Here is a 144179-nt window from a genome sequence, read left to right as displayed (position 1 = left end):
CTTCCAGGAGCTGCAGATTCCCGTTCTGGCCTGGAGTCAGGACAGTGTTGCATGTGCTGAATACCTGTTAAAGGGATCCTTCCTGGCTTCCAAGCATGGCATCACTCTCCTCGTGAGGAAAGCAATACCACTGTAACAACCGGTTCCCTGGGGTGTTACTACTCCATATCAGCATGGGTTCATGAGGAATCACTCCTGTCAAACCAATCTAATCAGTTTTTATGACGAGGTAAGCTATAGACTGGACCAAGGTGAGTCATTGGACATGTTATATCATGATGTTTCCAAAAGGTTTGATACCATGCCACACAAGAGGTTGGTACACAAAATTAGAATGCTGGGTCTGGGGGAAAATGTGTGTAAATGGGTAAGTAAGTGGCATAGTGATAAAAAGCAGAGGGTGGTTATAAATGGTATATTCTCTGGGTCGCTGTGACCAGTGGGGTACCACAGGGTTCGGTGTTGGGACCTATTCTCTTCAACATATTAATTAACGATCTGGTGGAAGGTTTACACAGTAAAATATCAATATTTGCAGATGATACAAAACTATGTAAAGCAGTCAATACAAGAGAAGATAGTATCCTGCTACAGATGGATCTGGATAAGTTGGAAACTTGGGCTGAAAGGTGGCAGATGCGGTTTAACAATGATAAATGTAAGGTTATACACATGGGAAGAAGAAATCAATATCACCATTACACACTGAAAGGGAAACCACTGTGTAAACCTGACAGGGAGAAGGACTTGGGGATCCTAGTTAATGATAAACTTACCTGGAGCAGCCAGTGCCAAGCAGCAGCTGCAAGGCAAACAGGATCATGGGGTGCATTAAAAGAGGTCTGGATACACATGATGAGAACATTATACTGCCTCTGTACAAATCCCTGGTTAGACCGCACATGGAATACTGTGTACAGTTTTGGGCATCGGTGCTCAGGAAGGATATAATGGTACTAGAGCGAGTACAAAGTAGGGCAACAAAATTAATAAAGGGGATGGGGGAACTACAATACCCTGAGAGATTAGCAAAGTTAGGATTATTTAGTCTAGAAAAAAGTTGACTGATGGGCGATCTAATAACCATGTATAAGTATATAAGGGGACAATACAAATATCTCTCCGAGGATCTGTTTATACCAAGGAATGTGATGGTCAAAAGGGGGCATTCTCTGAGACTGTGGTGGTGTTGGCGAACTCAGTTGAGGGGTTCAAGAAAGGCCTGGATGTCTTCCTGCAGCGTAACAATATTGTATCTTACAGTTATTAGGTTCTTTAGAAGAATGTAGATCTGGAATATCGGCTGAACTGGATGAACAAATGTCTTTTTTTGGCCTTGCTAATTATGTTACTATGTTACTATGAGCAGGGCGACGGCAAAGTCTCTTATACATCTCTTATACACCCGATGCCGTTGTGCGGCCAGCCAATCACTGCAATACCACAACCAAGATGGCTGCGGCATTACAGTGCATGGCAGACAATCCCTGCATGTTGATTGGCTCTCTAAAAAGCACCAAAAATGCAGGGCGGGGGACCCGTGCTCCCTCCAAATAATCCCGGAAATACTTGGTGCTCGCTCATCACTACACACAAGTAATAATTCTCTGAGTACAGATAATGTAGTAGGAGATGATGACTGCAGTGCCATGTAATGCCACAGATACAGTAATAACAATAATGAATACGGATAAAGTGCTAAAAGTCACCTGATGTTCTATGTAACGCCACAAATGACACATTGATAGCTGTGTGTACAGGTAAAGTAGTAACTTTTACCCGCAGTCCCATGTAACACCACAGATGACACAGTAATAACTGTGTGTACAGGTAATGTAGCAGATTTTTTCCTGCAGTCCTATGTAACACTCCAGTTGGCACAATAATAGCTGGGAGTACAGGTAAAGTATTCGATTTTAACTACAGACCTATGTGACACTAACACTACAACCATGCGGTAACCATATAATGGCAGGCGGCCGGCAGATAAATCCATTGACTCACAGGTGATATTCTCTCTGATTGTAACAGTTCACTATCCCCTCTTTCTTCTCCATTCTGCCCAGACCATCTTGTAGACTTCTTCCATCCATGACTGATCTATACAGAATGGAATACACAGACATCTTTGGCTTATCACTTCTCCAGCACACTTTTCACGTTTTCCCCACTTCTCTCCAAACTACATAGTGCTATACCCATCTACAGTTCACCAGGCAGTAATAATGTGCAACTATGTATTACACAATAATAGTACATTCCATTGAAGCCCCCATATTAACAATGCCCCGCAACAGTGGACCTTTAATGTCTTCACATGGTGATCATGTCCCCTCAGTACTTCCCCTAATGGTGAGAAGAGCTTTATTATTTGAAGAGATCCTGTCACCTACCCTTACATGTTTGCTTTAGTGAATACTTGTACTCTCCAATGGATTACAATTCTGGGTAACCTTTCCCTGCAATTCTGCATTTTGCTGTTCTTCTGCTATTCCTCCTAGAAATTCATACAAAGTACACGATAATAGAGAAAAGAACTACACAACTGCTTCATGCCAAACATTCAAGAGAATGGCCATCCGTACAATGCATCTAGTTAGGCGAGGTCCTCCAGAGAAGGGGACACCATGATTTATGTCGGCATTGTGCTATGGTGTACTATGTGCAAAGTTTTAACACTCATACTTAGATTTATGTTGCAAAAAAATCTGGTGCAGAAATCTATCCCTTAGATCCGCATCCATATATACAACCACATTCAGATGTTTGGCTGAACAACATTCTGCAGCACAGCGTGAACATAACATTGTAGTTTTAAAGCTTTGTGCCTTCCTGTTGGATTGGCTTTTTGGCCACTAGATGTCTCTAACTTACCATAAATATTTTCATGACGGGAACGTTGTATTCTAAAGGAGAGAGCACAAATCCTGTTTTTATATTTGTAAATCTCTATTTAATAAAGGGGATATCCACAATAAATCATTCTCTGACATTTCAGGGGCTGAGATTGTTAAGGTCCATAGCCTCAGACCCTCAGACTTGAGAAAAAAGTGAGAAAAAAGTAAAATAAAATATGTAAAAAAAATCTAAAAAACACAAAAAAGGTGATAAAATAAAGATTATTAAAAAAAAATACACATTTTGTATCACCACGTCCAGAATGATCCAATTTATACAACTGGAATGTTATTTATTCCACACGGTAAACACTGTAAAAAAAAAATAAAAAAAACATGTCAAAAATGTCGCTTTTTCATCACACTGACACAAAAAGTTGAATAAAAAGAGATTAAAAAGTCATGTAAATAAAATGTGGTTTTTGTTTTCCATAGGTTAACAATGTACTGTACACCGCATGGAAAACTGCTGCGGATCCGCAGCAAAAACCGCAACGTGTGCACATAGCCTTAAAAAGCGATAAAAAAAACTTTGTGTTCCAAAATCCAGTAGTGATCTCCAGTGAATCAAGTGAGAGCACCCCAATATATTTTTTTACTGCACTGGTTCATCGTGAGCACTTTTTATATGTTTATGTAATATATTTGGTTAATTGGTTCTTAAAGCTTTTATCCCTCATAACATTAAAAGTTAAGTTTTATGGTTCCTATGCTATTAACCACTGATCCTAGGGAAAGGTCCAGAGTGACCATCAAAATCCAACCAAAAAAATCTCCAATTTGTCACAAAAAAGTAAGCCGTCATACAGCTCTGCTCAACAAAAAGTAAAAAAGTTACAGCTCTCTGAATATGGCGATGAAAAAACAATTTTTTTTAAAGCATTTTTACTGTGTGATTATAGCAAAACTTAAAAAATAATAAATAAATCTGGTATTGCTGTAATTGCACCTACCTGAAGAATAAATCCGACTTATCACTTATATCACATACAAATAAAAACTATTGTTTTACTGCTGTCTATTTGTTCATTCTCCCTACCAAACATTGGAAAAAGGCTCAGGTCACATTTATCTTGTGCTTGCCGCTGAGGACTTAAGTCAGGGATATTCCGTGCAAATCCTAAAAAACTAGATTGAGATGACCCCCCCCCCCCCGATGGCACCACTCACCACTCACCACTCAATGATGAGGTAGATGGAGTCCCTTTGGACTCTGTTTGGTCTCGTCCCTGTTCCGGCGGTGTCCCATCATTTAAGGCGTCTTTCTAGCACATAAATATGGACGATAAGAATACCATCGGAACAGACGCCAACTGGACTCCAAAGTGTCTCCATCTGCCTCATTAGTGTGAGTAGTTCTGTCAGAGGTTTTGTCTGAGTCACATTTTTGTGGGATTTGTATGGAAATGCTGATGTAAATGCTCAGCCTAGAACACAGGAATGTGATACCAGCCCTACAATGAAAACGAACAAAAAATGTTATGTACCCCAAAATATTACCAATAAATATCCTAACTTATCCTGCACAAAACCAGCCCCCGCTCAGGTCCGTCATCTGTCACTGGAAATATAGCAGTTCCCACGTAAATGGTAGAACAAAGTCTCTGGAAAAGTGACATTGCTCCCACCCCTCAAATAAAATCCATTCAAATCTCTCAAAAATCCAAATGCCCCCCTACTTCTGAGCTCCACAATGTGCCTAAAACCGCAGCAAGCGGCCGCAGGTTTAGGCAGTATTGTAGTGGGGAGAGCACAATGTATGGGGGCGCTACAATATATGGGGGTACAACATGGTGTATGTTACAAAATAGTCACTGCAGGTGTAGACAAATTCATTGAGAGGTGCAATTTGTACAATGGGGTCACTTTTTGGGGTTTTCTGTTGTTCTGTCACCTTAGAGGCTCCACAAGTGTCGCCAGAAAATTATTCTACCAAAATCTTTCCTCCAAAAGCCAAATAGCGTTCCTTCCTTCTCAGCCCTAACATGTGGCCAAACAGTAGTATCTGATGACATATAGGGCATCACCGTGTTCGGAAGAAATTGTACAGTAAATTATGGGGTTCAATTTCACCCATTAACCCTTGTGTAACTGATAAATTTGCAGAAAATTAAAAAAATAGATTTTACCACTAAAATGTTATATTTCTTGGTCCCACCGTTATAACATTCTGTGAGGTACCTGTGGGTTCAAAATACTCACTACACTCCACATGTAACCTTAAGTAGTATAGTTTCCAATATAGGGTCACCTGTGGGGTTCTCTGCTGATCTGGCACCTTAGGGGCTCGGTTAATGGCGCCCACAATCTATTTAAACGGAGTCTGCAGTACATGCTAAAAGCCAAGTAGTGCTCCTTTAAATTTGATCCCTGCCATGTGCACAAACAGTAGTGTACAACATATCGAATATTGCCTTTTCGGTAAAAATTGCATAGCAAAATACGAAGTCCATTTTCTCCTATTAACTGTCAAGGAAATTATAAATTTGGTGCTAAATCAGTATTTTAGTGGAAAAAATGTATTTTTTTGTTTTTACATCTAAATATCATAAAGTTTTGTGAATCACCTGTAGGTTAAAAAGGCTCAGTACACCAATAGCTGAATACTTTGAGTGGTCTATTTTCCAAAAGGGAGTCATTTGTGTGGGGAAGGGGGTTCTGCTGTTTTTGCATGTCAGGGGCTTTGCAAATGCGACATGGTATTCACAATCTATTCCAGACAAATGTACACTCAATCAACCCAATCTACCCAAAGAGCAGTTTTTGACAAAATATGCATATCATCGCATTCAGGAGAAATTCCGTATCAGATTATGGAGTCCTCTTTCTCCTATTATCCATTGTGAAAATTACAAATTTGGAGATAAAACAACATTTCAGCAGACAAAAAAAACATAATTTTTGTTTTCACATCCAAAAGTTTTGTTTTCACATTTAAAAAAAATTCTGTGAAGCACCTATGGGTTCAACAAGCTGTCATGCTTGTGGATCGTGGACCCACTGCGCTACGGACCAGGAAGAGCATAAATGAAAACCTGAGTTTTCACTAGAGCCCTTGATGGTGGGGGTAGGATGCTAGGTGTTACCCCAGATCAGATCCCGGTACCGTGGCAGCTGACCCCAATGTTCAGGACAGCAGTAACGGACTAGGAGTCCAAGGCAGGACTGGATACAGATGATACTGATGTAGATGTTCAGGTACGACCAGAACAGATTGAGGTTCAGGTACCGTCAGAGCGGTTTTGGGTCCATATACCATAGCAGCAGTTTTAGGTTCAGGAACTGCCTGTTGTGAATTCCGTTCTCGGGCTCCCTCCTGTGGTCATGAGTAGTGTTGAGCGATACCGTCCGATACTTGAAAGTATCGGTATCGGAAAGTATCGGCCGATACCGGCAAAGTATCAGATCTAATCCGATACCGATACCCGATACCAATACAAGTCAATGGGACTCATGTATCAGACGGTATTCCTGATGGTTCCCAGGGTCTGAAGGAGAGGAAACTCTCCTTCAGGCCCTGGGAACCATATTAATGTGTAAAAGAAAGAATTAAAATAAAAAATATTGCTATACTCACCTCTCCGACGCAGCCTGCACCTTACCGAGGGAACCGGCAGCGTTGTTTGCTTAAAATTCGCGCTTTAACTTCCTTACGTGAAGTCCCGGCTTGTGATTGGTCGCGTCGCCGCCCATGTGGCCGCGACGCGACCAATCACAGCAAGCCGTGACGTAATTTCAGGTTCTTCAGGATTTTAAAATTACGTTCCGGCGTTGTGATTGGTCGCGTCGCGGTCACATGGGCGACGCGACCAATCACAAGCCGTGACGTCACGGGAGGCAGGAGACGCGCGCATTTTAAAATGCGCGCGTCTCCTGCCTCCCGTGACGTCACGGCTTGTGATTGGTCGCGTCGCCCATGTGACCGCGACGCGACCAATCACAACGCCAGAACATAATTTTAAAATCCTGAAGGACCTGAAATTACGTCACGGCTTGCTGTGATTGGTCGCGTCGCGGCCACATGGGCGGCGCGCGACCAATCACAAGCCGGGACTTCACGTAAGGAAGTTAAAGCGCGAATTTTAAGCAAACAACGCTGCCGGTTCCCTCGGTAAGGTGCAGGCTGCGTCGGAGAGGTGAGTATAGCTATATTTTTTATTTTAATTCTTTCTTTTACACATTAATGTTGTTTTGATACCGATACCCGATACCACAAAAGTATCGTATCTCGGTATCGGAATTCCGATACCCGCAAGTATCGGCCGATACCCGATACTTGCGGTATCGGAATGCTCAACACTAGTCATGAGTGGTACTGTGTGAGTTTGTTCTTGGGCTCCCTCTGGTGGCCTTTAGCAATATGGCTGGTGTTGGCTGGGCTCAGCTGTTTCATCTCCTGCTAGGCTGGGCCTATTTAACTCACCTGGACCTTTACTTGTGGCCTGCTGTTGGTGTGTTCAGTCCTGATCCTGTGCTCTCCTGAATATTCCTTGTGACCAGTCTCCTGCTATGAGAAGCTAAGTTTGCTTGTTCAGTTTCTCATTATTTCCTTGAAAACGTTTCTCATTATATTATGAGTTCAGCCCAGCTTGCTTTTATGTGATTTTTTTGCTTGCTGGTTAGTTCTGGGGTGCAGAGTGCGCCCCTCACATCGTGAGTCGGTTCTTGTATTCTCTGCGTGGTTTACTTTTGATAGCTTTTGTACTGACCGCACAGACACCTATCTATTATCTGCCTATCTAGTATTAGCGGGCCTCATTTGCTAAACCTGTTTCATCTCTACGTTTGTGTTTTCCCCTTAACTCACCGTTATTATTTGTGGGGGGCTATCTAAAACTTTGGGGATATTTCTCTGAGGCAAGTGAGGTCTTTGCTTTCTCTCTAGGGGTAGTCAGTTTCTCAGGCTGTGACGAGGTGTCTAGGTTTTCAGGTAACGCTCCACAGCTGCCTTTAGTGTGTTTGGATAGGATCAGGATTGCGGTCAGTATAGCTTCCACATCCCCAGAACTTGTCCTATATATTCAGGGTATATGTGTCAGGTCAGTTTGAGATCCTACCACCAGGATCATAACACTGCCAGAGCGAATACAGGTTCAGGTACCATCAGAGCGGTTTAAGATTCGGGTACCGGCAGTGATTTCGGGATCAGGTACTGCCGAAGCAGTTTCGGGTTCAGGTACCTCCTGAGTAGTTTCAGCTTCAGGTACTGCCAAAGCTGTTTCAGGATTGTCTCAGACAAGATGGATACTGGAAAACAGAATCTGTACTGTTACAGTTTTAAGTGGACTCGTATAGGGACCTGATAACAAGCTAGCAGCTTGCAGACTGACTAACTACAATTGCTGCTCAGGCATCTCCCAACAGGTGGAGGTGTCTTAAGTATTAAGTGCCTCAAAGCTATTAGGAGTGTGCATGCTGTTTCTTTAAGAGAAAGTAAGCAGGCACATGCATGCCCTAAGCAATCTGCCAGGGAACCTGCGTGGCAAGTGCAGACCCTGGCACACAGAAGGCAAAGCAGGAAACTCAGCAAGGCAGCCTGGGTGGTGAGAAAGTTGGCATTTCTGCCGGGTGGGAGGAGCAGAGGCATGCAGGGATGCTGGTGTTACACAAGCCCAACACACAGATGAATTTCTTGATAGGTGTAGCTTCCAAAATGATGTTACTTGTCGTTTTTGGTGTGCTCTGCAAATTGACATGGTATCTGCAAACTATTCCAGCCAAATTTACATTCCAAATACCAAATTTTGCTTCTTCACTTCTGAGCCCTGCCGTGTGTCCAAACCAAACTTTTTTGACTACATGCGGAGTATCACTGCATTCAGAAGAAAGTGGGAAAGTGGTAACAAACTGTGGGATCCAATTTTTCATGTTACCTCTTGCAACAGTGAAACATTTGGGGCTCATGCAACATTTTGTGAAAAAATTAACATTTTCAATGTGATGATGACCTAATGTTTTCAAATTCTGTGTAATATCTGTGATGTCAAAATGCTCACTATGCCTGTGGATAAAATACTTGCGGGGTGTAATTTCCAAGATCATGTCACGTTGGGGGTTTCTGCTGTTTAAGTACTTTAGGGGCCCTACAAATGTGACATGGTACCCGCGATCTTATTCAGCCAATATTATGTTCCAAAATTCAAATTGTGCTACTTCCCTTTACAAGCCCTGCCATTTGTCCAAATAGAGATTTATGACCACATTTCATGTATCAGCGCTCTCAGAAGAAACTGTGTGAGGCCCCCTTCACACATCTATTTTTCATGTCCGTGTCAGTCTGTTTTTTAAGGACTGCAAATACGGACACATGCACACCAATTTTATTCAATGGTGGTGCACACACATCAGGTTTTTCACATGGACCGTGCGTCTGTGTTAAAAACCCACAGACATGTCCGTTTTTTATTAGCAGCATGGGCCGCAAAACGTCCTGCACACTTACACACTGATGACACACAGATGACTTCTGTGTGTCATCAGTATAATGGAGCGCCCCCAGACGCAGGGCCGCAGGGTACTCGGTACCGGGCCTCTCTGTCTCAGTTCTGGGGTTGTCACGGTGGCTAGACCCGGTCCGTGACCCTGCTAAGGGGCGTCAAATGAAAGATGTGATGGTGATGCGTGGTGCAAGTCGCGATGAATAACGAGGACACAGGGTTGCAGTCTCTTTACCTCTTTACTGAAGGCTTCGGGATCCGCAATCCAGAGCACTGCTAACAGGGCTGGCTGAGACCGGCCGGTCCGAAGGCACATCCAGAGTTTCCTTTGCAGGTGGAAATCAGTGCCTACCTTCTAGCGCCTGTGTGTTGTAGTACCTCTCTGCTGAGCACCACGGGATAGTCCTCACAACTGTTGTGTCTGTTTCAGATGTTCTTCTCTCACAACTCGTTTCTGTTCTGATGTTCTTTCTCCGTCCCCCAGATGATATGGATAGGATGCACCCGTATGACGGGTAGGCCTGGAGTTCTTCCGGGACCCTAGCGTCGCCCCCTCCCACAATTGCCCCATATGTCTGCTTAGGTGATTTAAGTGAGACAGCCAACCTAAAATTAACTGTCCTGCCGCTGTTTGAAGTAATGCTTGGAGCCTAATACTTCCTCGGCGTTCCGGCCACCGGCTACGCGCCTCAGTAGGATGTTGCCTCGATCTTACGGCACGACTCCTACTGGCTTTATCTCCTTTTTGCTGCGATCTCGTTTCTCACTTCTCCACAATAAACTTCTCTTCGTTTCCTTTCTTAGGATGCCACCGCAACGGGTGCAGGCGCGGCTCCGTAACGTTCTGTTCTGTTCGCTAGGCCACTGTCAGGATCCCACCCCTGACAGAGACCCCCCTGAATCTTCCCCTGCAACACCCTCTGCCACAGGATGTTGCCTGGATCCAACCCAGTCAGCTTCTGACTAACTTCCTATCCAGCCCCCAGTTTTACCAGATTGTGAGGAGTGGCCTAATACATAGAACCCTTTGCTCCCCCTGGTGGCCAGAGTGTGAAATGTAGTGTGTGACTGTGATACCTGGTCAGGTGAACTCCTTAAGTGCCATCAGACGTACCATCACTCCCCTTAGTGGCGGAGCGTCAGTACTGTAGTGACCAGGACTCTGGGGTGCTGCAATAACACTTACCGGACACTTACTGGCAACTGGGAAAAACGGTACAGTTTGTGCTGTTCCCAGGTACCAGATGATGACGAAAGCTCTGATCATTGCCACCTGGTCTCCCTGAGCTCATCACGATCATGCGACAATGATGGGAGTACACGCTGTGTACATCATTTGTAATATTAAGAATTACATTTTAAAAATTAGCATGGGCTCCCACATAATTTTGACAACCAGCAGAGAGAAAGCGTACTGCTGGGGGCTAATGTTACTAATCTGAGAAAGGAGGCATTATCCCAAAAGGTTCGCAAGCTATTAATAACAACTCATAGCTGCTTCCTTAACCTTTGATGGTTAGTCTACGGGGGCCCTAGAAAAAAATGATGTAGGGTTCCCCTATAAATTCTAAACAGACAGCTGTGGGCTGATAGTAATAGCCAGGGAAGGAGCCAAGGATATTGGCCCCCTCACAGACTACCAACATCAGTCAGTCAGCAGCCACCCCAGAAATGGCACATCCAAAAGATGCGCCAAATCTGGCACAGCCTTACTCTTCCCACTTACTCTGGTGTGGTGGCAAGTGGGGTAATAGGGTTGTGGTTAATGTTAGCTTTGTATTGTCAGCTGATATCAAGCCCAACTGTTAGAAATGGAGAGGAATCTATAAGGCACCATTACTAACCCCATAGTCATATTGCAAAAAAGACACAGCAAGAATAAAGTCCTTTAATTGAAAGAAAGGCAGAGTCTCCTTTATTTGAAATAAACAGCTCCTACCCTATTTTACCTTTTTATCAGCGTAAAGTTAAAAATAATAAAGACAGCATACGTGACTGACTTCATGCAGCCAGTTTCTGACACATACTTCCTGTGGTGGATTGGGCAGTGTAATGGGCTGGATGGTGGACCCACTGTGCCGGGGCCCACGGAGAGCCTGGAGGGGCATATCAGGGAGCCTCACCCAATCCAACTATGATACACAGCAGCTTATGACACCATGATCCAAGGAGGGATTAAGGAGATGGACCAGATGCTACACTAGAACTGACCTTGGGTAGATGGCAGCTGACCCCCTACAGATAGGTAGCTGGACAGACACTGGCACCAACATAGATGGGTAAGACAGACTTAGGTGTATTTGCTCTTCTCCTTAGCCTACTTAGGCTTGAAGGGGTTACATGGAATACGTATACACCTTCAGATGTGGTCATCTGAACCTGACTTAGATTCATACTGACAGGGTTTTTTTGTCTGTTGTTATCCCCATGGTGTAACTTGCAGTGGTCTCTGTCCTATGTACGTGAACTCTATGTGCACCTTGTCTATTTATGTTGATGTATTTTTGTGTATTGCATATTTATAATAAAATTACTATTTTTTAGCTAATTATGCCTTTGGGTTATTATCTACTCCAGGTTCTCTGTAGGATATATATAGGTAGCTGGGACGGCCCAAAGGAGGATACAGTAGATGCAGGCAGGCACTGCATGAGCACAGGAACCACAGATGCAGATAAAACCAGCTGATGTACAGATGTGCACTGGCAGGTGTGGCAGGACCAGCTTATGTACAGATGAACACTGGCTGGTGTGGCTGGATCGGCTGATGTACAGATGAGCACTGGCAGGTGCAGGCTGGACCACCTGAAGTAGAGATGAGCACTGGCAGGTGCAGGTTGGGCCAGCTGACAGACAGGTAGGCTGTCATGGCTGATAGATAATAAGGCAAACTCGGCTGATAGATAGGCAGTCAGGCATGGCTGACAGACAGGCAGGCGGGCACGGCTGATAGACAGGCAGGGGAACACGGCTGATAGACAGACAGGTGGACACAGCTGAAAGGCAGGCAGGCACTGCTGATAGACAGGCAAGCGAGCACGGCTGATAGACAGGCTGGCGGGCACCACTGAGAAACAGGCAGACACAGCTGATAGACAGGTAGGTATACAGGAATACGAGCACTGGGACCTGAGAACAAACAAGAGTGTTTAGGAACAAACTTACAATGCTGCACAAGCACCTCTCTTCAGGTGGAGGTGCCTTAAATAATGAGTGTCTCCCAGCAATTGGCTGAGAACACTTTAGGACATCGTGCACTGTCCCTTTAAGAGGACGGGACAGCGCACGCCCTAAGCCAGAGGTGTAAAACTGCATTCCTCGAGGGCCGCCAACAGGTCAAGTTTTCAGGATTTCCTTAGCATTCCACAAGGTGCTGGAATCATTCTGTGCAGGTGATTAAATTATCACCTGTGCAATACAAGGAAATCCTGAAAACATGACCTGTTGGCGGCCCTCGAGGAATGCAGTTTGACACCTCTGCCCTAAGCACAGTGCCCAGGGATCTGCATGCAATGTGCACACCCTGTGAATCAGCAGCCAAGTCAGGAAGTGAGGGACAGGGGCAGCTGCTGTGAGTAAGTCAGCGTCTCTCCCGGGAAAGAGGGGCATCAGGTAGAGATGCCAGCACTACAGGCAGCATGTATTAGCAGTCAGGTTCACTTTAATCTTCCCAACAATTTGTGCCACCTTGATGAATTCGGTGCATATTCTGACTGATTATGCAAATTGCCTCTTCTGAGAAAAAGAGGACTTAACTCTATAGCGCCACCTGTTGGAAGTAGCGATCCTACAAGTCACAATCAACCCTCTAACGAGTCGTGCAAAATGACTTAGGATAAAAGCCAAATCAGTATCTCAATGCGAATTTGTCAAAGCGTTCCAGAGTTATTACCACATAAAGTGACATTGGTTAGATTTTTAAAATTTGGCTCTGTGCACATATTGTTAATGTTAAAAAAGCGATAGTGTGACAACACAGTATTTAATCTTAATTAACCAGATGTCTATTTTCAGCAAGCCAGGAGGAATAGACTGTTATCTATATGTTGACTTTTGAATTTATGTGTTTCTTTCTGGTTGGTCAAGAAAACACAGACTTTTGTTCGTATAAATCTGTAATATTGACTTGTAAGTTTACACTTGATGTAAAATGTTGTGCTGTTATACTGGATAACTAGAGACTCAGGATAATTGAACAATGATGTTTGCTGATAAATTGATTACACATTATTATCCAGGCCAGCTAGCCTGTTGACTTGCAAAACAGAGGAGTAAAAACTATCCAAATAGATTAAATAATTAACCAATCCAAGTTGATCTTGACACCATTCTTCCCTTTTACCTCTGGATGCTGGCTTGAAGGACACTTGTTAACTATAAAAATATATGTAAAGTATATGCGCCTTTGTAAGAGATACCTCCATATACAGATATACATCCAGACATCCAAAGAACCTGAGACTCTTTACAGGAAAGCAGCCTAAGGCATCATGGCTCCATCATTAGTGACACAGATTTGTCATTCTACAGGATACCAGCTTAGGGGACCACAGCTCCGGCTAAAAGAATACAGATATGTTCCATTGACCATCGCTGAACCATGGACACATTTGGGGTAGTCAGGATTTGGACCCATTGGACACTTGTGCCCCAGGGATACATTTATGAAAGCCAGGAATGGGATCCACCGGTCACCTGGCTCCATGGAGATGTTCGGAGAAGCCAGGTTGTGACCCTCCGGGCAAATGGCCTTGTACCTTAATGGACTGTCATCTTCCTAAGCTTGTCATTGCCTCCTCTCTGTGTGCATGCAACAGAGGGGTCGTCAGACCTGGAAGCTCTGAAGTAACAGCTGCACTTATCCTAGCGAGACAGTGGAAGGGTGAGACGGTAATTTGCACCATCTTGGATATTTTGCTGGGAATATTCTACATGCTATGGTTTGTTGGTGGTTCAATAAATTATTTCCACACTGTTTTACTTTCACCTTGAGTTTTCTGAGTAGTGTTCTGCCCATGGGAAAAGAGAGCGGGAATTCAGCGGTATGTGCCCTGGTCCATGCGGTTTCAGCTAGCAGACCAGGGCACTTGCTGACCCCCCGTGTCTCCACAGATATTAAATCAGTCTCCTTTTATTTTGTGCATTTTAGATTTTAACCCCTTTCTGATGTTGCTTGTAACAATACGCCACGTCGGAATCCATCCCTTTAATGTGGGCTCCGGTGCTGAGCCCACATCTTTACAGGTGCATGTCAGCTTTTTAGAAAAGCTGACATATGCCTCAAACACCTGTAGCTGTTAACCTGTAAAATGCTGCTGTCAATCTCTGATAGCGGCATTTAACTCATGCTTTCCGGAAGCGCGCCAGAAATCCAGTCCATAAGGGACCCTGTCACCGATGGGTTGGCATGACAACCTGAGGTCTCCAGCAGACCTCTATGGTTGTCATAGCCGGATTGGCGCTCATAGCAAGTGAGCATTTCTGCTACACGCAGACAATCTAATTATCTCCTGTGTAGACAACTGCAGCTTCTAGTCTCTGATGGAAACTATTGAAGAATGCAAAAAGTAAAAAAAAAAAGATTTTATAAATATTACAAAAATAACAAAATGTAAAAGTTCAAATCACCCCCCTTTCACCCCATCCAAAATAAAACAATAAAAAAATCAAACATACACATACTTTGTATCCCCGTGTTCAGAATCGCCCAATTTATCAATATAAAAAATAATTAACCCAAAAGGTAATTGACGTAACTAGAAAATAATAAAAAATGCCAGAATTACGTTTTTTTGGTCGCCGCTACATTGCAATAAAATGCAATAACGGGCGATCTAAAGATCGTATCCACACAAAAATAATACCAATAAAAACGTCAGCTAGGCACGAAAAAAATAAGCCTTCACCTAGCCCCAAATTCCAAAAAATGAAGACGCTACAGGTCTGAGAAAATGGCGCCCTTTTTTATGGATTTTTTTCACCACTTAAATAAAAAAGAACCTAGACATGTTTGGTGTCTATCAACTCGTAATGACATGGAGAATCATAATAGAAAGTCAGTATCAGCATTTAGTGAACATGTTAAAAAACAAACAAAGAACAACTGTGGAATTCCCCTTTTTTTGCAATTTCACTGCACTTGCAATTTTTTTCCCATTTTCCAGTACACAGCATGTTAAAACCAATGGTGTTGTTCAAAAGTACAGCTTGTCCCACAACAAACAAGCCCTCAAATGACCATTTTGACAGAAAAATAAAAAAGCTATGGCTCTGGAAAGAAGGGGAGCAAAAAACCAAAACTTCAAAAATGAAAATACCTTTGGTCGTTAAGGGGTTGATGGAGATTCTGAATTAGCATCTGGCCACAAATTTTTGGAAAAAGCAAAAATGTAAAAAAATATTAAAACAATAAAATATTAAAAATGTGGCATTTTTCTTAACACAAAACAAACAAACTGTGTGAAACTAACTTAATGATATTTTAGCCCTTTCGTATATAATATAATGCTTCTAGAAAAAATTGTAAACTGTAATGGTAATAATAGCACTGAAATTGGATCTAAAAAAACATGCAGCAAGCAATTAGATTGGATATGACCCTTTTAACACCTTTTTTTTTACTGACAAAAAGGAAATGTGAAATGGATGGAAGCAGTTACCACAGTTGCTGGTAGAACAAAAAAAGATTTTAATGAAAGAATTTATTTGGAAAACTATGTCTAAAATTGTTTGAGGTAGAACCAGCAAGTGGGTACAAAATGCAGTTTTACTCCATGAATAAATGGCAAGCTGTATTTAAAAATGGGTCATAAGAGGCGTTTGCTTGGGTAGAGTGGATGTGTGGAAGTAAAATGTAGCTGTATGAATATTACAATGAGGTCAAAATGAGCACAAAGGCTTTAAAATTAGTATTTGAAGAAAACAACTTTTCCATTTGCAACCCCCTGTGATCCTACATGACTTCAATTGATATAATCATGAAGTGTTCATTTTTTCTGATCCTATGAAAAAAATCTAATACTGAAGTTAAAATAAGTTTATATAAAACAACATAATATACTATATGCAGTAATAAATTATGTATTCTTTAAATAATAGATATAGTATATGAATCGAGTTGTGCTCAAAAGTTTATATACCCCAACAGAATTTTTGCTTTTTGGGCTTTTTTTTCAGAGAATATGAATGATAACACCAAACCTTTTTCTCCACTCATGGTTAGTAGTTGGGTGAAGCAATGTATTGTCAAACTATTGTGTTTTCTTTTTTTAAATCGTAATGAGAACCCAAAACGTCCAAATGACCATGATCAAAAGTTTACATACCTCATTTCTTAGTGCCGTGTATTGCCCCCTCTAACATCAATGACAGCTTGAAGTCTTTTGAGGTAGTTGTGAATGAGGTTCTCTATTTTCTCAGATGGTAAAGCTGCCCACTCTTCTTGGCAAAAAGCCTCCAGTTCCTGTAATTTCCTGGGTTGTCTAGCATGAACTGCATGCTTGAGATCTCTGCAGAGTGGCTCAATGATATTGAGGTCAGGAGACTGAGATGGCCACTCCAGAACCTTCACTTTGTTCTGCTCTAGCCAGTGACAGGTCGACTTGGCCTTGTCTTTTGGATCGTTATCATGTGGGCACATCCAAGTACGTCCCATGCGCAGCTTCCGGGATGATGAGTGCAAATTTGCCTCCAGTATTTGCTGATAACGTGCTGTATTGATCTTTCCTTCAACTTTGACCAAGTTTCCTGTGCCTTTGTAGCTCACACATCCCCAAAACATCAGCGATCCACCTCCATGCTTTACAGTAGGAATGGTGTTCCTTTCATCATAGGCCTTGTTGACCTCTCTCCAAATATAACGTTTATTGTTGTAGCCAAAAAGTTCATTTTTTGTCTCATCACTCCAAATTACCTTGTTCCAGAAGTTTTGAGGCTTGTCTGTATGCTGTTTTGCGTATTATAGGTGAGATACTTTGTGGCATTTGTGCAGTAATGGCATTCTTCTGGCTACTCGACCATGCAGCCCATTTTTCTTCAAGCGCGTCCTTATTGTGCATCTTGAAACAGCCACACTGCTAGTTTTCAGAGCGTCCTGTATTTCAGCTCATGTTATTTGTGGGTTTTTCTTTGCATCCCCAACAATTTTCCTGGGAGTTATGGACAACATTTTTGTTGGTCTACCTGACCATGGTTTTGTTTTTACAGAGCCCCTGATTTTTCATTTGTTAATCACAGTTTGAACGCTGCTGACTGGCATTATAAAATCCTTGGATATCTTTTTGTATTCCTTTCCTGTTTTATACAGTTAAACTACCTTTTCCCAGAGATCCGTTGACAATTCTTTTGCTTTCCCCATAACTCACAATCCAGAAAAGTCAGTGGCTGGATGAAAGATGCAAGAGTCTGTCTGGATCCCAGAAACTCACTCAGCTTTTATGCACACTCACTGATTACAAGCACACAGGTCACAGGTGAGGATGTTACCTTTAGTAGTCATTCAAACCCATTTGTGTCAACTTCTGTTAATATTTTAAGGCCAAAATCACCAGGGTATGTAAACTTTTGATCAGTGTCATGTGGATGTTTTGTGTTGTCATTATGATTTGAAAAGAGAAAACACAGTAGTTTGACTATAAATGGTTCACCCAACCACTAACCATGAGTGAAGAAAAAGTTTTTGTGTTATCATTCATATTCTCTGAAAAAAGGCCAAGAAAGCAAACATTCTGCCTGGGTATGTAAACTTTTGAACACAACTGTATATGATAATAATGTCCCCTTTTTTGGGGGGGCGAGTATGGTCACAATAATTCTACTTGGGCCCCATGCACAAGGCCACATTTTAGATCTGTGTCTTATGAGTTTACAATACTGAATCTACAGCATACTACGAGAAGATAACGTACATGTGTGTGCCTCATTTTTAGTTGGCAGCACACAGGTGTTTCTGTTTTACTTATTCCAAATGAAAATGTCATAAATAAGTAAAATTCTGGATTTAATGGAATAATATTTGGAATTGAGGGCCCTCAGTGGTTGATACCTTTTAATGGCTAACTGGAAAGATAGTAACAAATTGAAATCGAGACTATTATTCTATCTACTGGCTAACACGGTACAAAGATATATATCTTTCCTATATGCAAAAGATTTGTGTACTGTTCACCAAGGAACATGTACTTCAGAAAAAGTTAGACCAATACCAGGGGCACACATAGAAACCATAGGGCCCCATAGCAAAAGTCCTAATTGGGCCCCCCCTTCCTTCTCGGTGGAGTAGGTGGGGTCACGGCAAATAGGAAGAGTCACAGAATGGCATATATTGGGGTACATACAGAGTAATTTTGCTCCTACTGAAGCCCCTTACTGTTCTCTCCCACAACAATATCCCTTTTATGGCCCCACAGAGTATAATGCCTCCAAAAATGCATCTAACACATTGTGTGACACCCCCAAGTGCAGTGAATTCCCTAATACACACACAGTATGACCTCAGTGTTCCCAGAACAGTAGGCGGTCAGCACAGTAAATACGTCCACACAATATGAGACCCCAATATCCTTTGCACTTTATAATGGCCCCACCAGTACAATTCCCCCACACACAGTATGAACGCTCCCACAATGGTCCCTACCACAGAGTATGATGACACCCTATAAATACTGTCTGAAAAAAGAAAAGGAAAATAATACTTGCCTATATGTGACGCCCCAGGGTCCTGGTCATCACTGTGACATTGCTTTCCTCAAGGGGAGAGTGATGTTACGTGTTATGGATCCCAATGGCTAGGGGATCGCACTGGACAAGCAAAAAATAACTCAAATAACGGACGAGCTCTAGGGTGATGAAACCTGGGCTGACCGCTGCCCTACTCCTGACAAACACAACTAGAAATAGCCAGGGAGCGTGCCTACGTTGATTCTAGACGCCTCGCGCCAGCCTAAGAGCTAACTAGCACTGCAGAGAAAATAAAGACCTAACTTGCCTCCAGAGAAATAAACCCCAAAGGTATAGTTGCCCCCCACATGTATTGACGGTGAAAATGAGAGGAAGGCACGCACATAGATATGAAAATAGAGTTAGCAAAACGAGGCCCGCTATAACTAGAAAGCAGAAGGATACAAAAGGGGTCTGAGCGGTCAGCAAAAAACCCTAATCAAAAACCATCCTGAGATTACAAGCACCCATGTGCCAACTCATGGCACATGGGGAGCACCTCAGCCCACTAGAGCTTCCAACTAGCATAGAGTAATATTTAGCAAGCTGGACAAAAAACAAAACAACTGAAAAGCATAACTTAGCTTATCCTGAGAGATCTGGAAGCAGGTAGTCAGAACCAAACTGAGCACATCTGAATACATTGATAGCCGGCAAGGGAATGACAGGAAAGCCAGGTTAAATAGGAAACACCCAGCCTCAGATGGACAGGTGGAAACCAGAGACCGCAACCCACCAAAGTCACCCAGTACCAGTTGTAACCACCAGAGGGAGCCCAAAAACAGAATCCACAACAGTTACGCTTGGAAGCGATGAATGATATCTGTTATGATCCTTAGTGGCTGAGGATCACGAATAGACCAGCAAGTGAATAAACTAAGGACAAGCTCTAGGGAGATGGTAACTGGACTGATCGCAAATCTGAACCTATCCAAAACAACTAGAGGTAGCCGGTGAACGTGCCTAAAAAATTTCCTAGACGTCTCGAGCCAGCCTGAGGAACTAGCTACCCCTAAAGAGAAAGAAAGACCTCGCTTGCCTCCAGAGAAATAATCCCCAAAGATATAGAAGCCCCCAACAAATATTAACGGTGAAGTAAGAAGAAGGCACATACGTAGGGATGAAATCAGATTCAGCAAAAGAGGCCCACTAGTACTAGAAAGCAGAAAATAGAGCAGGGGTCTATGCGATCAATAAAAAACCCTTACAAAATATCCATCCTGAGATTTCAAGAACCCACGCACCAACTAATGGTGTGTGGGGAGAAACTCAGTCCACTAGAGCATCCAGCAAGCGAGGGAATCACATTTTAGCAAGCTGGACAAGAAAACATGATAAACACTGCTGATCAAAAAATGAGCAAACAAAACTTAACTTGTCCTGGATGGACTGGGAGCAAGGTAGTCAGAAGGAATCTGAGTAGCACTGATTACATCGACAGCAGGCAACAAGTGGAAGAAAAACAGAGCTATATAGGAACCTCCCAGAGGATAACGAACCAGCTGATAGCCAGAGACCAGCAGGAAAACCAACAAAGCCACCAGGGGGAGCCCAAAGCAGAAGTCACACCATACCACCAGTGACCACAAGAGGGAGCCCGAAAACAGAGTTCACAACAGATATCTCTTTATCAGGTAATCACAATGCACACAACATGTTCACACTCCAGACCATAAGGGGGAGTCCACACCTTGTTTATGGATGGCTTCCCTATATAAATTCTGATTTGGAGGGAAAATGGAGAGAAAGTTGAGAGTCAGAGGAGAGTGCAGACCGACAGAGAGTGTCAGAAGGTCTGAAGGGGCTCTGTAGTTTGAAGTACTACAACCCCTGGAGAAAGAGACATACAGAAGGAAAGTACATCGTTCAGTGAGCATGCAGGAGAGTGAAGCACAGGAGTGATATCAGGGGAGGACAGCTGCGAATGAACTATCTCCCTCTGAAGTGCAGATCACCGGTAGCAGGAACACCGAGGTTGTAAGGGACTCTAAGACTTACAGCAGAGACCGGCAGGACAGCTCAACTGCAAGTTACCTGTCTGCCCTAATGCCCAGCAGGCACAGTGACACCTAGAGCCCGGGTCATGATACAGACCCTATAAAAAGGCCCGAGTCACCTGTCATATGGGTTTGTGTCCTATCCTACATGGGGGACAGAGAAGAACTGTGAGGACCTTATCAGAAGCCATAGGCAGTAAGGGACTACAACACCACCTTGCTAGAGGAAGGCTTTCATCTCCACCTGGTAAAGGGGAACTCTAGATTCTCTTCCAAGCCGGCCAGATTCTACCTATCCTGTGATCTGGTACCCTGGACTGTGGCTGCCTGAAGTCTTCAGTAAACCAGGTAAAGAGACTGCAAACCTGTGTCCTCATTCTTTACTGCACCATTCACCATCTTCCATCTACACACCGGGAGCCCTGGGGATATATCTCACCTGTGGGAAGTTATACCATCTAGCTGCCATAACATCACCCCAGAGGACCCCTTAAAGCAGCGTCGGTCCCCACTGACCGAATACCACAGGTGGCATCACGAACATAAACTTTATTCAATTTCCCTTTTACATGGGAGCCCAGGGCGACGGACCGGGTCGTAACCGTGACATCCCCCTGTGAACACTGGACCTGGCACCGGGTACCTCACAGCCCTGGCAGGCGACTCATATACATGTCCTCTCTTGCGCTGCTCTGCTTTGTGCAGCATGTGGTCTGAGGCTGTGCTGCAACAAGAGACTCAGACGGACCAACTGAATGATGGAGAATGTTTATGACAGCTCCCTGTTCCTCCATTGTATTCATTGTTGGACTGGAGTACATAGGTGATATTGATTTTTAAGGCCCACATTAACCACACATGATAACAATGCTCTGGAAGTGGAACGCAAAGTACTCATCGCTTCAAGCTTCCATTTCTGATCATACAGATCATTTCAGGGCAGGAAATAAAAGTGGCATTTGCAACTGAGCTCCTTCTATGGTGGGTAGCTATAGATACATTTTACATATGGAGCTTCTCCTGATGCCCTATACTGATCATACAGTTCAGTGCCAGGTAGAAGAGAATTGTGCAAATATGAATCAAGGGAAAGTACTCTAAGTTCTATCAGGCAAAATTGTTCCTGAGCTCTGTCCAACCATTAAGGAAATTAACAAGGGTTTTTGGCAATGCTGGGTACCCCGGATCAGGAATTATAAGCCCAAGACTTTTAAACAATATTTTTTGATTTTTATAAAAATTTTGTCTTATAGCCCTAAAAGAATATAGAAAATACCGTACCTTAATGGGGTTGTGCAAAATAATGTGAATGATGCACACAGGCATCGCTGTAGCTCTAGCTCCAGTGCCATGCCCCCGATGCCTTCATTTACATGTGCTGCAGATGGAACAAACTGGATACTCTATATGTGATTTTTTATAACTGTGACATCATTAATGCTGGCGCAGACCACAGATCAATCTGCGCTGCATCTAGGAAGGTGAAAGCAAGTGAGTATGATTTATTTTGTTATTTGTAGAAAATCTAGCACGCATTAGAACCTTTTGCCCAGTCAATCTCTTTAACCCCTTAACAGCGCGCCATTTTCCGTTTTCGTGTTTTCATTTTTCGCTCTCCTTCTTCCCAGAACCATAACTTTTTTATGTTTTTTGGTCAAAATGACCATGTGAGGGCTTTTTTTTTGCAGGACGAGTTGCACTTTTGAATGACACCATTGGTTTTCACATATCATGTACTGGAAAACAGGAACAAATCCAAGTGCTGTGAAATTGCAAAAAAAAGTGCAATTCTACAATTTTTTTTTATTTACCATGTTCACTATATGTTAAAACTGACCTGGCAGTATGAGTCTCCAGGTCAGTATGATTACGCAGATACCAAACATGTATAGCTTTTTTTTTATTAAGTGGTAGAAAAAAATCGGAAATTTGTATGAAAATTTCTATTTTGCTTGTGATGCCATTTTCCAAGACCCCTAAAGTATTCATTTTTCTTCATATGTGGCTGGGTCATGGCTTATTTTTTCCATCCTAAGCTGTTGTTTTTATTGATACCATTTTTGGGTAGATCCAATTTGATCACCTCTTATTGCATTTTATTGCAATATGTGGCCACCAAAAATTCATAATTCTGCCGTTTTTAATTTTTTTTTCATTACTCTGTTGACGATTCAGATTGTTATTTTATATTCTGACAGATTGAACATTTTTGAAACCAGCGATACTAGATATGTTTTTTTTATTTGTTTTATTTTCAATAGGGTAAATGGGAGAGGATTTGAACTTGCGTTGCTTTTATTGTTTTTATATTTTTAAAAACTCTTTCTTCCCCACTTTTTACCATTTTTATAGTCCCCTTGTGCTATGTATAGCAAAAATCACAATCTCCTATGAATGCCAGCCATGGGCTAGCTTTCATAGCAGGATGGTAATGACAGGCATAGGGGTCTTCAGCAGACCCCCGGCTGTCATGACACCCCATCAGCGCGTTATGGGCACACCGATGGGAGCATGGAATGACATGCTCCCTGCTGCACTTGTTAAGTCTCACTATCAGAGATTAACAGCGGAATTAAACAGGTTAACACCAGCGGCTGTTGAAGGCACATGACGGCTGATTAAATCAGCTGTCATTGTGCGTAAAAGATGCAGGCTCAGCGTGTGAGCCCGCATCAAAGGCAGGGACGCTACATATGACATAAAAATATATTATATGTCATGAAGGGGTTAAAAGGAACCTGACAGCCAGGGGTGTAACTACAACAGGTGCAGCGGTTGCAATCGCACCCGGGCCCTGGACCCTAGGGGGCCCTAAAAGTCCCTTTGGCCTATAGAAAAAGACTATTGCTATTATAGATTTTAAATATTTGGGGGCCCTGTTGGAGCTTTCGCATCGGGGCCCATGAGTTTCAAGCTACGTCACTGCTGACAGCTAATAACCATCATCCACAGGATCACTTTTAATGTATTTATTTAACTATATGTTCTTATGTGGCACATCAGTCCCACCACACAAAATCTTTCTCAAATTTGTAAGAGCTGAAATGCCACATATAGCCATATGTGAAAACATGGATGTATGAAATACATGTGCATGACAAACACATATATACGTATCTCACATATTAATAACATCATTATGGCTTCCTATGGACAAGCTTAGACATCATAACTAATTTTAGGCTTTCCTTGGAAACATATGGAATGGTGAAGCTTGAGTTTGCCAACAGCATTTATTCTCCTTATACCATATCCAAATCTCCAGTGTTTTTACAAACAAAATGTCCTCTGCCATCCAGATATTCACAACATGTCTGCCCCTTCCATTGTGCAGTAGATGAGTAAGCTTAAAGAGATTGTCCACTACTTTAACATTGTTGGCCTATTTTTAGCTTGGGTCATCAATGTCTAATTGGTAGAGTTGAGGCACCTGGCACTCCCTTTGATGACCGAAACTGCTCAGTTATGGAGCTGATAGCCTGGCAAATGTATAATACTGAGGGCGCCAAATCTTGTGTGCTTTAATTAGGGTGCCTACCTCGGCGGTCAGGTAGGGCATTTCTTAGGGAAAGTATCCAGTCCTCCTTTGCCCTGTATCCTGACCTTCTCAGTCCTGTAGTTTGCCTAGTATAATAGTGGATAACCTAATTCACTCAGGTCAACATTATTTATATATTTCAGGAACTAGTGAGATATTAGGTTTGAATTGTGATAAATAAAAGATGTCTTTTATTGGGAGGAACTTTTTGTATAGTTATATTTCAGTTGAGGAGCTGACCAGCACAGTTTGTGGCTGTATAATGGCCATTGCTGCGTACTGCACATCCGCCCCCTATTCAAATCAATAGAGAGTGGATGTGCAGTACATGGCAGCTAACACTATTCCATTGATGGAGCTGTGCAGCCCCGTAACCGAGTAGTTCTGGCCACCGTCGACACAGGAACAGCTGATATACAGGCAGGTACTGGCAGTTGCAGGCAGGTACGGCAAGCAAGGCTGGTATACAGGAGAGCACTGGCAAGTGCAGGTACAGCTGGTATACATGTGGACCCTGGCAGGTGCAGGCAGGTACGCCTCGTATACAGGCATGTACATCAGGTGCTGGCAAGTACAGCTGGTATGCAGGCAGGTGCTGAAAGATAAACTAGAACAGGGGACCTGAGAACTAGTAAGCATGCAAACAAGCAGAGTATACACATTGAATCAACAGTACCAAGTTAAGATGCCGCGCTGGAGTGGGAGTAGAGAGAATGTAACTGTGAAGTGAGTGAAACCCAAGTCATCTACCTCACAGATTCATAGCTGGTGTATCCACCGAGTTGGAAAGTTGGCTACTGTAGTTATGCCGTCCGTGCAACTATAAAGAAAGCAGCGTTTGCCGTGCACAAATCAAAGGGAGCGTCCTCCCGTGGTGAAAAAAATCCCCTGCATGCTTGCAGCTGGTTGTGACGGAAGGCAGCCTCTGGCGATGGCGCCGCCGTGCAGTCGCATAGCGAGTGGGGGGGCGTGGCTATACGGTGATGTCACCTGTCCGTGAGACGGACACTAGCAGGGGCCGAGATGGACACTAGCAGGGGCCAATCCCGACGCGTTTCGAGGGAACCGCCCCTCTTTCTCAAGGTATGGCTCCCCTGCTGATACTGTGTGTTATATAGCTGCGTTGCCTGATGCCGTGCACAGCATGAACCGGCCCTCCCAGCTGGGAACATCTACATTGTTGTAAAACAAGAACCTGCCCGCTTGTATACAACGTATGTTGCCTTCAAAGGATAACTGAGACTTTGTGCTCATAATAATGATAATGCCCCCAGTAATGCTAATCTTCCACACAGATACTACCACTTTATTACCAACATATGACCTAATGTACCCAAAACCTTTTCTAGTTAAAACTTCAAACTTTTAATTATAAGCCTTTAAAAAACATTTAATACTGTGCACGGCATCAGGCAACGTGGCTATATAACACACAGTATCAGCAGTGATACAGGAAAGATATATATCTTGGTACCGTGTTAGCCAGTAGATAGAAAAATGTTTAGAATTGAGAGTCCTCAGTGGTTGATACCTTTTAATGGCTAACTGAAAAGATGGTAACAAATTGCAAGCTTTCGAGACTACTCTGGTCTCTTCATCAGGCATAGACTAATACAAATTCTGATTAAAAGGTATCAACCACTGAGGACTCTCAATTCTAAACATTTTTACAGTATCAGCAGGAGAGCCATACCTTGAGAAACGCGTCGGGATTGGCCCCTGCTAGTGTCCTTCTCACGGACAGCTGATGTCACCGTATAGCCATGCCCCCCCACTCGCTACGCGACGGCACGCCATCGCCCGAGACTGCCTGCCATCACAACCAGCTGCAAGCGTGCAGGGGATTTTTTCACCACGGGAGCACGCTCCCTTTTATTTGTGCACGGTAAACGCCGCTTTCTTTGTAGTTGCACGGACGACACAACTACAGTAGCCAACTTTCCAACTCGGTGGATACACCAGCTATGAATCTGTGAGGTAGATGACTTGGGTTTCACTCACTTCACAGTTACATTCTCTCTACTCCCACTCCAGCATGGCGTCTTAACTTGGTACTGTTGATTCATTATTGTCTGGCAGGGGTGTGCACACAACCTGCCCAGGTGCCTGCAGCTTATTATAGGATTATAGCCTAGCGCCAGTGTGTTTTCTGTATTGTAGAGTATACATGTTGCTCAGGCATTGGCTGGGGACAGTTTAGGACTGTGCACTGTCCCTTTAAAAAGGAGGGAGAGCACGCTTCCTCAGCACAGTGCCAAGGGTTCTGCGAGCCATGCACAGATGACAAACAGCAGCAGGAGGAGAAAATGCAGGACGGGGCTGCGGCAGTGAGTGAGTCGCCGTTCCTGCTTTGAGATGAGGAAGCATGCAGGGCTGTTGGCGCTACAATACCCCCTCTTTACTCCCCCTCTTTTACAAGCCCACTAGAAATCTCTCCAGGAGGAGAAAGGCATGGATGTTCTTCCTGGGCTCCCATGACCTCTTCTCATGACCAAACCCTGCCAATACACAAGAAAAAAGTTTCTTCCCCTTAACCTTTTTGTGGCCAGAATATTCTCTACCTCAAAAACATCTTCAGAGCTGGCTGGAGCAGAAGTGGTACCTTGGTCCTTGAAGAAGGGACTGAAGATGACAGGCTTAAGGTTGGACATGAAATGAATTGGGTATCTGCAAACATACTGTGAGTTTAAGCTCGTGAGCTATGGCATTAATCTGTTTGAGAATCTCGAATGGACTGATGAAACGAGAACCCAATTTATACGAGGATAACTGAAATGTACATACTTAGAAGAAAGCCGAACTTTATCCACAGGACAAAACAGAGACGGGTCTAGAGGTTTCTTGTGCCCTTGTCTCTTCATCTGTTCAGAAGATTTCATTAATGTGATCTTGGTGTCCTCCCTCCCTTGATGAGAGCTTCAGCGGGGCAATGTCGGTGGTAGTAGTAACTGTATATTGGGGTGTTGACCGTAAACAACAAAAAAGAGATTTAGCTGAGGATTCACTTACATGGTTGTTACATGAAAATTTGGCCCAAGGTAGGAGTTTGACCCAAACACTGTGATGGCATTGACAAAGTGCCACAGGAAGTTGGTCAGGATCTGGTTGACCCACTTTACCTGGCCATGGGATTGTGGATTGTAGGCAGAAGAGACGTCCAAGGTATCGCAGTAGTTTTCAGGTAGCCCTCCAGAAGCTAGAAGTAAACTGAATGCCTCTATCTGAGCCTATATGAAGAGGCAACTCATGGAGGCGGAAAACATGTTGGACGAATTTCTTGGCAAGTACAGGAGCAGACGAGAGACTGGACAGGAGAGAAAAATTGGCCATCTTAGAGAAGTCAAAAAAGAAGAGAAGCCAGCACTGCTGAAGGTCAAAACGCAATATCTAAAGTGCACATGCACATAATAAATTCTGACTGTATTTCAAATATGAGATATTTAGCAAATAATTGATCAATTCTTTGAGCTACCCCGCCACTTCACGGCAATCTCATAATGGGGCAGTCCTAACTCTACGTTTTTTATTTACATTGTGCCATTACGGCCTCCTAAATGTATAGAGAGTGAGAAAAAAAAAAAAGGACAGACCACATTACATAACATTACATGACAAACTGTACCTGGAGCATTGACAGAATCACTCCCTTAGTGCCAGGAAGGCAAGCGCGGATAGAGGCAGATCAGGTCCTGTGCGGACATATCAGATCAGATTGGTATGTGGCTGACCACCACTGTTGCCGCGCACGCTGGGTCATATGCGCCATTCTGTCTGGGTTCACTATGATTGATAGGCTGCTGTGCACACACACACAGCAGCCCTGCCCTGCCTCAGGCTCTAGTTAATTAGGCAGCTGTGCCTCAGCCAGTTTCATCCTTTAACTTTGGTGTTGGTTTGGCAGTGTGGAGGCCAGATCTGATATGTCCACACAGGACCTGATCGGCCTCTATCCGCGCTCGCCTTCCTGGCACTAAGGGAGTGATTCTGTCAATGCTCCAGGTACAGTTTGTCATGTAATGTTATGTAATGTGGTCTGTCTGTCTTTTTTTTTTTTTTTCTCACTCTCTATACATTTAGGAGGCCGTAATGGCACAATGTAAATAAAAAACGTAGAGTTAGGACTGCCCCATTATGAGATTGCCGTGAAGTGGCGGGGTAGCTCAAAGAATTGATCAATTATTTGCTAAATATCTCATATTTGAAATACAGTCAGAATTTATTATGTGCATGTGCACTTTAGATATTGCGTTTTGACCTTCAGCAGTGCTGGCTTCTCTTCTTTTTTTGCATCTTAGAGAAGTCATCCACAAGTACCCAGATCATACTGGCTGATACTGGAAGACAGTAATGATATCCATCGAGATGTGAGTGCAGCGCCCCAGAGTCCTGGTCGTTGCAGTAATGTCATTCTTCCACCAGGGGGAGTGATATTACGTCTGAGGGCAATAAAGGAGATCTTATGTCCAGGTATCACAATCCACACAACACACTTCACACTCCAGGCCGCCAGGGGGAGCTACGCTTCTACCTATTAGGGCACTCCTCACAGTTGGGTAAAACTGGTGGTTTGGATAGGAAGTTAGACAGAGTCAGAAGTCAGCAGCAGAGAGAAGCTGGCTGGAGTGAGCTCCAGTCAGATCCAGACTGCGGTCTGAGGAAGACGAGGGTCCACAGAGCTGCGCCTGCCCCACGTGCGGCACCATCCTAAGAAAGAGATATAGAAGAGACGTGTATTGCAGTGAGTGAGAAACGAAGGCATAGCAACAAGTGGATACCAGAGAGGAGGATGGCCGAGAGAAGCTGCATCCTTCTGGTGTGCGATCCGGTAGCCGGGATACTGAGGGAGTAAGTGCTTCAGAGACTGGCAGGGCAGGTGATTCCAAGTTGCCTGTCTGCCCTTGTATACCCAGGAGGCACGGTGACACTGCTCACAGGCCGGGGCGTGCTAGAGTCCCTAACCAAAGTCTCAAGTCACCAGCCATACGGGTTTGTTCTATCCGACCACGGGGAACAGAGAGAGAGAGATAACATCAGTGAGGACCTTACTAGCTAATGCACTAAAGACCTACTGTATAGTGGTGCATAGGAAGGCTATTGAATTCCAACCTGGACAAGGGGACACTGGAATTGCCTTCAGACCGACCGGACTCTGCCTGCCCTGTCATCTGGCGCTCCGGGCTGAGGATACCATCTGAAGTCTTCAGTAAACAAGGTAAAAGACTGCAAACCCGTCTCCTCGTTCTTTACTGCACCTTTCCCATATATAAACTCTTTTACTGGACACCCCTGAGGGCCACGGACCGGGTCAGCCACCGTGACATCCCCCAAACCAAAGGACCCGGTGCCGAGTACCCCATTGCCCTACTCTGGGGGTGATTCATCTTGGCGTCACAAACAGGATCTACTTAAGCCTGCAAAGCAGGTCATGTGCGCCTAAAAGGACTGTGAGACTGTTGTTGCTATTTGCTGCCAAAATCCGCCATTGCCGTGCCATGTGGTGCGTGAGGGGAGGAGCCATACCTTCATGGGTGGAGCCGGATGAAAAGAGTACGAAGCAGGAAGGCGGGTGCCGTACTGCTGCCTGGAAAGCCGGAAGTGAAGAAGTCGTGCAGCAGAGCCGCAAGAAAAGACGCTGCAAAGTGCCGATTCCTGAGAGGGGCCCCGACTTCTACCAGGTGAGTCGAGGGGAGGAAAGGCCATATCCAGCCCGGGAGGGGAAGTAGCGGTGGGCGCAGCCACAGACCTAGAAGCGCCCACAGGCCTAGCGATACCCTGAGACCCCACGATAGGCACAGCCGCAGGCCTTGTACCGCCGCTGGGTCCCGCAGAGCTCATCGCTTCCGTCAGCCAGCCGGTCACCGCCGCGACTACTGCGGCCATCATGCCTTTCCCCACGCCGTACGTACCCGGAGCAGCCTGGCTCCCACGATACTCTGGAGAATCGCATACGTTAACTGACTTTAAAGAGAGAATTTGCAGCCTGCTTGAGTTTAATCCCCTGACAGAGCCTCAGAAGGTTCATTTGATAACAGGCCAACTGTTTGGAGTGGCTCTGAGAGAGGTAAAGTCCTTGCCAGCTGCGGATAAAGGGACTGCGCAGCAGGTCTTTGCAAAGCTTAAAACCACTTTTGACACCCGCACCCCTACAGAAATCAAATTGAAGTTTTATGGGTGCAAACAGAGAGCGCAGGATAGCCTACGGGACTATGCCCTTAATCTCCAGGAGGCACTGCAGGCAATCAAGCAGGTTGATCCTAATGGCATGCAGGATGAAGATAAGCTCTTAAAAGAGCGGTTCATTGAGGGACTCCTGTGCAATAACCAAAGGGCTCAACTGCACCTCCTGGCCATGCAGAGTCCCGATCTGGCCTTTGCACAATTTAAAGACAAGGCCATCCAGGTGCTACAGGAGCGACAGCTCAGCCGTGCAGTACCCCCTAGATGTCAAGCCCTCACGTACCACCAGGAGGTGGCGCCAGATCCCCAAGTTTCTGCTGAAGCCGATGCTCAGGTCCTGGAAGATGATTCCCCAGCAGGATTACGCCTCCAGCTGCAGGAGCTGACCAAGAAAGTGGCTGCATTAGCTCGGACCATGCAGTCCCTACAGGAGACCCCTTAGGGAGAAGATCCAGCTGGCTTCCGGACCGGAGGATGTTCTCTGGCGATGACAGAAGCGGATCCCGCCGACCAGATGAAGAGACGACTGTCGCTACCATCAGGACGGACGACTCATTTGCCACCGCTGCAATAAAGCAGGCCACATTGCAAGGGACTGTCATTTAAACAAGCAACCCCTGGGGCAGAGGGCCAACCCCCAGGAGTAGTACGTCCAGGCCCGCAGAACTGGAGAGCCAAATACGTTGGAGGATGACCTGTTCTCCCCATTGTGATCGACGATATCCCCATGAACGCTTTGTTGGACACTGGTTCTCAGGTGACAACTATGCCTTACATTCTTTATAAGCGTTATTGGGCTGATTCTGACATTACCTGTGGCCCTGATGATGATTTCACCACAGTAGCCAGTAACGGCCAGCCATTGCCACAAGTGGGGTACAAAGAGGTCACCATTAAAGTGGGAAGGGTAGAGTTACAGTCCCAAGGGATTGTGATTGTTGATATTGATCGCCGTGAATGTAACTCTATGATGACCATTGGCACTAATGTTATTGAAAATTGTCTGTCCGAGGTTATTGTCTTGTTACGGCAGGTGGCAGAAACAGCTGGTTACAGTGAACAACGTGCCCTGCAGAAAGAAATCAGAGCTCTGATTCAGAGACAGCAGGTAGAACTGACTGGTGGAGACATTGGCCGTGTCACAGTGAGTGATTCAATCCCCATTGCAATACCCCCCAGGAGTGAAATGTTAATATGCTGTCAGGCAGCAATAGGCCTCAAAGGTAAAGATTACCAAGCCCTGGTAGAACCTGTGTATTCAGATAGTAGGCCCACCCTCCTGACAGCCAGAGGGGTGGTTGAAGTCCGCAAGGGGAGGGTGCCAGTACGTGTCCTTAACTGTGGAGAGGAAAAGGTCCACCTAACGAGATATGCCACACTTGCCAAACTGTTTACTGTTGATAATAATGCAATACAGACAACAGAACCTTTGGTCCCGTCCAATCAGGCAGAGGACAATGGCTCTGCAGGACAAATGGAGGACTGGTGTCAGAAATTGCACGTGGGCACCGACTCTACCCCATCACACCAAAAACAAGGGGCTTACAGGGTAGTCCGTGAGTATGAGTGGGTATTTAGCAAGCACCCCTTAAATTTTGGGCAGGTAAAAGGGATTCAACATCATATCCCCATGGGAAGTCATCCGCCCATCAAAGAAAGATACCGTCCTGTACCTCCAGCTCATTATCAGTGTGCCAAGGACATGTTACGAGAAATGAAGGAGGCTGGGGTAGTAAGAGACAGTTTTAGCCCCTGGGCAGCCCCATTAGTCCTCGTCAAGAAGAAGGATGGCACAATGGGAATGTGTGTTGATTATGGGCAGATAAACCGCATTACACACAAAGATGCATACCCACTGCCCAGAATAGAAGAGTCATTAGCTGCTTTGAAATCTGCTAACTACTTCTCTACCTTAGACCTCACCAGTGGGTACTGGCAGGTTCCCGTAGTGGAGGAGGACAAGGAAAAGACGGCCTTTACCACACCGATGGGTCTCTGTGAGTTTAACTACATGCCGTTCGGACTGTGCAACGCCCCAGGAATGTTTCAGAGGATGATGGAGTGCTGTCTTGGACAAAAGAATTTCAAAACCGTCCTGCTGTACTTGGACGATGTCATCGTCTTCTCCAAAACCTATGAGGACCACCTGAAGCAGCTGGCAGAGGTTTTCGAAGCTCTATCCAACTTTGGCCTAAAGGTAAAACCGTCCAAATGTCATCTATTAAAGCCCAAAGTGCAGTACCTGGGCCATGTGGTGAGTGCCGAAGGAGTGGCCCCAGACCCTGACAAGGTCACTGTGATCAGAGACTGGCTGAAGCCCAGCAACCTCCATGAAGTCCGGCAGTTCCTTGGGTTGGTAGGCTACTACAGAAGATTCATCAAGGACTTCACCAAGAAAGCCGCACCGCTACGACCTGTTAGTGGGCCAATCCAAGAAGATCAAGGGTAAGAAGACCTCATTCGACTGGGACGACGGATTGGAGAGGTCCTTCACTTGTTTGAAGTTGGCTCTGATGGGAGACGAGGAACTGGCCTACCCTGAATATGACCAACCATTTGTGCTGTACACAGATGCCAGCAACGTGGGACTGGGAGCCGTGTTGTCCCAGGTCCAGAAAGGCAAAGAAAGGGTCATCGCCTATGCCAGCAGGAAACTGCGTCCCACCGAGAGATACCCCGAAAATTACAGTTCCTTTAAGCTGGAGTTCCTCGCCATCATCTGGGCCATAACAGAAAGATTCAAGCACTACCTGGCTTCAGCAAGATTCACCATTTTCACAGACAACAATCCTTTGACGCACTTGGACACAGCAAAACTTGGTGCCTTAGAGCAACGGTGGAAGGCCAGGTTGTCCAATTATGATTTCACCATCAAATACCGTGCAGGGCACAAGAATGCAAATGCCGATACCTTGTCCCGAATGCCCAACTTGCCAGAGATAGGAGAAGAATCAGAGACACTCGAAGAGATAGAGTTACAAGCTTTCCATCACCCCAAGGCGGATCAGTATTCCCATCATGTGAGGGACAGGCGCAAGGACAAGCAGGATGCCACGCCGAATCTCCTGCCCCACCATGGATGGACAGAAACCCAGGACAGTGACCCCAGGGTCCGTCTGGTGAAAGAGCTACTGACACAAGTCGACTCAAGCCCTGGCCCAGATGCTCCACCAGAGACCCGACAGCTGTGGAAGGAGAAAAGTAAATTATTTATCTACGATGGTAAGCTGTGCCAGAGAAACATCGACCCACGCACCCATGAGTTAGTCTGGCAGATAGTGGTCCCAAGACAAGATGAGCCAATGATTCTGGAAGCGTACCACGATGGAGCAGGACACTTCGGAGGGAAGAAGTTAGAGATCCTACTTCGGGGGAGATTCTACTGGATTGGTATAAGGAAAAACATCAAGAAGTGGTGCCATGAGTGTGGTCCATGTAGCCTTGCGCAGAACAGACCGTGACAGCCAAAGGGCTCCCCTACAGCCCATCATCACCAAACGGCCGCTTGAACTGGTCGCGCTAGATCATGTGAAGCTAACACCAAGCCGGTCAGGCAATGTCTACGCTCTAACCATCGTGGACCACTACTCCAGATTTCTGGTATTTGTGCCTGTCAAAGATCTGACAGCAAGGACAGCAGCCAAAGTCTTCCAGCAGTACTTCTGTAGACCACACAGGTACCCAGAGAAGGTACTGACTGATCAAGGACCAGCCTTTGAAGCGGAAGTGTTCCAGGAATTCTGCAATTTATACGGGTGTAAAAAGATCAGAACGACACCGTATCACCCACAAACCAACGGGATGTGCGAAAAGATGAACCAAGTGGTGATTGACTTACTGAAAACTTTGCCATTGGAAGAAAGAAACTTATGGCCAGCAAAGTGGCCCGACTTGGTAGACATGTACAACCACATTCCAGTGAATTGCACCAACTGTACACCAGCATACCTGATGAGAGGAAGATCCAGTAAGTTACCTGTTGATCTAGACATGGGAGTCCTAACCCCAGAAGATACCTCACCAGATACAGATTGGGATACAGAAAGACAGCAAAAGTATCGCAAAGTACAGGAATGCGTGGAAAGAAGTCTAGCCCAATCCAGACAAAAACAAGAAAGTGTCATGTCGGGCGCTATTCACACTAGGGCGTCCGACAGACAGCGGTAATTCCACATTCGTCCACTATACACTCACTGGCGTCGGCTAGACTTTATCCAGGTTGTCCGGGGTTAATCTAGCTGGTAATCGGGTTGGAGGCTGGGTCACGCCCATGGCCTTTAAATAGTCATTCTGGACTTTGGGCATCACCGATTATAGCTTGTGTCTTGTGCCTGGTGATCTCGGTCTGGAGTGGTGGTCTAGGAGAAGAAATATCGTATCTGGTGGTGTATTATCCTTTGTCATATTTCTCCTTCCTATATTTGTATTTGTTTTGCCCTGTGCACATTATAGTGTTTTCCTGTGTGTCTGCGGCGTGGTGCGTTTTTAGTTTTCCCTGTCTGTGCTTTCTGTAGGGGTTGGTGTGTGATCTTATCACTGGGTGGCGGGTGGAGGTTTCAGCATAGAACTGAAACAGGAGTCAGGGTCAGGCCTGGTGGCCCAGACAAGCACACCATCAGTGTAAATTCTGGGAGAGGGACAGACAGGGTTTTCCCTAGTCTGAGGGGCCCGGGTAATCAGCTGTAGTCTACCCAGTACCCCCGTGACAAAAAGGAACTACAACCAGCATGCTCCTGCAATTCCCTTGTCACCAGGTGAACAAGTACTCAAACAGAAAAGGAGACTACACAAACTTGACGACCAATGAGAAGCAGAACCATATACCATCCTGCCATCCAACTTTGACAATACGAAAGTCTGTCTCATCAGCAAAGATGGAGGAGAAACTTCGACAGCAATATCTAGAGACCACCTCAAAATATGCCCTGATAAGTTGAGAGATAGAGAGACAGATCCAGGAACATCTCCACCCATGGAAAAGGAGAAGATGATACACACTGTTCTTGGAGATTTTCCCCAGTCTTGGACTCAAATAAATCAGGCCATCGTGGTACCTGTTTTGATGTTTTGTCAGCCGAAAACGCCGGAACCAAATGCCATGCCAGACCATCTTGAGCCAAAAGAGATCTTGCACCAACAGATTCAAACAGCAGATGTGACCCCAGCCGTTACTCAACAACAGCAGACTCCAACAGAGGATGCCATGCCAACAGTTGAATCGGCAAGTCCACCCTCTGCTATCGGTGAATCTGCCATGCCTACAGTTAGTAGAAGCAGTCCTGAGAGCTCCAGCATAGCAGTGCTACCTAGACTCACTAGAAGTGTAGCCAAAAGACAGTGCACTACACCAGCGATAGCAAGCACAGCAGACCCTGTTAGGTCACTAGCAACCCCTGTACTGCGGAGGTCTACACGTAGCACCAAGAATCAAACCCCAATTTGCTACAAAACTTGGAAATATTAATGGTTGCTGCTGTTTGTTTGAAAATGTCTGTATATATATATCTTTGTTACCGGTTTAAAATGGACAGTGAATTACTCAAAAACTTTCATTATACTTTTAAAAGGTATCCCTTTGTCTATCCGGGATCCTTGCTGTTCCAAGTTTGCACTCACTGAACTGGGAGTCATGAACTGTGCATGACCAAGACTTTTGCAACGTTCAAGTGTTCTCACCTCCCATAAAGGGAAGCACAGTTATATTAATTTGTCTTATAGCATTTCAAAATTTTACATGTCTTTTGCTAATGTATTGTTTTCTTTTCCCAGTCCGGGAGTACTGGATTTAACGGGGTGGAAGGAGTGCAGCGCCTCAGAGTCCTGGTCGTTGCTGTAATGTCATTCTTCCACCAGGGGGAGTGATATTACGTCTGAGGGCAATAAAGGAGATCTTCTGTCCAGGTATCACAATCCACACAACACACTTCACACTCCAGGCTGCCAGGGGGAGCTACCCTTCTATCTATTAGGGCACTCCTCACAGTTGGGTAAAACTGGTGGTTTGGATAGGAAGTTAGACAGAGTCAGAAGTCAGCAGCAGAGAGAAGCTGGCTGGAGTGAGCTCCAGTCAGATCCAGACTGCAGTCTGAGGAGGACGATGGTCCACGGAGCTGTGCCTGCCCCACGTGTGGCACCACGTGCGACTGACCCTAGAATCCCTTAAACGTCCCCATTGTAGGGACGTTTAAGGGATCCTAGGGTCAGTCGACGCTGAGTGGGGGCACCTACCCCTTCAAATTAGGGTGCCTACCCCCACTACCTGATAGTATTTTTCCTATAGGGACGCTTTAGGACTTTTTTAGGGTTCCTGTATTTAGGGAATTCAAGGGATTTTTTGAGGGTAAGTCGACGCTGAGTGGGGGCGCCTACCGCAGTAAATTAGGGTGTCAACCCCCACTGCTAGGTAGGGCGAAGTGCAGCGACTCCCTAGGACCTAACAGGTACATAACTTGTTGTTTTTTATCATTTATTGTTTATGGAAAGAGACCTTTTAAACTGTTTTCTATTAAAAGCTATATTTTAGGGATCCTTGTTTTTTCTAGGTTTTGTAGTATGTTCTAGGATTCTATTTAATATTTTTGTTTTTGTGTTTTGTTCCATGACAGACCTTCCCTGAAGGCGGCTACCAGTACTTCATTATTCCAGAAAAACTCTGAGGATAAGGTACAAAACCAAACAACATACTGGCCCACAGTGAGATCTTGTTGGCACAATCTGAGGAGGATGGATGCTGCAGAGGAAACATGATCTGACACATTAAAAACTTTATGGAAGGTTTCTAGGAAACTCTGGAGGTTGGAGACCAGAGAATCTCCTCTATCCCATAGGATTGAGCCACGCCAGGGCTTCACCAGTAAGATGAAACATCATGAAAGCCACTTTGGCCTTTTCAGAAAATAATATTTTGTGCCAAGAGCTCAAAGTGCAATGAGCATTGATTGATGAATTCTCGGCAGAGTGTTGGATCACCATCATAACATGGTGTAGCCAACAAACGGGGGGCCGGAACCAGGAACATAGTTTATAGTTTTTAGATTCACGGCTTAGGTCACCGTAGCTTGAGCAGGGATGGAAGCGGCCATAGTTGTCAGGACATCAAGGCAGGTGGTCACAGTACATAGCTAGGATATGATTTTTTCCAGCTGGTTTCTCTGGCAAGAGACCTCCTGTTAAAAGTCAGAGACTGGAGAGGTTGCAGATACATGGCCGGCCTTAGCAAACTGTAATGGGAATAGTAGTGGAAACACCATGCCATGGTTCGAGGAGAGCCTCGAGGGGCATAACTAGGTATATATCTGACTTTTTGCTAGAGCCTCTGCCGGTGGAGTTAGACTTGGCTCCAGATGGACGTCAGATGCTACAACAGGACAGCCCTCAGACGCACTGCAGCTAACACCCAAGGGGCAGGAAGCTGGAACAGCCTAGAAGGGAAAGTTCAGCCAGTACAGGCAGGTACGGCAGGAGCAGCTGGTATACAGGCAGGAGCTGTCGGGTGCAGGCAGATAGGCAAGCATGATTGGTATACAGGTGAGCACTGGCAGGTGCAGGCAGGTAAGACTGGTATACAGGTGGCACTGGAAGGTGCAGGCAGGTATGGCTGGTATATAGGCAGGCACTGGCAGGTGCAGGCAGGTATGGCTGGTATATAGGCGGGCACTGACAGGTGCAGGCAGGTGCGACTGGTATACAGGTGGGCACTGGCAAGTGCAGGCAGGTACGGCAAGCATGACTGGTATAGAGGCAGGCACAGGAGACGCAATCAGGTACGGCAAGTATGACTGTTACACAGACAGACACAGGCAGGTACTGGAAGATAAAAAAGAACAGGGAACCTGAGAACTAGCAAGTATGCAAATAAGCAGAATATACACAGTGCTCAGGCACATCCAATGAGGTAGAGGTGCCTTACATAACAAATGTCATGTCATACATTGGCTGTGGACACTTTAAGACAGTACACACTGCCCCTTTAAGAAGTAGCACAGTGCTTGAGGATCTGCGAGACGTGCACAGACCCTAAGCAACAGTAGGAAGAAGTGCGGGATGGAGATTGTGATGGTGAGTCAACGTCCCAGCCAGAGCTGGAGGGAAGCATGCAGGGATGCCACTGCCAGCACAACAATTGCACGGACTGGCCCAGTACTTTTCCTAACCTGAGCGTGACATCATGATGTATTTCTGTGCAGCTGTCATGCTCAGCTCAGGAGAGCTGACAGTCACTCTGAAAATTGCAATGTGATCCTCGCACAAGAAATATGGCCATCTGCACCCTCAGAAACAAATACCGTATATACTTGAGTATAAGCCGACCCGAGTATAAGCCAAGACCCCAAATTTTGCCACAAAAAACTGGGAAAACTTATTGAATCAAATATAAGCCTAAAGTGGGAAATGCAGCAGCTACTGGTAAATTTCAAAAATAAAAATAAATACCAATAAAAGCAAAATTGATTGAGACATCAGTAAGTTAAGTGTTTTTGAATATCCATATTGAATTAGGAGCCCCATATAATGCTCCATAAAGTTCATGATGGGCCCCATAAGATGCTCCATATTAAAATATGCTCCATATAATTCTGCACAAAGGTTGATGGCCCCATAAGATGCTCCATAGATTATGCCCCATATAATGCTGCACAAAGGTTGATGGCCCCATAAGATGCATCATGGAATATTATGCCCCAGATAATGCTTCACAAAGGTTGATAGCCCCATAAGATGCTCAATAGAATAATATGCCCCATATAATGCTGCTCAAAGGTTGATGGCCCCATAAGATGCTCCATAGATTATGCCCCATATAATGCTGCGCAAAGGTTGATGGCCCCATAAGATGCTTCATAGAATATTGTGCCCCATATAATGCTGCACAAAGGTTGATGGCCCCATAAGATGCTTCATATAATATTGCCCCCCATATAATGCTGCACAAAGGTTGATGGCCCCATAAGATACTCCATAGATTATGCCTCATATTATGGTGCACAAAGGTTTATGGCCCCATAAGATGCTCCATAGATTATGCCCCATATAATGATGCACAAAGGTTGATGGCCCCATAAGATGCAACATAGAATATTATGCCCCAGATAATGCTGCACAAAGGTTGATGGCCCCATAAGATGCTCAATAGAATAATATGCCCCATATAATGCTGCTCAAAGGTTGATGGCCCCATAAGATGCTCCATAGATTATGCCTCATATTATGGTGCACAAAGGTTTATGGCCCCATAAGATGCTCCATAGATTATGCCCCATATAATGCTGCACAAAGGTTGATGGCCCCATAAGATGCAACATAGAATATTATGCCCCAGATAATGCTGCACAAAGGTTGATGGCCCATTAAGATGCTCAATAGAATAATATGCCCCATATAATGCTGCTCAAAGGTTGATGGCCCCATAAGATGCTCCATAGATTATGCCCCATATAATGCTGCACAAAGGTTGATGGCACCAAAAGATGCTCCATAGCATATTATGCCCCATATGCTGTTGCTGCTGTGATAAAAAAATGACATACCTCTCGTCGCTCAGGTCCCCAGCACTTGTGATATTCACCTGTCCCAGTTCCACTGCCGTAGGTCGCTCTGTCTTCCGACTCTCTGCAGTGACTGTTCAGGCAGAGGGCATGCACTAATCACATCATTGCACCCTCTGACCTGAACCTCACAGCCAGAGGACTCAGAAGATGGAGCCCGGCGGTGGAACGGGGACACGTGAATATCACAATGCTCACCCTCCCCCATCATACTCACCCCCTCCTGACATGGTGCCTGCTTCTCAGATGCGATGGTCTCTGGCACCGGCAGCTTTTTCCTGTGTTCAGCGGTCACAGGGTATCACTCATTAAAGTAATGAATATGCACTCCACCCCTTTGGGAGTGGAGCCGCGTCCATATTCATTACTTTAATTAGCGGTACCACGTGACTGCTAAACACAGGAACAAGCTGCCGGCATCAGAGACAATCTGAGAAGCAGGGACCGCGCCAGGAGCAGGTGAGTATGATGTGACAGCCACCGCTCCCCCGCCGACCGCCTGGGACAATGACTCAAGTATAATCAGAGAGGGGCACTTTCAGCCTAAAAAAATGGGCTGAAAATCTTGGCTTATACTCGAGTATATACGGTACATGAAAAACTGCATGGGTGAATCAAACTAATTTTTTAATGGCATTTAATTAGCGATGAGCGATCTTGCTCAGATAAGGTGTTATACGAACATGCTCGGGTGTTAACCGAGTGACTTCGGCAGGCTCGAAAAATATGTTCGAGTCCCAGCGCATGCATGTCACATAACTGTTCGACAGCTGCAACATATGCAGGGATTGCTTAAGAAACTGGCGCTACATTTAATGCCTTAATTTTCTGATTTATTTTTCTCTACTAGTTTTACTTTTAATATTTTGCAATAACACTACAGAAATGCCACGTGAACATACCTTAATAATTAAAATGATAAAAAAGCATACAAAACTGATGGGAAAACCATGTATTAGTTCTCAACATGTAAATGAAGTCTAAAACTGATGAAACATTAAAAGTTCCTGTTCTCAGTTAAGTTCCGATAATATTAGTGTGCTAAATTGTTTCAGTTTTTGTTGCAAGGAAAATAAAATATATGAATTGTGTAATGAAAACTCATTTCAGCCTCATGCATAAGCACCAGACAGACCTACAGTAAGTAATTTATAGTAAATCCAAGACTGTCTGCAAATGTTCACCTGAAAAACTAAAAAACCACAAAACTCTGTGATGTAGGGAAAAACAGAGTTTCTCTTTTAGTATTAGAGGTATGTATATGAATCCTTTCACTTTCAAACTTATCTAAAGAAAAAAAAAACACATTAAAAGGTGACAAACATAAGAATTCTTCCCGTAAGACTAGTACTGTAAATAGGTCCATGTCCCAAAATGCTGCATATATTTTCAAACTACAGGCTACTGAGGCTCAAATTCGAGTAAGACATATATCCTCTACAGATAAATGGCACAAATCAACCAACAGTGAATATTTACGTGAAATTTTGATTAATTCAAGTTATAATGTAAACTTTTGTAGTGATCTAAGAATGGAGACTCCAAGCGCTTACTCACTATCAATTGTTTTGCAGGGTTCTTATTGTTTTACCTGAGACTTAAATTGATACTACAATACATACAGTATGAGGGTGTACAGAAAAACAAACAGGAATCGCCTTCTGGATGACCAGACAGTTGTAGTACGGACTTCTGCCTATAAGTGAATTATTATGTAACCCTTATGAGTCAGTGTGCCAGTCAACTTTATTGGGGAAGGTTGTGTTTGATTTTTCTTCCAATGAGTTGTTCAATCTTTCGCCTATTCTGTGATGATGGATTCACACGAGCATCCTATGACTACTGAAGTTTTGTTTCCTTTTCGGAAAAACAAGCATCAGAAATGGTTATTGCGAGGAGTTTTCAGTAAAAATAAACAGAATTCATTTATAAAAAATATAGAGTATATATTTGTACATTTTGAACTTTCAGTCTCCTTCAAAGTATTCTCCATTCGCAGCCAGACAATCGTCTCTCCTGTCAGTGGTAAACAGGCAAGACATTAATTTTGCTGCAATTCGTTTCATACACAATTCCTCTGACAAAAGTCACTGACAAGAACTCCATAAAATCTTACTCAACTCCAAGATCCATCAATGATCTGATGGCAATCTTGCAGAATGGCTTGAAAAAAATTTCAGCAAATTTTCATTCAAATCAATTGGCATAGTCAAAGGACACCCAGAACAAGATTGATCTTCATTTGATATTTCAACTAGTTTAAAAAAGAGAACAATTCATAAACTTGTGTTGTACTTGTGGCAGCTTTCTTGCAGGATACTTGTAGCATAACAACTGTATTTTATGCTTTTTTTGGGGGGTCAAATGGAAACAAAATGTCGTGGCTGCATATTGGTTGTGTGGAATGGCCATGACAAAATAGGCAAAATATTGAGCTACTCAATGAAAATAATACACTGGTGCCAAGCGCAACCTTTCCCAACAACGTCAACTGGCATACTGACTTAAAGGGTTTCTGCAAACTCTAACCTAGCTGTAGAAACTTGTTCTACAGTTATCCTGCCCTCTTGAAGTTTATGGTTTCTTTTGGGTAACATAGGTTTTTGACAGATATCCTTGGGGGTCAATGATAATAATTGGAGATAATTTTTTATGTAATATTGATTAGTGAAAGAACATAAAAATACTGCAATAATGCAAGAGTAAACCTACTTATAGATATACAGATGATATTGCAATATCTTTAGAAATCAACACTTTTTTTGCAATGTGTATAGAATGATGGATCTATTAGTTTATCCATCTATTGTGGAACACTAAGTCATCACCTGCTTCATGAGGTCAAGGCACAGCTTTTACACCAGGCCCAGGAAAAACTGCTGATTTTTTGTTCATGTTTTTCTTCTATAGGTTTGGTTGGGCACTGTATTATTGCTTTTTGTAACATCGCAACATATACACCCACACTTATGCACACATGACACACTAGAGAGTCAGATAACATGCCAAAGTCTTTAACTTTATGATGAAGGAAAACAACTTTCGTGGTCATGAAAACCATTGTGAAAATAAGTCCACAATTTCCACGAAAAAGTTGCAAGGTGTTGGCACATTTTTCCAAAATGTTATAAGTAGAAACAGTCCTTTTATAATTGATCACAAAGTTTTTATTGAAACCAGTGTTAAGTCTCTTGTCAGCCATGCTCTGGATAAAATAGGACATAATAATACAGTTTTTCTTGAATTCTGTGAGTTGTCCATGTACAGTAATACACAGATGTGTCCATTCTATTATTCAGAGTAGGAGACACTTTTTGTGGCAATTCTCCATTTCAGCTAAATGATGAGACTCCTGAATATAGGTGCCCCCATCTAATAAGTCTGTATTCTCTAAGAGAATAAAAATGTGATGTGGATAGAAATTACTGAAGGGTAGGCACACAGATGCTCTTCAATTTTTCAGCAAAAAGCTTGAGACTGTTTAAGAAGATACATACAACCCCTGGCAAAAATTATGGACTCACCGGCCTTGGAGGATGTTCATTCAGTTGTTTAATTTTGTAGAAAAAAGCAGATCATAGACATGGCACAAAGCTAAAGTCATTTGAAATGGTAACATTCTGGCTTTAAGAAACACTAAAATAAATCAAGAACAAAAAATGTGGTAGTCAGTAATGGTTACTTTTTTTAACCAAGCATAGGGGAAAAATTATGGAATCACTCAATTCTGAGGAAAAAATTATGGAATCACCCTGTAAATTTTCATACCCAAAACTAACACCTGCATCAAATTAGATCTGCTCATTAGTCTGCATCTAAAAAGGAGTGATCACACCTTGGAGAGCTGTTGCACCAAGTGGACTGACATGATTCACGGCTCTAACACGAGAGATATCAATTGAAACAAAGGAAAGGATTATCTAACTTTTAAAAAAGGGTAAATCATCACGCAATGTTGCAAAAGATGTTGGTTGTTCAGTCAGCTGTGTCTAAAATCTGGACCAAATACAAACAACATGGGAAGGTTGTTAAAGGCAAACATACTGGTAGACCAAGGAAGATATCAAAGCGTCAAGACCGAAAACTTAAAGCAATAGGTCTCCAAAACAGAAAATGCACAATAAAACAAATGAGGAACGAATGGGTGAAAACTGGAGTCAACGTCTGTGACCGAACTGTAAGAAACCGCCTAAAGGAAATGGGATTTACATGCAGTAAAGCTAAACGAAAGCCATCATTAACACCTAAACAGAAAAAAACAAGGTTATAATGGGCTAAGGAAAAGCAATTGTGGACAGTGGATGACTGGATGAAAGTCATATTCAGTGATGAATCACGAATCTGCATTGGGCAATGTGATGATGCTAGAATTTTTGTTTGGTGCCGTTCCAATGAGATTTATAAAGATGACTGCCTGAAGAGAACATGCAAATTTCCACAGTCATTGATGATATGGGCTGCATGTCAGGTAAAGGCACTGGGGAGATGGCTGTCATTACATCTTCAATGAATGCACAAGTTTATGTTGATATTTTAGACACTTTTCTTATCTCATCAATTGAAAAGATACTTGGGGATGATGAAATCATTTTTCAAAATGATAATGCATCCTAATATAGAGCAAAAACTGTGAAAACATTCCTTGAAAAATAAACACATAAGGTCAATGTCATGGCCTGCAAATAGTCCAGATCTCAATCCAATTGAAAATCTTTGGTGGAAGTTGAAGAAAATGGTCCATGACAAGGCTCCAACCTGCAAAGCTGATCTGGCAACAGCAATCAGAGAAAGTTGGAGCCAGATTGATGAAGAGTACTGTTTGACACTCATTAACTCCATGCCTTAGAGACTGCAAGCTGTTATAAAAGCCAGAGGTGGTGCAACAAAATACTAGTGATGTTTTGGAGTGTTTTTTGTTTGCTTGTTTTTCATGATTCTATAATTGTTTCCTCAGAATTGAGTGATTCCATAATTTATGCTTGGTTAAAAAAGTAACCATTACTGACTACCACATTTTTTGTTCTTGATTTCTTTTAGTGTTTCTTAAAGACAGAAAGTTGCCATTTGATTTGACTTTAGTTTTGTGCCATGTCTGTGATCTGCTTTTTTTCTACAAATTTAAACAACTGAATGAACATCCTCTAAGGCCGGTGATTGCATAATTTTTGCCAGGGGTTGTAGTTGGAGTCAGGCTTGGACTGTCCCTCAGGAAAACAGATGAATCCCCAGTGAGCCCCTGCAAAACTGTTGGTCCCAAAACTCCCCAACATGAGCAGTGCTAAGACTTGATTGACTTTTTACAGAAACTGGCAGCACCTAATCATTCACCGCACACTGTCAGGATACTCTGATGTCACTGTGGAGAATGGGTTGTCACATGACTGCAATTATTCTATTTCCTTTCGTGCTGTTACATGCTGACTATGCACCCCCAAATCCAAAGGCCCCCTCAGGTGCATGTCTCCAGAAGCATGAGCTGGACACAATGTAATGGTCACTGCAACGTACTGGTCACTACAATGGCAGTTTGCAATTTTTTCACTCAACATTAGTGTTGAGCATTCCGATACTGCAAATATCGGGTATCGGCCGATATTTGCTGTATCGGAATTCCGATACCGAGTTCCGATATTTTTGCGATATCGGAATCGGAAGTGTGCGGTGCATATGGTTCCCAGGGTCTGGAGGAGAGGAGACTCTCCTTCAGGCCCTGGGATCCATATTCATGTAAAAAATAAATAATAAAAATAAAAAATATTGATATACTCACCCCTCCGGCGGACCCTGGCTCTTAGCGGTGCCTCCGTTCCTAAGAATGCAGGGAGTGAAGGACCTTCGATGACGTCGCGGCTTGTGATTGGTCGCGTGAGCGGTCACATGAGCGGTCACGCGACCAATCACAAGCCGCGACATCATCGAAGGTCCTTCACTCTGCATTCTTAGGAACGGAGGCAGACGCCTGGACCGGTGAGAACCGGGGCCGTCGGAGGGGTGAGTATATCAATATTTTTTATTTTTATTCTTTATTTTATACATGAATATGGATCCCAGGGCCTGAAGGAGTTTCCTCTCCTTCAGACCCTGGGAACCATTCCGATATTTTGTGTCCCATTGATATGCATTGGTATCGGGCATCGGTATCGGCGATATCCGATATTTTTTGGATATCGGCCGATCCAATCCGATAACGATACCTTTGCATATCGGAAGGTATCGCTCAACACTACTCAACATCCAATGCTGCTTGTTTCTGGAAAACACCCATGTGAGTCAAAATCATCACTACACCTGTAGATAAATTCCTAAGTGGGTATAATTTCCAAAATGGGGTCACTTAAGGGGGATTCTGTTCTTCCAGCATTTAGGGTCTCTGTATATGGAGTCTGCAAACTATTCTAGGAAAATCTGCCCTTCAGCAGGCAAATAGAGCTCCATCCGTCCCTCCTGAGCCTCTCCGTGTGGCTAAGCAGTACTGTACAGCCACATATGGGGTATTTCTACATTCAGCAGAAATTGTGGGACTAATTTCGGTGCCATTTTTACCCATTTCCCTCTGTGAAAATGTAAAATCTAGGGCTAAAACAAAATTTTGGTGGTAAAAATGTAATCATTTATTTCTTCACTGCCCATTGGTATAATATTTTGTGACACACCTGTGGTGTCAATATGATCACTGCAGTGCTAGATGAATTCCTTAGGGTTTTTGTTGTTCTGGCACCTCAGGAGCTCTGCCAATGTGACATGGCACCCTCAAACCAGTCCAGCAAAATCTGAACTCCAATATAGGGCTTCTTCCTTTCTGAGTTTTGCACTGTGCCTCAAAGGTAGTGTTCAACCACATATGGGTATTGGAGTACTCAGGAGCAATTGCACAACAAATTTTGGGTTCCATTTTCTCCTGTTACCCTTGTGAAAATAAAAAAATTGGGGCTAAAATAACATTTTTGTGGGAAAAATTTGATCTTATTTTTAATATCAAGGCTTTACATTATGAACTTCTGTGAAGCAAGAGGAGAGTGAAGAGGCATTAAATAATTATAGAGAAAAAAACAATAAATTGTGTAAAAAAGCAAATAAAAGCAGAAAAGATTGAAACAGAGAGGATCATTGCCAAAGAAAGTAAATCTAATCATACATATTCTTCAAATACACAAACATTGCACAGGCCAAGTCCACTGGATGGAGCTGCACTAAATACTGGAGGTCTCTTGGTAATTGGTCAGGAACAAATTAGACAGGTGCACCTGATTCCTATAAGAACCAGAGAGCTCAGGCGCCGCCCCCCTATGCACACAGCCAGGAAGCATGCAGAGAGCAGAGGAACAGAATATGGAGCTGGCAAGAAACAGAAACCACATCATGGCCTGGAGCAGTGGGTAAGATAGTGTGAGAGATGAGTGGCCATGCCGTGATGCCAGCAGAGTTGTTGCAAAGCCGCTATGGTGCCCGTGAGGCAGGGGGCCTGCCTGCCGCCAGAATCAACTTCCCCTGCCGCCGCCGCATTGAACTATACCAGGTATGACCCCAGTACAGTTCAAATCAATAATGGAGGAGAGAGCATCAGCTGACGCTCCCTCTCCCATCATTCCCCTCTGCCTCTGACACTGCGGGTGCATGATGACATCATATCATCACACACCCACTGTGTGCTGCGCCCAGGCAGTGCAGCTGCTGAGACCGGAGTCTGGAGCAACGCGGGGCACGAGGAGAGGTGAGGATTGTGTGTTTTTTTTTATATATATATCCGTGAGTACTGGACTGTGGCGCTATTGGGGGAGGGGTGCTACATTATATTCTATGGAGGAGGCTGTGTTATATACTATAAGGGGCACATTATATTCTATTTTAACAGGTGGTTGAGAGGTCCCTAAGGAAGCCAGGGGGTGGTGCATCCTCATACTGGGGTAACTAGTGGGAATCTGATTCCCATCAGAGGGGTAGTAGAGCCACCACTGGGGGGTCCTAGATCCCATGGGGTCGCTGAGGGATTGTCAAAGGTCACAGGGAGAGACTTGCTTTGCTGGAGATGTCATAGTCTGGGACATTTAGCCACCCATTGTCTCTTCTCCTCCGAAGAGATGGACTGCAGCCTTGGGACTCACTGCTCCTACTATGCATATCCAGCCTGCAGTGTGGCCTATCAGCCCAGAGAGGGACCACAGTCCTGTCCTGTGACCATAAATCAGGACTTTTAAACTCAGGGAGTTTGGTGCCCCTGATAATGGCCACACTCCCCCACCAGTTTGTCCCAGGGAAACATGTGGGCATCTGCTATAAGCATGGAGATGTCAAAGAGTATCCTGTTGTCGGAGTGTTGGTCAAAACGAGCCAGGATACAGAGTCCCTTGAGGTCAGGGTACTCAAACGTTTGCTACTCTTTGTGAAAATCGGGTGGGACTTCAGCCTTTTCTGGGACTTGTGGGGAAAGCTGGGGATACCAAAAGATGCAGACAGGAGCCAGCTCAACCCTGATGAAACCCCATCACAGTTGGAGTTGGATGAGTTCCCCTTGTGTGTCCTGGCTAATGATGAGTACAAGATGGTGACTAGTGAGGCTGAAATTCCTGAACTGGGGTTTCTGGGGGAACTTTGGGACTACCCAAATGTAGATTTAACTTTGAAAAATATTCTTGAAAATATGATTGTGATAAATGGATCGCCAAGAGCCCAGGGCCGGCACCAGGTTCCCGTACTTTGCAGTCAATGAGGAATTGCTATATCGGGTCACTAAACAGCGATGGGAAGTATTAGAGCAGCTGTTAGTCCCGGGACCCTATAGCTGTAGGGTACTAGATCTGGCCCATGCTCATATCTTGTGGGGGCATCTAGACATAGATAAGACCCAAGAGTGAGTCCTTCAGAGGTTCTACTGGCCTGAATGTCACAGGGACATTGTTAATTTCTGCCGGTCCTGTCTTACCTGGCATCTAACTGCCCCCGTATCCCACTTCCACAGTTCCTTAGTTCTGTTACCCATAATCAAAGTCCCATTTGACCAGATTTCCATGAACCTGTTCGAGCACTTAGTTAAGTCTGCTAGAGGTCATCAATACATCCTGGTAGTAATGGACTATGCTACACGGTACCTGGAGGCAGTGCCACTGAGAAACTCCTCCACCCGGAGTATAGCATGGGAGCTACTGTACATTTTCTCCTGGTCCAGAATCAACAGTGCTGTGAGCTGCTTCAGCAGAACCGAGACCTGTTTTCAGAGCTACTAGGATGCATGCAAGTTGTGGATCACGAAATCTTGACTGAGCCGCGTGTGAGGGTGAACCAAAGGCTGTATTGGATTCCTGAAGCTTGCCGCGGGGTAATCTCCAATGAGATGAAGAGAATGTTGAGCTTGGGCATCATCAAGGAGTCAAAGAGCGGCTGGTCCAGCCCTATTGTCCTTATGCCAAAGTCGGATGGAGAGTGGCGGTTTTGTGATGATTACAGAAAGCTCAATGAGGTGTCCAAGATTGATGTGTATCCGATGCCCCGGGTTGATGAGGTTATTGAGAGGCTGGGGTCAGCCAGATACATCACCACCCTGGCAACACTGAGATCCATAGACAATATGGAGAGGAGTCTTCTGCTCACAGAGCAGACGCTCAATGGGATAGATGAGGAGGGGGATGGTAGGATGGAGCTGCAGGACAGTGTGGCAGTTAGCTGGGTGACAGATAGAAGGCGGGGTAGAGGGAAGAGTGCCAGGGAGGCTAGTCCTGATCTTTCACACCCCAATAAGTTTGCTAAGTTGGCAGATGAGGGGGGTGCCAGTACAGGGGTAGCACTGCTGCAGCCAGGCATGTCCTCTGAAAGCCGGAGGAGTGACTGCTCCAGTAAGGAGGGAAAAAGGAGAGCAGGGCAGGCCAGACAGGTGCTGGTAGTGGGGGACTCAATTATTAGGGGAACAGATAGGGCAATCTGTCACAAAGACAGGGATCGTCGGACGGTGTGCTGCCTACCTGGCGCTCGAGTCATCGCACATCGCTGATCGGGTGGACAGATTACTGGGAGGGGCTGGTGAGGACCCAGCGGTCATGGTGCACATTGGCACAAATGACAAAGTTAGAGGTAGGTGGAAGGTCCTTAAAGATGATTTCAGGGAATTAGGCTGCAAGCTGAAAGCAAGGACCTCCAACGTGGTATTTTCCGAAATACTGCCTGTACCACGTGCCACGCCAGAGAGGCAACGGGAGATTAGGGAGGTTAATAAGTGGCTCAAGAATTGGTGTAGGAAGGCGGGGTTTGGGTTCCTGCAGAACTGGGCCGACTTCTCAGTTGGCTACAGGCTCTACGCTAGGGACGGGCTGCACCTCAATGGGGAAGGGGCAGCTGTGCTGGGGGAGAAAATGGTTAGAAGGTTGGAGGAGTGTTTAAACTAGGGATTGGGGGGGAGGGTATTCATTTTATAGGAGGGGAAGATAGTGCAGATAGAGACCTGGGCACAAATGAGGAAGTTGGGGGTGGCGGTGGCATGGGGGGTGGGGTTAGAACAGTTAGTAATTTAAGAAAGAATAGAGGTACAGAGAGTAACATCAAGTGCATGTATACTAATGCCAGAAGCCTCGCCAACAAAATGGATGAATTAGAACTAATGTTGTTGGAGCATAATTATGACATGGTGGGGATATCTGAGACATGGCTGGATGAGAGCCATGACTGGGCTGTTAACTTGCAGGGCTATAGCCTGTTCAGAAATGACCGTACAGATAAGCGAGGGGGAGGGGTGTGTCTATATGTAAAATCTTCCTAAAAACCCATCCTGCGTGATAATATAGGTGAATTTAATGAAAATGTAGAGTCCCTGTGGGTGGAGATAAGGGGAGGGGGAAAAATAATAAATTACTGATAGGGGTTTGTTATAAATCTCCAAAACTAATGGAAGCAATGGAGAATATCCTCGTAAAGCAAATAGATGAAGCTGCGACTCAAGGAGAAGTCATTATTATGGGGGACTTCAACTACCCTGAAATAGATTGGGGAACAGAAACCTGCAGTTCCAGCAAAGGTAATCGGTTTTTGACAACTATGAGAGACAATTACCTTTCACAACTGGTTCAGGACCCAACAAGGAGGGGGGCACTGCTAGACCTAATATTAACCAACAGGCCAGACCGCATATCAAATATAAGGGTTGGGGGTCACTTGGGGAATAGTGATCACAAAATAATAAGTTTTCATGTCTCCTTTAATAAGATGGGTAGTAGGGGGGTGACAAGGACACTAAACTTCAGGAGGGCAAATTTCCAACGGATGAGAGAGGATCTTGGTGCAATTAACTGGGACGATATCCTGAGACACAAAAATACACAAAGAAAATGGGAGACATTTATTAGCATCCTGGATAGGACCTGTGCACAGTATATACCGTATGGGAATAAACATACTAGAAATAGGAGGAAACCAATATGGCTAAATAAAGCTGTAAGGGGCGCAATAAGGGACAAAAAGAAAGCATTTAGAGAATTAAAGGAAGTAGGTAGTGAGGAGGCATTAAATAAATACAGAAAATTAAATAAATTCTGTAAAAAGCAAATCAAGGCAGCAAAGATTGAGACAGAGAGACTCATTGCCAGAGAGAGTAAAAATAATCCAAAAATATTCTTTAACTATATAAATAGTAAGAAACTAAAAAATGACAGTGTTGGCCCCCTTAAAAATAGTCTGGGTGAAATGGTGGATGAGGATGAGGAAAAAGCCAATATGCTAAATGACTTTTTTTCATCAGTATTTACAAAAGAAAATCCCATGGCAGACAAAATGACTAGTGATAAAAATTCCCCATTAAATGTCACCTGCTTAACCCAGCAGGAAGTACAGCGGCGTCTAAAAATAACTAAAATTGACAAATCTCCGGACCCGGATGGGATACACCCCCGAGTACTGCAGGAACTAAGTACAGTCATTGATAGACCATTATTTTTAATCTTTAAAGACTCCATAATAACAGGGTCTGTACCACAGGACTGGCGTATAGCAAATGTGGTGCCAATATTCAAAAAAGGGGCAAAAACTGAACTCGGTAATTATAGGCCAGTTAGCTTAACCTCTACTGTGGGTAAAATCCTGGAGGGCATTCTAAGGGATGCTATGCTGGAGTATCTGAAGAGGAATAACCTCATGACCCAGTATCAGCACGGGTTTACTAGGGACCGTTCATGTCAGACTAATTTGATCAGCTTCTATGAAGAGGTAAGTTCCGGACTGGACCAAGGGAACCCAGTGGACGTAGTATATATGGACTTTTCCAAAGCTTTTGATACGGTGCCACACAAAAGGTTGTTACATAAAATGAGAGTAATGGGGATAGGGGAAAATATGTGTAAGTGGGTTGAGAGCTGGCTCAGGGATAGGAAACAAAGGGTGGTTATTAATGGAGCACACTCGGACTGGGTCACGGTTAGCAGTGGGGTACCACAGGGGTCAGTATTGGGCCCTCTTCTTTTTAACATATTTATTAATGACCTTGTAGGGGGCATTCAGAGTAGAATTTCAATATTTGCAGATGACACTAAACTCTGCAGGGTAATCAATACAGGGGAGGACAATTTTATATTACAGGATGATTTATGTAAACTAGAAGCTTGGGCTGATAAATGGCAAATGAGCTTTAATGGGGATAAATGTAAGGTCATGCACTTGGGTAGAAGTAATAAGATGTATAACTATGTGCTTAATTCTAAAACTCTGGGCAAAACCGTCAATGAAAAAGACCTGGGTGTATGGGTGGATGACAAACTCATATTCAGTGGCCAGTGTCAGGCAGCTGCTACAAAGGCAAATAAAATAATGGGATGTATTAAAAGAGGCATAGATGCTCATGAGGAGAACATAATTTTACCTCTATACAAGTCACTAGTTCGACCACACTTAGAATACTGTGCACAGTTCTGGTCTCTGGTGTATAAGAAAGACATAGCTGAACTGGAGCGGGTGCAGAGAAGAGCGATCAAGGTTATTAGAGCACTGGGGGGTCTGCAATACCAAGATAGGTTATTACACTTGGGGCTATTTAGTTTGGAAAAACGAAGACTAAGGGGTGATCTTATTTTAATGTATAAATATATGAGGGGACAGTACAAAGACCTTTCTGATGATCTTTTTAATCATAGACCTGAGACAGGGACAAGGGGGCATCCTCTACGTCTGGAGGAAAGAAGGTTTAAGCATAATAACAGACGCGGATTCTTTACTGTAAGAGCAGTGAGACTATGGAACTCTCTGCCGTATGATGTTGTAATGAGTGATTCATTAATTAAATTTAAGAGGGGACTGGATACCTTTCTGGAAAAGTATAATGTTACAGGGTATATACACTAGATTCCTTGATAAGGCGTTGATCCAGGGAACTAGTCTGATTGCCGTATGTGGAGTCGGGAAGGAATTTTTTTCCCCATGGTGGAGTTACTCTTTGCCACATGGGTTTTTTTTTGCCTTCCCCTGGATCAACATGTTAGGGCATGTTAGGTTAGGCTATGGGTTGAACTAGATGGACTTACAGTCTTCCTTCAACCTTAATAACTATGTAACTATGTAACTATGTAACCCTGGACCTAACGAGAGGGTACTGGCAAATTCTCCTGTCTCCAAGTGCCACAGAAAAGAAAAGTGCACACATTGCAGCAAGGATATAATAAAATATATTAAAAAAAACCCGGTGTACTATCAAATGAGTAAAAACCACTCATAGAGATTAAAAATACTAGCAACCATGGTTGACCATAAAATACCAGGCAAGATTATACTGATAAAAAATATGCCTTTATAAACACATATAGCAGTTAAGATATTAAATTAAAATGTGCACACAACATAGAACATTTTAGATATATTCTGAAAATAGCATGATTAAAATCAATCAAGAGGATGGACCAGAAAAAAATTATAAGTGTATAGATATTTAGACCAAAATGACACTCTGGACACTTGTAACATACCTCCCACAAAACCAACAAATTAATAGTTATTATGATCCCATACTAAAAGTATATATAAAAATATAAAAATATTAGAAAAAAGGAAAAAATTCCTATAATTGTGAATAAAAAAAGTGCAATAGTGTCACACTACAAAGGAACAAGGGGGTGGTCTCCAACTAGGAGCAAAGTGCATATTGTCAATAAAAATAAAAATTGGAGGTCTATATGCAGCGCCCCAGAGTCCTGGTCGTTGCAGTACTGACGCTCCGCCACTAAGGGGAGTGATGGTACGTCTGATGGCACTTAAGGAGTTCACCTGACCAGGTATCACAGTCACACTTTACACTTCACATTCTGGCCACCAGGGGGAGCAAAGGGTTCTATGTATTAGGCCACTCCTCACAATTTGGTAAAACTGGGGGCAGGATAGGAAGTTAGAGAGAAGCTGACTGGGTTGGATCCAGGCAACATCCTGTGGCAGAGGGTGTTGCGGGGGGAAGATTCAGGGGGGTCTCTGTCAGGGGTGGGATCCTGACAGTGGCCTAGCGAACAGAACAGAATGTTACGGAGCCGCGCCTGCACCCGTTGCGGTGGCATCCTAAGAAAGGAAACGAAGCGAGGTTTATTGTGGAGAAGTGAGAAACGAGATCGCAGCAAAAAGGAGATAAAGCCAGTAGGAGTCATGCCTTAAGATCGTGGCAACATCCTACTGAGGCGCGTAGCCAGTGGCCGGAAAGCCGAGGAAGTATTGGGCTCCAAGCATTACTTCAAACAGCGGCAGGACAGTTAATTATAGGTTGGCTGCCTCACCTAAATCACCTAAGCAGACATAGGGGGCAATTGTGGGAGAGGGGCAACGCTAGGGTCCCGGAAGAACTCCAGACCTACCCGTCATACGGGTGCGTCCTATCCATATCATCTGGGGGACGGAGAAAGAACATCAGAACAGATACGAGTTGTGAGAAAAGAACATCAGAAACAGACACAACAGTTGTAAGGACTATCCCATGGTGCTCAGCAGGGAGGTACTACAACACACAGGCGCTAGAAGGTAGGCACTGATTTCCACCTGCAAAGGGAACTCTGGAGGTGCCTTCGGACCAGCCGGTCTCAGCCAGCCCTGTTAGCAGTACTCTGGATTGTGGATCCTGAAGCCTTCAGTAAAGAGGTAAAGAGACTGCAACCTTGTGTCCTCGCTATTCATCGCGACTTGCACCATGCATCACCATCACATCTTTCATTGGACGCCCCTTAGCAGGGTCACGGACCGGGCCTAGCCATTGTGACAACCCCAGAACTGAGACAGAGAGGCCCGGTACCGAGTACCCCGCGGCCCTGCCTCTGGGGGTGCTCCATATACCTTTAACCCCTTCACCCCCAAGGGTGGTTTGCACGTTAATGACCGGGCCAATTTTTACAATTCTGACCACTGTCCCTTTATGAGGTTATAACTCTGGAACGCTTCAACGGATCTTGGCGATTCTGACATTGTTTTCTCGTAACATATTGTACTTCATGATAGTGGTAAAATTTCTTTGATATTACCTGCGTTTATTTGCAGAAAAAATGGAAATTTGGCGAAAATTTTGAAAATTTTGCAATTTTCCAACTTTGAATTTTTATGCCCTTAAATCACAGAGATATGTCATGCAAAATACTTAATAAGTAACATTTCCCACATGCCTACTTTACATCAGCACAATTTTGGAACAAAATTTTTTTTTGTTAGGGAGTTATAAGGGTTAAAAGTTGACCAGCAATTTCTCATTTTTACAACACCATTTTTTTTTAGGGACCACATCTCATTTGAAGTCATTTTGAGGGGTCTATATGATAGAAAATACCCATGTGTGACACCATTCTAAAAACTGCACCCCTCAAGGTGCTCAAAACCATATTCAAGAAGTTTATTAACCCTTCTGGTGCTTCACAGGAATTTTTGGAATGTTTAAATAAAAATGAACATTTAACTTTTTTTCACAAAAAATTTACTTCAGCTCCAATTTGTTTTATTTTACCAAGGGTAACAGGAGAAAATGGACCCCAAAATTTGTTGTACAATTTGTCCTGAGTACGCCGATACCCCATATGTGGGGGTAAACCACTGTTTGGGCGCATGACAGAGCTCGGAAGCGAAGGAGCGCCATTTGACTTTTCAATGCAAAATTGACTGGAATTGAGATGGGACGCCATGTTGCGTTTGGGGAGCCCCTGATGTGCCTAAACATTGAAACCCCCCACAAGTGATACCATTTTGGAAAGTAGACCCCATAAGGAACTTATCTAGAGGTGTGGTGAGCACTTTGACCCACCAAGTACTTCACAGAAGTTTATAATGCAGAACCGTAAAAATAAAAAATCATATTTTTCACAAAAATTATTTTTCGCCCCCAATTTTTTATTTTCCCAAGGGTAAGAGAAGAAATTGGACCCCAAAAGTTGTTGTACAATTTGTCCTGAGTACGCTGATACCCCATATGTGGCGATAAACCACTGTTTGGGCGCATGGGAGAGCTCGGAAGGGAAGTAGCACCGTTTGACTTTTCAATGCAAAATTGACTGGAATTGAGATGGGACGCCATGTTGCGTTTGGGGAGCCCCTGATGTGCCTAAACATTGAAACCCCCCACAAGTGACACCATTTTGGAAATTATTTTTTTAGCCCCCAGTTTTGTATTTTCCCGAGGGTAGCAGGAGAAATTGGACCCCAAAATCTGTTGTCCAAGTTGTCCTGAATGCGATGATATACCATATGTGGGGAGAACCACTGTTTGGGCGCATGGGAGGGCTCGGAAAGGAAGGAGCGCCATTTGGAATGCAGACTTAGATGGAATGGTCTGCAGGCGTCACATTGCGTTTGCAGAGCCCCTAATGTACCTAAACAGTAGAAACCCCCCACAAGTGACACCATGTTGGAAAGTAGACCCCCTAAGGAACTTATCTAGATGTGTGATGAGCGCTTTGACCCACCAAGGGCTTCACAGAAGTTTATAATGCAGAGCCGTAAAAATAAAACAAAAATTTTTTCCCACAAAAATTATTTTTCAGCCCCCAGTTTTGTATTTTTCCGAGGGTAACAAGAGAAATTGGACCCCAAAAGTTGTTGTCCAATTTGTCCTGAGTGCGCTGATACCCCATATGTGGGGGGAAACCACCGTTTGGACGCATGGAAGGGCTCGGAAGTGAAGGAGCGCCATTTGGAATGCAGACTTAGATGGAATGGTCTGCAGGCGTCACATTGCGTTTGCAGAGCCCCTAATGTACTTAAACAGTAGAAATCCCCCACAAGTGACACCATGTTGGAAAGTAGACCCCCTAAGGAACTTATCTAGATGTGTGGTGAGCGCTTTGACCCACCAAGGGCTTCACAGAAGTTTATAATGCAGAGCCGTAAAAATAAAACAAAAATTTTTTCCCACAAAAATTATTTTTCAGCCCCCAGTTTTGTATTTTCCCGAGGGTAACAGGAGAAATTGGACCCTAAAAGTTGTTGTCCAATTTGTCCTGAGTGCGCTGATACCCAATATGTGGGGGGAAACCACCGTTTGGACGCATGGAAGGGCTCGGAAGTGAAGGAGCGCCATTTGGAATGCAGACTTAGATGGAATGGTCTGCAGGCGTCACATTGCGTTTGCAGAGCCCCTAATGTACTTAAACAGTAGAAATCCCCCACAAGTGACACCATGTTGGAAAGTAGACCCCCTAAGGAACTTATCTAGATGTGTGGTGAGCGCTTTGACCCACCAAGGGCTTCACAGAAGTTTATAATGCAGAGCCGTAAAAATAAAACAAAAATTTTTTCCCACAAAAATTATTTTTCAGCCCCCAGTTTTGTATTTTCCCGAGGGTAACAGGAGAAATTGGACCCTAAAAGTTGTTGTCCAATTTGTCCTGAGTGCGCTGATACCCCATATGTGGGGGGAACCACCGTTTGGATGCATGGGAGGGCTCGGAAGGGAAGGAGCGCCATTTGGAATGCAGACTTAGATGGAATGGTCTGCAGGCGTCACATTGCGTTTGCAGAGCCCCTAATGTACCTAAACAGTAGAAGCCCCGCACAAGTGACCCCATTTTGGAAACTAGACCCCCCAAGGAACTTATCTAGATGTGTTGTAAGAACTTTGAACCCCCAAGTGTTTCACTACAGTTTATAACGCAGAGCCGTGAAAATAAAAAATCCTTTTTTTTCCCACAAAAATTATTTTTTAGCCCCCAGTTTTGTATTTTCCTAGGGGTAACAGGAGAAATTGGACCCCAAAGGTTGTTGTTCTATTTGTCCTGAGTACGCTGATACCCCATATGTTGGGGTAAACCCCTGTTTGGGCACACGGGAGAGCTCGGAAGGGAAGGAGCACTGTTTTACTTTTTCAACGCAGAATTGGCTGGAATTGAGATCGGACGCCATGTCGCGTTTGGAGAGCCCCTGATGTGCCGAAACAGTGGAAACCCCCCAATTATAACTGAAACCCTAATCCAAACACACCCCTAACCCTAATCCCAACAGTAACCCTAACCACACCTCTAACCCTGACACACCCCTAACCCTAATCCCAACCCTATTCCCAACCGTAAATGTAATCTAAACCCTAACCGTAACTTTAGCCCCAACCCTAACCCTAACTTTAGCCCCAACCCTAACTGTAGCCTTAACCCTAGCCCCAACCCTAGCCCTAACCCTAGCCCTAATGGGAAAATGGAAATAAATACTTTTTTTTTATTTTTCCCTAACTAAGGGGGTGATGAAGGGGGGTTTGATTTACTTTTATAGCGGGTTTTTAGCGGATTTTTATGATTGGCAGCCGTCACACACTGAAAGACGCTTTTTATTGCAAAAAATATTTTTTGCGTTACCACATTTTGAGAGCTATAAATGTTCCATATTTTGGTCCACAGAGTCATGTGAGGTCTTGTTTTTTGCGGGACGAGTTGACGTTTTTATTTGTAACATTTTTGGGCACGTCACATTTTTTGATCGCTTTTTATTCCGATTTTTGTGAGGCAGAATGACCAAAAACCAGCTATTCATGAATTTCTTTTGGGGGAGGCGTTTATACCGTTCCGCGTTTGGTAAAATTGATAAAGCAGTTTTATTCTTCGGGTCAGTACGATTACAGCGATATCTCATTTATATTATTTTTTTTATGTTTTGGCGCTTTTATACGATAAAAACTATTTTATGGAAAAAATAATTATTTTTGCATCGCTTTATTCTCAGGACTATAACTTTTTTATTTTTCTGCTGATGATGCTGTATGGTGGCTCGTTATTTGCGGGACAAGATGACGCTTTCAGCGGTACCATGGTTATTTATATCTGTCTTTTTGATCGCGTGTTATTCCACTTTTTGTTCGGCGGTATGATAATAAAGCGTTGTTTTTTGCCTCGTTTTTTTTTTTTTTTTCTTACGGTGTTTACTGAAGGGGTTAACGAGTGGGCCAGTTTTATAGGTCGGGTCGTTACGGACGCGGCGATACTATATATGTGTACTTTTATTGTTTTGTTTTTTTTATATTTAGGTAAAGAAATGTATTTATGGGAATAATATATTTTTTTTTTTTTCATTATTTTGGAATATTTATTTTTATTTTTTTTTACACATTTGGAATTTTTTTTTTTTACTTTTTTACTTTGCCCCAGGGGGGGACAATACAGATCGGTGATCTGCCAGTTTGCATAGCACTCTGACAGATCATCGATCTGATTGAAGTGCAGGCTGCTTCACAGTGCCTGCTCTGAGCAGGCTTCTGTGAAGCCACCTCCCTCCCTGCAGGACCCGGATCCGCGGCCATCTTGGATCCGGGTCTGGAGCAGGCAGGGAGGGAGGTAAGACCCTCGCAGCAACGCGATCACATCGCGTTGCTGCGGGGGGCTCAGGGAAGCCCGCAGGGAGCCCTCTCCCTGCGCGATGCTTCCCTGCATCGCCGGCACATCGCGATCATGTTTGATCGCGGTGTGCCGGGGGTTAATGTGCCGGGGGCGGTCCGTGACCGCTCCTGGCACATAGTGCCGGATGTCAGCTGCGATATGCAGCTGACACCCGGCCGCGATCGGCCGCGCTCCCCCCGTGAGCGCGGCCGATCGGCTATGACGTACTATCCCGTCAAGGGTCAGATAGGCCCAGGTCACCTCGACGGGATAGTACGTCAAAGGTCACAGAGGGGTTAAGGTCCACCTGGTCGCTAGGGCGTGCGCACTCCGACGCGCTTTTCGGATCAAGCAATGTGATTTTTGGGATTTTTTTTTATATTCTGTCTCTCACAATTGAAGTGTACCTATGAAAAAAATTACAGACCTCTCTATTCTTTATAGGTGGGAAAACTTGCTAAATCGGCAATGTATTAGATACTTATTTTCCCCACTATTTCACAATATTAAAAGTTCTGAGCAACTTTTTGGTAGATGCGAGATGGATCCAGAGAACTAGTCTGATTGGGGAGTCAGGAAGGAATTAGTTTCCCACTAAGAGGCAAATAGAATCTAACTCATTGAGTTCTTGTCTTCCTCTGCATCAACATGTTAAGTCGCCGTCCGTCATTTGCTATAATGGAACCCTATGGCGCCGAATTCATAAAATGATGGAATCCGACGACGGATTCCGTTTTTTTAAACTAAGCATGCGTTTTCCATTCTGGGCTCTCTCTCTCTCCCCTGGATCAGCTAGTAGGATCAGGTAAAAAAACGGATCCGTTGCATCAGTTTTTCACAATTTGCAACGGATCCGTTTTTTTCAAAATTCGCTGGATTCAGCCTAACGGCAAAAAACTGATGTGTGAAAGTAGCCTTACTGGGCTTCTTGTTGTTTTTTTGACAAAATCACTGCTGAGCTTTGTATAATCTCGCCCATACCACTGATTGGCAGCTTTCTGTCTACAGTGTGTATATGCAGAACTGGTGAATATGGAGGACTAAAAGGCAGCAGGTTTTCTAGTCCTCTCGAATTAGGGCGTCTGTCTCTATATCCTGCAGCTCTCAGATTAGGTAACAAAAACTTGGTGACAAATTAAATTTAAATAAATGCAGTATTTATTTAATTGCCATAAAATTGCCATAAAATCTAATGAACAGCTTCTAAATAGACTTATTCTGGCTGTGGCCTAGGTACAACACAAACAATAAAAGCACATTTTGTACAGGAGGTAGTCAGTAGTATATGTTTTAGAGTGTACAATGTGATTAATTCTGAGTATTTAGCATCTCTAAATACACTGTATAAATATGTTCGGTTAAACATTTATAAAGGTGTGTAACTTTTTTTTAAACTTTGTTTTTAGGGAGTTTTTGGGCTGTCATTGAAAAATGCTGAATTTATTGAACTTTTGAATTTATTTTTATTGCAGAAAAATCTCAGACACTTTGGCATAAATAAAATTATATGTTTCCCACTTGTGCATTTGCTGCTATTGTGCTGATGCATTAAAATGCCTCAGCTGTTCGGTCTTAACAATTGCTATGTGTCGCTCATCACTTTACACAGTTTCAGACATGGTTGAGTTTTTTTCTTGATTTTTTTTCAAGGATTTTTCATTTGAGAAAGAGATTTGAAACGATAGCTTGGATACTTTTCAAAAAGGACAAAAGCTCCATCTGCTGGTTTCTGTGCAGACTGCAAACACAGTAAAAACTGAAAGCTATGTAGGCAGACTGAGTTCCTGTGAGTCCGTACTGTAGAGCTTTAGGCAACTAATGGACCAATGGATAGCATTAAGGAGTTATTAGGAGAACAGCTACGTTTTAAAGCCGTTAATAGAATATGTCACTATTTTGGAGCCTGCTAGAAGAAAAACTCTGCAAGCCTTGCTTGCATATTTTAAGGTTCCGTATATGTTACGGCTCTGCACAACTCTGGCTTTATAGAGAGCTATAATATACATGTAAGCATGAGGCTTGGGGGGGACAATCCTAGGAGTGTACACATGACAAATAAGCCAAGCTTGATGATGAAGGGTAAACCAGTGCTGCCACTGTCCAGAAATTCCAGGACAGTCCATAAAAGTGGAGCACCTTTTACCCTGTCCGTAAAAAAAAATTGAAGGCGCCTGTGATTTTCTTTGAAGCTGAAGAAACTTATACAGATTATTTTGACTGTAATTATCATCATTTTACACTGAATGCAGTTGATATCTTCATGTCAGAATAACGGACTGTAGACTAGTGATGAGCGAATATACTCGTTCGTTACTCGAGATTTCTCAAACATGCTCGGGTGTCCTCCGAGTATTTTTTAGTGCTCGGAGATTTATTTTTTATCGCCGCAGCTGAAGGATTTACATCTGTTAGCCAGCATAAGTACATGTGGGGGTTGCCTGGTTGCTAAGGAATCCCCACATGTACTTATGCTAGCTAACAGATGTAAATCATTCAGCTGCAGCAATAAAAACTAAATCTCCAAGCACTAAAAAATACTCGGAGAACCCCCGAGTGTGCTCAGGAAATATTGAGTAACCAGTATATTCGCTCATCACTACTGTAGATGTGTATCATTTATATTGTTAAAGACTATGGTTTTCCAATGTGTCAGTAAAAAATATTGTCTGTCTGTAGTTTTTTTTTAAAAGATGTCAAGAAAAAATAAAAAGTAATTTTGGCTACTCTAGGGTACACTAACCGTGTGATCACTGTTGATCTTAATATTAATTGTATTGAGTTATTACTTATTGTATAGCATTTTTATTAGATTACTTTATGAATCAAGCTATTATTTTTTCATTGTATATATTATTTCAATACTGCATAATGGCATTTATGTTGGCTTTGTGTGCCAATGCCACACAAGTTCTGTAAACTATATTAGTTTGGCAGTTTTTGGTGGTGACAACACTGTGTAATATTGTTATTTAGGCTACTGTATTGCACTGTAATCTGGGTACCATATGCTATGACAATATATAGCATGGTAATATAAATATATATTTCCTTAATAAAAGCATTCACTTTCCTTTTTAATATATAGAAAACTTAATATTTCAGTGGATTTACTTATTGTGATAAATCATTCTGTGCTATTTGTGTGTTTTTGGGAGGAGACCGTAAAATATTAAAACGTTGCATTCTTATGAAATTTGTCACAAAAGAAGACTCGCCTATGCTGGAATCAGCTATGTACAAAGGCTGTATAGCCCTGGGCCTAGAGAGCAAGAGTCGCAGGGCTGACTGTTTTGACACTTATACAGGTCTGTGACGCTGAGTCACTTCTCACGGACAAGCCGTGATGCGGGAAAGTTAAGGAGTCTGAATTCAAAAGCCAGGAAGGTACGTCAAAGACAAAGGGATAAAAGAAAAGGATAGTCAAAGGCAAAGTCTTGGGTCAGGTAACTAAGGTCAGGGTGCGTCTGGGCAAAAGGGCATAATTTAAACGAGTAGCCAAATGGCAAATCCAAGGTCCGGCAACAAAGATCAGAAAATCAGAACACAGAGCAAACACACCACAGAGAAAGTCTACAACTGGCAATGTTCTGATCATTGCCAGCCAGGTAAATAGCCAGGTAATCACACTGAACAAGTGACACCTGGAGGAAACCCCACAGGCATGGCCAGATTGGACAGCTGGACTGTCATTCACAATACTGACTGCACAGAACACCCCTGCCTCAGATTGGACAACTAAGCTGTCACTCACAGCTTTCTTAGGACATCATGAATGGTGGAATCAAAACAGTAGCCCCTCTTCTATGGGGCCACCGGACCCCCAGGTTTCCCAGGAAACCTAGAATTGAAGGCCCTGGCCAGACGATCAGCATTAACTGATCGGGCTGGAACCCAGGATCTATCGTCCAGTCCGTATCACTTCCAATTGATGAGGTACTGGAAGGCATTTTTGACCTTCTGAGAATTCACAATTCTCTGTACCTCGCAAGCTAATCTAGCATCAACATAAACTGGAGAAGGTGGGGATGAGTGAAATAAAATCGAACGGACAAACTCCTTTATAACAGATCTGTGGAAGACGTTAGGGATGCGAAAAGATTTAGGAAGCTTTAACCTAAAAGTCACCGGATTGACCACTTCCAGAATATCATAGAAACCAATAAACTTCTGACTCAACTTCGCCAAAGTTACTTTAAGTTTAATATTTTTGGATGACAAAAATTACCTACTTTAAAGAAAGCACCTGGGGAACCTTTTTTTTGTCAGCCTTCCTTTTTTGGCAAATTTAAGTGGCCCCAATATTCTTTTGACCTTCTCCACAGACATCCCTAAGTTTCTGTATGGTGACCTCCACTCCAGGACATTCAGAACTTATCATAGAAAATTCACCAAAATGGGGATGAAAACCATAATTACAAAAAAAGGCGAGGCTCTAGTGGACTTACTGACCTGACTATTAAAAGCGTACTAAGCAAAAGATAAAAATGAAGACCAGTCCTCTAGCTAGGCAAATGCAAAACACCTTTTAATTTGTTACAAAAATTGATTTGTCCTTTCTGTCTGACCATTGATTTCAGGCTGGTCGGCAGAGGAAAATGATATATCAATCTCCAGTCTATTACAAAAAGCTCTCTAGAATTTGGAGACAAATTGCACTTTCTTGTCAGACACAATGTTAAGAGGAATTCCATGCAATATCACAACATGACAACTAAACTATCTGGGGAGTGTCACTGCATTAGGTAACCTTGACAGAGGAATAAAATGAGTCTGTTTACTGAATCGGTCAACCAACACCCAAGTAACAGTTTTCTTACCAGACAGAGGCAAATCTGTGATTAAATCCATGGACAATTGAGTCCACTGTATTTCTGGAATTACCAATGGAGCCAATTCCCCAGTCAGCTGGTTATGATGACAGACCTTAGCGCAAGCGGATACACAATATTTAATATTACTATTCAAAGACAGCCACCAAAAGAGTCTAGTAACAGCTTTCCAAGTAACTGTGACTCCAGGATGACCACTCAAGATAGAATCATGAAACTTCTGCAACAGACGCAATCTTAGGTACAGAGGTACAAATAACTTGGATCCTGGAGTGGTGGAAGAAGCCAACAACTGGACTAGATCTTGGCTTCCAACTCCATGGATACCACAGAGACCACAATGCCCTTAGGCATTGAGGATGGAGGTTCTGGAGAAGAAACCGAATTAAGACTGTTTGACAATGCGTCAGCCTTTACATTCTTGGACCATGGCCTGAATGTGATGGAGATATTGAATTTAGAAAAAAATAAGGACTATCTGGCCTGTCTAGGAGTTAGCGGTCTGGCTGATTGAATATAAGGTAAATTGTTATGGTCGGTGACTATAGTAACTTAACGAACAACTGCCCCATCCAAAAATGCCTTCACTCTTCAAAGGCTAATTTAAAAGCGAGTAACTCACAATTCTTCACATTATAATTTCTTTCAGCAGATGAAAAATTTCCCGAGAAAAAATGCACATGGACACAAATTGGTCAGAGTTTTTGAAATCTGAGATAAAGCGGCCCCTACCCCGACTTCAGAAGCATTCATCTCCACAATAAACGGCTCTTGAAGATCGGGTTGTATAAAAACAGCAGCAGACTCTTTCAATTTCTCAAAAGCCCTAATAGCATCCAATGACTAGAATTTGAGATTCACCCCCTTATGTATGAGGTAAGCAAGAGATTTAGCAAGCTGAGAGAAACCCCTAATGAATTTCCTATAAATGTGGGCGAATCCTAGAAAACGTTGCGATGGTTCCAGATCACTAGGTTGAAGCCAATTTGTTATGACTTACACCTTCACATCTTAAAGTCCAATGATGGGCACAGAGTCCGACATCAGACCCCTCCCCCTGTTTGATGCGGGCTCCGGTAATGAGCCCACACTACTTCCGGCACATGACAGCTGATCTGATCAGTTGACATGTGCCCCTAACAGCCGCGGGTGGAATCACAATCTACCCGTGGCTGTTCACATGTTAAATGCCGCTGTCAGAGTTTGACAGGGGCATTTAACATGCACGCACAGAAGGCGTGTCATTACCTTTTCCCATCGGCACCCGTGTCACATGACCGCGGCTTGCCGATGGGTTGGCATGACAATCTGGCGTCAGCCTGAGACCCCTGTGGTTGTCATAGCCGGATAGCTATGAGTGCCGCACAGCAGTTGGCGCTCATAGCAAGTGAGCATATCTGCTACATAGAGCAGGGCTGCAGGCCTGCTCTAGGTAGTACAAGCGATCAGATGATCGCAGCTTCTAGTCTCCCTTGGGAACTATTGAAGCAAGTAAAAAGGAATAAAAATGTTTTTAAAAATATTTAAAAAATAAAAAAATATAAATGTTCAAATCACCCCCTTTTGCCCCATTCAAAATAAAACAGTAAAAAAAAATCAAATATACACATATTTGGTATCGCAGCTTTCAAAATCGCCCAATCTATCAATATATAAAAAGAATTAATCCAATCGGTAAACGTTGTAACGAGAAAAAAATAGAAACACCAGAATTACGTTGATTTGGTCGCTGCAACATTGAATAAAATGCAATAATGGGCGATCAAAAGATTGTATGCACACCAAAATGATATCAATAAAAACGTCAGATCAGCATGCAAAAAATAAGCCCTCATCCGGCCCCAGATACCAAAAACGCTGTGGGTCTCGGAAAATGGCAATATTTCTTTTTAACAAACGTTGGAATTTTTTTTCACCACTTAAATAAAAAAGAACTTAGACATGTTTTGTGTCTATGAACTCACTCATAATGACCTGGAGAATCATAATGGCAGGTCAGTTTTAACATTTAGTGAACACGGTAAAAAAAAATCCAAGAAAACAATTGTAGAATTGCACTTTTTTTGCAATTTCATTAAAATTGGGAATTTTTTCACATTTTCCAGTATATGATATGGTAAAATCAATGGTGCCATTCAAAAGTACAACTCGTCCCGCAAAAAAAGTCCTCACATGGCCACATTGACGGAAAAATAAAAAAATTATGGCCGTGGGAAGAAGGGGAGCAAAAAAGGAAATGCAAAAATGGAAATACCCCTGGTCCTCAAGGGGTTAAACTCATCAGCTGATAAAGTGAAAACCCACAAATTAAATTTCCTGAGCAGAAAAAATACATTTCTCATTTTTAGCAAAGAGTTCTCCATTAACCTTTAATTACTGCACGGACATGTTCCTGGTGAGAATCCAAATCAGGAGAAAAAAATGAAAATATCAAGGTAAATCACTACAAATCTCCCAATGCAATCAGAAAAAATATAATTCATAATGTTCTGAAATACTGCTGGCACATTAGTTAATCCATATGGCATGATAACATTTTCTAATAAACCCTCAGATGTCAAAATCGATGTTTTCCTACTCAAAACCCTTCTTGATGCATATCAAATTGTAAGCCCCACCTAAGGTCAAGTTTAGAAAACCTCAATAAGCTAATAATAAAGGGTATGAGTGGAAGTGGGAATGTATCATTAACTGTGATTTTGTTTAGTTCTCGGGAAACAAGGAGAGGATGGATTTTCATATTGGCACTATGTACGTTCTAGAAATTAGAAAATGTATGGATATCCATCTATAAAAAAACAGCTGTATAACCATTCCTTTTCCTATGGCTACCACCAAACAGGAGTGTTTTTTCATCTTGGCCCAGGATTCGCTGGCTACTTTAACTTGGGTGAGCTGGATCTCTTATTTATTACATTCTAGACTTTTACAGTTAGACTTTGCACTAATGACTCTGCTTAGAAAGTAGAACTTCGGAGACACGAGGGTCAGTGGGTGCTCTCATCTGTTGGGCTGGCTGTCTTTAGAAAGACTGCATGGACCAGGGCTCATCCCACTGAATGCTCATACTCCTTTCCCATGGGCAGAATACTACTCAGACAACACAGGGTGAGGGTAACACAGTGTAGCAATACTTTATTGAACCACCAACAGACAATAATATATAGTACAGTCCCAGCAAGTATATAAGATTTTGCAAATGACAGTCTTGCCCTTCCGCTGGCACGCCCAGAATTAGAACATCTGCAACTTCAGGGTTCCAGGGCCAACTACCCCAACTATTGGCTCCCCTATTGTGGCGAGCACCCACAGAGAGGAGATAGCGGCAAGCTTAGAAAGCTGACAGAGTCCATTGGGGTATGTGGCCAGGTAACCTGATTGTCCAAACTTGGATTCTCTAAATGTCTCCGTGGGTTCAGTGATGGGCAGTAAATCAAATATGTATTCCTATAGTTGGGGACAAAGTTCCCTGGCTGCTGTTCTTTAGAGTATGTGGAAACAGAGGCAGATCCTCCTTTTTATAGTTCACAGCTGTTATTTTGGCATTTTTTTACAGGATTGGGGATGGTGGGAGGAGGTAATCTCTCATAGTTTGAGTGTTCAAATAACTTGCATACTTTGCACTTCAATATTTGCAGAACAATTAGCTTCATGGACAGATACAATGGGTAATCAACATAATAACAAACATCAACTGTTCAATTATCTTGTGCCTTTGTTTCCCAAGGATAGCAGAACAATAAGTTGCAAGAACTGATACAAAAGGTAAACGCAGCCATTCAACAATTCGACAAACATCAATTCTATCTATAACAAGAGTCAACATTCAGACTCATATGAACAATAGCTTATGTCCCTTGGCCTATGGAATATATGTCTGCCATAACTAAGAATAAATGTGATGTCGTCACAGATACATTATCCATTTAGGCCTTTGATGATGCCAATGATTTTTCTGGTGCCCCCCAAAAAAGTTTAATTTTTATCAGTGTATTTTTGATCCAATTTTTACCACTGTTTTAGTTTTTACAATTAGTGACTTTCTAGTATGAAAAATAAAAAAAAACTTGAAAAGCTTCTCCTACTCATTACATTGTTAAAAACAAATAGCCCTCTGATTGCATTCAGTGATATAGACCTTTATTGTCAGGACTCTGTTGTCAGGTGTCTCTGGACCAGGGGCTCATTCCATGTCAATAACACTAGGGGCTGCCTAGCTTGCCCTGTTCCCCGGATTACTTCTGATGGTGAAGATGCCAGGACATTTACCTTGCCTTAGCTCCTGAATCCGCCCCCAGTCTGTACCCTTCCCCCAATAAGGGAAGAGGGGAGTAGTAGTGTACCATAATACACCAATCAGACTAACAAGGTAATACGCACAGGGATAAAGGAAAATAACAATCATACAAATATACTCACACAAACAACAGAGGAATACATCAGGGAGTGCAGGATGGGGTAAAACCAAAGTAGGAGAAGAAGCAAATTGGCACACACCCAAACCCTAGCAACAGTCTCAGATAAATCCACCAAATACCTTCTCAAATAACAACCACCAACAGACAACGCCCAGCCATGCAGCAAAAGCTACTCTGACAATGAGTGCATGCCATGGCCCAAATTATATAGGAGCTTGGAGTGGCTAACTGTGAACAGCTGAGCCTAAATGCAGGAAAGCTTCAAGGAGCTCTCAACTGAGATTAACCCCTGCAATGCTGAAAGAAACCTGCCCCATTTAATATGAAGGTGCAGTGCTTCTAATCAGTGCAGTAGTGAGAAAAATAAGATGTTGTGGTCTTCTGGCTCCTCTCTGTCGTGGTAAACCCATGACTATTATTAGTAATTTTGATCGATGACCCTACTCAAAATCGGACATGTCTCTGTGATTTTTTGAGGACAGGGTGAGATTCATGAAGACGAGGGTGTTGCATGTTCACCACAATGCCAGTCTTGCTGAAGCACAAGGCGCCAAATTCATTAAGAGATGCATGCTACTTAATAAATTCGGGACATCTGAGTGGCATGAGTCTCTGTGCGCTGCAGTAGAAATGCTACTCTAGACAGAGTAGCATTTCTCCTGTATAAAGTGCCGGAACGTCTGATTAATTTGGCTGTCACGGCACTGCCCCGATTTTGCAACAATTTTGTGAGTTTTCAAAGCTTTTATGCCAATTTTCTGGCATAAAAGCTTTGATTAATCATCTCGACTGTCCACAAGAAAAACCCAGACATGTAAACAGCCTCATAGAATATAATGGGTGCACGTCTTATCCATGAAAACCACATGTTTGTTTTGCTCATTACATTCACATGGCTCTATGTGGACATTATTCTTTAATGTATTATTATAGCCATCTGAAAGCTACAAGCAACATTGCAGCCATTTATATTTCTCATTTAAAATTTAAAAAAAACTATAATAACTTCTTAAATAGTCCTGATTGAAAATCTCCTTTTATTTTGTTCCAGCATTTATGATGAAACGCTATCTGACTCCATAGTAAAAGAGCAATGGCATGATTCGCATCCCCTGTGTAGTCTGGTTCTACAGTCATTCTGCCTGTCATTAATCCATAATCGGTATGAAAGAAGTACACACATGGAGAAGACATGAAAACATCATTTAGATGTTGCTCATTTCAAAATCAAGTCATGGGTGTAGTGCAAGGTGTTTACCAATAAAATCATCCACAATCAATAGGCAGCAGTCTGCCGACCCTCCTGAAGATTGTCCCTATACATATGTCGACGCATAGGCCTCTCCCCAATAGGCACCAGTATATTATAGGACAGCCTGAATGGCTTGACCTTTGTCTGATGGTATGAACTTGGCTCAGTGATACAGATTCCAGTCTGTTTGTCACTTTCCGAGTCATTATGGACCATGTTTGTCCACAATTTCTACATAACTACCTCTTATTTAGGACACTTGAAGTTCCTGACAGTTGTCCAACTTTGATCATTTTCAAAGAGTGCTTTTTTTCTTTTCTTTGCTGCCTTTCTGCCTTTTATGGAGCCTCTATCTGCTTTAGCAGTGTACTTAGGGCGAATACTTTTGCTGGTAGGAAAATGTTGTTCTTGTGAAGCCAGACGGACAGGAATATCAGGAAGCCTAGGGTTTTGTGTGTGGTTAAATATAATGCACCTGTTGCGGGACATGATGCAGATTAGCTGCTGGCGGTAATAGCCCTTCCTTATTCCTCACCACACATTTTAGGATTACAGTACGTGGCCCTTAACCCATTCATTGCAGAGTGAGACTCACAGGCGCAGAAATCACACAAGTGACATTATCTATACAGCATACAAATGAAAATGTCCAATATACTGTATACAGTATATATACATAAATAAAGACTGTATATATACACACACACATCCTGCCTCAACAGTACTTAATTATAATACATATTTTTACCTCTTGAAGACTCAGCTAATCTAGGTTACATTTAATCTCCGCATTCTGAAAGCCTTTTTATATTTATGTCACCGTAACCACATGATGTCTTATTTATTGCTGGTTGAGTTGGATTGTTTTATAGAATCATTTTGGGATACATTTTACCCAGATACATTAACATTTAATAAGGGCTCTGATTAACTTTTATTAACTCTTTATGTGAGGAAAGCCATTAATTCGCAAAAATTTTTATACTATACATTTTGCACAAAAAAAGCATTTTTCCTTTATTCTGAGTGCAGTTTCAGAAAACCTCAGTCTCCAGGCGTAGTTTAAAAAAAAAAAAAATGAACTGACTTTACTCATCCTCCTTTGGTCCACCATTTGGAGACAAGGATTTTCTGAAACCAGAAACCCCTTTACTAAAGATATACCGCATTTACACTATGTAGGATTTGTGTATGTTTTACTATTTACACAAAAACCACAATTATATTAAGGGTACATTCACATATACAAATTGCACATTTTTCACAAGATTCACACCGAAATTCACAAATTCACAAATTTGTGATCATGCAGATTTTAATCAGATATTGATGCAGACTTGCTGCATTTTATCTCATGGAAAATGTGAAATGAACAGCAAAAATCCACAGAATAAATAAACATGAATTAAAATAAGGTTATTTTCCACTGAACATTTTTTCCACAGCATGTCAATGAAATTTGATAAAATCTCATCCACTTTGCTACTTTTGCAGCTGAGAGCTGAGCTGTACTACCCAAGAACGACCTCTACACAGTTGTTCTGTAGTGTTCTGGCTCAATATAGACACTTCTTATTTCCGGGACCTGTGCTTAGGGTTGGACCCTCCGACAGTTGGGGTCTCGCTTTTTGTAACTAGTTTTTCTTTGCATTTACTGCATTTAGAATTTGGTGGTTTATATTAGTATGTATCATCTTTGGAACATACTACCACATATTATATCCCCAGTTACTACTAAGCTAATGCAGACACTCTTCAGTTTTTCTTGGACCTGTGCTAGCTGTGCTTTTTTACAGATAGCACTCATACCTATGCTAGTCTACGGGGTAGTTGACATGTCTGAATTTTTCCTCTGACCAAGTGGTCTGCACAAAAGCAGATATTGAACAGTGTCAGATCAAACTCGGCAGTGCAAGTCTATGGGTCCAAGAAAAAAATTGGACTTGTGCTATCCATATTTCACGAACTGTTTGATAGGAGAAGGTTGAGATTTCCATCAGATTCTTTTATTGGAGAAAAACTGGTGAAACTCTGATGGTAAAAACTGACACTCTGACCAAGCTCTTTGATGAAAAACGCTGATGAACCTTGAACCAATTTTTTGCATATGAGAAAAATCACTTACGTCTAAATAAGCCCTAAGGGTAGGCTCACACTGAGATTTTTTTTTTCCTGCAAAACTTTCAGAGCAGAAATTTTCCAAAAATCATAGAGTGTTCAAAAACTACGAGTTTTGATTGGTGAGTTGGAGTGTCTTTGCTCCCAAAACACTTGGTGTGAATACATCATTATTGCATGTGCACTTGACGTCTTTTAAACTCAGGCAAACCAGCCAAGTTTTCCAAGCAGAACGCTCTTCAAGAAATTGGTTTCTTTTGTGTATTTTTTTTGGTCATTTCTTTAGGGGATTTTCAACTGTTTTGGCTGTCGACGTTATTGTGAAGGATTTTCCCCTTGGTTTTTGTGACCTTTTTTACTGTCATTTAAATACTTTTTTCACTCTACTAAATAATAGAGATATGTATGTCTAGTGGTTTTGAAACAAAAACTATGGCAAAATGCTCCAAAAGACACCTGGGCGTCTTTTCTGCTTTCCAATTGACTTGTATTCAAAAGTACAGAGTGCCTTCCGAACGTCGGAAGAATGGACAAGTCATTTCTTTTTTCCGCTTGGCGTTTCCAGAAACCTTAAGTGGTTAAAATACAATGAAAATTCTGAATATGTCAACAGCAAACAATTTTACATAGAAATGCTTATATTCATTCTTTTGAGCATTTTCTGTTTGGTTTATATTTCAATTTTCCATATGCTTCTTTATGAATATTAACAACAGCAATACATATAAGTAGAAGAAGTTGGGATGATTTGTATGGAGTGGCTCCATGCTGTTCACCCTATCTGACCTACAGTAATACTACAATACCAAAGGAAAAAAAAAACCTTCACACAAAGACCAAAATTAATAAAGAAATGTACAAATGTTTATTAAAGACAGACATACACAAAAATATATAAAATCAGGGCAGTGACCACCAGTGCAGAAACAACAGTGGGACACACACAGGCCCAACCTCGGTATAAGTATATACACAGCAGTAATACAGAAATAATATATAGCTTAATATAGTATAGATATAAATATGTTGTAAAAGAGCTACACGTGGATCATATGGTTAAATACAATAAAGTGCTAATGTGCAATAAAATACTAGTGTACATAACGAACATCCACAGTGCACTCAGAAAGATAACAATTTGAGCTGAATTAAATAACAAAAATACATATTATATGTATATACTTAGCGCAAATGTGCAATACAAATATATAGGTATAGTTACCAAGAGGATGAACCCGGGGACCCACCACACCCGACGCGCGTTTCGCACAGAAATGCTTCGTCCAGGGGCCCTGTGACGTGGTATTGTGGCCCTGTGACACAACAGGGTTTGCCTCCTTACATACCAGATGAAGCTAACCTGTGTGTTCACATTATACAGCCATATACTGACATTACCGAGCAGCAAGTGACATCTCTGCATGGTGGACCCGGGGCTGCGAACGCACCTTATATCTTCCTTAATATTATTTTGTGCGTTCCGCCAGCCTTAACAAACAAGGCCTTGTGTTCATCCTATCTGATCTAATTCTAGAAATACCAGGAGTTCTGAGGTAGGAAGTGGCTGCTCACGCTGCTGTCCACCATGTCTATTTGATCTCATGCTGGAAATACCAGGGAAGCTTGGGTAAGAAGAAGTTGGTCCACTTGGCCTTTCTGATCTAATATACTTGTAGTGCTGAGGTGAGAAGAAGGTGCTCACACTGCTGTCCATCCTTTTTATCTTATATAATGCTGTAGATACCAGGGGTATTGAGGTAAGAAGAGGCTGCTCACACTGCTGTCCACCCTGTCTATCTGGTGTAACACTGGAGATACCAGTCGGGAGACCCCTTTGCAAATTAGATTACTGGCTGTTTCCACTGACATTGGTGGGTTCACCCGAGTTTAGAAAAAAGTTTACAGAGTCATTGAGTGTTGTCACAATTGTCTACATACAGTTAGACACAGGCTAAATAAGACTTTGCAGTGTGACCATAAAAAAACTTGCTTCTAATATTTTATGGACTATCTTAACTGAACAGTTATGTTTTGTTAAGCACCATAGTGATGTGGAATTGAGAAAAGAACAATGCTGACAACTGAGATGAATATAGATTCAGACTGCAATGGAAGAGCAGATGAGTCATACATGTCATGTGTGGATGATTTTTGGGTGATATCGAAGTTGTCAGTAAACATGTGCCTCCTCTGACTTAGGCCAATTTTAGATATCAGTGAATATTGTACAGATTGGCTGGATGTCTATCGTTCCAAACTCAATATCCGTATAGGCAAATATGAGGCTGTTGAGTCTGGAGAACCACCGCCAGTATGAGCATCACAGTTCATACACATATTGTTTTTCAAGAATGTCTAAATTCAGTCTTAAATGTAATGACTGACAGTTTGCTCTCCTGATCTACATGTGTTACACTGGTAATGCCCCCTTGCATTTTAAATAAGCTCTGGAGGCAGATTCTAGAGATTTATGTCCAGCCATAGATCCTAACAGCTCATTAAAAAACATTCATTTCTCTGAAATAAGACATCAGATCGCAGATATCAAGATGTCATTTTATTCAACTTTCTGTCACCTGTATTTCCATATAGACGGCTTAGGAGAGTTGATCCTACTCACACATTCTTTATAAGCTGAATTCACAAGTAGTAGGTTTTTTGCAGAAATTTCTACAACTAAAAATCAGTTCCATGCACCAGCTTGTTTTGGTTGGGCAGTACTTGGTTTTATACAAGCCTCACTCAAATATATGGGATAGTCGCAAAGATTTCGACAATAAATCTTTCACATGTTAATATACCTTTACACTCTTCGGATTTAAATCCGACACTTTTTGAAAAAGTTAATTTAGACAAGCTGATAATGGAGTACAAAAAATTGTTACAACCCTTATTCACAGACTAACATACATGTGCTGACCCTATGGACCATCACCTTGCTGAAATCCACGCCACCTCCTCTACTTATCTAGCTTTGTGCGATATCATGAATGTGTCCCACCGCCCACGCTGATGATGTGCCAGGCCTGCAAATCAAAGAGCCTACATGAATTCTGGTAAACGGGAAGCAGCTCACTGGACTCTAGTTCGGCGATCATGAACTACTGTGATGTCCTGCAAATCTTTTTGTTCAAATGCTGAGTTGTTTTGTAAAAGCAGGGTGAATCCTTTTGAAGGTGATGCTGCTTATTTTAGGGAGTACATATTACTATTGATCTACTGGAGTCTTTGTACTTTAAAAATAATTAGCTACCAGAGGAACGTACAGTTCCCTCTTATATTAAACTAGAAGTCTTGGCTAGTAAAATCCCCATAGCACTGCAATTATCTGCAATGAAATGGCTTCCGATGGCATGGCAGAGTCTATACATAGTGCGCGATGAACAGAGTTAAACATCCGGTGACATGTTTGCCGGTTGAAAGTCGTTCAATAGCCCATTCAGATGGACCAGTCTAGCCTCAGATCCTCACAGAATGACCTGGAGTAGATTGTTCCATGCATATAGACTATTATTGTTCTTGACAGCACAGTTACTGATGCACTTCCGAGGCCATTCATCTTTTTGTGCAAACAAAAAAGATCATTTCATCCAATGAACAAGCGTTTTGCTTGTTTGTCAGGTGATCGTCAGCTTGTTTAGACTTTATGGTTATCATGAACGAGCATTCCTAGAGACGCTCGTCCACGATAATCGAATAGTGTAAAAGGACATTAAAGAGACCTCCAGATTTGTCATGTATGTGAGTGTGCTAAGCCCTTACTAAGGCTGAGACTAATAGATTGTTTGTCAGCTTTACCCTTAAATGCGTTATACACTGCAATACAACAGTATAATTATTAACAACTAATGCAGTCCCATGCAAGAATTAGGGAGATGAAAAAAAATTCAGAGAAAAAAAATAAAAGAATGAGTCAACGTGTAAAATGAAACCCAAACTACCATATTATGTGGATAGTTGAAAAGATAGAGGTTCCAACTAACAGACATTATTTCTTTTGGCTTGAGAAAGTGAGAAAGGACTAGACTTGAGGCCTAGACTGCGGTAGTTTTCCATATTTTATATATGTTCTTGAAAAGTTTATTTATTTTTTGGTGATTTTTCATTTTTATTTTTTTACGCTTTTGTCATTATTCTGAATAAAGACCGTTTTAAATTGAAGTTGGACCAATGGATTCATTGCACCTCTGATGAAGTTTCCTGCTTTTTTGCTGATCTGCTTACATCCTCCTTTATTTTCTCAGAGATTCCAACATTGTAATTCATAAGTCTGAATCTGCTTTTTATCATCTTCAGTAAGATTACAAAAGGCTTGTGCTCTGCACTGTAATAATACATCCTCAGGACTCCTAAGCGCTGATAATCAGTAGGACTCCTAAATGGATCATGAGGATATAGTGCGTAGATCGTTTGCAGGCATACTGCGAGGGCGTGAAAGTAAGTTCACAAAAGTTTGACATTCTTGTCTGTTCAGCTACCCACACATTATTCTAGTTCAGGGTAACAGATTCACTGATCAAAATTTTATACAAAACATATGTATCCCAATAAGGTGCTATTAAAAACTGTTGTCTTTTGAGCCCCAAATTTCTGAATCCTTTATGGGTTCATGGGTTAATGGGCCAAAAAGAGACTGAGAATATATATAAACTGCTTGGTTTGGTATTTTATATGATTAAAAAAACCCATAATTTTTATTAATTTGTCCTAGAGAAAAATTAAAATCCTTAATAATCTCTGGAGAGGGGACATAACACCTTCATATTCAACATATTAATTATAGCTGGCAACAGTGAGAAAGAACTAACACTTCAACCTCCACTGAAGTAGGACTCCACATTAAACATATGGGATTAATTATAGCTGGAGAAGAGAACAACTAATTAAAGCTGGGGAATTGAGAGCTGACACTTCAACCTCGATTGAATTGTGGGGACCTCCTGGAGTGATCAGGTAATTACAGCAAGATCTGCTCTGAGAGGCAGACGCTAAGACTGGGATTGGTTTACGCAGAGGAGAGGAAATACATTTCACAGGGAAAAGTGTTAGCAATAGTTCATCAGTCATATTTCTAAACAAAAAAACATGGTTGACAACAAAGCAGAAAAGTCCCATAAATGAAAATCAACAGAAAATAAATGAAATTGTACAAATTAAATTTATTAACAAAATTGACAAACTTTCTGTTGTTTGCAATAAACCAAACAAGAAGAATTGAAATACAGTCACCAACACAACTAATATAACACATGTTTTTTCAAAATTCTACACAAAATGCCACTTTTAATGACAACTGCAGTCTTAGATTATTAACCCCATCACTACAAGCATCATCAGCTCTAAGTAGAGCCCTTTCAGCTGTTAAAACCTGCTCCCCCATAAAATGCAATTAAAAGCTATGAAAGCATTGTATCCAATAGGGTTGAGCGAAACGGGTCGTTCATTTTCAAAAGTCGCCGACTTTTGGCAAAGTCGGCGTCTCATGAAACCCGACCCGATCCCTGTGGGGGTCGGCCATGCGGTACGCGATCTTGGCGCCAGAGTCGCGTTTCGTATGACGCGATTAGCGCCATTTTTTCAGCCAATGAATGAGCGTGGGCAGAGTGATGACATAGGTGTTAGGGGAGTGAATGCCTATCGTCATGTTATCGCTTGTGCGCAGTAGCGATTTGGAATGTGCAAATGGAAATTTTCTGTGCTGGGACGGAGGGAGGGAGAGAGAGAGAGAGAGAGAGAGAGAGAGAGAAAAAAAAATAAAAAGTAATAATAATAATATCTTCACTGGGTTTCGTGTTTCGGCCGAAACCCGACTTTTCACGGTGGTCGGCCGATTTCACTCGACTCGACTTTTAAGACAGTCGGGTTTCACAAAACCCGACTCGACCCTAAAAAACTAAAGGTCGCTCAACCCTAGTATCCAACCTAAGAGACATGAGCTCGCTACACACAAAGAAAAACAAGCTCTCACAGAATGCCATCGATGGAAAAATAAAAAAGTTTGAGGTCTCAAAAATGGTGAGGAGATCTCAATTTTTTTCGCAAATTTCAGAAATTTTTTAACCACTTAAATAAAATAAAATATGCAGGTGGGTGCAGCAGGCACTGTAACTGCAGATGTCAGCAATGCTATATATATTCATAACTTTCTTATTTGCTGTCAATATGGCCATGTGAGGGCTTATTTTTTACAGAACAAGTTGTACTTTTGAACGACACCATTGGTTTTAACATATTATGTACTGAAAAATGGGGAAAAAAAATTCCAAGTGTAGTGAAATTGCAAGAAAATGTGCAATCCTACAGTTAATTTTAGCAATCAGGTTAATTCTTTTTTTATATTGATAGATCCGGAGATTCTGTACGCGGCGATACCAAATATGTGTATGTTTGATTTTTTTAATTGTTTTATTTTGAATGGGGAGAAAGGGGGATGATTTGAACTTTTATATAATTTTTATTTTTTTATATTTTTAAAAACTTTTTTTACTTTTTGCATGCTTCAATAATCTCCATGGGAGACTAGAAGCTGCCATAATCCGATCAGCTCTGCTACATTCAAGCGATGATCAGATCGCCTGTGTGTAGCAGAAATGCTCACTTGCTATTGTTGTCATGCCAACCCATCGGTGACCCACAGTCATGTGATGGGGTCCCCGATGGGCAGGATTTCCGGCACGCTTCCGGTAAACGAGAGTTAAATGCCACTGTCAGAGATTGACAGTGGCATTTAACAGGTTAACAGCCGCGAGTGGATCGCGATGTTGAGAGACGAATGTCACATATTGAGAGCTGTTAGAGGCACATGTCAGCTGTTCAAAACCGCTGACATGTGCTGGGAGAGTTGTCGGCTCAGCGCCAGAGCCTACATCAAAGGGTGGGATTCCGACGTGGGCGTAATATTACGCCCAACATAAGAGAGGGGTTAACCAATTGGATGCTGCTGTCAATCACTGATGGCAGTATTAAAATGTCTTGCTTCCAATGCATGTGTGTACCGGCATCCATTTCCTCCACCTGCAATGCAATCACAGGGTGATATATTTGAATCATTCTACTTTTTCCAACTTAAATATAAAGAAATTATGAAACAATAAACATATTTGGTATCTCCTTGTCCATAAAAGTGCAATATATCAAAATATTAGATTATTTAACCTACATGGTAAGAGCCATGAAGCAAAAAAAAGTAAACATCAGAAATGTTTTACAGTTGCCACATGTGCCCCAAAAGATGCAATAGAGAGAGATCAAAACAAAAATGGTATAAATAAAACTTAAATTTTGAATGCAAAAGAAACAAGCCCTTATAAACCTCTTCCAACTGAAAAATAAAAAAGTTTTTTCCTTACAAATTTCAGAATTTCTTTTTATTACTTAACAAAAAACTTTAAAAGTTTGGTATCGCTGTAATCTTGTTGATCTGGTGAATTATTATTAATTATTATGTTCAAAGGAAATTTTTACAGCACAAAGAAAGCAGTAAAAAAAAGGCAAAGACAATCCATTTTATCGTGGAATTTTTATTTTCCTGTGCAAAGTGAATTGCATGGAAAAATGAATGTTATCATTCAAAGCTGCAACTGGCCCACAAAAAAATAATACATCATATAGCTACAAAGATGGAAAGATAGAAATATGAAAAAAGAGCAGAGGACAAAATGAAAGCGTAAAAACTAAAATTGGCAGAGGCGGGGAAAGGTTAAAGTTGCATTTTGTGTTGAACTTGAAGAAATAACTTGTTTTACTAGTTGTATTTTGTTATTTTCACTGTTCTTGTTTGATTGGTTTATTGCAGTTTGTACATTTTGCTAATGAACCTAATTTGCAATTACAGTTTTTTATTAATTTTGGTTGCAGATGTATGTGCAATTCCTAAGCTCCAGACATTCATGATTTTTACTACTGTGTTAGAGAATAATGCAGAGTTTTACATTTTCCCCAGCGCTGACAGGGTTCTCTGTATAACTGCCTTATAATTGGAAAATAATCTGTTTACTCTACAAAATGGAAACATCTGTACATGATTACATTATAATTACAAAATAACTGCTGTGTGATTACATAGGTACAGTAAGCAGTGATTTGTTTTACGTCGTTTCAGTATTCATGTGTAATTGATTTTTGATATATAATTTAGTGGAACTAAATTTCCTGCTACGGAGCTAGTATTCTAATTAACTGGCAAATTATAAGGAAAAAAACATACTTAATTGAGGGATTCTATAGGACAGTAACATATATATGTATAAATCTCATATTGTAGTTTATTGTAATAAAAATTGGACTCCAGTACCTATACAGTGATTTTGGAGAAATTGAAAAACATGGTTGTGCCATAAATACTCTTCACTAGAGCGTTTATGTGCTTCTAGTTTGGAGAGGTCTCATCAGAGAGAAAGAGGACTAGAACTCTAGTGCCACTTACAGGAAGTGACAATTCTAAAAGTCAATATTAACTCTCTAACGAGCCTTGTCACATGACTTAGGATAATAGCCCAAACCAAAATCTCAATTTACGGACACTGTGTTTCGGGGTACTGCCCCTCGTCAGTGTAAAATATGAGATCTGGTTTGGCTGGGTGAGAGATGCCTAATCGGGATCCAAGGAGTAATGTTCCTCCTTGCTGAGAGCGACACGTCAAGCCTGACATGTCAAGGTGAGGAGACTTTTAAGCCGCAATGCTCCTCTGGGAAATTGTCTCTTCAGAAAGGAAAAGGATTAGAACTCTAGTGCCACTTATAGGAAGTAGCAATCCTAAAAGTCAATATCGACTCTAACGAGCCTTATCACATGACCTAGGAAAAAAAACAAAATCTCAATTAGCAGACACTGTGTTTCAGGGTACTGTTTCTCATTAATGCAGAGTGCATTGTGTCTCTTCGCCTTGGCATGTCAAGCTTGACGTGTCGCTCTTCGCAAGGAGGAGCATTACCGCTTGAATCCTAGTTTGTAGAGGAGTATACATAAGCCAATGCCAGACACCTCTAGCAGCTTATGACCTTGGTGTCACAGAAAAATCTAACTTTAAATTCAAACTGCTTGTTCTGTCTCTCTCCCAATACTATCTGTTCGTGAACAGTCAGAAGGCTCCCACACAACTCCGATGGTCAAACGGTCCCACCAAAATAAGGACCACATCAATTTAATGTGAAATACAGTATTATGGAAAAGTTTTAGGCAGTTGTTTCAAAAATCCTGCAAAGTAAGAATTATTTAAAAAAATAGAAGTATTAATATTTTATTTTTAACAATTAACAAAATGGAAAGTGAATGAACAAATTAGAAATCTAAATCAAACCAATACTTGATGGGATCACCTTTTGCCTTCAAAACAGCAAGAAATCCACAAGGTACACTTGCACAAAATTTGAAAGAACTCGGCAAAAAGGTTGTTCTGAACAGATTGGACAACTAATCACAGATTTGCTGTGGATGTAAGCATGGGGAAATTCTTCTGTCTCTTCATGTAATCCCAGATAGACTCGTTGATGCTGAGATCAGGGTTCTGTGGGGCCTTATCATCACTTCCGGAACACCTTGCTTTTCTTTAGTAATATAAAGGAGAACCAAGAGTCAAAACTAGCCAATATAGGTTCATAAGAAGTTAAATTTTATTTCAAAAAATCACATACATAAAAATGTACCATAAGATAATAAATAATTAATCTGTAACAATTAGCAACTAAATCCTGAATACATCAGAAGAGCGATCCAAGATAAAACAGGACACAAATGAAACCAATAAGTATTACCTCCCAGTCGTGTGCATACCAGTAAATACTATCACATGCATGGGACCTGCTATCAGTGGCAAGCGGTGATTAAACCGAGTATAAGTTCCCCACACATCATAATCTAGTCATAAATACTGTGCAAACAGTCATAGTTAAATAAGTTTACCCATATGTGTGCAGGCGTCCTGTGTAGATCCTGGATCGCAAACCCCAACGCGCGTTTCGCGTGTATATCCCGCGGGGGCACGCCTGATAGCAGGTCCCATGCATGTGATAGTATTTACTGGTATGCACACGACTGGGAGGTAATACTTATTGGTTTCATTTGTGTCCTGTTTTATCTTGGATCGCTCTTCTGATGTATTCAGGATTTAGTTGCTAATTGTTACAGATTAATTATTTATTATCTTATGGTACATTTTTATGTATGTAATTTTTTGAAATAAAATTTAACTTCTTATGAACCTATATTGGCTAGTTTTGACTCTTGGTTCTCCTTTATATTACTATTTGCATTAGAGTCGCCATAGTTAAGTGTTATTTATAACTGACGCTTCATTTTTGCCTTGCTTTTCTTTAGGTGGAATATAGTTCTTAATAATATTGGCTGTATGTTTGGGTTCTTTGTTTTGCTGCAGAATAAATTTTAAGTCAATTAGATGGATAAGCATGATAGATAAGTATCTACCTGTATTTTCCAGCTTTAAGAACACCATTATTCCTTACCTATTTACCAATTTCTTGTGCTGAAAAGCAGCCCGAAACTTGCAAGGACCCTCCACCATGCTTTACTGTTTCCTGCAGACACTCCTTACTGTAACACTCTTCAGCCCTCCAGAGAACAAATTGCCTTCTGTTACAGCCACATACAAATTTTAACTCATCAGTCCAAGGCATGTGCTGCCATTTTTCTGCATCCCAGTTCTTTTGTTTTTGTGCATAGTTGAGTCGTTTAGACATATTTGATACCATGTGATGGTGTGGATCTAAGGACACAATTCTTCCATGTAGAACAGTTCTGGTTAGACTTCTTCAAACAATAGATAGGTGTAGCTCAGTCCCATTGGTTGCGGTCAGGTCTGAGCTACTGGGACTGCTGGACATCTTCAGATTTCGAAGGAAAGTAAGGATGATGTGTCAGCGGTAGTGTTGAGCGATACCGTCCGATACTTGAAAGTATCGGTATCGGAAAGTATCGGCCGATACCGGCAAAGTATCGGATCCAATCCGATACCGATACCCGATACCAATACAAGTCAATGGGACTCATGTATCGGACGGTATTCCTGATGGTTCCCAGGGTCTGAAGGAGAGGAAACTCTCCTTCAGACCCTGGGATCCATATAAATGTGTAAAATAAAGAATTAAAATAAAAAATATTGCTATACTCACCTGTCCGACGCAGCCTGGACCTCAGCGAGGGAACCGGCAGCGTTGTTTGTTTAAAATTCGCGCTTTTACTTGGTTACGTGAAGTCCCGGCTTGTGATTGGTCAGGGCGGCTATGTTGCCGGGACGCGGACCAATCACAGCAAGCCGTGACGAAATTACGTCACGGCTTGCTGTGATTGGTCCGCGTCCCGGCAACATGGCCGCCATTAACCAATCACAAGCCGTGACGTCACGGGAGGCTGGACACGCGCGCTTTTTAAAATACGCGCATGTCCAGCCTCCCGTGACGTCACGGCTTGTGATTGGTTAATGGCGGCCATGTTGCCGGGACGCGGACCAATCACAGCAAGCCGTGACGTAATTTCGTCACGGCTTGCTGTGATTGGTCCGCGTCCCGGCAACATGGCGCCGTGACCAATCATAAGCCGGGACGTCACTGGAGGCTGGATACGCGCGCTTTTTAAAATACGCGCATGTCCAGCCTCCCGTGACGTCACGGCTTGTGATTGGTTAATGGCGGCCATGTTGCCGGGACGCGGACCAATCACAGCAAGCCGTGACGTAATTTCGTCACGGCTTGCTGTGATTGGTCCGCGTCCCGGCAACATGGCCGCCCTGACCAATCACAAGCCGGGACTTCACGTAACCAAGTAAAAGCGCGAAATTTAAACAAACAACGCTGCCGGTTCCCTCGCTGAGGTCCAGGCTGCGTCGGACAGGTGAGTATAGCAATATTTTTTATTTTAATTCTCTCTTTTACACATTATTACATTAATGTTGTTGCGATACCCGATACCCGATACCACAAAAGTATCGGATCTCGGTATCGGAAATTCCGATACAGCAAATATCGGCCGATACCCGATACTTGCAGTATCGGAATGCTCAACACTAGTCAGCGGTCCTCAATGTTGCCCATTTTTTGGTGCTTCTTCAAAAGAGCTTGAACAGCACAACTTGAAACCTCAGTCTGCTTTAAAATCTTTGCCTAGGAAAGTCCTTGCTGATGTAGTATAACTATCTTGTGCCTTGTTTCTCTGCTTAGTCTTGCCAAGTTGTATGACATTTGACATGAAACTGTCTTCCACAACCTTACCTTTGTACCAGAGTTTAACTGTTCCCCACCCAGTTTTAAACCTCCTACACAGCTGCTTCAGTTTCAGCTAATTAATATGTTTCAAGTTACATATGTAAATGATGATTATTATCATAGTTTTGGTATAATTGGCTATTAATATACCTGATTATAGTCCTATAAAATGTCTGACTTAGCACGTTCACATAGAAAAATGAATACTGTCTTGAATGCAAAGGGTAGTCACACCAATTATGGATTTGATTTAATTGTCTTTCTTACTTTGCAGCATTTTTTTCACAACTGCCTAAAATTTTTGCACAGTACTATATAGGGTCATGGCTAAAAGTGGTGGCATCCATGACATTGCTCCACAAAATGGAGTATTTCTCAGAGGGAAAAAAGGCAATTTGGACATAATTCCACCAAAAAAACAAAAATGGGCTGGAGAAAATTGTTGGCACCTTTCCAAAAATGTGCGTAAACAACTTTGTTTCAAGCAAGTGGTGCTCGTTCAAACTCACCTGTGGCAAGTAACAGGTGTGGTCAATATGAAAATCACATCTGAAACCAGATAAGAAAGGGAGAAGTTAACTCAATCTTTGCATTGTGTGTCTGTGTATGCCACACTAGCATGGAGAACAGAATGAGGAGAAGAGAACTGTCTGAGGACTTGATGTCCCAAATTATTGAAAAATATCAACAATCTCAAGATTACAAATCCATATCTAGAGATCTTGATGTTCTTTTATACACAGTGCGCAACATAATCAAGAAGTTTACAACCCATGTCAGTGTAGCTAATCTCCCCTGACATGGATGGCAGAGAAAAATGAATGAAAGGTTCCAAAGCAGGATAGTTCAGATGGTGGATTAGCAGCTTCAATTCCAAAGAAATTCAAGCTGTCCTGCAGGCTCAGGATGTATCAGTGTCAGCACAAACTATCTGTTGACATTTGAATTAAATGAAACGCTATGGCAGGAGACCCAGGAGGACCCCACTGCTGACACAGAGGCATAAAAAATTTAAACTACAGTTTGTCAAAATGTACATGAGTAAGCCAAATCCCTCTGTGAAAGTGTCTGGTAGACAGATAAGACCAATATAGAGCTTTTTGGTAAAGCACATCATTATACTATTTACAGAAAATGGAATGAAGCCAACAAAGAAAGGAGCACAGTACCTACAGACAAATATGGTGGAGGTTCAAATATGTTTTGGAGCTTTTTTTATGCCTCTAGCAGTGGGTGCCTTGACTGTATGCATGTCATCATGAAGTCTAAAGATTACCAAAGGATTTTGGGTCGCAATGTAGAGCCCAATGTCAGAAATGAGGACTTGCATCCTAGGTCATGGGTCTTTCAGCAGGACAATGACCTCAAACATACTTCTAAAAAGCACCCAGAAATGGAGAGTTCTGAAGTGACCAGCAATGAGTCTTGAAATCCCTTTGAACACCTGTGGAGAGATCTTAAAATTGCTGTTAGGAGAAGGCACCCTTCAAATATGAGAGACCTGGAGCAGTTTGCAAAAGAAGATTGCTCCAAAATTCCAGCTGAGAGGTGTAAGAAGCAGAAGCTTGTTTTTTGCTATAGGAATCGATTGATTGCAGTTATTTATTCCAAGGGTGTGTAACCAAATAATAAGTTGAGCCCATCTTTGGAGGTTTTTGTGAATGATGTCCAATTACTTTTTTTTTTCTCTGTTTATTTTTGTGTTGTTCCAATACACAAAAAAGAAAAGAATGTCCAGCTTCACCGAATCCGTAAAAAAGAGTTTTCTTTATTCACATACATTTAAGCATAGAGGATACAGACTTCAGCACAAGCCATATGGGTAAGAATCTCAACGCGTTTCTGGAGACTAAGCTCCCTTAATCATGACCTTTAATTAAAGGTCAAGGGAGCTTAGTCTCCAGAAACGCGTTGAGATTCTTACCCATATGGCTTGTGCTGAAGTCTGTATCCTCTATGCTCAATAGTATGTGAATAAAGAAAACTCTTTTTTACGGATTCGGTGAAGCTGGACATTCTTTTCTTTTTTGGACTCTATACGCCTGAACACAGCGGGTCCATGCTCCCGAGGATTGGTTTATGCATCACGGGTGAGCTGGTTTATATTCCTTGTTCCAATGCACACAAAGGAAATAAACACGTGCATAACAAAAGGTGTAATTGCAATAATTTTTAGGGAGAAATGCTTAATTTTCCGGAACAATTTCAAGGGTACCAAAACTTTCGTCCATGACTGTATCTGTTTATATATCTTTGTTTTTTTAATCCCCATCTGAGGTTTAGATTATTAGACTCAAACCTGATATTTCTATTAAAAACTGCCCCTTTATGCTTAGAATTATTTTATTTCTGTTTCCTTCTATAGTAGGCCAGTGCACTGCTTACTATAATAAATGATCAGTAGGCAATAAAAAAAAACTTTCTATCAATTATATCTAAATAGCCAGTTGGCAGAAAGGGTTAATACTCAGTTTGGTTCACTAACCTTTTATTTTCTCTATCCATTTCTGTTTGCACTGAGCCTCAGGATACAGGTGTTAGTTAAGCTCCCTGAGGGCAACCCGCCCATGGGTCATAATGTATAGCAAGACACCACTTTAAACTTACTTTCCTCCTACACACAAAGTCCAGTGGAAAGTCATCATCCTCATCCGTTATTCTAAAATAGAAGTCTGAGCCTCATAGCATGTAAACTCAACCCCATCACACAAAACACCCACTCAGACTGAGAGCTTCTGTGGTTTGATTGCCTGCAACCCACACAAGCGTGAAAAGATCAGTCTCTGCCACTATAAGCTTGTATCTCAGTCTGTGTTTTTTTTTTGGGTGACATTTCTAACTGAGCCTCAGATGAGAAGAATAAATGTATGTTCTTTTTTTAATCTCTAGTACTTCCAAACTAGTATTCTAGTATTTTTTTCTAATTTACTCCCAAATTCAATTTTATTTATAAACGTAGCTATCCCTTAAAAAATATTTTTCCCACCTGCTGTGATCTTATTTTGTTGTATGATTACCTGTCTATTTCCGAGTCTTCCCTCCAAATCAACGAAGAGGCGACTTCTCTTTTGAACTATTGGATCCCTTATTCCCACAAATGGAAATGTCTGGATCGCAATTTAAGTGTGTGCCAATATCATTTGATAAAAATTAACTTTATTATTTTTCAATTGAAAAATAAATCAAAAGAAATATATGCTGACTTTCAAAAACTTTTTATTTGTTTAAAAAATATTTCCTACAACTGTCAGGATTTTCACTGCATTACTACTTTGCGAGTATAGTACAGTGCCAATACATCAAGCTGGTTCCTGGGAAAAAGTAGATTACCTAGTTAAAAATTTTACCCAAAATTCAGAAGTGATAAAAAATGTTGAAAGAACTTAGAAATTTACAATTTAACCAAAACATTCAATTACATACACCCTTTCATATAATATTGTATGTACATGAGACTTTTTTAGATGTTTTTTTTAAAGTGCTGGAGTGGTGCCACTAATGTAAATTCCCTGACCCTAGAAATATTCTCACCAACCGCCTTGTTCAGCTGTTCCTTGAATTGCTGGAAGTTAGAAGTAATGGTCACAACAAGCTCTCAGTGTAAATCTATGAGAGCTTCATTCTGGCTTTGTTGTGGCTCTCATACACTTACATGGGGCAGAGACTTCCGGTCCCACCCAGCAAATACTTGAGCGATCCGGCAGGTCACAAACTGCTGAATACTGACCGGAGAGAGAGATATTTTTTACCCGCTTCAAAGTTCAGGTCCACATTGATTCAAGTACTGCTCTTGTACACGAAGCGAACTTCACACCAAAGTTCGGTCAAACCCGATGAACCCGAACTTCCAAGGGTCCGCTCATCCCTACTGATAACAGAAGAAGACAGCAGCTGGTAAATATGATGCTAGGTGCAGGGAACTTAGTTTAGTAGCACCACTCCAGTGGTATAATAAAAAGAAACGCTGTAGTGGTGCTTTAAGATACAGTGGGGAAATTAAGTATTTGATACACTATTGATTTTGCAAGTTTTCCCACCTACAAAGAATGGAGAAGTCTGTAATTTTCATCGTAGGCACACTTCAGCTGTGAGAGACAGAATCTAAAAATAAAAACCAGAAAATAGCATTGTATGATTTTTAAATAATTAAATAGCATTTTATTGCATGAAATAAGTATTCGATCACCTACCAAGCAGCAAGAATTCTGCCTCTCACAGACCTATTAGTTCTTCTTTAAGAAGCCCTCCTACTCTGCACTCATTACCTGTATTGAGACTGTTTGAACTCATGGATACCTGAATAAAAGACACATATCGACACAATCAATCACACTCCAACCTCTCCACTATTGCCAAGACCAAAGAGCTGTCTAAGGTCACGAGGGACAAAATTGTAGACCTGCACAAGGCAGGGATGGACTACAGGACAATAGGCAAGCATCTTGGTTAGAAGGCAACAAATGTTGGCTCAATTATTAGGAAATGGAAGAAACACAAGATGACTATCAATCAGTCTGGAGCTCCATGCAAGATCTCACCTCATGGGGTAAGGATGTTTCTGAGGAAGGTCAGGAATCATCTCAGAACTACATGGACCTGGTCATTAACCTGAAGAGAGCTGGGATCACAGTCTCAAAGAGGATGGATGGAGTCATGTGTCATGAGATTTAGGCCAACAACCTCCTTCCCCAAGTAAGAGCATTGAAGATGGGTCGTGGCTGGGTCTTCCAGCATGACAGTGACCAAAAACACACAGCCAGGGCACCTAAGGAGTGGTTCCGTAAGAAGCATTTCAAGGTCCTAGAGTGGCCTAGCCAGTTTCCATACCTGAACCCAATAGACAATCTTTGGAGAAAGCTAAAACTCAACGTTGCCCAACAACAGCCCTGAAACCTGAAAGATCTGGTGAAGATCTGTATGGAGGAGTGGGCCAAAATCCCTGCTTCAGTGTGTGCAAACTTGGTCGAGTACTACAGGAAATGTCTGAAATCTGTAATTGCAATCAAAGGTTTCTGTACCAAATATTAAGTTTTGTTTTTCTCTTGTATCAAACACTTATTTCATGCAATAAAATGTAAATTAATTATGTAAAAATCTTACAATGTGATTTTCTAGTTTTCATTTTTAGATTCTGTCTCTCACAGTTGAAGTGTACCTACGATAAAAATTACAGACCTCTCCATTCTTTGTAGGTGGGAAAACTTGCAACATAGGCAGTGTATCAAATACTATATGTTATTACATGTTAGTTTTGCATTTCATAGCACAGATTTCCTGTTGGTCTTAGCACATCCCACGCCCCTGTGATGAAATTTTGTTATATGTGACAATAGAAGGGGTGATGACCTGAGACCAACAGAAAAGCAGAGGAATCACATACCCTATGCCTTCTTTCAAACAGGTTTATTTTCACAGCATTTTATAGGGTAACACAGCATGAATTTCTTGAATTTTTTCCAAACAATTTTGTATAGCGTTCTACTGGTTACTAAATTACTTTTTCATGCTTCTTTAGTGAAACTTATGGAAAATTGCTTGAAAAATGACATACTCAGGACAGCATTTGAAATATGCCAAAGACCCAAAAAACGTACCAAAAACATGAAAAAATGCCATAAAACATAGGGCTTGATTCATCATTTCGAATTTTTTTTAAATCGCTTTTCTTTTTTTTGTCTTAAGGTATTTGCTAACTTTTCTTTTGCAAAATTACTGGTAATCAAAATGACGCACTTCGTTATTTAATTTTGATCAAAATAAAAAATGTTCTTTATTTTTGTCTTTTAACCTATTTTGTGACTTTTTAGCACAAAAAGTTTCATGTGTTGCATAAAAGTTGGAAAAACTGCTCCAAAATTTCAGGCGTGCATAAAATCACTTAAGAGAAGACTAGAGTAAATTTGTGGCAGATCTTATGACTTTTTCAAAAAATGTGCAAATGATAAATCAGGCTCTACACTAAAAACTCAACAAAAACCAGAGACAAACGGTATGTTCAATTGGGATGATACCGTGTACATTTAATATTGTCTAGTTGATGTACACCTATTAGATAGCTGCAGGGTATTCCCCACTGAAAATACCATGCAAAAAAGGCAGAAAAAATGCCACCGCAAAAAATATTCCTATATGCCTATATTCCTGTTGAGCTTTTGGCTCAGGTCAGGAGACCTGTTGTCTGGTTGGGTATTACAATCTGAGATTGGGCCATAAGACTAGGGATTCACGGATATTTTGCCCATGATACAGGTAGCACGGCCAAAGTTTGCTATGTGACAATGCTACATCGTAACACAATAGAAGTCAAAGAGGTCGTATTGTAACCCTAATGGTACTGCGACAAGCAAGTTGCAAATAATCCAGTCAGGTTGGATTTTTTGCAACTTGTTTGTCCCAGTCGTAGTAACCTTGTGGTTGCACTGTGACATTATTTACTTAATGCACTTAGGGCTACATGCTCCACAATTTACATTTTGAACACTTTCCCTGACTCCAATTGACAGCAGTTCCTTTCCCACTGCAAGTGCTGCCTAAACTCAATCCGCAACACACTGACACTGAATGAGTCCTAAAGTGCTCACACAGTATCAGTGCAAGTACACACATAAGTGTCGGTGTGCTCTTGTCCCTGATTCCTGTCTGAGGCCACCACTCATGACTAGGGTTGAGCGAAACGGGTCGATCATTTTCAAAAGTCGCCGACTTTTGGCTAAGTCGGCGTCTCATGAAACCCGATCCGACCCCTGTGCTTGTCGGCCATGCGGTACGCGACTTTCGCGCCAAAGTCGCGTTTCAATGACGCGAAAAGCGCCATTTCTCAGCCAATGAAGGTGAACGCAGAGTGTGGGCAGCGTGATGACATAGATCCTGGTCCCCACCATCTTAGAGAAGGGCATTGCAGTGATTGGCTTGCTGTCTGCGGCGTCACAGGGGCTATAAAGGGGCGTTCCCGCCGACCGCCATCTTACTGCTGCTGATCTGAGCTTAGGGACAGGTTGCTGCCGCTTCGTCAGAAGCAGGGAGAGCGTTAGGCAGGGTCCACTAACCACCAAACCGCTTGTGCTGCAGCGATTTCCACTGTCCAACACCACCTTCGGTGTGCAGGGACTGTGGAAGCTATTTTTTTTTTTTTTTCCCCTCAGCGCTGTAGCTCATTGGGCTGCCCTAGAAGGCTCCGTGATAGCTGTATTGCTGTGTGTACGCCACTGTGGAAACCAACTGTTTTTTTCAAAGCACATATCCTCTTGTTCCTTCCTTTCTGCACAGCTATCTTTTTTGTTTGTCCACACTTTTTATTTAATTTGTGCATCAGTCCACTCCTATTGCTGCCTGCCATACCTGGCTTAGATTACTGCAGGGAGATAGTAATTGTAGGACAGTCCCTGTTTTTTTTTTGTTTTTTTTGTGGGAGATTAAGATTGGCATTTCTGCTACAGTGCCATCCCTGTGTGTGCCATCTCTCACTGAGTGGGCCATAGAAAGCCTATTTATTTTTTCCGTGATTTGTGTTCTAAATTCTACCTCAACACAAAAACACTACATCAATCAGTGGGAGAAAAATATTGGCCTCAGTCAGGGCTTGTGTGCCACTGCTGTGTGTGCTATCTCTCATTCAGTGGGCTATAGCAAGCCTATTTTTTTTTTTTTTTTTTTTAATATTATTTGGTTTCTAAAGTCTCCCTGAAAAAAAAAAAAATACCTAAAAAAACAGTGGGAGAGTAATATTGCCCTTTCAGCTTGTGTGCCAGTCTTGACTCCTGGGTGTGCCACCTCTCTCCCTCTCATTCAGTGGGCCATAGAAAGCCTATTTATTTATTTTTTTAAATATTATTGGGTTTCTAAAGTCTCCCTTAAAAAACAAAAAATACATAAAAAAACAGTGGGAGAGTAATATTGCCCTTTCAGCTTGTGTGCCAGTCTTGACTCCTGGGTGTGCCACCTCTCTCTCATTCAGTGGGCCATAGAAAGCATTTTTTTTTTTTCCTTGATTTGTGTTCTAAAATCTACCTCAACACAAAAACACTACATCAATCAGTGGGAGAAAAATATTGGCCTCAGTCAGGGCTTGTGTGCCACTGCTGTGTGTGCTATCTCTCATTCAGTGGGCTATAGAAAGCCTATTTATTTATTTATTTTTTTTCTTATTATTTGGTTTCTAAAGTCTCCCTGAAAAAAAAAAAAAAAACATAAAAAAACAGTGGGAGAGTAATATTGCCCTTTCAGCTTGTGTGCCAGTCTTGACTCCTGGGTGTGCCACCTCTCTCCCTCTCATTCAGTGGGCCATAGAAAGCCTATTTATTTTTTTTTTTAAATATTATTGGGTTTCTAAAGTCTCCCTTAAAAAACCAAAAATACATAAAAAAACAGTGGGAGAGTAATATTGCCCTTTCAGCTTGTGTGCCAGTCTTGACTCCTGGGTGTGCCACCTCTCTCTCTCATTCAGTGGGCCATAGAAAGGCTATTTTTTTTTTGGTTTTTTTAATATTATTTGGTTTCTAAAGTCTCCCTGAAAAAAAAAAAAAACATAAAAAAACAGTGGGAGAGTAATATTGCCCTTTCAGCTTGTGTGCCAGTCTTGACTCCTGGGTGTGCCACCTCTCTCCCTCTCATTCAGTGGGCCATAGAAAGCCTATTTATTTATTTTTTTAAATATTATTGGGTTTCTAAAGTCTCCCTTAAAAAACAAAAAATACATAAAAAAACAGTGGGAGAGTAATATTGCCCTTTCAGCTTGTGTGCCAGGCTTGACTCCTGGGTGTGCCACCTCTCTCCCTCTCATTCAGTGGGCCATAGAAAGCCTATTTTTTTTTTTTTTTAAATATTATTGGGTTTCTAAAGTCTCCCTTAAAAAACAAAAAATACATAAAAAAAACAGTGGGAGAGTAATATTGCCCTTTCAGCTTGTGTGCCAGTCTTGACTCCTGGGTGTGCCACCTCTCTCTCATTCAGTGGGCCATAGAAAGCATTTTTTTTTTTTTTCCTTGATTTGTGTTCTAAAATCTACCTCAACACAAAAACACTACATCAATCAGTGGGAGAAAAATATTGGCCTCAGTCAGGGCTTGTGTGCCACTGCTGTGTGTGCTATCTCTCATTCAGTGGGCTATAGAAAGCCTATTTTTTTTTTTTTTTAATATTATTTGGTTTCTAAAGTCTCCCTGAAAAAAAAAAAAATACCTAAAAAAAAAAAACAGTGGGAGAGTAATATTGCCCTTTCAGCTTGTGTGCCAGTCTTGACTCCTGGGTGTGCCACCTCTCTCCCTCTCATTCAGTGGGCCATAGAAAGCCTATTTATTTTTTTTTTTAAATATTATTGGGTTTCTAAAGTCTCCCTTAAAAAACAAAAAATACATAAAAAAACAGTGGGAGAGTAATATTGCCCTTTCAGCTTGTGTGCCAGGCTTGACTCCTGGGTGTGCCACCTCTCTCTCATTCAGTGGGCCATAGAAAGCATTTTTTTTTTTTTTTCCTTGATTTGTGTTCTAAAATCTACCTCAACACAAAAACACTACATCAATCAGTGGGAGAAAAATATTGGCCTCAGTCAGGGCTTGTGTGCCACTGCTGTGTGTGCTATCTCTCATTCAGTGGGCTATAGAAAGCCTATTTATTTATTTATTTTTTTTCTTATTATTTGGTTTCTAAAGTCTCCCTGAAAAAAAAAAAAAAAGCATAAAAAAACAGTGGGAGAGTAATATTGCCCTTTCAGCTTGTGTGCCAGTCTTGACTCCTGGGTGTGCCACCTCTCTCTCTCATTCAGTGGGCTATAGAAAGCCTATTTTTTTTTTTATTTTTTTTTATATTATTTGGTTTCTAAAGTCTCCCTGAAATAAAAAAAAAACTTAAAAAAACAGTGGGAGAGTAATATTGCCCTTTCAGCTTGTGCGCCAGTCTTGACTCCTGGGTGTGCCACCTCTCTCTCTCTAATTGTGGGCCATAGAAAGCCTTTTTTTTTTTTTTTTTTTTAATATTATTTGGTTTCTAAAGTCTCCCTGAGAAAAAAAAAAAAATAAATTAGGTGGGAGATTAATATTGACATTAGTGCTTGAGTGACAGTCCTGCGTGTGTGTCATCTCTGTGATTTTGTGCCACAGAAAACAGAGTGTGTAACATTGTGCCTGATTTTCCTTGTGGTCTCACCAACCTGTTAAGGGATATTGAAATCATACTGAAGTTATAGCTCACCGTGTAAGTTGTTTGACAGCAACAAATAAAGTTACTTTGGTTAAGATTTTAAAACAATGAGGAAGTCTGGTGCAAGAGGTCGTCGTGGGCGTTCATTGTCAGCTGGTAATGATGGTAGTGGTAGTGGAGCATCAGGTGGTCGTGGGGATAAAAATATTCCACCTAAGTCTGGAGCTGTGGAGCCAGTTTCGTCGTCAGGCTACACAAGGCCTCGAACGCTCTCTTTTCTGGGAGTAGGAAAACCGCTTTTAAAGGCGGAGCAGCAACAGCAAGTTTTGGCTTACATTGCAGACTCAGCCTCTAGCTCTTTTGCCTCCTCTTCCGAAACTGGTAAATGTAAAAGCAGCGCGTCGCTTGTGGATGTTCACGGTCAGGGACAAGTCGCTTCCTTGTCCTCCTCAGCAAAAACTACAACAAGAGAGAAGGATGCAGCAGGCGACACAACGGGTCACTCCATGGAGCTCTTTACACATACCGTCCCTGGCTTAGAAAGTGAAACATTTAACAGGCCATGCCCATTACAAGTATATTCTGACATGGAGTGCACTGATGCACAGCCACAGCCAGAGTACTATGCTGCTCCTTTGACTCAGACCACCACATTGCCCTCTCAGGGTACAGATCCACAATCAGACCCTGATGAGACTATGTTGCCCCGCCACGAACGCTATACCACCGACCGACACAGTGACACAGACGAAGTTGCACACGAGCTCGAAGAGGAGGTAATAGATGACCCAGTTATTGACCCCGATTGGCAGCCATTGGGGGAACAGGGTGCAGGCGGCAGTAGTTCAGAAGCGGAGGTGGAGGAGGGGCCGCAGCAGGCATCAACATCGCAACAGGTTCCATCTGCCGGGCCCGTATCTGGCCCAAAACGCGTGTCAAAGCCAAAACCTGTTGGAGCACAGCGTTGCCATCCGGTTAAAGCTCAGTCTGCAATCCCTGAAAAGGGATCCGAGTCTAGGAAGAGTGCAGTCTGGCATTTTTTTAAACAACATCCAACTGATCAGCGCAAAGTCATCTGTCAAAAATGTTCAACTAGCTTAAGCAGAGGTCAGAATCTGAAAAGTCTAAATACTAGTTGCATGCATAGACACTTAACCACCATGCATTTTCAAGCCTGGACTAACTACCAAACGTCCCTCAAGGTTGTAGCACCCTCGGCCAATGAAGCTAGTCAGCAACGCAACATCCCTTCCGTCACTGTAAGGCCACCATTTTCCGCACCACCGGCAGTATCTGTGCAGGTTTCTTTGCCAGCCAAAAGCAGTCAGGGTCAGGGAATCACCAGTTTTGTAGGAGGAAATATTGCATCTAGGGCACCGGCGGAAACAATACCGTCTCCAACCGTCTCTCAGTCTGCCATGTACACCGGCACACCCGAAAGTTCCACGATCTCCAGCTCTCCAGTCCAGCTCACCCTACATGAGACTCTGGTTAGAAAAAGGAAGTACTTATCCTCGCATCCGCGTACACAGTGTTTTAACGCCCACATAGCTAGACTAATCTCGTTAGAGATGATGCCCTACCGGTTAGTTGAAAGCGAAGCTTTCAAAGCCCTGATGGAGTACGCTGAACCACGATACGAGCTACCCAGTCGACACTTTTTTTCCAGAAAAGCCATCCCAGCCCTGCACCAGCATCTTAAACAGCGCATCGTCCATGCACTCAGGCAATCTGTGAGTACAAAGGTGCACCTGACTACAGATGCATGGACCAGTAGGCATGGCCAGGGACGTTATGTGTCCATCACGGCACACTGGGTGAATGTGGTGGATGCAGGGTCCACAGGCGACATCAATTTAGGGACAGTTGTGCCTAGCCCACGGTCTAGGAAACAGTTGGCTGTAGGCGTTCGCACCCCCTCCTCCTCCTCGTCCTCCTGCAGAAGCTACAGCTCTTCCACAGAACGCAGTCTGCCAACCACTCCATCGGCAGATGACACTGTTGCACACCAGTTGTCCCATTATGGGCCAGCTACTGCCAAGCGTCAGCAGGCTGTATTGGCTATGAAGTGCTTGGGCGACAACAGACACACCGCGGAAGTTCTGTCCGAGTTCTTGCAACAAGAAACGCAGTCGTGGCTGGGCACAGTAGATCTTGAGGCAGGCAAGGTAGTGAGTGATAACGGAAGGAATTTCATGGCTGCCATCTCCCTTTCCCAACTGAAACACATTCCTTGCCTGGCTCACACCTTAAACCTGGTGGTGCAGTGCTTATTGAAAACTTATCCTGGGTTCTCCGACCTGCTCCTCAAAGTGCGTGCACTTTGCTCACATATCCGACGTTCGCCTGTACACGCCAGCCGTATGCAGACCTATCAGCGGTCTTTGAACCTTCCCCAGCATCGCCTAATCATAGACGTTGCAACAAGGTGGAACTCAACACTGCACATGCTTCAGAGACTGTGCGAACAGAGGCGTGCTGTTATTTATTTGTGGGAGGATACACGGGCAGGCAGTAGGATGGCAGACATGGAGTTGTCAGGTGTGCAGTGGTCTAAGATACAAGACATGTGTCAAGTCCTTCAGTGTTTTGAGGAATGCACACGGCTGGTTAGTGCAGACAACGCCGTAATAAGCATGAGCATCCCCCTAATGCGTCTGCTGATGCAAAGTTTGACGCACATAAAGGAGCAGGCGTCTGCACCAGAGGAAGAGGAAAGCCTTGATGACAGTCAGCCATTGTCTGGTCAGGGCAGTGTACAGGACGAGGTAGCGGGCGAAGAGGAGGTGGAGGACGAGGAGGATGATGGGGATGAGTATATTTTTAATGCCGAACCTTTCCCGGGGGCACAGGAAATTGGTTGCGTGTCACGGCCGGGTTCTGGTTTTTTGAGGGACACAAGTGACGTAGATTTGCCTGCAACTGCCCCTCAACCAATCACAACCGGAGATTTGACAACTGGAACTTTGGCCCACATGGCGGATTATGCCTTACGTATCCTAAAAAGGGACACACGCATTACGAAAATGATGAACGATGACGATTACTGGTTGGCCTGCCTCCTTGATCCACGCTATAAAGGCAAATTGCAAAATATTATGCCACATGAGAACTTGGAACTAATATTAGCAACCAAACAATCAACTCTTGTTGACCGTTTGCTTCAGGCATTCCCAGCACACAGCGCACGTGATCGTTCTCACACGAGCTCCAGGGGGCAGCAGACTAGGAGTGTTAGGGGTGCACACATCAGAAGTGGCGTTGGACAGAGGGGTTTTCTGACCAGGTTGTGGAGTGATTTTGCTATGACCGCAGACAGGACAGGTACTGCTGCATCAATTGAAAGTGACAGGAGACAACATTTGTCCAGTATGGTTACTAACTATTTTTCATCCCTTATCGATGTTCTCCCTCAACCGTCATTCCCATTTGATTACTGGGCCTCCAAATTAGACACCTGGCCAGAATTGGCAGAATATGCATTGCAGGAGCTTGCTTGCCCGGCAGCAAGTGTCCTATCAGAAAGAGTATTCAGTGCTGCAGGTTCAATATTAACCGAAAAAAGGACTCGTCTGGCTACCCAAAATGTTGACGATCTAACATTCATTAAAATGAACCACAACTGGATTTCGAAATCTTTTGCCCCACCTTGCCCGGCCGACACCTAGCTTTCCTATGAAAGGCTCTTGCCTGTGAATTACTTTTCTAATGTCTAATTTGCTGCAGCTGATTGTACAGCATACGACATGTTTACACCTCCCTAAATGGCCAAACTCCCCACACGGGGCCGTGGTATCGCGACTTGGCGCAAGCACCCGTGAGACTGCTGTTTGTCTGAAGAGGTGGGTGTGCTCGCTTTTGGTTGACGGCATTGCTACTGGGTCCCTCATAGTACAATGTAGTGTCTCTGGCGGTGGTGGTGCGCACCCAACGTCAGACACACCGTTGTAACATGAGGGGCCCTGGGGCGGTCCCGCCGGTCTCTAGAGAGTTCCCCCCTACCCCAGCTCAAAATGTGCTCTACCACATGCAAAATTATGTCGCACAGCTCCACCAATCTTTAGTCTATTCGCTGACATCATTCAATGTCTGGCACTGACAATACAAATTTGTAGACATCTACGATGCAACTTAAAGTAGTCTGTGTCTGTGTCCTATATTGGCACCATTAAATAGTTACTGCCAAATTACTATGTCAGAAACTCAGCAGATGAGCCCACCCCTGTACCTAAGTATGCCACCTTTTTTTTTGTTTTGGTTGTTTTGCGAGACATTAACATCTATTTATATTTTGGGAGTACTGGGACAGACACTCCTTGCACTACTCCTCCACTCACCACCAAGCTGCCCGTGTATCCATGTAACCGCTGTAAAACTGCCATGAGCCTATTGTTTGTTATTTTAGGCCTTTGAAGCCTGTCTGCGGTCCCTCCTTCCACTAGTCCTCCACTGACCAGACCACTGCTGCCCGTGTACCCCTGGAACCAATTATAAAGTGCCTACAGCCAGCCCATTTTTTTATGTTAGGCCTTTGAAGCCTGTCTGCGGTCCCTCCTTCCACTAGTCCTCCACTGGCCAGACCACTGCTGCCCGTGTACCCCTGGAACCAATTATAAAGTGCCTACAGCCAGCCCATTTTTTTATGTTAGGCCTTTGAAGCCTGTCTGCGGTCCCTCCTTCCACTAGTCCTCCACTGACCAGACCACTGCTGCCCGTGTACCCCTGGAACCAATTATAAAGTGCCTACAGCCAGCCCATTTTCTTATGTTAGGCCTTTGAAGCCTGTCTGCGGTCCCTACTTTAAATACTCCTCCACTGACCACCAAGCTGCCTGCCCGTGTATCCATGTAACCGCTGTAAAACTGCCATGAGCCTATTGTTTGTTATTTTAGGCCTTTGAAGCCTGTCTGCGGTCCCTCCTTCCACTAGTCCTCCACTGACCAGACCACTGCTGCCCGTGTACCCCTGGAACCAATTATAAAGTGCCTACAGCCAGCCCATTTTTTTATGTTAGGCCTTTGAAGCCTGTCTGCGGTCCCTCCTTCCACTAGTCCTCCACTGGCCAGACCACTGCTGCCCGTGTACCCCTGGAACCAATTATAAAGTGCCTACAGCCAGCCCATTTTCTTATGTTAGGCCTTTGAAGCCTGTCTGCGGTCCCTACTTTAAATACTCCTCCACTGACCACCAAGCTGCCTGCCCGTGTATCCATGTAACCGCTGTAAAACTGCCATGAGCCTATTGTTTGTTATTTTAGGCCTTTGAAGCCTGTCTGCGGTCCCTCCTTCCACTAGTCCTCCACTGACCAGACCACTGCTGCCCGTGTACCCCTGGAACCAATTATAAAGTGCCTACAGCCAGCCCATTTTTTTATGTTAGGCCTTTGAAGCCTGTCTGCGGTCCCTCCTTCCACTAGTCCTCCACTGGCCAGACCACTGCTGCCCGTGTACCCCTGGAACCAATTATAAAGTGCCTACAGCCAGCCCATTTTCTTATGTTAGGCCTTTGAAGCCTGTCTGCGGTCCCTACTTTAAATACTCCTCCACTGACCACCAAGCTGCCTGCCCGTGTATCCATGTAACCGCTGTAAAACTGCCATGAGCCTATTGTTTGTTATTTTAGGCCTTTGAAGCCTGTCTGCGGTCCCTCCTTCCACTAGTCCTCCACTGACCAGACCACTGCTGCCCGTGTACCCCTGGAACCAATTATAAAGTGCCTACAGCCAGCCCATTTTCTTATGTTAGGCCTTTGAAGCCTGTCTGCGGTCCCTACTTTAAATACTCCTCCACTGACCACCAAGCTGCCTGCCCGTGTATCCATGTAACCGCTGTAAAACTGCCATGAGCCTATTGTTTGTTATTTTAGGCCTTTGAAGCCTGTCTGCGGTCCCTCCTTCCACTAGTCCTCCACTGACCAGACCACTGCTGCCCGTGTACCCCTGGAACCAATTATAAAGTGCCTACAGCCAGCCCATTTTCTTATGTTAGGCCTTTGAAGCCTGTCTGCGGTCCCTACTTTAAATACTCCTCCACTGACCACCAAGCTGCCTGCCCGTGTATCCATGTAACCGCTGTAAAACTGCCATGAGCCTATTGTTTGTTATGTTAGGCCTTTGATAGCCTGTCTGCGGTCCCTACTTTAAATACTCCTCCACTCACCACCAAGCTGCCTGCCCGTCTATCCATGTAACCGCTGTAAAACTGCAATGAGCCTATTGTTTGTTATTTTAGGCCTTTGATAGCCTGTCTGCGGCCCCTACTTGCAATACTCCTCCACTGACCACAATGCTGCCTGGAGTGCCTGCCTGTGTATCCATGTAACCGATGTAAAACTGCCATGACTGCCTACTGTTTGTTATTTTAGGCCTTTGATAGCCTGTCTGCAGCCCCTACTTGCAATACTCCTCCACTGACCACACCAATGCTGCCCGTGTACCCCTGGAACCTATTTAAAAGTTCATAGAGCCTAGTTATATATTTTATTTACTATTAATAAGGCCATGATGGACTACGCTGTACCACGCTACAAGCTAACCAGTCGACACTTCTTTTGCGAGAAAAGCCATCCCAACCCTCCACCAGCATGTAGAAGACCGCATTGTCCATGCACTCTGGCAATCTGTGAGTACAAAGGTGCACCTGACAACAGACGCATGGACCTGTAGGCATGGCCACGGAAGATTACGTGTCCATTACGGCGCAATGGGTTAATGTGGTGGATGCATGGTCCACAGGGGACAGCCTACTAAGTCTGTCTGCAGTCCCTAATTCAAATTGTCCTCCACTGTCTAAATCGGAGCTTCCACCTTCTGGCTTTCGGCCTATAGTATCAGAAATTAAACTGCATTTGGCCTTCAACTTTGGTTAGGGCCTACTAACGGCTTCTGCCCCTCCCTGGTGTTGCCCTCAACTAAATAAAGCTGAGCTTCAACCTTCTGCTCCAAATTACCATTTTAAAAAATGCAATAGGCTTTTCCGGCCTACTAAAGGTGTCTGTCTGTGTGCCCCTGCCTGGTGTTGTCCTCAACTAAATAAAGCTGAGCTTCAACCTTCTGCTCCAAATTACCATTTTAAAAAATGCAATAGGCTTTTCCGGCCTACTAAAGGTGTCTGTCTGTGTGCCCCTGCCTGGTGTTGTCCTCAACTAAATAAAGCTGAGCTTCAACCTTCCGGCTCTCATTAAGTGGTTTTAAAAAAAAAAAATGGTGGTTAGGGCCTACTAACGGCTTCTGCCCCTCCCTGGTGTTGCCCTCAACTAAATAAAGCTGAGCTTCAACCTTCTGCTCCAAATTACCATTTTAAAAAATGCAATAGGCTTTTCCGGCCTACTAAAGGTGTCTGTCTGTGTGCCCCTGCCTGGTGTTGTCCTCAACTAAATAAAGCTGAGCTTCAACCTTCCGGCTCTCATTAAGTGGTTTTAAAAAAAAAAAATGGTGGTTAGGGCCTACTAACGGCTTCTGCCCCTCCCTGGTGTTGCCCTCAACTAAATAAAGCTGAGCTTCAACCTTCTGCTCCAAATTACCATTTTAAAAAATGCAATAGGCTTTTCCGGCCTACTAAAGGTGTCTGTCTGTGTGCCCCTGCCTGGTGTTGTCCTCAACTAAATAAAGCTGAGCTTCAACCTTCCGGCTCTCATTAAGTGGTTTTAAAAAAAAAAAATGGTGGTTAGGGCCTACTAACGGCTTCTGCCCCTCCCTGGTGTTGCCCTCAACTAAATAAAGCTGAGCTTCAACCTTCTGCTCCAAATTACCATTTTAAAAAATGCAATAGGCTTTTCCGGCCTACTAAAGGTGTCTGTCTGTGTGCCCCTGCCTGGTGTTGTCCTCAACTAAATAAAGCTGAGCTTCAACCTTCCGGCTCTCATTAAGTGGTTTTAAAAAAAAAAAATGGTGGTTAGGGCCTACTAACGGCTTCTGCCCCTCCCTGGTGTTGCCCTCAACTAAATAAAGCTGAGCTTCAACCTTCTGCTCCAAATTACCATTTTAAAAAATGCAATAGGCTTTTCCGGCCTACTAAAGGTGTCTGTCTGTGTGCCCCTGCCTGGTGTTGTCCTCAACTAAATAAAGCTGAGCTTCAACCTTCTGCTCCAAATTACCATTTTAAAAAATGCAATAGGCTTTTCCGGCCTACTAAAGGTGTCTGCCCCTCCCTGGTGTTGTCCTCAACTGAACAAAGCTGAGCTTCCACATTCTGGCTTTCGCCCTATACTATCAGATATTAAACTGCATTTGGCCTACTAGTGTGGTTAGGCCCTTGAAACAGTGTCTGCTGCTCTTGGGTTTGCTACTCCACTGAACAAAGCAATGCCGCCTGTTTAGTCCTGTTACCAATTTTGAACTGCATGTAGCCTACTTTATTCTTTGGCCCTATATCTGTTTCCTCCTCATCCTGCCCATTGCCCAGCCACTGCTAAATGAGTCTGCTGGTACATTGACCTAGACCACTACATTCCCCTTGTACTCTACACAGCCAGAATCTGACCCTGCTGAAAGTAAGGTTCCCCTTCCCGCATGTTATACCACCTTACACAGGGACAAAGAGGAAGGTGCAGATGAAAGTGCAGGTTCCTTCATCAGGTGGGGGGGCATACTCGTTGGCGACGTCACTGGCACAGGGCCCCTCAGAGTACGCAAAAGTGTCGCTGCTGGTGGGAGGCGCCCCCGCCATGCAAACACACCGCCGTACTTTGAGGGGCCCTGTGCCAGTGGCAATGCGAACGAGTGGGCCCCCCCCTGCTTGCTCAGGATCACAGCACTTGCAACTTTTAAATACTTACCTTTCCCTGCAACACCGCCGTGACGTAGTCCGCATTTCCTGGGCCCACGAAAAACTTGAGCCAGCCCTACTCCCCCCACAACTTTCCCCCAATTCCCTATGCCCAACTATTATTATACAGTTAATTAAGATTGGCAAGCTTCAGAAACAAGAATGGATGTTTTTGGCATTAAAATGGGCACTGTAGGTGTTTTCCTGGCCTCCACTCACTGCCGACTATGCTTCCCCATTGACTTGCATTGGGTTTCGTGTTTCGGTCGATCCCCGACTTTTAGCGATAATCGGCCGACTGCACTCGACTCGACTCTGGACAAAATCGGGTTTCCCAAAACCCTACTCGATCTTAAAAAAATGAAAGTCGCTCAACCCTACTCATGACACTTCATCTATGTAGCGTGCCAATAGTAGTCTGATTGTTAGATGAAAAAATGTTTGCTTTACGAAAGATCTTTCATTCACGAGTTATCTATCTTTGGGTTCCCTCACATCTGCATATATAAACTCGCTGAGATTCTCAGCCAGAAAAGTTGACGAGTGACTTTTAGAAAATAAATAAATAAAATGGTGTGGAGTCCCCCTTATTTTAAATAACCAGCAAAGGAAAAGCAGATAGCTGGGGTATGTTCTTAATAGTCTGGGAAGGTGCCCATATCCATGCATCTTCCCAACCCATTAATATCAGCTTACAGCTTTCTGCTTAGGCTTTAATGGTTATTAAAAAGAGGGGTCTCCCCAAAAATGATGTGGGGTCTCCTCTATTTTTAATAACGAGCAAAGACTAAGCAGACAGCTGTGGGCTGATATTAATAGGTTGGGAGGGGGTGTAGTGACAGTATTATGCCAACAGCTTTCACTGACAGCTGAACCACATGGGAAAAGGTGCGGGGACCCAAGCGATCGGTCCCCGCACTCAGAGTGCTGTGATCGGTTAGTCAATCTGACTGACCAATCACAGCATGATCGCGCAAGAGGTGTGAAATATCAACACCTTCCACCCAATCACAGAAGCAGGAGCTCGATGCTGCTAGTGGCCAAGCTCCTGCACTATCAGCCGGGGATGGTGTCAGCATCACCACTGGCTGTTTAACCCCCTAAAAGCTACATTTAGGAGACAGGCAGAGAGAGTGCTTCATCTGCCTTCAAATCGGTGCCCCGTCATGTCATCATTAGGGCGTGATCGTTGCCATGGTAACCTGGGGTCACCATGGCAACCCTCGGGACACCAAGCTGTGGAAAGATTCTGAGACCATGCCTAGAGCATGGTCTAAGACAGTGTTTCTCAACTCCAGTCCTCAAGACCCCACAACAGGTCATGTTTTCAGGATTTCCTTTGTATTGCACAGGTGCTGGAATTAATGCTTGTGCAGGTGATGAAATTATCACCTGTGCAATACTAAGGAAACACTGGTCTAAGAAGCTTCTCTACAGGAATAATACATTGCGATGCTAATGCATTGCAATGCATTATACCAACGACTGAAGTAAAAAAAAGTCAACGTCCCATAGAGGAACTAAGTAAACAATGTAAAAAGTTAACATTTTTAAAAATATATATATTTTTTTAAATTACAAAATAAAAAACAAATAAAAATATTACACCAATAAATACAGATTTTTATGTAAAAAAAGTGCATGTTTTGCATCACCGCGTCCAGAACAACCCGATCTATAAAACTGTCACACTAGTTAACCCCTTCAGTGAATGCCGTAAAAAAATAAAACTTGTCAAATTATGGTTTTTCATCATACTGCTGGAAAAAAAGTAGAATAAAATGCGATAAAAAGATGACTGTAAATAAAAATGGTATCACTGAAAATATCATCTTATCCCGCAAAAAACTAGCTGCCATACAGCTCCATCAGCGGAAAAATTTACAAGTTATAGCTCTCAGCATAAAATTATGCAAAAATAATATTTTTTTCTATAAAAGATTTTATTGTCTAAAAGTGCCAAAACGAAAAAATTATGTAGTACATGTGGTATTGCTGTAATCATACTGACCCAAGGAATAAAGCTGCCTTATCAATTTTACCACACTATAAAAGCCATAAAAAATAAACACAAAAAAAATTCTTGAATTGCTGTTTATTGTTGATTTTGCCTTCCAAACATTGGAATAGAAAGCAATTAAAAAATTTTATATGCCTAAAAATGTTACCAATAAAAACTTCAACTCGTCTCACAAAAATAAGCCATCACATAACTGTCTGGGGAAATATAGAAAAATTATAGCTATCAAAATATGGCGATGCAAAAATAGTTTTTGACAAAAAAAGCATCTTTAAGTGTGTAATAGCAGACAAACATTAAAAAAATATATAAATATGACATCGCTGTAATCGCACCAACCTGAATAATACAGTCATCTAATCAATTATACTGCATGAGGACTGGCGTAAAAAGTAAATAAAACCAATTCTTAACCTACTAGTAATTTGTTCATTCTGCATCCCAAAGATCGCAGTAAGGCTCGGCTCACATTTATCCTGTGCTCTACGTTGAGTGCTTACAATGGGGTTTCCGTGTAAATCTCTGAAATACGTGATTCATGCGGAACCCCTGATTGAAGATTCCCTATGATGAGACAGATGGGGCCACTGTGGATGACGTCTGGTCTATGATGCAGCGGTGTGGGTCTTTTTAGGTGTGCATAAAAGAGCGGTCAGTCATAATTTTGTGCACTTCTGAAAATAAGGACACCGCTAAACAGAGGCCAAGCGGAGTGCAGAGTATGTCTGCTGCCTCATTAAAGTGAATGGATTCCTTGAGGGTTTCATGAGAATCATGTCATTCGGAGATTTGGATGGAAACCCCGAAGTTAGTGCTTAATGTAGAGCATATGATAAATGTTATCCCAAACATTAAGTAAAATGTTTCCAATAAAAGCTTCAACTAAATAACAAAGAAGCAAGTGCCCACTCAGGTCCATCATCTGTCAATGGAAATAGTGGGGTTTCCACCTTACTGGTAGCACAAAGGCTCTAGAAAAGCACTATTGCTCCTCACTCCCCCAAAAGAAATTCAGCTAAATCTGCGCTCCCAAATCCAAATGCCTCTCTTAATTCTGAACCCCACAGTGTGCCTAAACCACATTTAGCATCTATATTAGTGATGTATACTCGTTGCTCGGGTTTTCCTGAGCACGCTCGGGTGGTCTCTGAGTATTTGTGACTGCTCGGAGATTTAGTTTTCCTTGCCACAGCTGCATGATTTGCGGCTACTAGACAGCTTGATTACATGTGGGGATTCCCTAGCAACCAGGCAACCCCCACATGTATTCAGGCTGGCTAGCAGCTGTAAATGAAAAAGCTGCGTCAACAAAAACTAAATCTCCGAGCGCTAACAAATACTCGGAGATCACCCGAGCGTGCTCGAGAAAATTCCGAGCAACGAGTATACTCACTCATCACTAGTCTACATTTTTGGGAGGGGTATAATTTCCAAAATGGAGTTATTTAAGGGGTACTCTGCTCTTTTAGCACTTAGGGGCTTTGTATATAAAGTCCACAAATTTTCTAGTAAAATCTGTGCTCCAGGAGTCAAATAGTGCTCCTTCTGTCCTGAGTCTCGCCATGTGGCTAAGCAGTACTGTACAACCACATATGGGGTATTTCCACATTCAGCAGAAATTGTGGTACAAATTTTGGTGCCATTTTTAGCCATTTCCCCGTGAGAAAATGGAAAATATGGGACTAAAATAAAATATTTGTGGTAAAAACGTAATTCATTTTTCTTCAATGCTCAATGGTATAAAATTATGTGACACACCCGTGATGTCAATATCATTACTGCACCCCTAGATGAATTCATTGAGAGATGTGGTTTGTAAATTGGGATCACTTATGGGGGGTTCTGCTGTTTTGGAACCTCAGGGGCTCTTCCAGTGGGTCATGGCACCCACAAACCATAAGGCTATGTGCACACGTTGCGGATTTTGATGCAATTCCGCTGTGTTTTTAACATTTGTTGTGCACATGCTGCAGAAGAAAACATGCGGAATCGCGGCTTTTTTTCTGCATGTCAATTCTTTTGGCGGATCTGCAGCATTTCTGCACCCATTGACTTCCATTGTGTCAGGCACATCCACAGCAAAACCGCAGATGTAAAAAAGATCTGCGGTTTTGCTGCAGATGAACGCTGCAGATTGGGAGGAGGGAGTGTGTGGACGGAGTGTGGGCAGATCTATGTACGTGCATGTGTGTGTGCCGGTGTCTGTGTGAATCTGTGTCTGTGTGCGTGTCTGTGTGTGTGCGCAGGGCCGGCTCCTGGTTTTTGAGGGCCCCGGGCAAAAGAGTCTCAGTGGGCCCCCCCTTTAACACATACCATGATTCATGATGCATAGATACAGCAGAGAAATATAGGTATAGTACAATGCCAGATTTCACTTCTTAAATGAATGATAGCTATTGTAAATTCTACAATACCATACAGCAGAGAGGCATTATATAAGTCAACCCCTTATATGTCAATTTTTGTGACCTACTCCCTCTTCCTCAGTTACCAGTAGGCATTTTATTGTTAGCTGAACTAGCTGCAAATAAAAAACTGCACACATTGAACATGACAATTTTTTAGTGGAAAACTTTTTAAAGTAAACATTAGAAAGTATTAACGTAGAACATTTGTAAAAGTGCAAAATGTGTAGCATATAGCACAGCCAAGTAGTATATAGCACAGCCATGTAGTATATAGCTAAGCCATGTAGTATATAACACAGCCACGTAATATATAGCACAGCCATGCAGTATATAGCACAGCCACATAGTATATAGCACAGCCCACGTAGTATATAACACAGCCATGTAGTATATAGCACAGCCACATAGCATATAACAAAGCCAACGTAGTATGTAACACAGCCACATAGTATATAACACAGCCTACGTAGTATATAACACAGCCCACGTAGCATATAGCACAGCTACATAGTATATAGCGCAGCCATGTAGCATATAACACAGCCCACGTAGTATATAACACAGCCACATAGCATATAACACAGCTATGTAGTATATAGCACAGCTACATAGCATATAACACTGCCCACATAGCATATATCACAGCCCACATAGTATATAGCAGTGTAGGCACCATAACCCTGTTAAAAAAAGAAGTAAAATAAAAAATAGTTATATACTCACCTTCTGACCACTACATCATTGGGTCTTTTCGCAAGGCATTACAGGGAACACTAGCTGCCGGCAGCATCGTGAGCATCGGGATGGCTGCGGGGGACACCGGAAGGTGAGAATAGCACAATTTTTATTTTTTTTTATTATTTTAAACATTATATCTTTTTACTATTGATGCTGCATAGGCAGCATCAATAGTAAAAAGTTAGTCACACTTGTCAAAATGGGCCCCCCCATCTTGCTAGGGCCCCGGCACTTGCCCGAGTGCACCGGGTGCTAACGCCGGACCTGTGAGTGCGTGTGTGTGTCCCTGTGTGTGTGCGGGTATGTGTAAGCAGCCATTGTCTGATGGGATTACTGCTCCCATCTGGCAATGAATGCTCACAGTGACAGCATTGCCGATGATGGGAAAGTAGTTCCATCAGACAATGGCTGTGTTCAGTAGTAAAAAAAAACCAAAACATACAGAACATACAACATATAACATGCATGACAAACACATAACATACAATATATAACATAAAGTACATACCAATCACCTAGTCCCCGAAGCCTTCGATTCTCCTGTAATAAAAATAACACAATTAACCAACCTATACTTACCTTTCCGTCGTAGTCCAGTTAATAACGAGTGTCCCATGACGATCTCCCATGTAGAACAGTGACACCGGGCAATGTCAGCACTCTACATGGGCCCTGCAATGAACTGACAGTGGAGGTCATCCTCCGCGATGTATATCCCTCCACCGCTGCTGTGAGAGAGGTCACTTAAGTTCATTATTTCGAGGGCAACGCTGTGTGAGAAAATTCCCACACAGCATTGCTGTAAAGCGAGAGAATGAACTCAAGTAACCTCTTCAGTGATGCACTGCAGGAGCCATTGTCTCCTGATGTCACTGTTCTATAGGGGAGATCATCATGGGACACTCGTTATAAATTGGACTGCGTCAGACAAGGGAGTATACGGTTGGTTTATTATTTTTTATTTTTTGCAGGTGATTGATGGCTTAGGGGAATTAGGTGTGGTTGTAAGTATGGTGAAATTAATAATATTAAAATTCTTTTTTCTGGCTGAGTCTTTTTTCAACTCTTTCACTAATATAGGATTAGTAATGGATAGGTGTCTTATTGACACCTCTTCATTACTAACCAGGCTTGATGTCACCTTACAATACAAAGGTAACATTCACCCCTTATTGCCCCATATGCCACTGCTACAGGGCAGTGGGAAGAGAGAGGCTAAGTGCCGGAATTGGCACATCTTACAGATGCGCCATTTCTGGGGCGGCTGGATGCTAGTATTTGTACCCGGGGGGGGGCAATATCCATGGCCCCTCTCTAGGCTATGAATATCAGCCCACAGCTGCCTGCATAGCCTTTTTGGCTATAAATTATAGGGGGACCACACATCGTTTTTTGGGGGGTCCCCCTATTTTAATAGCTAGTAAAGGCTATGCAGACAGCTGCAGGCTGATATTCATAGCCTTGGAAGATCCATGGGTATTATCCCCTTCCCAGGCAATAAACATCGGCGTCCAGTCACTGGCTTTCCCACTCTGGACTTGAAAAAAAATGTTTTACATTTTTTTTAAATTAAACATTGTGTTTAAGGCCGCGGTCACACTTGTGAGAAACTCACACGAGTCTCGCACCTCAACACCCGGCACTACCACCGGCACTCGGGACCGGAGTGTGTGGCTGCATGTACTTCTATGCAGCTGAACGCTCCAGTCCCATGTGCCGGAGGCAGTGCCGGGTACTGAGGTGCGAGACTCGTGAAAGTCTCTCGTAAAGTGTGACCCTGGCCTAACACAGATTATTTTCTATCTATAGATTTATCTATAGATTATCTATCTATCTATAGATCTATCTATCTAATCTATCTACAGATCTATCTATCTACAGATAGATAGATCTATAGATAGAAATATCTATCTATAGATAGATAGATCTATAGATAGATAGATCTATAGATAGGAATCCAAAAGACGGAGGCAGCACACCATGCGTAGTGGAAAAAGCAGAAGCTACTTTTATTAGCCCATCTCAGCAATGTTTTGGTTCTAACAGATGCGAACTTTTTTCAAGCAATGAACAGGTACATGTGATAAGTAGTGTTGAGCGATACCGTCCGATACTTGAAAGTATCGGTATCGGAAAGTATCGGCCGATACCGGCAAAGTATCGGATCTAATCCGATACCGATACCCGATACCAATACAAGTCAATGGGACTCAAGTATCGGACGGTATCCCTGATGGTTCCCAGGGTCTGAAGGAGAGGAAACTCTCCTTCAGGCCCTGGGAACCATATTAATGTGTAAAATAAAGAATTAAAATAAAAAATATTGCTATACTCACCTCACCGAGGGAACCGGCAGCGTTGTTTGCTTAAAATGCGCGCTTTTCCTTCCTTCCGTGACGTCACGGCTTCTGATTGGTCGCGTGCCGCCCATGTGGCCGCGACGCGACCAATCACAGCAAGCCGTGACGTAATTTTCAGGTCCTTCTAGGCATTCAGTATTTTAAAATTACGTTCCGGCTTTGTGATTGGTCGCGTCGCGGTCACATGGGCGACGCGACCAATCACAAGCCGTGACGTCACGGGAGGCAGGAGACGCGCGCATTTTAAAATGCACGCGTGTCCAGCCTCCCGTGACGTCACGGCTTGTGATTGGTCGCGTCGCCCATGTGGCCGCGACGCAACCAATCACAGCAAGCCGTGACGTAATTTCAGGTCCTTCAGGATTTTAAAATTACGTTCTGGCTTGTGATTGGTCGCGTCGCGGTCACATGGGCGACGCGACCAATCACAAGCCGTGACGTCACGGGAGGCTGGACACGCGCGCATTTTAAAATGCGCGCGTCTCCTGCCTCCCGTGACGTCACGGCTTGTGATTGGTCGCGTCGCCCATGTGACCGCGACGCGACCAATCACAAAGCCGGGACGTAATTTTAAAATACTGAATGCCTAGAAGGACCTGAAATTATGTCACGGCTTGCTGTGATTGGTCGCGTCGCGGCCACATGGGCGGCACGCGACCAATCAGAAGCCGTGACGTCACGGAAGGAAGGAAAAGCGCGCATTTTAAGCAAACAACGCTGCCGGTTCCCTCGGTGAGGTCCAGGCTGCGTCGGAGAGGTGAGTATAGCAATATTTTTTATTTTAATTCTTTCTTTTACACATTAATGTTGTTTCGATACCGATACCCGATACCACAAAAGTATCGGATCTCGGTATCGGAATTCCAATACAGCAAATATCGGCCGATACCCGATACTTGCGGTATCGGAATGCTCAACACTAGTGATAAGTATATAAAGGGTGCAAATAATTACAGTCTTTAAGAACAATTACAATAAAAAGAGCATGTCCAATCATATAAAGTGACATATGAATTGTGCAAACTGTGACTTGTGTCCATTAAATTCACATAAAGTGCAGTACTATAAAGTGCATAAAGTAGACATGATACAAAGGCATTTACATGTAAATTAACAATTAGTTTACAGCTGTATTCCATTAGAAAAATTACTATCACCAAGGCTTACCCCATTCAGTACATACACATACACGCGCCGTGTGGTGTCCTGTAGTTTCAACTGTGCATGTCAGGAAGGAAAATTCCCAAGGCACATAGCAGCGTCGACCAGCGCATGCGCAAAAAGTATATACATGCACATTCCACAATTTTGTCTACTGGCGCAGCGATTGAGCCACGTCTCACACATATCCATAACAGGATTGCATCAGACGTCACCCAGCAGCTGCGCAAAGCGTTTTGATGCGGCTACATCACCATTTTCCCATTTTCTTTATGGGCACATATGCCACACAAAAAGTTCTAATAAAATAAGAAGCTTCATAATATTGTGCCCTGATAATATACCATGCGAGGTGTGATGGTGCAATATGTTATGTGGGTATAATTTTGTGTATATTTATATTTTATTGATTATCATGGTGTTCTCTTGTAGGATGAGTTATTTGCCAATTGATGAATTGCTGTTATTTGCCATCTGATATCAGCCCCCACAGTCCTGTACTGTTATCTGTCCACAGGGTCAGTGAATAATGTTGTTTGCTAATATGCTAATGACATATTGAACTAGCTTGTTGAAACAAAGAGCCCCTGGGACCCACCCCCCCTAACCTGAGAATGAGGAGAGATACTTGTAAATATCAGGGAGGTGACACACAAATCTTGTGTGGAATGATGATGTGAACACAGCACGTCAGAGAGAAGGGGAAGCATATGGACCATTTTTTATTCTCTGTCTGCTGGATTGTTGGACTTTTATCCTGTTACTGAACTGCATTCGGCTTCTGGACTATCTTATCCTTTGTGTGGTGGATCGTATATGGACCTTTCGTGTTTTTGCCTAAATAAAGCTTTTGGAATTGTTCACTATTCTCTTGCTCTGTTGATTGTGTGGAACCGGAGAAGGACCCTGTGACAACTGGTGGCAGCAGTGGGATCAACAGAGCGTAACCTAATGGAGAACCACCCACAGAGTGAGTACAGAAATTGGACTGTATCCAGTTTACAGAAGAGAGCCAGAGACCTGGGCCTGAACTACCAGGGACTGACTAAAGAGGCCTTAATTGACCTACTGCTGGGTGCCAGCCCGGCCACCTCCTCCCATATGTCTGAAGGACAAGCACTGGAGATGAGGACCCCCACTCCAAAAAGCCAGTGGGCGGTGTGGTACGAAGAAGAGATGGCAGTTCTGGGCCCAGGCGTCTCTCAGGAGTACAAGGAGGAGGCTGCCCGCCGGGCACAGCGGAGACAAGAAGCAAGGGAGCTTGAAAGTGGGAATAATGCAATATGGAGTGAAAACCCAATGATCCAGGAGCCTGTACGGATCACCCAGACAGAGTTAAGCCATTTGATGAGGCTTCCGGAGATGTTGAGGAGTTCTTCAAGGACTTTGAGCAGCAGTGTGCTGTGATGGAGGTGCCCCACTCTGGCTGGATGCATTTGTTAGTGGGATTCCTGAACGGTAGCCTGGCAGAGGCTTACCAAACCATTGACTCACAGCAGAATCGGGATTATAACATTGTAAAGCGGACTATCCTGGAGTACCATGCTATCACCCCAGACTCATATAGGGCCAATTTCCGAGACCTCCCATGCACCACGGGAGGATCGTTTAGGATGTATGCACATAAGATGTTCCAGGCATGTGAGAGATGGCTGGAAGCAGAAAACGCCTTTACTGTGGAAGATGTTATACAGGCGTTCTTTATAGAACAATTTCTTGCCAAGTGCCCCGCAGAGGTACGGGAATGGGTCCGTGCACTGTAGATAGAGCTGCAGCCCTGGCCGATGAAGCCCTTACTATCCGACCACAATGGAGGAGGCTTCTGGACAATGAACCACAGCCTTCTCCTGTGCCCCGTCCCCCTCTGATTGTATCTGCCCTTCAACCTAGTCGCAAGCCGATGACAATCACACCTCACAAACCTGGGCCCCAACAGTTCCGACCACGACCTGGGGGTATCACAGAGGAGATGTAATGGGTGTGGGCAACCTGGACATTTGCAGTCTGACTTTCCCTCAAGGATTCGGAGGAAGCCCCACGCAGCCCCACCTTGTCCAATGCACCCTGTTCACTCCATCCTGCCTGAGGAAGAGCTACCACCACCCCCACCAGAGTCGACCACCGACCACGGCACCATAGATGCCCCTCCTGGAGTGTACAGACTCCGGCCTTTGTCCATCAGAAATACAGAGCACCTGCCACCTGCAGGATGTCTTAATTGATGGATACAAATTCATTTTATGGAAGCAGAAGGTCCGTGGGCCTCTCACCCTTCTGAATGAACAATTGGAGGTAGATATCGCAGATACCAGAACGCCCATCATTCCCTACGTTCTAGAGTTCAGAGACCATCTCGCCCAGCTAGCTACCTTGGCTAATGAACATCAGCGAATGGCCCAGTACAGTAAAAAAGCCTGGTATGACCATAAAGAAAGGACCTGGGAATTTATGGGCAACTGCTCATGATTATTGCAACCCCTGCCACTGTACAAGGAACTATAAACTATTGAACAATGTGGACTAAAGTGAGCAGGCCAGAGGTCTGTGTAGGCCTCATGGCATGCTCACTTATTATGAGGGGGGAGAGGTTGTGATGGTGCAATATGTTATGTGGGTATCATTTTGTGTATATTTATATTTTATTGATTATCATGATGTTCTCTTGTAGGACCAGTTATTTGCCAATTGATGAATTGCTGTTATTTGCCATCTGATATCAGCCCCCACAGTCCTGTACTGTTATCTGTCCACAAGGTCAGTGAATAATGTTGTTTGCTAATATGCTAATGACATATTGAACTAGCTTGTTGAAACAAAGAGCCCCTGGGACCCACCCCCCCTAACCTGAGAATGAGGAGAGATACTTGTAAATATCAGGGAGGTGACACACAAATCTTGTGTGGAATGATGATGTGAACACAGCACGTCAGAGAGAAGGGGAAGCATATGGACCATTTTTTATCCTCTGTCTGCTGGATTGTTGGACTTTTATCCTGTTACTGAACTGCATTCGGCTTCTGGACTATCTTATCCTTTGTGTGGTGGATCGTATATGGACCTTTCATGTTTTTGCCTAAATAAAGCTTTTGGAATTGTTCACTATTCTCTTGCTCTGTTGATTGTATGGTATCGGAGAAGGACCCTGTGACACGTGGAAACTCTCCAATAACAAGAGACTTGAGACTAAAATTAGATGTGTACAAACATGATAGAGCCACCCAATGGTGGTATCACCCCCTTCAGGAACTGATAGTCCACCCTGTGGTAGAGGATGGGATACACACCTCCTCGAGAAATATGCATCCCAACCCCAGTTCTCCACTGGGCGTGACTTTCCATAAGAGGGATATATTCTTCAAAAGAAATTATATAAGAGAATACACATATGTTTCATATCCACATTCAGGGCTGAGAAAGGAACCCAAAGACGGTGTGAACATCTCCCATTAGCTGGGGCTGATGACCCACCGCATATGTATGTAGGGGGGAGACACATACCCCGTGAAGAGCATGTATCTTGTCCCCCATTTTCAGGACCATAGTATCTCTTAAGCCTACAGAACTCATGGAAAAACAAGGGGATAGAGTCTCAAAGAGAGTTTTATTAGAGAGATCCATTATCGTGGCAATTCTAGTATGGTAAAGCCATATGTGCAAAAAATTAAACAATAAATAGCATGCAACAAATCTGTGGAGTCTTCCGAATGGGATAAGCCTTGGACCGCAATCCATGGAAACATTTCATTTTTCAAATAATCTAGAACAAAGGAGAAACAACAACATATGTTAGAAAACTAATAAGATCGTCCCTATAGAGGAGAGAAAAAAAGTCCCCAAAAGCAACAGAAGGGGCACGCCACAGGAATACACACTAAAGGACTGTATGCAATTTAAAGTCAACGTTTAACGCATGAGGGTTTAATGTATTTAATTTCCGAATCCATAGTAATTCTCTGGTTTTAAGTAACTTAATCCGGTCACCTCCCCGCCTTAGTGGGGGAATATGATCAATGATACAGAATTTGAGATTTTTTTCAGTGTGGCACTTTTCCACAAAATGTTTTGAAACGGGTAAATCAAGCTTCTTTTTTCTAATGGTATATCTATGGTGGTTTATCCGGGTCTTAAAGTCCCTGGTTGTTTCACCCATGTACCACAATTTGCATGGACATTCCAGGAGGTAAATCACAAATTCACTTGCACAGGTCAGAAAATGTTTAATATAAAATAATTCATTTGTAACTGGATGATGAAAACTATCCCCCTTCAACATATTAACACAATTGACGCACCCCAAACATGGATAGCAACCCAATCTCTGTCTACCCGTGATTGTGTTAATATGTTGAACTGTGTTTTCAACCATATATGGGGGATTGGCGCACTCAGGAGAAATTTCACTATGCATTTTGGGGTCCATTTTCTCCTTTTATCCTTGTAAAAATAAAAAAAATAAAGCTAAAAGAACATTTTTATGGGAAAAATTATTTTTTTTATTTTCACGGCTCTACGTTCTAAACGTCTGTGAAGCACCTGGGGGTTCAAGGTGCTCACTACACAGCTAGATACATTGCTTTAGCGGTCTAGTTTACAAAATGGGGTCACATGTAGGAGATTTCCACTGTTTAGGCACATTAGGGGCTCTCCAAATGGGACATGGCGTCAGCTCTCGATTCCAGCCATTTTTTAGTTCAAAAAGTCAAACGGTGCTCCTTCCCTTCCGAACCCTGGCATGCTTCCAAACAGTAGTGTTTCCCCACATATGGGGTATCGGTGTACTCAGAAAAAAAATTCACAAAACAAATTTTGGGCTCCATTTTCTCCTGTTAGTCTTGTGAAAATAAAAAACTTGGGGCTAAGGTAAAAAAAAATGAAAAAAGTGAAATGCTCATTGTTTCATTCCACTTTGCATTAATTTCTGTGAAGCACCCGAAGGGTTAATACACTTCTATGTGGTTTTGAGGACTTTGAAGGATGCAGTTTTTAGAATTGTATCACTTTTGGGTATTTTCTGTCACATAGGCCCCCCAAAGTCATTTCAAATCAAATGTGGTCCATAAAAATATAGTTTTGCAAATTTTGTTGGAAAAATGAAAAATTAATGATAAACTATTAACCCTTCTAACTTCCTAACAAAAGAAAATTATGTTTCAAAAATAGTGCTGATGTAAGGTACACATATGAAAAATGTTATTTATTAACTATTTTGTTTGACATAACTTTCTGGTTTAAGGGCATAAGAATTAAAGGTTTGAAAATTGTGAAATTTTAAAAATGTTTGCCAAATTTCTGATATTTTCACAAAAGATTGAAAGCAATATTGGACAAATGTTACCACTATCATGAAGTACAATATGTCTAGAAGAAAACATCTCAGAATCACTGGGGTCTATTGAAGTGTTCCAGAGTTATTACCTCATAAAGTGGCACTGATCAGATTTTAAAAATGACTCTGTCACGAGCGGGTCACATCCTCATGGGAGATCTGGGGTAAAAAAATCACTACGTATTGTGAATTGCAGATCTGTTTGTGTTTCATATTAAATGAATTTCACTTCCTTTGGTGCTGAAGAGGTTAATGACCCTTTCTATGCTGGTTAGAAACTTACAGCTCCATCTCACAGCTGCTCCTGACCTGGTCATTTCCTCTCCCTATAAAATCTGGTCAAACCTTCCTAGCTCCTTGGAGATGCTGTGCTGATTTGGAGAACGTTATTGCTACTGGAAATTGTTGCATGCTGTTTTTGGGTGTATGGTTTCTTCATTGTCCTATTCCCATTTGGTTTGTATGTTTCTATCCTTCCCTATATACCTCTCTACATTTGGTGAGTGTTTGTATGTTTGTTGTTTTCTGTTATCCTTGCTGACTTACGTGTTGCTACACTAACATTTCTGTACCAGGCCTCCTAGGGGAAGGGACCTAAGACTGGTGACCCAAACCTCCTTACCTGTAGAGGTACCTTTGGGAGCAGGGATAGTTAGGGCCTCAGTCCTAGGGATGGTTTAGGGCCTCTTTTCCTTATCACGAACAGTCACAGCGTGATAGAGGCCCAGTCATTAACAGGAATCTGTTATTTGACCTATCTAAACTATTAATATGGGCATACAAGCTATAGAATGCTGAAAAGTCATACCTGTATGCCTCATAGCACATGCATTGTTGCTGAGAAATCATCTTTTATCACTTTATATAAATGACCTCTTCCAGGCTCTGGGGCGGATGGTGCCTGGAAGATAACTCTGCTTCCAAAGCTTGTTTCAAATAGAGGGGGGATTTACCAGTTTGATATGTAATGGTTACCAGTGTGATTTGTAATGATTACCAGTGTGATGTGTAACGGCAGCTCTCTGCTCTCCTGACCTCACTGCAGAGCTGTGTGTGAATATACCTGACACATCTGCAGGTTCCTCTCAGCGTCCAGCTCACGGCTAGACAGGGCTGCAATATTGTTCCAATAGAGCAGAGTTGAGGGAGAAGCAAAACATGTGTTTGCAAGAAGACAAATGTAATTTCTCCTGTTCTGTGTTAGTTACTTGTCTCACACTGGTAACTCCCCCTTTATGTAAGACAAGCTCCGGAGGCAGAATTATCTGCTAGACAGCGTCCTCCCCAGAGCCTGGAAGAAGATATTTCTATAAAGTGATAAATGATGATTTCTCAAAAAACAAGGCATCTGATATGAGACACACAGGCATTCTTCTCCTCAGAAGTCCATAACCTGCATGCCCTTATTAATAGTTTAGATAGGTTAAATGTGGCGACAGTTTCCCTTTAACCAACAAAGTGACTTTTCCTTAAGGGGTTAAAGTACAAAAGATGAACAGGATTAAAGAGGCTTTTCAGTGGCCTAATATCCTTAGATTTGGAAATCAACATCAGATCCAGGGACTGACATACCATTAGTGCAACCTATGGAGCCATACAGGGGCCCAAGAAGTAAGGGAACCCACTACCACCTCCAAGACAGCAAGCAACTTCTGCAACACATAACTAAAGGGGTGCATTATTATGAGTTATTGGACTGCAAAGGGCCCATGGACTTTTCTTGCACAGGAGCGCTTTCATGACTGTGTCTGCCTTTGAGCAGATCATTAGGAGTTCAACTGCTAGCACGTGAATGAGCTCACTGAAGGGGTTCCGGCCCCCCAGCGATCGCTTGGTCACCTTCATTGTTTACCGTTAAAAGCGCCATACTATTTGCTGCTCAAGATTTGACTATCCAGTTAAAGGGGTTGTCCAGTACTTTCAATTATCCCCCCAATGTATCCCCCGGGGCCCCTGATGAATTGTGTAAATACCTTGCGTTGCCTTTTTCCCCTGTGAGCGGCGCTATGCTGGTGGCTGAGTCCGGGTCACGTGACCCCCAGGCTGCAGCCACCGCTAATTTCCGCCGACGTCACGTCAATTTCCCGACTCTGGAAATTGACGTGACGTCAGTAACAGGCGTGTCCCGGCCGCACAGTCAGCAGTCACTCAAGAGTGACTGGGCTGTGGGCAGGACTGTGCTGTGCTGGGGGCGGGCGGGGCTTTGCTGGGGGTGGGCGGGGCTGTGCACTGCAGGTGTCTGGTGCCGGGATCTGCTTGCCGAGATGTGCTGCGGCGGCGGCTGATCCCGTGGCTGCGGCCGGTCCCGCGGCGGCTGGTGCTGTGGCGGCGGATGCCGGCGCTGAAGGTGGCTGTGCGGTGGTGGTGGCGGCGGCGTTGTCTCTGTGTGCAGGCATGTCCGATGGGACTACAAGTCCCATCGGGCTCTGCCTGCTACAGTGACAGTGAGTGACACATTAGCCAATGATGGGACAGTAGTAGTCCCATCATCCGGCTAATGTGTTGAATGTAAAAAAAAAAAACTAAAAAAACCACACATATACAGTACATACATACATAGAACACATACAGGACATGCGGCATGCGACGACATGCTGCATGCGACGACATGCTGCATGCGACGACATGCGCCATGCGAAGACATGCGGCATGCGACGACATGCGACGACATGCGCCATGCGTGACATGCTGCATGCGACGACATGCGCCATGCGACGACATGCTGCATGCGACGACATGCGCCATGCGACTACATGCTGCATGCGACGACATGCGCCATGCGACGACATGCTGCATGCGAAGACATGCGCCATGCGACGACATGCTGCATGCGAAGACATGCGCTATGCAACAACATGCTGCATGCGACGACATGCGGCATGCGACGACATGGGCATACAGTACATACATACAGTACATACATACATACAGTACATACATACAGACATACAGTACATATAACATAGAGTACATACTCACCATCACTTGTCACTTTGATCCCCGAAGCCATTGTCATCTGTAAAAAATATTAAAATAATAAACAAACACTATACTCCCTGATCCGCAGAAATCCAATTAAAACGAGTGTCCCACGACGATCTCCCGTGGAGAGCAGGAGCATCAGCTGACGCAACCACTCTCCAGGGGCTCCAGGAACACAATGAGGGGAGGAAGGTATCCTTCCACAATGTATTCCCCACAATGTATTCCTACGCCCCTGTGAGAAAATAGTCCCTAGTCTCACTTTATGGCATTGCTGTGTGAGAAAGTTCCCACGCAGCTTTTTGCCATAAAGTGAGACCAGTGAACTTTATTAACCTCAGTGATGCACTGCAGGAGCCATTGCCTCCTGTCAGTGTGTCACTGAGGGTCCTATAGAGCAGTGACATCACCCGATGTCACTGTTCTATAGGGGAGATCGTTGTGGGACACTCGTTATTAATTGGACTACGGCGGACAGGTAGTATACGGTTTATTATGTTATGTTTTTTGCAGGCGCTGAAGTATGGTAAGTATGGTTAAATGAAGAATATTAAAATACTTTTTCCTAATGTGTGTGTGTTTTATTAACCCTTTTTTAGTATTGGATTAATAATGGATAGGTGTCTTATTGAGGGGGGCTAAGGCTGGTTTCACACTTGCGTTTTTATCTGCATGCGTTTTTTAAAAACCGCATGTGTGAAAAAACGCATGTAAACGCGGTAAAACGCTGCGTTTTTTTAGACGCATGCGTTTTTGCATGTAGAAAAAAAAGTGGCGTTTTGCCGCGTTTACATGCGTTTTTTTCATGCGTTTGCGTTTTTAAAACGCATGCTGAGAAGTGTGTGACAGCTGCCAATCATCAAAATCCACAAGAAAACCCACTATAAATAGAAATAGTTAGGGGTAGGGTTAGGGCCTAACCCTAACCCTAAACGTGACAGAAATACGTGGCACTTTAATACGTGACACTGAAATATGTGGCACGTGGCACTTACATACGTGGCACTTAAATCCGTGGCACTTAAATCCGTGGCACTGAAATCCGTGGCACTTAAATACGTGGCACTGAAATACGTGTCACTTAAATACGTGGCACTTACATACATGGCACTTACATACGTGGCACTTACATACGTGGCACTTACATACATGGCACTTACATACATGGCACTTAAATACTGGCACGTGGCACTTAAATACGTGGCACTTATATACGTGGCACTTATATACGTGGCACTGAAATACGTGGCACTGAAATATCGTGGCACTATGACTGTCAGAAAATGTTCATTAAACGGTTAGGGGTGAGGTTAGGGGTAGGGTTAGGGTTAGGGTTTGGATCCCTTTATCACCCTGATGGTGGTGGGTGGTTTTTCAGTGTTTTTTCTGTTTTTTTCTGCTTAAAAACGCATGCGTTTACATAGACAGCAATGCATTTTTTTGCCGCAAATAAACGCATGCGTTTTTTTGCGGCAAAAAAACGACGCTAAGTCTACGTTCACATTAGCGTTTGGCGCCACAGCGTCGGGCGCCGCAGCGTCGCCGCATGCGTCATGCGCCCCTATATTTAACATGGGGGCGCATGGACATGCGTTGTGCTGCGTTTTGCGACGCATGCGTTTTTAATGTTAAGTGTAGGAAAAAAACGCATGCGTTTTTTAGCGCTAAAACGCAGCGTCCAAAAACGCAAGTGTGAAACCAGCCTCAGTGCCGGAATTGGCGCATCTTACAGATGCGCCATTTCTGGGGTGGCTGCGGACTGGCATTTGTAGCCGGGGGGGGACCAATATCCATGGCCCCTCTCTAGGCTATGAATATCAGCCCGCAGCTGTCTGCGTAGCCTTTCTGGCTATAAAATATAGGGGGACCCCACGTCATTTTTTTGGGGGGGGTCCCCCTATTTTAATAGCCAGTAAAGGCTACGCAGACAGCTGCGGGCTGATATTCATAGCAGGCTACAAATATTGGCCCCCGGCCGTCGGCTTTCCCCCTCTTGCGCAGAAAATTGCGCGGGAGCCCATGCCGTTTTTTTCAGTTTTCAGCATCAAAACTGCACCAAAAACTGCATCAAAACTGCACCAAAAACTGCATCAAAACCTGGTGCAGTTTTGCAGTTTTGGTGCGGTTTTGATACAGTTTTTGGTGCAGTTTTGATGCAGTTCTTGGTGTGGTTTTGGTGCGGCTTTTTCCGCAGCATGTGCACAACAAGTCTGCATCTCCCATAGACTTACATTGGTTGTACACTACACTGCGGATTTGATGCAATTCAGTGCAGCAAAAAACGCTGCAGATCTGCAATCAAATCCGCAACGGGTGCACACAGCCTTAGCATTTAGTGAACCTAGCCAAAAAGCCAAACAAAAAACAAGTGTGGGATTGCACTTTTTTGCCATTTCATTGCACTTTGAATTATTTTCACATTTTCTGCTACACGACATGGTAAAACCAATGGTGTCGTTCAAAAGTAGAACTTGTCCCGCAATAAATAAGCCCTCACATGGCCATATTGACGGAAAATTTATGGCTCTGGAAAGAAGGGGAGCGATAAATGAAAACAAAAAAGCTCCAGGGGGTGAAGGGGTTTAGAAACATGGATATGGACATACCTATGGAAATAGACATAGATATATAGATATATCTGTATATATCTATCTATCTATCTGTCTATCCCATAGATATCTATCTATCTATCTATCTATCTATCTATCCATCCATCTGTGTGTAATGGAGTGTGGGTTGGACACATGTAAAAGAGGAGGTTGGACAGAAATGACATCACAAATCTTTTTGAAGATAGAGGAGGGAGAGGAGGGAGGGGTTTGGGTGTGTTTTGGAGTGGGTGTGGTAGGTTCGCGCTTAGTAGCAGTGCAATGCATCATGGAACTTGTAGTATTAGAGCACAATAACTCAGGAGAAAGGAAGTTGTCGATTAACCCCGTGAGAGCTGAATCCAGCACTAAAGATGTGCTGCTACAGCATGATAAAAGGTAATATTGCTAAAATAAAGACAGTGGATGTTTTCAGTGGCCCATAATAGCAAGATTTATGGAAAAAAAAAAAAAGGTTATAGTAGTGGACAACTTCTTTAACTGACATTATTTATCCAAGAATGGATCATATGTGGAATTATATGAATAATTGGTCTTATTTTTAATTACAGTATTTGTTACACTTTATTGTCAAAGGGATCAGTCTGTGAAGTGCCACCATCACCCATGCAATGATCACAATGGTCTATATATTTTTATCATTTAGAAGATGTCTAATATTATAGATTGGGATCAAAGAAGGCACATTTACCACAATTCTACCACACAGTTTTATCACTGCAGACAACCGACATCTATGTCAAAGTATCTTCACAACTCATTGACACTTATTTATTCTGCGAAAATGTACTCTGTGACAGGCACTATTTTCTTCTACAAATAAACTGCTCAATCACAGAATTAGGACTATTAAATACAGAATTATTTATTCATTATAGTACAGCTGCCATGTGATAGATGGGAAAGATAAAAATGTCAGAATTGAAATTATAAATATTTCACACAAACCGTACAAAAGACGAAGACGATAGTTATAACCAGAAAGATTTATCTTCACATCTGTATTACTCCAGTGGAGCTAAGTGTAGAATTCTTCATGAAATTCTTCATGAAAAATAAGTCCAAGACCCTAATCTCTGAGTCTCTGTGAACGGAAAATGGTCATTCATCCATAACTCTATTTACTTTTACGGGAATCCCGAAAACAGGTGAGCAAGGCTAGACTGTTTTGGGAAATATTATATAAGGTACGAATGTGAAGACATATCTCCAATCAAACAGACCATGAGACGATTCTAATTATCCCAGTCTAACTTATATGTGTTACCCTAAGAGGTTAGACTCACATCTTTCAGTCATATGGACCTTTAGGCAAGAAAAGGCTTTCCTAGATAGTTGTGTTTAAAAAAAACAAACATAAAAAACCCGTAAATGGCACTAAACACAAACATATGTTACCTCAAATTGTTCAAGGGGTTATCCATGACTGGGACAACCCTTTCTCATTCCCCATGTTTGTCTCTAATAAAATAAAAACACTTATACTCACGGCACTGTTCCAGCGGTGTCGGCACTCAAGTTCCAGGGGCTCATGTGAGGTGGTTACGTCATGTAAGTCCAGAGCCCAATTAGTACTGGTGTCACTGTCCCCGCTTTTGGACAACTAAGTAACCAAGAACATTTTAGGGCTGTGATTGCTCTCTCACACCCTCTTGATTACTTATAGGTCCGATATCACAGGAATGACACAGAATAGCAGATCCGAGTAAACGAAGAGGTCCATAATGCAATGCAGGGTCTGAAGTAGAACTATCTCAGAGTAGTGTCTATCTGAACACTAAGGTAGCGTGTTGTCACTGGAGCCAGTCTAGAGGGTCCAGGAGAGGGTACATTGCAATCCGGCCTGTAGAGGAGCAAAGAGACCGAGCAGCAGCAGATGAGAGCCACAGTGATTGATTCTGGATCTAGCAGAGATGACTAACACATAACCCCCGGGACATTTTCCATTTTTGCGTTTTGGTTTTTTGCTCTCCTTCTTCCCAGAGCCATAACTTTTATATTTTTTGGTCAAAATGGCCATGTGAGGGATTGTTTTTTGTGGGACAAGTTGTACTTTTGAACGATAACATTAGTTTTAACATATCGTGTACTGGAAAATGGGAAAAAATTTCCAAGTGCGGTGAAATTGAAAAAAAGTGCAATTTCACAGTTGTTTTTAGCAATCGGGTTAATTCTTTTTTAATATTCATAGATCGGGAAATTCTGAACACGGCGACACCAAATATGTGTATATTTGATTTTTTTATTGTTTTATTTTGAATGGGGAGAAAGGGGGGGGTGATCTGAACTTTTATATATTTTTATTTTTTTAAGATATTTAAAAACTTTTTTTTACTTTTTGCCTGCTTCAATTGTCTTTTTGGGAGACTAAAAGCTGCAGTTGTCCGATCAGCTCTGCTACATACCGGCGATGAACAGATCGCCTGTATGCAGCAGAAATGCTCACTTGCTATGAGCGCTGACCACTGGGTGGCGCTCATAGCAATCTGGCTATGACAACCATGGAGGTCTGCTGGAGACCTCTGGTTGTCATGCCACCCCATCGACGACCTGCGATCACATGATGAGGTCACCGATGGGCGGGATTTCTGGCGTGCTTCCCGGAAGCATGAGTTAAATGCCGCTGTCAGAGATAGACAATGACTTTTAATTAGGTAGCAGCTAAGGGTGGATCGCGATTCCACCCGCGGCTGTTAGAGGCACATGTCAGCGCCGGAGCCCACATCAAAGGAAGGGAGCCTGATGTGGTTGTATTATTACGTCCAACATTGGAAACGAGTTAAAATACTCTTTACTATCAAACTGTTACTACCCAAAAACCCATTTATACCAAGGTCAACATTCCCAATACACTTTATAAGGGCCAAATAATACCATCAAATAATGAACATACATAACCACCACATACTGAATATTACCACCATACTGTTACTGAAAAATCACTATTCAAAGACCAACATTATTACCCCCACTATAGTGACCATAGAGCAGGAGATACCAAGTGAATAGAAGTAAATCTGACTCCCAACGTCTTACGATTTGTCTCCTCAGAATTTGAACACAGACATGTTTTGTTCTTCATGTGTTTAGCACTTTCTAACTTTTCCCCTTTCAACATAAACTCCCCATCCATAGTGCCCCAGTTGGTAAGAACCTGTGTGTGCCGCAAAAAAAGAAATGTCCCTTTTGTGTCAGGTCGCATTGACTTTACTATACCAAGACTGTGATGTCAACAATGTTCTCCTTTTGCCTTGTAGTCTGCATGCCCAATGCTTTTATCCCCTTTCACTGCATTTTTTGGGAAGGTGTGGCAAACAAAAATTGAATTTTTTCTCTGTTCTCTGTTATGGCATTCACAATATGAATTTAATACCTTTATAGTTTGGTAGATTTTTGTTATAGATGCAGCAATACCAGATATGCTTTTTAATGTCTTTATTTTTTTTTAATGGAAATTGGTGATACAAGTTTTCATTTTTTTTCACATATTTTCCTTTTTTACTTTTCACGATATTTTTAGCTCCCATCGCCTAGTGAACTTGAACCAACGATCCTTTAATTACTTATCCTATGTACTACAATACTGTAGAATTGTAACATCTAGTAAAAACCCAAGTCTCCCATGAAACAGAGTCTGAGGTTAGTTGTCAAAGGGGTTTAAAGCTGGTTGGGAATGTGGGCTACGGGCTGCCATTCCAACCCATCATCATCTCACAATCGCATCATGGTTAGGCTGGATTCACATTTGCGTCTTTATGCGCAGCATTTGATCCGCATAGATCCGTATGCGTCAAGCTTACATATGATTAACATGGTGTACGCATGGACATACGTTTGCATGCGTTTGCATGCTTTTGCGTACGCATGCATTGTTTCGCGGTGTGTGGCTGGGTGTGGTGAATGCAACATGTTGCATTTTTTGAGGAGTCAAAAAACCATCAAATATGCACATGCACAGGCATGCGCATGCGGATGAGTGCATTAAAGAAATGCATTACTGTCTATGGGAATGCATGCATATGCATGTCCTTGCATACGCATGCATTTGATGCGCTTGTGTACTTCAAACTGCACATGTCCAGGAACTGTTTTCAGAGACGCCCATTGAGACACTCCCTCCTGGAAATATCGAACACATGCGCATAAACAATGCAAACGCAGGCAAAAACGCATACAAACGCATGCACACGCAGCGTTTTTTTTTGCCGTCATGCGTAAGCTGATGCGGATAAAAAAAAGCTGCGTAATCATGCATTTGCATGCGTTTTGGCATGCATTTGCGCATGCAGATGATACGCTGCACACATATACGCAAATGTGAACTTAGCCTTTGGCTGATGGATGTTCGAATGGATGCCACACCAGTAGTATTTAATGGCATTTTAGCGGTTTAATAACTGTAAATGGAGATAGCTCTGATTGCTGCTGTTAGAAGCAAATGCTAGCTGCATAATACAGTCAACAACTGCAGTGTGTTGAGCGGGCTCAGTTCCTGAGCCTGCTCCATAAACCAACATCCACTCTAAGACCTAAGAGTATGTCATGGAGTGGGAAGGGGTTCAATTGCACAAACTACTACTGAACACACAGCATCATTACGCTTTAGTCATTCCTTACACTGTAGAAAACTGAAGCCTTTTAAAATACGACAATTCTAACAATAAGCACCAAAGTACACATATTATCTGGTTTCCAGAAATTCAACAGTGGGCTAAAGTTCCTTTATCACAACTCGCGTCATTATCAGGTAAGTGGAAATATGTAACATGGAAAAGAAAGGCACAGTCTATTATAAAACTGTATTTCCAAATGAGCATATGCCACAACAGGAAGACTAATTGTACCTTTAAATATCACATATAGCAGCAATGTGAGTTTCAGAATGTGTAATCTGATCTGTAATATTTTTACATTACAATTTTTATTTATATATATATATATATATATATATATATATATATATATATATATATATATATATAGTCACAGACATAGACTTCCAATCCAACACAGGATTATGTGCCTGCAACCACGGAAAACCCAGCACAATAGCATCATGCAAATTATGCAACACCAGAAAACGACAATCTTCCTGATGGGCTGGCGCCATGCACATGGTCACCTGTGTCCAAAACTGGGGTTTATTTTTAGCCAAAGGTGTAGCATCAATGCCCCTTAAAGGAATAGGGTTCTGCAAAGACTGCAAGGGGAAACCACAACGCCTGGCAAATTCAAAGTCCATTAAGTTCAAAGCAGCGCCTGAATCCACAAACGCCATGACAGAAAATGACGACAATGAGCAGATCAAGGTCACAGATAACAGAAATTTAGGTTGTACAGTTCCGATGGTAACTGAACTAGTGATTCTCTTTGTACGCTTTGGGCAGACTGAAATGACATGAGAAGCATCGCCACAATAAAAATACAACCTATTCTGACGTCTGAATCCTTGTTGTTCCGTTCTAGACAGAATCCTATAACACTGCATAGGCTCAGGCATCTGCTCTGAGGACAACGCCACAGCGTGCACAGTTTGACGCTCCCGCAAGCGCCGATCAATCTGAATGGCCAGAGACATAGAATCACTCAGACCAACAGGTGTGGGAAACCCCACCATAACATCTTTAACAGATTCAGAAAGACCCCTTCTAAAATTTGCCGCCAAAGCATCCTCATTCCATTTAGTCAGCACAGACCATTTTCTAAATTTCTGACAATACAATTCTGCCGCTTCTTGACCCTGAGACAGGGCCAACAAGGTCTTCTCCGCTTGATCCACAGAATTTGGTTCATCATATAATAATCCTAGAGCTTGAAAAAAGGCATCTACATTAAGCAAAGCCGGATTCCCAGATTCCAGGGAAAATGCCCAATCCTGAGGGTCGCCACGCAGCAGGGAGATGACAATTTTAACCTGCTGAATGGGATCACCAGAGGAACAAGGCTTCAGAGCAAAAAACAGTTTACAATTGTTTTTAAAACTCAAAAATTTGGACCTGTCCCCAAAAAACAAATCAGGAGTAGGAATCCTAGGTTCCAAAAGCGGAGTCTGAACAATATAATCCGAAATACCCTGTACCTTAGCAGCAAGCTGGTCTATACGAGAAACTAATCCCTGAACATCCATGCTAGCACAATACTCCTCAGTCACCCAGAGGAAAAGAGGGAAGAAAAGACCAAGCAGGCTACAGAAAAAAAAATGGCTCTTTCTTCCCTTCTTCTGAGATGCATTTAACTCATTGTGGGCCAGTTGTACTGTTATGATCCGGTGACCTTGGAGCCGCATGAGAGACTTTCTCAGGAGTAGGTGGTACCTGTACTGACCGCTAGGGTTGAGCGAAACGGGTCATTCATTTTCAAAAGTCGCCGACTTTTGGCAAAGTCGGCGTCTCATGAAACCCGAGCCGATCCCAGCGTTGCATCGGCCATGCGGTACGCGACTTTTGCGCCAAAGTCGCGTTTCAATGACGCGAAAAGCGCCATTTCTCAGTGAAGGTGAACGCAGAGTGTGGGCAGCGTGATGACATAGGTCCTGGTCCCCACCATCTTAGAGAAGGGCATTGCAGTGATTGGCTTGCTGTCTGCGGCGTCACAGGGGCTATAAAGGGGCGTTCCCGCCGACCGCCATCTCACTGCTGCTGCTCTGAGCTTAGGGAGAGGTTGCTGCCGCTTCATTAGAAGCAGGGAGAGCGTTAGGCAGGGTCCATTAACCACCAAACCGCTTGTGCTGTAGCGATTTCCACTGTCCAACACCACCTTCGGTGTGCAGGGACAGTGGAAGCTACATTTTTTTTTCTCTCAGCGCTGTAGCTCATTGGGCTGCCCTAGAAGGCTCCCTGATAGCTGTATTGCTGTGTGTACGCCACTGTGCAAACCAACTGCTTTTTTCAAAGCACATATCCTCTTGTTCCTTCCTTTCTGCACAGCTATCTTTTTTGTTTGTCCACACTTTTTATTTAATTTGTGCATCAGTCCACTCCTTATTGCTGCCTGCCATACCTGGCTGAGATTACTGCAGGGAGATAGTAATTGTAGGACAGTTTCTTTTTTTTTTTTGTGGGAGATTAAGATTGGCATTTCTGCTAGAGTGCCATCCCTGTGTGTGCCATCTCTCACTCAGTGGGCCATAGAAAGCCTATTCATTTTTTTGCTTGATTTGGGTTCTAAAATCTACCTGAAAAAAATCACTACATCAATCAGTGGGAGATTAATATTGCCCTTTCTGCTTGTGTGCCACTCCTGACTCCTGTGTGTGCCATCTCTCACTCAGTGGGCCATAGAAAGCCTATTTATTTTTTATTATTTTGTTTCTAAAGTCTCCCTGAAAAAGAAAAAAAAAAGAAAACAGTGGGAGATTAATATTGCCCTTTCTGCTTGTGTGCCACTCCTGACTCCTGTGTGTGCCATCTCTCACTCAGTGGGCCATAGAAAGCCTATTTATTTTTTATTATTTTGTTTCTAAAGTCTCCCTGAAAAAGAAAAAATAAATAAAACAGTGGGAGATTAATATTGCCCTTTCTGCTTGTGTGCCACTCCTGACTCCTGTGTGTGCCATCTCTCACTCACTATTTATTTTTTATTATTTGGTTTCTAAAGTCTCCCTGAAAAAGAAAAAAAAATAATACAGTGGGAGATTAATATTGCCCTTTCTGCTTGTGTGCCACTCCTGACTCCTGTGTGTGCCATCTCTCACTCAGTGGGCCATAGAAAGCCTATTAATTTTTTTGCTTGATTTGGGTTCTAAAATCTACCTGAAAAAAATCACTACATCAATCAGTGGGAGAAAAATATTGGCCTCAGTCAGGGCTTGTGTGCCACTCCTGACTCCTGTGTGTGCCATCTCTCACTCAGTGGGCCATAGAAAGCCTATTATTTTTTTTGCTTGATTTGGGTTCTAAAATCTACCTGAAAAAAAACACTACATCAATCAGTGGGAGAAAAATATTGGCCTCAGTCAGGGCTTCTGTGCCACTCCTGACTCCTGTGTGTGCCATCTCTCACTCAGTGGGCCATAGAAAGCCTATTAATTTTTTTGCTTGATTTGGGTTCTAAAATCTACCTGAAAAAAAAACACTACATCAATCAGTGGGAGAAAAATATTGGCCTCAGTCAGGGCTTGTGTGCCATTCCTGACTCCTGTGTGTGCCATCTCTCACTCAGTGGGCCATAGAAAGCCTACTTATTTTTTATTATTTGGTTTCTAAAGTCTCCCTGAAAAATAAAAATAAAAATAAAACAGTGGGAGATTAATATTGCCCTTTCTGCTTGTGTGCCACTCCTGACTCCTTTGTGTGCCATCTCTCACTCAGTGGGCCATAGAAAGCCTATTTATTTTTTATTATTTGGTTTCTAAAGTCTCCCTGAAAAAGAAAAAAAAAATAAAACAGTGGGAGATTAATATTGCCCTTTCTGCTTGTGTGCCACTCCTGACTCCTGTGTGTGCCATCTCTCACTCAGTGGGCCATAGAAAGCCTATTAATTTTTTTGCTTGATTTGGGTTCTAAAATCTACCTGAAAAAAAATCACTACATCAATCAGTGGGAGAAAAATATTGGCCTCAGTCAGGGCTTGTGTGCCACTCCTGACTCCTGTGTGTGCCATCTCTCACTCAGTGGGCCATAGAAAGCCTATTTATTTTTTATTATTTGGTTTCTAAAGTCTCCCTGAAAAAGAAAAAAAAAAGAAAACAGTGGGAGATTAATATTACCCTTTCTGCTTGTGTGCCACTCCTGACTCCTGTGTGTGCCATCTCTCACTCAGTGGGCCATAGAAAGCCTATTTATTTTTTATTATTTTGTTTCTAAAGTCTCCCTGAAAAAGAAAAAAAAAAGAAAACAGTGGGAGATTAATATTGCCCTTTCTGCTTGTGTGCCACTCCTGACTCCTGTGTGTGCCATCTCTCACTCAGTGGGCCATAGAAAGCCTATTTATTTTTTATTATTTGGTTTCTAAAGTCTCCCTGAAAAAGAAAAAATAAATAAAACAGTGGGAGATTAATATTGCCCTTTCTGCTTGTGTGCCACTCCTGACTCCTGTGTGTGCCATCTCTCACTCAGTGGGCCATAGAAAGCCTATTTATTTTTTATTATTTGGTTTCTAAAGTCTCCCTGAAAAAGAAAAAAAAAAGAAAACAGTGGGAGATTAATATTGCCCTTTCTGCTTGTGTGCCACTCCTGACTCCTGTGTGTGCCATCTCTCACTCAGTGGGCCATAGAAAGCCTATTTATTTTTTATTATTTTGTTTCTAAAGTCTCCCTGAAAAAGAAAAAATAAATAAAACAGTGGGAGATTAATATTGCCCTTTCTGCTTGTGTGCCACTCCTGACTCCTGTGTGTGCCATCTCTCACTCAGTGGGCCATAGAAAGCCTATTTATTTTTTATTATTTGGTTTCTAAAGTCTCCCTGAAAAAGAAAAAAAAATAAAACAGTGGGAGATTAATATTGCCCTTTCTGCTTGTGTGCCACTCCTGACTCCTGTGTGTGCCATCTCTCACTCAGTGGGCCATAGAAAGCCTATTAATTTTTTTGCTTGATTTGGGTTCTAAAATCTACCTGAATAAAAATCACTACATCAATCAGTGGGAGAAAAATATTGGCCTCAGTCAGGGCTTGTGTGCCACTCCTGACTCCTGTGTGTACCATCTCTCACTCAGTGGGCCATAGAAAGCCTATTAATTTTTTTGCTTGATTTGGGTTCTAAAATCTACCTGAAAAAAAAACACTACATCAATCAGTGGGAGAAAAATATTGGCCTCAGTCAGGGCTTCTGTGCCACTCCTGACTCCTGTGTGTGCCATCTCTCACTCAGTGGGCCATAGAAAGCCTATTAATTTTTTTGCTTGATTTGGGTTCTAAAATCTACCTGAAAAAAAAACACTACATCAATCAGTGGGAGAAAAATATTGGCCTCAGTCAGGGCTTGTGTGCCACTCCTGACTCCTGTGTGTGCCATCTCTCACTCAGTGGGCCATAGAAAGCCTATTTATTTTTTATTATTTGGTTTCTAAAGTCTCCCTGAAAAAAAAAAAAAAAAGAAAACAGTGGGAGATTAATATTGCCCTTTCTGCTTGTGTGCCACTCCTGACTCCTTTGTGTGCCATCTCTCACTCAGTGGGCCATAGAAAGCCTATTTATTTTTTATTATTTGGTTTCTAAAGTCTCCCTGAAAAAGAAAAAGAAAATAAAACAGTGGGAGATTAATATTGCCCTTTCTGCTTGTGTGCCACTCCTGACTCCTGTGTGTGCCATCTCTCACTCAGTGGGCCATAGAAAGCCTATTTATTTTTTATTATTTGGTTTCTAAAGTCTCCCTGAAAAAGAAAAAAAAAATAAAACAGTGGGAGATTAATATTGCCCTTTCTGCTTGTGTGCCACTCCTGACTCCTGTGTGTGCCATCTCTCACTCAGTGGGCCATAGAAAGCCTATTCATTTTTTTGCTTGATTTGGGTTCTAAAATCTACCTGAAAAAAAATCACTACATCAATCAGTGGGAGAAAAATATTGGCCTCAGTCAGGGCTTGTGTGCCACTCCTGACTCCTGTGTGTGCCATCTCTCACTCAGTGGGCCATAGAAAGCCTATTTATTTTTTATTATTTGGTTTCTAAAGTCTCCCTGAAAAATAAAAAAAAATAAAACAGTGGGAGATTAATATTGCCCTTTCTGCTTGTGTGCCACTCCTGACTCCTGTGTGTGCCATCTCTCACTCAGTGGGCCATAGAAAGCCTATTTATTTTTTATTATTTGGTTTCTAAAGTCTCCCTGAAAAAGAAAAAAAAAAGAAAACAGTGGGAGATTAATATTGCCCTTTCTGCTTGTGTGCCACTCCTGACTCCTGTGTGTGCCATCTCTCACTCAGTGGGCCATAGGAAGCCTATTTATTTTTTATTATTTGGTTTCTAAAGTCTCCCTGAAAAAGAAAAAAAAAAAAAAAACAGTGGGAGATTAATATTGACATTTGTGCTTGAGTGACAGTCCTGCGTGTGTGGCATCTCTGTGATTTGGTGCCACAGAAAACAGAGTGTGTAACATTGTGCCTGATTTTCCTTGTGGTCTCACCAACCTGTTAAGGGATATTGAAATCATACTGAAGTTATAGCTCACCGTGTAAGTTGTTTGACAGCAACAAATAAAGTTACTTTGGTTAAGTATTTAAAACAATGAGGAAGTCTGGTGCAAGAGGTCGTCGTGGCCGTGGGCGTTCATTGTCAGCTGGTAATGATGGTAGTGGTAGTGGAGCATCAGGTGGTCGTGGGGATAAAAATATTCCACCTAAGTCTGGAGCTGTGGAGCCAGTTTCGTCGTCTGGCTACACAAGGCCTCGAACGCTCTCTTTTCTGGGAGTACGAAAACAGCTTTTAAAGGCGGAGCAGCAACAGCAAGTTTTGGCTTACATTGCAGACTCAGCCTCTAGCTCTTTTGCCTCCTCTTCTGAAACTGGTAAATGTAAAAGCAGCGCGTCGCTTGTGGATGTTCACGGTCAGGGACAAGTTGCTTCCTTGTCCTCTTCAGCAAAAACTACAACAAGAGAGAAGGATGCAGCAGGCGACACAACGGGTTACTCCATGGAGCTCTTTACACATACCGTCCCTGGCTTAGAAAGTGAAACACTTAACAGGCCATGCCCATTACAAGTAGATTCTGACATGGAGTGCACTGATGCACAGCCACAGCCAGAGTACTATGCTGCTCCTTTGACTCAGACCACCACATTGCCCTTTCAGGGTACTGATCCACAATCAGACCCTGATGAGACTATGTTGCCCCGCCACGAACGCTATACCACCGACCGACACAGTGACACAGACGAAGTTGCACACGAGCTCGAAGAGGAGGTAATAGATGACCCAGTTGTTGACCCCGATTGGCAGCCATTGGGGGAACAGGGTGCAGGCGGCAGTAGTTCAGAAGCGGAGGTGGAGGAGGGGCCGCAGCAGGCATCAACATCGCAACAGGTTCCATCTGCCGGGCCCGTATCTGGCCCAAAACGCGTGTCAAAGCCAAAACCTGTTGGAGGACAGCGTGGCCATCCGGTTAAAGCTCAGTCTGCAATCCCTGAAAAGGGATCCGATGCTAGGAAGAGTGCAGCCTGGCATTTTTTTAAACAACATCCAATTGATCAGCGCAAAGTCATCTGTCAAAAATGTTCAACTAGCTTAAGCAGAGGTCAGAATCTGAAAAGTCTCAATACTAGTTGCATGCATAGACACTTAACCACCATGCATTTTCAAGCCTGGACTAACTACCAAATGTCCCTTAAGGTTGTAGCACCCTCGGCCAATGAAGCTAGTCAGCAACGCAACATCCCTTCCGTCACTGTAAGGCCACCATTTTCCGCACCACCAGCAGTATCTGTGCAGGTTTCTTTGCCAGCCAAAAGCAGTCAGGGTCAGGGAATCACCAGTTTTGTAGGAGGAAATATTGCATCTAGGGCACCGGCGGAAACAATACCGTCTCCAACCGTCTCTCAGTCTGCCATGTCCACCGGCACACCCGAAAGTTCCACGATCTCCAGCTCTCCAGTCCAGCTCACACTACATGAGACTCTGGTTAGAAAAAGGAAGTACTTATCCTCGCATCCGCGTACACAGGGTTTTAGCGCCCACATAGCTAGACTAATCTCGTTAGAGATGATGCCCTACCGGTTAGTTGAAAGCGAAGCTTTCAAAGCCCTGATGGAGTACGCTGAACCACGATACGAGCTACCCAGTCGACACTTTTTTTCCAGAAAAGCCATCCCAGCCCTGCACCAGCATGTTAAACAGCGCATCGTCCATGCACTCAGGCAATCTGTGAGTACAAAGGTGCACCTGAGTACAGATGCATGGACCAGTAGGCATGGCCAGGGACGTTATGTGTCCATCACGGCACACTGGGTGAATGTGGTGGATGCAGGGTCCACAGGGGACATCAATTTCGGGACAGTTGTGCCTAGCCCACGGTCTAGGAAACAGTTGGCTGTAGGCGTTCGCACCCCCTCCTCCTCCTCCTCGTCCTCCTGCAGAAGCTACAGCTCTTCCACAGACCGCAGTCGGCCAACCACTCCATCGGCAGATGACACTGTTGCACACCAGTGGTCCCATTATGGGCCAGCTACTGGCAAGCGTCAGCAGGCTGTATTGGCTATGAAGTGTTTGGGCGACAACAGACACACCGCGGAAGTTCTGTCCGAGTTCTTGCAACAAGAAACGCAGTCGTGGCTGGGCACAGTAGATCTTGAGGCAGGCAAGGTAGTGAGTGATAACGGAAGGAATTTCATGGCTGCCATCTCCCTTTCCCAACTGAAACACATTCCTTGCCTGGCTCACACCTTAAACCTGGTGGTGCAGTGCTTATTGAAAACTTATCCTGGGTTCTCCGAGCTGCTCCTCAAAGTGCGTGGACTTTGCTCACATATCCGACGTTCGCCTGTACACTCCAGCCGTATGCAGACCTATCAGCGGTCTTTGAACCTTCCCCAGCATCGCCTAATCATAGACGTTGCAACAAGGTGGAACTCAACACTGCACATGCTTCAGAGACTGTGCCAACAGAGGCGGGCTGTTATGTTTTTGTGGGAGGATACACATACACGAGCAGGCAGTAGGATGGCAGACATGGAGTTGTCAGGTGTGCAGTGGTCGAAGATACAAGACATGTGTCAAGTCCTTCAGTGTTTTGAGGAATGCAGACGGCTGGTTAGTGCAGACAACGCCATAATAAGCATGAGCATCCCCCTAATGCGTCTGCTGATGCAAAGTTTGACGCACATAAAGGATCAGGCGTCTGCACCAGAGGAAGAGGAAAGCCTTGATGACAGTCAGCCATTGTCTGGTCAGGGCAGTGTACAGGATGAGGTAGCGGGCGAAGAGGAGGTGGAGGACGAGGAGGATGATGGGGATGAGTATATTTTTAATGCGGAAGCTTTCCCGGGGGCACTGGAAATTGGTTGCGTGGCAAGGCCGGGTTCTGGTTTTTTGAGGGACACAAGTGACGTAGATTTGCCTGAAACTGCCCCTCAACCAATCACAACCGGAGATTTGACAACTGGAACTTTGGCCCACATGGCGGATTATGCCTTACGTATCCTAAAAAGGGACACACGCATTACGAAAATGATGAACGATGACGATTACTGGTTGGCCTGCCTCCTCGATCCACGCTATAAAGGCAAATTGCAAAATATTATGCCACATGAGAACTTGGAACTAATATTAGCAACCAAACAATCAACTCTTGTTGACCGTTTGCTTCAGGCATTCCCAGCACACAGCGCACGTGATCGTTCTCACACGAGCTCCAGGGGGCAGCAGACTAGGAGTGTTAGGGGTGCACACATCAGAAGTGGCGTTGGACAGAGGGGTTTTCTGACCAGGTTGTGGAGTGATTTTGCTATGACCGCAGACAGGACAGGTACTGCTGCATCAATTGAAAGTGACAGGCGACAACATTTGTCCAGTATGGTTACTAACTATTTTTCATCCCTTATCGATGTTATCCCTCAACCGTCATTCCCATTTGATTACTGGGCATCAAAATTAGACACCTGGCCAGAATTGGCAGAATATGCATTGCAGGAGCTTGCTTGCCCGGCAGCAAGTGTCCTATCAGAAAGAGTATTCAGTGCTGCAGGTTCAATATTAACCGAAAAAAGGACTCGTCTGGCTACCCAACATGTTGACGATCTAACATTCATTAAAATGAACCACAACTGGATTTCAAAATCTTTTGCCCCACCTTGCCCGGCCGACACCTAGCTTTCCTATGAAAAGCTCTTGCCTGTGGACTACTGTGAATTACTTTTCTAATGTCTAATTTTCTGCAGCTGATTGTCCAGCATACGACATGTTTACACCTCCCTAAATGGCCAAACTCCCCACACGGGGCCGTGGTATCGCGACTTGGCGCAAGCACCCGTGAGACTGCTGTTTGTCTGAAGAGGTGGGTGTGCTTGCTTTTGGTCGACGGCATTGCTACTGGGTCCCTCATAGTACAATAAAGTGTCTCTGGCGGTGGTTGTGCGCACCCAACGTCAGACACACTGTTGTAACATGAGGGGCCCTGGGCCTGTACCGCCAGCCACAAGAGAGTTCACCCACCCCCAGGTCAAACATTGCTCTACCACTTCCACAGTTATCTCTCACACTTCCACCAATGTTTAGTCTATGCGCTGACATCCTTCCATACCTGCCACTGACAATACCATTGTGTTGACATGTATGATGGTACTTAACATAGTCAGGGGCAGTGTCCTCTATTTACCACAGTAAATACTTTGCGCTAAATTAGTAGGTCTGAAACAACGCAGAGGATCCCACCCCTGAACCTAATGATTGCACCCTTTAGTGTTTTTGTTTTGTTTTAATGCGAGACATTCACATTTAATTGTTGTTTTTGACTACTAACTGGCAGACACTCATTACAATCGGCCTCCGTTGACCAGACCACTGCTGCCCGTGTACCCCTGGAAACAATTATAAAGTGCCTACAGCCAGCCCATTTTATTGTGTTAGGCCTTCGAAGCCTGTCTGCGGTCCCTCCTTCCACTAGGCCTCCACTGACCAGACCACTGCTGCCCGTGTACCCCTGGAAACAATTATAAAGTGCCTACAGCCAGCCCATTTTATTGTGTTAGGCCTTCGAAGCCTGTCTGCGGTCCCTCCTTCCACTAGGCCTCCACTGACCAGACCACTGCTGCCCGTGTACCCCTGGAAACAATTATAAAGTGCCTACAGCCAGCCCATTTTATTGTGTTAGGCCTTCGAAGCCTGTCTGCGGTCCCTCCTTCCACTAGGCCTCCACTGACCAGACCACTGCTGCCCGTGTACCCCTGGAAACAATTATAAAGTGCCTACAGCCAGCCCATTTTATTGTGTTAGGCCTTCGAAGCCTGTCTGCGGTCCCTCCTTCCACTAGGCCTCCACTGACCAGACCACTGCTGCCCGTGTACCCCTGGAACCTAATTTACAGTGCATAGAGCCTATTTTTTTATTTTTTTTAATATTAATAAAGCCATGATGGACTACGCTGTACCACGCTATGAGCTACCCAGTTGACAATTCTTTTGCGAGAAAAGCCATCCCACCCCTCCACCAGCATGTTAAAGACCGCATTGTCCTTGCATTCTGTCAATCTGTGAGTCCAAAGGTACACCTGACAACAGACACATGGACCTGTAGGCATGGCCACGGAAGGTTACGTGTCCTTTGTGGCGCAATGGGTTAACCCCTTCATGACCCAGCCTATTTTGGCCTTAATGACCTTGCCGTTTTTTGAAATTCTGACCAGTGTCCCTTTATGAGGTAATAACTCAGGAACGCTTCAACGGATCCTAGCGATTCTGAGACTGTTTTTTCGTGACATATTGGGCTTCATGCTAGTGGTAAATTTAGGTCGATAATTTTTTAGTTTATTTGTGAAAAAAACGGAAATTTGGCGAAAATTTTGAAAATTTCGCAATTTTCACATTTTGAATTTTTATTCTGTTAAACCAGAGAGTTATGTGACACAAAATAGTTAATAAATAACATTTCCCACATGTCTACTTTACATCAGCACAATTTTGGAAACAAATTTTTTTTTTGCTAGGAAGTTATAAGGGTTAAAATTTGACCAGTGATTTCTCATTTTTACAACAAAATTTACAAAACCATTTTTTTTAGGGACCACCTCACATTTGAAGTCAGTTTGAGGGTTCTATATGGCTGAAAATACCCAAAAGTGACACCATTCTAAAAACTGCACCCCTCAAGGTGCTCAAAACCACATTCAAGAAGTTTATTAACCCTTCAGGTGTTTCACAGCAGCAGAAGCAACATGGAAGGAAAAAATGAACATTTAACTTTTTAGTCACAAAAATGATCTTTTAGCGATTTTTTTTTAATTTTCCCAAAGGTAAAAGGAGAAACTGGACCACGAACCTTGTTGTCCAATTTGTCCTGAGTACGCTGATACCTCATATGTGGGGGTAAACCACTGTTTGGGCGCACGGCAGGGCTCGGAAGGGAAGGAGCGCCATTTGACTTTTTCAATGAAATATTGGCTCCAATCTTTAGCGGACACCATGTCGCGTTTGGAGAGCCCCCGTGTGCCTAAACATTGGAGCTCCCCCACAAGTGACCCCATTTTGGAAACTAGACCCCCCAAGGAACTTATCTATAAGCATAGTGAGCACTTTAAACCCTCAGGTGCTTCACAAATTGATCCGTAAAAATGAAAAAGTACTTTTTTTTCACACAAAATTTCTTTTAGCCTCAATTTTTTCATTTTCACATGGGCAACAGGATAAAATGGATCCTAAAATTTGTTGCACAATTTCTCCTGAGTACACCGATACCTTACATGTGGGGGTAAACCACTGTTTGGGCACATGGTAAGGCTCGGAAGGGACGGAGCGCCATTTGACTTTTTGAATGAAAAATTATCTCCATCGCTAGCGGACACCATGTCACGTTTGGAGAGCCCCTGTGTGCCTAAACATTGGAGCTCCCCCACAAGTGACCCCATTTTGGAAACTAGACCCCCCAAGGAACTTATCTAGAAGCATAGTGAGCACTTTAAACCCTCAGGTGCTTCACAAATTGATCCGTAAAAATGAAAAAGTACTTTTTTTTCACACAAAATTTCTTTTAGCCTCAATTTCTTCATTTTCACATGGGCAACAGGATAAAATGGATCCTAAAATTTGTTGGGCAATTTCTCCTGAGTACGCCGATACCTCATATGTGGGGGTAAACCACTGTTTGGGTGCACGGCAAGGCTCAGAATGGGAGGCGTGCCATTTGACTTTTTGAATGGAAAGTTAGCTCCAATCGTTAGCGGACACCATGTCGCGTTTGGAGAGCCCCTGTGTGCCTAAACATTGGAGCTCCCCTACAAGTGAGCCCATTTTGGAAACTAGACCCCCCAAGGAACTTATCTAGAAGCATAGTGAGCACTTATAACCCCCAGGTGCTTCACAGAAGTTTATAACGCAGAGCCGTGAAAATAAAAAATAATTTTTCTTTCCTCAAAAATGATTTTTAGCCCAGAATTTTTTATTTTCCCAAGGGTAATGGGAGAAATTGGACCCCAAATGTTGTTGTCCAGTTTGTCCTGAGTACGATGATACCCCATATGTGAGGGTAAACCACTGTTTGGGCGCACGGCAGGGCTCGGAAGGGAAGGCACGCCATTTGGCTTTTTGAATGGAAAATTAGCTCCAATCATTAGCGGACACCATGTCGCGTTTGGAGAGCCCCTGTGTGCCTAAACATTGGAGCTCCCGCACAAGTGACCCCATTTTGGAAACTAGACCTCCCAAGGAACTAATCTAGATGTGTGGTGAGCACTTTGAACCCCCAAGTGCTTCACAGAAGTTTATAACGCAGAGCCATGAAAATAAAAAATAATTTTTCTTTTCTCAAAAATGATTTTTTAGCCCACAATTTTCTATTTTCCCAAGGGTAACAGGAGAAATTGGACCCCAAAAGTTGTTGTCCAGTTTCTCCTGAGTACGCTGATACCCCATATGTGGGGGTAAACCACTGTTTTGGCACACGTCGGGGTTAGGAAGGGAAGTAGTGATGTTTTGAAATGCAGACTTTGATGGAATGCTCTGCGGGTGTCAGGTTGCGTTTGCAGAGCCCCTGATGTGCCTAAACAGTAGGAGCTCCCCACAAGTGACTCCATTTTGGAAACTAGACCCCCAAGGGAACTTATCTAGATGTGTCGTGAGCACTTTGAACCCCCAAGTACTTCACAGAAGTTTATAACGCAGAGCCGTGAAAATAATAAATGTGTTTCCTTTCCTCAAAAATATTTTTTTAGCCCAGAATTTTTTATTTTTGCAAGGGTAACAGGAGAAATTTGACCCAAAAAGTTGTTGTCCAGTTTCTCCTGAGTACGCTGATACCCCATATGTGGGGGTAAACCACTGTTTGGGCACATGCCGGGGCTCAGAAGGGAAGTAGTGACGTTTTGGAATGCAGACTTTGATGTAATGGTCTGCGGGCATCATGTTACGTTTGCAGAGCCCCTGATATGCCTAAACAGTAGAAACCCCCCATAAGTGACCCCATTTTGGAAACTAGACCCCCAAGGAACTTATCTAGATGTGTGGTGAGCACGTTCAACCCCCAAGTGCTTCACAGAAGTTTACAACGCAGAGCCGTGAAAATAAAAAATCATTTTTCTTTCCTCAAAAAAGATGTTTTAGCAAGCAATTTTTTATTTTCACAAGGGTAACAGGAGAAATTGGACCCCAATATTTGTTGCCCAGTTTGTTGTGAGTACGCTGATACCCCATATGTGGGGGTAAACCACTGTTTGGGCACACGTCAGGGCTCGGAAGGGAAGTAGTGACATTTGAAATGCAGACTTTGATGGAATGGTCTGCGGGCGTCACATTGCATTTGCAGAGCCCCTGATGGGCCTAAACAGTAGAAACACCCCACAAGTGACCCCATTTTAGAAACTAGACCCTCCAAGGAACTTATCTAGATGTGTGGTGAGCACGTTCAACCCCCAAGTGCTTCACAGAAGTTTAAAACGCAGAGCCGTGAAAATAAAAAATAATTGTTCTTTCCTCAAAAATTATGTTTTAGCAAGTAATTTTTTATTTTTGCAAGGGTAACAGGAGAAATTGGACCCCAACAGTTGTTGCCCAGTTTGTCCTGAGTACGCTGGTACCCCATATGTGGGGGTAAACCACTGTTTGGGCGCACGTCGGGGCTTGGAAGGGAGGGAGCACCATTTGACTTTTTGAACGCAAGATTGGCTGGAATCAATGGTGGCGCCATGTTGCGTTTGGAGACCCCTGATGTGCCTAAACAGTGGAAACCCCTCAATTCTAACTTCAACACTAACCCCAACACACCCCTAATCCTAATCCCAACTGTAGCCATAACCCTAATCACAACCCTAACCCCAACACACCCCTAACCACAACCCTAACCCCAACACACCCGTAACCCTAATTTCAACCCTAGCCCTAATCCTAACCCTAATCCCAACCCTAACCCTAATCCCAACCCTAACCACAACTGTAACGCCAACACACCCCTAACCCTATCCGTAACCCTAACCACAAGCCTAATCTTAACCCTATTTCCAACCCTAGCCCTAATTCCAACCCTAACTCTTATTCCAACCCTAACCCTAAGGCTATGTGCCCACGTTGCGGATTCGTGTGAGATTTTTCCACACGATTTTTGAAAAATCTGCAGGTAAAAGGCACTGCGTTTTACCTGCGGATTTACAGCGGATTTCCAGTGTTTTTTGTGCGGATTTCACCTGCGGATTCCTATTGAGGAACAGGTGTAAAACGCTGCGGAATCCGCACAAAGAATTGACATGCTGCAAAATGCTGAAAATACAACGCAGCGTTTCTGCACGGAATTTTCTGCACCATGGGCACAGCGGATTTGGTTTTCCATAGGTGTACATGGTACTGTAAACCTGATGGAAAACTGCTACGAATTCGCAGCGGCCAATCCGCTGCGGATCCGCGGCCAATCCGCTGCGGATCCGCGGCCAATCCGCTGCGGATCCGCAGCCAAATCCGCACTGTGTGCACATGCCATAACCCTAACCCTACCCATAACCCTAACCCTACCCCTAACCCTAACCCTAGTTCTAACCCTAACCCTAGTTCTAACCCTAACCCTAGTGGAAAAAGAAAAAAAAAATATTTTCTTTATTTTATTATTGTCCCTACCTATGGGGGTGATAAAGGGGGGGGTTATTTTATTTTTTTTTTTATTTTGATCGCTGTGATAGAACCTATCACAGCGATCAAAATGT

The sequence above is a fragment of the Ranitomeya variabilis genome, chromosome 7, assembly GCF_051348905.1.
Source record: "Ranitomeya variabilis isolate aRanVar5 chromosome 7, aRanVar5.hap1, whole genome shotgun sequence".
Taxonomy (NCBI): Eukaryota; Metazoa; Chordata; class Amphibia; order Anura; family Dendrobatidae; genus Ranitomeya; species Ranitomeya variabilis.
Note: the sequence above shows the minus strand (reverse complement) of the source record.